The sequence below is a fragment of the Biomphalaria glabrata genome, chromosome 1, assembly GCF_947242115.1.
Source record: "Biomphalaria glabrata chromosome 1, xgBioGlab47.1, whole genome shotgun sequence".
In the NCBI taxonomy this organism is placed as follows: domain Eukaryota; kingdom Metazoa; phylum Mollusca; class Gastropoda; family Planorbidae; genus Biomphalaria; species Biomphalaria glabrata.
Genome location: NC_074711.1, coordinates 71,529,366 through 71,642,821, shown reverse-complemented (window position 1 = coordinate 71,642,821; position 113,456 = coordinate 71,529,366). Strand labels below are relative to the sequence as shown.

The window sequence follows — 113,456 nt, the reverse complement described above, 5'->3', positions numbered from 1 at the left end:
TTTTACCCATCTAAACCAGGGGTCGGGATCGCTTTTGTCTCTTGCTTAGCTTGCTCTATTATAAAAATCTACCATATAAATATATAATATAAATAGCGATAATGCAACATTCTTTGAACCTCAAAGAGAAGTATTTTCGACCTGAAAATGTCACGTGCAGATCTCGTGGTAACTACATTCGTACTTCTTCAGCTCTTTACGTTTCATTGTTTTCTTCCTTGTAATTTTGTGGTTAGTGTTGAACTTTTTGTGATTATTAATTTACAGTTCTTGAAAAAAATAAAAATAAAAAACCGACTAAGAACACACTTTGTTAGCACGTCACGGATGGCTGCTTGGTCGTACGGTATGCGCGCTGGACTGTCGTGCGGACTTCTCGATGATCCTGGGTTCATACCCTGCCCGCTGCCATCTCCGTCGTTCTATTGGAGGTTTGAACTAGGAAGTAAATAATCTTGAACTTTGAAGGAACATCCGAAGCATGTCAAACATTTTACAAGCAAACATTTATTGTTGTTATTGTTGATCTTATTGGGATTATTAATGTTGTAATTGATGCTTTTATTGTTGTTGTTGTTGCTGTTGTTAATTTGGATTTTCATTTTAATTGATTTGTTTCTTTCTATTACCTATGCTCAAATTCAAACAATTAAAATAAAACAGTTTGATCGAAACTTTACATAAAGTCTCGCAATTGGTTCAGCTTCGCAGCACGGGTCAAAGACATGGACAATTGACAACGCTAGTGGTAGCTTAGCAATAAAAGTTTGTGCCAGTGGATTGAAATGTTGCCTCTTAGTATCGATGGATCGATTGAACATCTTCCAGTTAGTAGAAAATAAAATAGATTGGTTGAGTGAAGAAAATTTTAATCATTTAATTCGGAACAATCAATTTCCAATAAACCGAATTATTTCATTTTTCTGTTGCATTTTACGTCTCGAGAGACGATCTTTTCCTTTGAATAGATTCTAGTTTGGTGATAGAGCATTGATGTTGTGCATTGAAAAATTGTATAAGTATTATATGCAAGACCATGCGCAAAATATTCCTGAAAGTCTATTTGTTTTTTTAAATCTTCAGTGGATACATGCGGGATATTCCACTTGCGTATGTTCTAGGTATAGATCCTCAGACCAATTTTTAATTAAAGTTGATTTTATTTTGAAAAATTAGCTAGTATTTTTTTTTTCAAAAAGATATATATAAACTGTAGAATTTCTCGGAAAATCGTAAGATCTGTTTTCGAGATCCGTGTCTAGCCTGTGTCCAATGTCCAGTTGACGTGTTGAGCCCATGAAGAGTTTGCAAGCTGGTAGGAGAACTTGTAGAACTTTAAACCAATGCAAATGGTAAAACAAATGTTACTAGACGGGAGACATCGGGGGCTTAAGACTTAAGTGTGCTTCTAGACTGGAGTCATAGATCTGAAAAACAGTCTGTTTTCTCTTTTGTATGAAATTTTAAATTGTAAATATTATATCTTTAAGCATATCTGTATGTTTTTAGATAAGTAGGAACATTGGAGCTTTGTTTCAGTTGAAATGTAGTTTTGTTTGGTATTCTTATAATGTTATTATAATATGGTGCGTTAACCGTGAGTTGTATTTGTCTATTTAATTTTTAAAAAACTTTAAGAACAACAACAAAAAAAGAATAACTTTGACTTCGTTTTCAAAATGAATTGGAAAAGGTAAGAGGTAACCTAAAGAAAGAAGAAGTTCCCCTTTCAGACCTAAAGGTCATGATGGTCATCTGTTTCTGTTGCCCACAGTTAACAAGAGTGTCATGTGGCAAGCACAATGACCAACCGCCTGTCAGATATCCTTTAGAGCTGTATAATCCTCCCGAAATTAAAAATCCCAGTCTTCACCGGAATTCGAACTTGGGGCCCTAGGTTTGGAAGCCAAACGCTTTACCACTCAGCCTAAAGAAAATTTATTTTCTTAACTCAGTTAGATCTGCTGACTTACTGGAGTAATGAAATTATTTGACACAGGGAAATACACATTAAAACACTATAAAATGTTAAATAGGTTTTCTAATCTGTTATCTACAAACTAAAATGTTGATGTAAGATTTCTCTTCTTTCTTTGTCTTTCAGCCCCCTCAGACAAAGAAATGTATTATGGCCAAGAGAGCGTATTACAAACTAATATCAAGTCTAGACATACTTTTCTTTAGCGTGAGAACTGAATGTTCTCTAGGATCTATCTCTGAAAATGTCAATCGTAAAGTTTCATTCAGAGATTCACTCAGACACTTGTTTGATTAATCTAAAGAGTGAGACCCAGAGAGAGAGAGAGGACGAGAGAGAAATGAAGAAAAAGTGAGAGGGGGGAGTAAGAGAGAGAGAGAGAGAGTGTGTGAGAGAGGCTCAGAGACTAAAGATTCCATTGTTGATATGAAAACGGTTTTTCCACATCTCTTCTTTTTAGATATTTAATATTGAAGCTGCAAACAAGAAGAAAAGAACTCCTTTACAGAACTCCTTTACAGAACTCTTTTACAGAACTCCTCTACAGCCAGCAGTTGACAATGAACTTACATAAACAGTTTTACCACCGGTCAGACAGCTTTTAAACCACTTCCATCAGATTTGATATTGAGTTCTCTTCCCATCTCACAACTAAATCTCTGAATTTAATTTTTTTTTCTTACTTGGAATGAATTGAAAGTTTTTACCGATTAAAAATAAAAAGTAAAACATTATGAAAGTTTGGTGTCAGAAGACGGTTTGCAGGATTGGATACTCGCATGATTGCTTTGATATTTTGTGAACGTTAAGCTCAGCATCAGCCAATTATTTGTCGACTGCAGAACTTTTGTTGAATAAGATTTAGAAAGATAGATTCACTGAAGTGATTAATATCTGCGTTTCAGAAATACACGTGCATAAAGATAATGCAAGAAACTTAACGCAATCTACAGAAAGAAGTGAGATCTACAGAAAGAAGTGATATCTACAGATAGAAGTGAGATCTACAGATAAAAGATCTACAGATAAGAGTAAGATCTACAGATAGAAGTGAAATCTACAGATAGAAGTGAGATCTACAGATAGAAGTGAGATCTACAGATAGAAGTGAGATCTACAGATAGAAGTGAGATCTACAGATAGAAGTGAGATCGACAAATAGAAGTGGGATCTACAGGTAAAAGATCTACAGATAGAAGTAAAATTTACAGATAAAAGATCTACAGATAGAAGTGAGATCTACAGATAGAAGTGAGATCTACAGATAGAAGTGATATCTACAGATAGAAGTGAGATCTACAGATAGAAGTGAGATCTACAGATAGAAGTGAGATCTACAGATAGAAGTGAGATCTACAGATAAAAGATCTACAGATAAGAGAAAGATCTACAGATAGAAGTGAAATCTACAGATAGAAGTGAGATCTACAGATAGAAGTGAGATCTACAGATAGAAGTGAGATCTACAGATAGAGGTGAGATCTACAGATAGAAGTGAGATCTACAGATAGAAGTGGGATCTACAGGTAAAAGATCTACAGATAGAAGAAAGATTTACAGATAAAAGATCTACAGATAGAAGTGAGATCTACAGATAGAAGTGAGATCTACAGATAGAAGTGAGATCTACAGATAGAAGTGATATCTACAGATAGACGTAAGATCTACAGATAGAAGTGAGATCTACAGATAAAAGTGGGATCTACAGATAGAAGTGGGATCTACAGATAAAAAGGAGATCTACAGATAGAATTGAGATCTACAAATAGAAGTAAGATCTACAGATAGAAGTGAGATCTACAGATAGAAGTGAGATCTACAGATAAAAGTGAGATCTACAGATAGAAGTGAGATCTACAGATAGAAGTGGGATCTACAGATAGAAGTGAGATCTACAGATAGAAGTGAGATCTACAGATAGACGTAAGATCTACAGATAGAAGTGAGATCTACAGATAGAAGTGAGATCTACAGATAGAAGCGAGATCTACAGATAGAAGTGAGATCTACAGATGTGAGATCTACAGATAGAAGTGAGATCTACAGATAGAAGTGAGATCTACAGATAGAAGTGAGATCTACAGATAGGAGTGAGATCTACAGATAGGAGTGAGATCTACAGATAGAAGTGAGATCTACAGATAGAAGTGAGATCTACAGATAGAAGTGAGATCGACAAATAGAAGTGGGATCTACAGGTAAAAATCTACAGATAGAAGTAAAATTTACAGATAAAAGATCTACAGATAGAAGTGAGATCTACAGATAGAAGTGAGATCTACAGATAGAAGTGATATCTACAGATAGAAGTGAGATCTACAGATAGAAGTGAGATCTACAGATAGAAGTGAGATCTACAGATAGAAGTGAGATCTACAGATAAAAGATCTACAGATAAGAGAAAGATCTACAGATAGAAGTGAAATCTACAGATAGAAGTGAGATCTACAGATAGAAGTGAGATCTACAGATAGAAGTGAGATCTACAGATAGAGGTGAGATCTACAGATAGAAGTGAGATCTACAGATAGAAGTGGGATCTACAGGTAAAAGATCTACAGATAGAAGAAAGATTTACAGATAAAAGATCTACAGATAGAAGTGAGATCTACAGATAGAAGTGAGATCTACAGATAGAAGTGAGATCTACAGATAGAAGTGATATCTACAGATAGACGTAAGATCTACAGATAGAAGTGAGATCTACAGATAAAAGTGGGATCTACAGATAGAAGTGGGATCTACAGATAAAAAGGAGATCTACAGATAGAATTGAGATCTACAAATAGAAGTAAGATCTACAGATAGAAGTGAGATCTACAGATAGAAGTGAGATCTACAGATAAAAGTGAGATCTACAGATAGAAGTGAGATCTACAGATAGAAGTGGGATCTACAGATAGAAGTGAGATCTACAGATAGAAGTGAGATCTACAGATAGACGTAAGATCTACAGATAGAAGTGAGATCTACAGATAGAAGTGAGATCTACAGATAGAAGCGAGATCTACAGATAGAAGTGAGATCTACAGATGTGAGATCTACAGATAGAAGTGAGATCTACAGATAGAAGTGAGATCTACAGATAGAAGTGAGATCTACAGATAGGAGTGAGATCTACAGATAGGAGTGAGATCTACAGATAGAAGTGAGATCTACAGATAGGAGTGAGATCTACAGATAGAAGTGAGATCTACAGATAGAAGTGAGATCTTTAGATAGAAGTGAGATCTACAGATAGAAGTGAGATCTACAGATAGTAGTGAGATCTACAGATAGACGTAAGATCTACAGATAGAAGTGAGATCTACAGATAGAAGTGAGATCTACAGATAGAAGTGAGATCTATAGATAGAAGTGAGATCTACAGATAGAAGTGAGATCTAAAGATAGAAGTGAGATCTACAGATAGACGTAAGATCTACAGATAGAAGTGAGATCTACAGATAGAAGAGGGATCTACAGATAGAAGTGAGATCTACAGATAGAAGTGGGATCTAAAGATAGAAGTGAGATCTACAGATAAAAAGGAGATCTACAGATAGAAGTGAGATCTACAGATAGAAGTAAGATCTACAAATAGAAGTGAGATCTACAGATAGAAGTTAGATCTACAGATAGAAGTGGGATCTACAGATAGAAGTGAGATCTACAGATAGACGTAAGATCTAAAGATAGAAGTGAGATCTACAGATAGAAGCGAGATCTACAGATAGAAGTGAGATCTACAGAAGTGAGATCTACAGATAGAAGTGAGATCTACAGATAGAAGTGAGATCTACAGATAGAAGTGAGATCTACAGATAGAAGTGATATCTACAGATAGAAGTGGGATCTACAGATAGAAGTGAGATCTATAGATAGAAGTGAGATTTACAGATAGAAGTGGGATCTACAGATAGAAGTGAGATCTACAGATAGAAGTGAGATCTACAGATAGAAGTGGGATCTACAGATAGAAGTGAGATCTACAGATAGGAGTGAGATCTACAGATAGGAGTGAGATCTACAGATAGAAGTGAGATCTACAGATAGAAGTGAGATCTACAGATAGAAGTGGGATCTACAGATAGAAGTAAGACCTACAGATAGAAGTGAGATCTACAGATAGAAGTGATATCTACAGATAGAAGTGGGATATACAGATAGAAGTGAGATCTATAGATAGAAGTGAGATTTACAGATAGAAGTGTGATCTACAGATAGAAGTGAGATCTACAGATAGAAGTGAGATCTACAGATAGAAGTGGGATCTACAGATAGAAGTGAGATCTACAGATAGGAGTGAGATCTACAGATAGGAGTGAGATCTACAGATAGAAGTGAGATCTACAGATAGAAGTGAGATCTACAGATAGAAGTGGGATCTACAGATAGAAGTAAGACCTACAGATAGAAGTAAGATCTACAGATAGAAGTGAGATCTACAGATAGAAGTGAGATCTACAGATAGAAGTGAGATCTACAGATAGAAGTGAAATCTACAGATAGAAGTGGGATCTACAGATGGATCTTCAGATAGACGTAATCATGCAAGGTAAAATGATTTATTAAAGAGACTTACATGTGTCAGGGATAAGTGTTATGGACTTAATGTGTGTGTGTCAAGTGTCTGATGTAATTTTAGTAGGGTTGATGCAGATGAGCAATTAAAAGCTCTGACAGCTGAGGAAAGAAATACTGCGTCATTTGTGGTTATTGTATGTTAAAAGTATAAGTGACTCAAGAGAGATGTTTTCAATCATTCGACATCACGTGTTTTAGTATTGTTGTACAATGAAATTGAAAACTATAAATATGTGTTAATGAATTTCTATTTTTATCCAAAGCTTATATCAACTCATTCTGCCTGTCTGTAGTTAGTGGTTAGTACGTCCACTTGAGGATGCTAAGCCATGAGTTCGAATTCAGGTCGTTCCAATGATTTAAAAAAAATGTTTTTAAAAATGTAATTAGGTTTAAATGTCACCCAGATTTTTTTTTCTTTCTAACCGTTCCCCATTATTCCCCCAACTGGTCTAGATAAATGATTGGACCATAGCGTAGTGAGAAAGCTAAAAGCATGAAATAGAGCTAAACAAAATGGCAAAAATATTCCTAAATGCACAGATTTATTGTTGTTGGTCTAGAACTATTAAAATTTTAATTACACAATTACAGACTGTCCAAACTTATTGATAGAATTACACTTCGTATAAGCTTTGTTTGCTTTTTTTTTTTAGTAAGTTGTTTGATGTTGTTTCTTTTTGTTTGTTTGTTTGTATTGTTGTTAGTTTCCGTATCAAGTGAATACGCTACATAGACTTGCAGTCTGGAGCTACAAGCAGACACCGAGATCCATCAAGTATTACAGCCGCACTTAACCTTATTAAGAATTGATAATGAAAGAATCTTTGTTCTTGTGTTTAGCCTGAGATTGATTGCAGGTTTGATAAGATCAATCACTCTGGGTAGTAGAGACACTATGTAACAGGTAGCTGTGGGAGGGAACAAGGGTTACCTGTTGCACCTGCTGGGCTTGTACAGTTCCAGAATGTTGAGTTACCATCAAGCATTATTGTTGTCGACTTGTATGCATTAGTGTTATCTGTAAGTATAGAGTTATACAGCATCATTACATGTTAGAAGTGATAATAAAGACAGCGTAGGAAAAAATGAATGCAAGCGAAGAATTCTTTTCCTTAAAATGACCCAAAAAAATCTTTATCCATCAAAGAGTTAAAAGAAAATGAAAACAAGTCAATAAATTAGGCAGGTAATAACAAAAAATAGAAATTAAAATACCAGCCAAAAAAAATATTTTAAAAAAATAATTAAAAAAAATAACAAAGCTTATATTAAAAGTAGTTGTATCAATTAGTTTGGATCAGTGATTTAATTGAATTTGTAATAGATCTAGATATAGATAAACAAAATAAATTTGTGCGATTACAAATATTTGTTTTTGTTTAGTGCCATGTCATGCTTTTATCTTTCTCACTGCGTTCTGATCCTATCTCTTGTCTGGACCAGTTGGGGAAAGGGATGGTGGAGAAATAAAGGAGTATCTGGTTGAATATGACAGTGATTTTAAATTCATTTATAAAAAAAATATTTAAAAGTTGAATGAACTGGATTCGAACTTGAGGGCCATAGCCTCCTTCAATGCTCCTCAAGTTAACGGAGTAACCACTGTAACAGAGAAGTGCTTATGAAAATAGAAGGTTTCATGTTTATTTTTTGTTAGTCTTAAACTTTGAAGTAAAATATAAAGAGGGCTAATTCAACTTATACCACCACATCAGTCAGGTACTATTTCTTTCCCTTTTTCGATACAAAATAATTAATTAACAATAGGTAATTTTTTTCACATAAAAGAAATAAGTGTGCAAAATTTCAGCTTGATCTTAGATTGAGTGTGAGAAAAATCCCGTGTACAAACTTTTTACCAGACAAACAGACAATGTGAGTTGATTTAAGCTTTGTAAAAACACATCCGATGAATGCCAACGATAGTCAACAAAACTTAAGCCAATAAACATGAAAAAAAACGAATAAAATCCAATTTATCCAACTATTGTTATCCACTTCAGACAGAGCAATTATCCAATTGTTGTTATCCACTTCAGACAGAGCAATTATCCAACTGTCACTATTCACTTGAGACAAATTGTTCCTCTCCAACTAAACAAACAGAAATACTTTTATAGTTTGTATACAACCATGCTATCTTTTTACCTAGTGGACAGCTGTCAACATTTATACATATGGAGGTCATTAAGTTTTACTTTTTAAAAATCTATATCAATGATTCAATGACTTCAGAAAATGTCTCTAATAAATCGATCAGGCTTTAAATATCGGGGTTTCCAGCGTTGTACTATTTGATTGAGCTTTATGGAAACTTAACCTAGCAAACACGTTTTTTACGTTCTAGACTGCACATTCAGTTAAGTAAACTGTTTCAGTAAGTCAGACAAAAATTGTAAAAAGTACATACTAGATGCCCAGAATGAGACCAGTTGTTATCTAAACTTATTCAGTGACCCACAAAAAAACAAAAATGCAAAGATTCTATTATGTATTAGCAGTCGTTTTATTTTTATAACTATGTCAGTAATTACCTGAAATACTAATTGTGTGTTGCGGTGAACTGCAAGCTTTTAATAAAATGTTATCCCTTTTTCTTTTCTTTAGTACAATCATTATCTATTTATCAAAGTCTAAACAATAGCAAGAAAATAATGATCATCTACATTAAATAGCACATTTTGTTGTTACAGTTGCAAGAAATGATTAACAAAATCTCTAAGTCAAAATAAAATAAACATTTTTTGTTTGCAATATCACGCTAAGACATTTGTCAATGTTGCAGGTCAGTAAAAACTTCAACAGCTGCACAACCTTATTTTTATTATAAACTTTAAGATCTATGCATTTGCCACCGAGGTCCATGTTTATCACAGTAATCAACGTTGGTGCCAAATTTCTAGACGTCTCTACCCCCATGAGACTTTCCCCAATTTTTTCCCCCGGAAACAGGTTGGACGGCTAGGGGTTAGTCTTGATAGCAGACGTTTTTTTTAAACGTATATTTTACTTTATGTTCGAACTTCACAATTACGAACATCTAATCGCTTAACATTCAGCGTAAGACTTCTTTATTGGAAAAGATTGTTGAGTCTATCATACTAACTAAAATGCGTTAGCACACGTTTTTCTCATTCATATAAGAAATACCGAATGTACATTTGTTTAGACGCCTTAAATAAACATTTCTCTAAAGTCAAAAGTTTCACATTTTAATCACATCGAACTGAAGATAATGGACCAAAAATTGTGTTCTTGCGTCATCCGTAAGCACAATCCTTCGATCTATTATTTCGTGTCATCTGTTTCTCCGATTATTGCTTGTGTGATTCTCCTCTGAGTCTGGGAGGTTTTCTGGTCGCTTGAACAATCGAAAATGAAATTTTCCGCCCCTCCCCAAGTCTGAGGAAATGTTTCTGGTCTGTCAGCTCTCTTTTCCCTGGGGGCCTTATCCACTACACCCCAATCCTGATAATTCTGAGTCTTCGGCTGAATTATTAGTGCTATGATTGGTTGGAGAAGGCCATGTTGTAATTATTTGGTCGAGTTCAATTGTTTTCCAACAGATAGCACTGTATAGCTAACCTAGGGGATCGGGTAGATTCAGCCGAAGTAATTAAAATTGATCCGTTGTATTTCTTTCATTAAATATATACCTTGGTTAATTTAAATGGATTCCATGTGTTTGTCTGTTAAATAAATTCAACTATTTGACTAACATTTCATTTTTTAAAAGTAGAGCCAAGTTATCATTTATTCACAATTGAAGAGATTAGATACAGGACTACTACAGCGACTGACCTCACGATGACCTGCTAACTAGTGTAAAAAAAAAAGTAAACTAAAACTCTATGACCATATTACAAGGTCTTCAAGGCTCGCAAAGACCTTCCTTCAGGGAACAGTACCAGGAAAAGAAAAAGAGGCAGAGAATGCGATGGGAAGGCTATATAAAAGAATGGAAAGGACTGCCATTGAAAGAGGTTCTAACTAAGGCAAAAGACAGGGGAATGGAGAGACGATTGAAAAATCTTGTGTGCTGCAAAAACGGTCCAACAGACTAAGGGATAGGTGAGGTGAAGTGTGTTTGTTTGTTGGTGGGGAGGTATAATACTGTTTGTTGGTGGGGGTGTATAATACTGTTTGTTGGTGGGGGTGTATAATACTGTTTGTTGGTGGGGGTGTATAATACTGTTTGTTGGTGGGGGTGTATAATACTGTTTGTTGGTGGGGGTGTATAATACTGTTTGTTGGTGGGGGTGTATAATACTGTTTGTTGGTGGGGGTGTATAATACTGTTTGTTGGTGGGGGTGTATAATACTGTTTGTTAGTGGGGGTGTATAATACTGTTTGTTGGTGGGGGTGTATAATACTGTTTGTTAGTGGGGGTGTATAATACTGTTTGTTGGTGGGGGTGTATAATACTGTTTGTTAGTGGGGGTGTATAATACTGTTTGTTGGTGGGGGTGTATAATACTGTTTGTTGGTGGGGGTGTATAATACTGTTTGTTGGTGGGGGTGTATAATACTGTTTGTTGGTGGGGATGTATAATACTGTTTGTTGGTGGGGGTGTATAATACTGTTTGTTGGTGGGGATGTATAATACTGTTTGTTGGTGGGGGTGTATAATACTGTTTGTTGGTGGGGATGTATAATACTGTTTGTTGGTGGGGGTGTATAATACTGTTTGTTGGTGGGGGTGTATAATACTGTTTAAGTAAGGTGTGTCTCTAGATCTATGTCAGACAAAATAAAATAAAAACATAATGTGTAAAGAGAGGGATGCAAAAGGAAAACAAAAAAGAATACTCAGGTATTATAGAAGTCACGGGCAAAAACAAAAGTCTGGCAGGGGAGCGCTATAAAGCGGACATAGGACATACGCATACTCAAGTTTACTTAGGGGAGGGAGCGGGTTGTTGGGGGGAGAAAAGTGATCTAGAATTCACAGGCCAGAAGGGAGTGTGTTTGGGAGGGCGATTTAAAGCAGGCCGTTCCAATTCAACGTAACATATACTAGAACACACTGGCCAAAAGGGACGTTATTAAAAAGAGGCTAGTTTTATTGAAAGTGAGGCGGCCTAAAAGTTCGTGGTTGGGAACGAGGGCTTTATATTGGAGGATGACAAAAATGTAGGTGCTCCACTGAATATACAAGAACCAAGAGTGTATGTAGATTGTAGTTTCATTTAAAAGTAGTGAGTGTGGTGGGGGGGGGGCATTATAATGCAAGGAGACGAGAAAACTAACGGGCCTAAGAAGTGTTTGTCCATACCCTAAATTAGGGGCTTTCAACCGTAGCGTAATACGGGTATCTGCTCTTCGTATATATAGTTCCAACAAGATCATTTGTAACTTTTACTGTGCCTATGCATTCATGCTGCAACGTTAGTTCCACAATAGTAGCTGAACTAACTTTGAGTTTAGAGTATAAATAAAAGTATGTGAATTAGGAGGGACTAATGTTGAGTAGTATGACTATGGAGAAACTAACATTGGATGCGAAAACAGCAGAGAAATGCTAAGCAAGATTTTGGATGAACTTCTAGTAGTATTATAATCTAGATTGTACAGTTTAACTTTGAAGAAACTGAGGCTGAATATGAAGAAATAACGATGTCTGTGAATATGAAGGTACTAACGAGGTTGGTGATTAAAATTCTCAAAATTTTATACATCTACATGGTAACCATTTGCACGAGTTCAAAGTTACCAATGAGTTCATCACTTCTTTTCTCAAAATATGGATACCGCAGACGTAACTATTAATATGTTAAAAACTATTTCTTGGATTGATAATTATTTGATTATAATGCATCAATTTCTCAGCGACGTTTGGGGACCTTAGGCATGGAGCATAGATGTGGGCATTTGGAAGTGGAGCCTCGGTTTACTTCCCCTCCAAAACGAAGAGGATAGAAATATCTAAAAGTTTTAGTTATCATTATGTTCCACAATCAGTAACATCAAAATGTCATTCCCTGTTGTTTCTATCAGTAACACCAGAACGTCATTCCCTATTGTTTCTATCTTTTACACCAGAACGTCATTCCCTATTGTTTCTATCTTTTACACCAGAACGTCATTCCCTGTTGTTTCTATCCTTTAAATCAGAACGTCATTCCCTATTGTTTCTATCTTTTACACCAGAACGTCATTCCCTGTTGTTTCTATCCTTTACATCAGAACGTCATTCCCTATTGTTTCTATCTTTTACATCAGAACGTCATTCCCTGTTGTTTCTATCTTTTACATCAGAACGTCATTTCCTGTTGTTTCTATCCTTTACATCAGAACGTCATTCCCTATTGTTTCTATCTTTTACATCAGAACGTCATTCCCTGTTGTTTCTATCTTTTACATCAGAACGTCATTCCCTGTTGTTTCTATCTTTTACATCAGAACGTCATTTCCTGTTGTTTCTATCCTTTACATCAGAACGTCATTCCCTATTGTTTCTATCTTTTACATCAGAACGTCATTCCCTGTTGTTTCTATCTTTTACATCAGAACGTCATTTCCTGTTGTTTCTATCCTTTACATCAGAACGTCATTTCCTATTGTTTCTATCCTTTACATCAGAACGTCATTCCCTATTGTTTCTATCCTTTACATCAGAACGTCATTCCCTATTGTTTCTATCTTTTACATCAGAACGTCATTCCCTGTTGTTTCTATCTTTTACATCAGAACGTCATTTCCTGTTGTTTCTATCTTTTACACCAGAACGTCATTCCCTATTGTTTCTATCTTTTACACCAGAACGTCATTTCCTGTTGTTTCTATCTTTTACACCAGAACGTCATTCCCTATTGTTTCTATCTTTTACACCAGAACGTCATTCCCTATTGTTTCTATCTTTTACATCAGAACGTCATTCCCTATTGTTTCTATCTTTTACATCAGAACGTCATTCCTTGTTGTTTCTATCTTTTACATCAGAACGTCATTCCCTATTGTTTCTATCTTTTACATCAGAACGTCATTCCCTATTGTTTCTATCTTTTACATCAGAACGTCATTCCCTATTGTTTCTATCTTTTACACCAGAACGTCATTCCCTATTGTTTCTATCTTTTACACCAGAACGTCATTTCCTGTTGTTTCTATCTTTTATACCAGAACGTCATTTCTTGTTGTTTCTATCTTTTACACCAGAACGTCAATCCCTGTTTTTTCTATCTTTTACACCAGAACGTCATTTCCTGTTGTTTCTATCCTTTACATCAGAACGCCATTCCCTGTTGTTTCTATCCTTTACATCAGAAATCATTCCCTGTTGTTTCTATCCTTTACATCAGAACGCCATTCCTTGTTGTTTCTATCCTTTACATCAGAACGTCATTTCCTGTTGTTTCTATCCTTTACATCAGAACGCCATTCCCTGTTGTTTCTATCTTTTACATCAGAACGCCATTCCCTGCTGTTTCTATCCTTTACATCAGAACGCCATTCCCTGTTGTTTCTATCTTTTACATCAGAACTCCATTCCCTGTTGTTTCTATCCTTTACATCAGAACGCCATTCCCTGTTGTTTCTATCCTTTACATCAGAAATCATTCCCTGTTGTTTCTATCCTTTACATCAGAACGCCATTCCCTGCTGTTTCTATCATTTACATCAGAACGCCATTCCCTGTTGTTTCTATCCTTTACATCAGAAATCATTCCCTGTTGTTTCTATCCTTTACATCAAAACGTCATTCCCTGTTGTTTCTATCCTTTACATCCGAACGACATTCCCTGTTGTTTCTATTCTTTACATCAGAACGCCATTCCTTGTTGTTTCTATCTTTTACACCAGAACGTCATTCCCTGTTGTTTCTATCTTTTACACCAGAACGTCATTCCCTATTGTTTCTATCTTTTACACCAGAACGTCATTCCCTATTGTTTCTATCTTTTACACCAGAACGTCATTTCCTGTTGTTTCTATCTTCTACACCAGAACGTCATTCCCTGTTGTTTCTATCTTTTACACCAGAACGTCATTTCCTGTTGTTTCTATACTTTACATCAGAACGCCATTCCCTGTTGTTTCTATCCTTTACATCAGAAATCATTCCCTGTTGTTTCTATCCTTTACATCAAAACGTCATTCCCTGTTGTTTCTATCCTTTACATCCGAACGACATTCCCTGTTGTTTCTATTCTTTACATCAGAACGCCATTCCCTGTTGTTTCTATCTTTTACACCAGAACGTCATTCCCTGTTGTTTCTATCTTTTACACCAGAACGTCAATCCCCGTTGTTTCTATCTTTTATACCAGAACGTCAATAAAATTTGTTTCTATCTTTTACATCAGAACGTCAATCCCTGTTGTTTCTATCTTTTACACCAGAACATCATTCCCTGTTGTTTCTATCCTTTACATCAGAACGTCAATCCCTGTTGTTTCTATCTTTTACATCAGAACGACATTCCCTGTTGTTTCTATCTTTTACACCAGAACACCATTCCCTGTTGTTTCTATCCTTTACATCAGAACGTCAATCCCTGTTGTTTCTATCCTTTACATCAGAACGTCAATCCCTGTTGTTTCTATCTTTTACACCAGAACATCATTCCCTGTTGTTTCTATCCTTTACATCAGAACGTCATTCCCTGTTGTTCCTATCAATAACATGTTAAAATAAATAGACCTAATTATCTTTTCATAAGTTTAAAGGCGTAAGTGAAATCTACTGGTAAACAAGATTACAAAGAGAGTTTGAGGCGGCCGCCTTCGAAGTCGGATCCCTGTCGGATCTGCATATTCGCAAATAATATTCAAGAGGTGATTTAATTTTGATGGTCAAAAGTAATAATGTTTCAAAGATTCATTTGCCGTAAATTTAAATTTAAATTAAATAAAAAATAGTAGATTAGTTTTAGTATATTATAACATTGCAATATTGATCAAAACGTTTGGAAATGAAAATCTACACTTTTTTTACACTTTAGTTTAGAAATTGAAATTCTACATCTTAATCTAGTCTATTTTAGTCTAAACTAGATCTAGAAATTCTAGATCTAGACTGCAAAATAATTTTAATTAGAATATAAATCCAGATCTAGATATACTGTAATAAAAATCTAGATTTAGTTTTAAAAATCTAGATTAGATCTAAATCAAGATATCATTCCTTTTTTAAACGCGAGTCACATAACGAGGCTTAATAAACATTACTATACCGAGTTCTTTTAGCATTTCATTTGAAGAATTAATTCCATATAACGTCAGAGGGAAAAAAAACACTGCGTCACACGGCCTAGCTAGACTAAAAATCGCCTTCATCAATACGAGCCATTTATCGAGTGTTCATAGACTTTGGTGCACCGAGTGCGTTCTTTAAGCATTTCATTTAAATAATTCATTCCATATGACGTCAAAGGAAAAAAAAACACTACGTCACACGGCTTAGTTAGACTAAAATATGTTTTCATCAATACGAGCAATTTTTCAAGGGTTAATAGACATTGGTGCACAGAGTGCGTTCTTTTAGCATTACATTTAAAGAGTCCATTCATATGACGTCAAAGAAAAAAAATTCCATTACCTCACAATAGGCTAGTACCGGTACCATAAAAAAATGCCTTTATTTACACGAGATATTTAAAAAGGGTTCATAGACATTGGTGCACTGAGTTCTAATAGAATTTATTTAAAGAGGATCAAAGCCGCATTGTTTTTGCGTTTTGTCTGTCAGTCGGTCTGTCCGTCATCTTGATATGGAAAAAAACAACTAAAAGTTATTAAAAATTGATTAACCTTTATTTTACGTTTCAAAACATCGCAATATTTTTTGGTATGAACACAATTGAAAAGTTTATATAATAGATTGTTCCGGATGTTTGTATAAATAGTAAAAGAAAAAGAGAATTTCAGATAAATGTAATACCGTTAATTAATTTTTTTGGATGGTCTCGTATAAAAATTAGATGTACTACAGCCATGTGGAGAGATTTTTATACCTTACTTTGGTGTTTGGATTCTGTTTTCCTTAAAAATCGGAACATAATATTAACGATAATTAGATTTTTTAATGTTTTAGGTAGAAAGTTAAATGTACTGTAAGAGAGAAGTGAGTTAAAATATTTTTCATAAAAATCCGTAAAAACATTATTTCGTAAATGAGAAGATTATTTGTTTATTAATTAGAAGAGGGAGTTCAAACAATTATTTGGCGACGATTTGTAAGAAACAAAATCCGGAACATTCTTTATCGATTACAAAACTTCTATGTTATGTTTCAGCTAGAAAATTAAATGTCTAAAAAGTAATTTTCAGTAATCAATTCTAGTAAATTACTTTTTTTTAAAGCCCTGAACAACCTATTGTCGATATTTTTAAAATTTGTTTAAAGATGAAAATACGGAGCAATTTGATATTGATAACCAAATTATAGTGACGCAATGTCAAATAATATAAGTGTAATATTAGTAAATTATGCGATTTCAAACAATCATTAGGCATAATTCATGTTTTATAAAACAATATCCGGAACATTTTTACACTTAATGAAATATAAGTCAGTATAGAGATTTTGATTTAGCATTAATATGCTATTTACATAAAAAATGGAACAACATATTTGTGACAAGTCAAAAACTCGCTGTCAGAGTCACTCTAAATTATCACAGCATTAATTATTATTTTTCATCATTTATTTATTCTATTTTAATTATTTCCCCGTCCTACCTCCAAATTATTCACCCGCCACACCTTTTCCTCTCTACCAGGCTAGACTTAGTCCACCACCTTGGAGAAAATTAGGCCAGTCCTTTCATTTATCTTCCCTTGACCGGGGCAAAGATACACGCAGACTCTTTGATCTTATCCGCGGATGTCCGCCGCGATTGACACCCCCCCCCTTGGGTGGAATGTAGGTCACTCTTCCCCCCCCCCCCACGTCTCTCTTTGATCTAAGAGATTACACGGGTCAACATACCGCGTGATACACCAAGGTGCGTCGCTTGTCGGACTTCACCCACGTGTAAGCTAATTCTTAGCCTAGGACGTTTCCTGTGTCCGCCCACATTTCCCAGGCATATATAAGTAGATTAAATAAAGTCAGACCCTCTCTTTCTCATTCGAGCTGAGCTATCGAGTCTGGACTATATCACTTATTCTTTCTCCTAGAGGAATACCTGGTGGTAAGCCGAACTTAATCACAAGTTCCATCTTAATTACTTTGTGCTATTTCCATTGGATATTATCATGTGTATTTTGCTTAGTTCATTTATATTTAATTAGTGCATTGTGTATTTCTCACTGGCGTAAGTAGAAAACATAAACATGTCCTATGTATTTATTTATGTATTGCATTAATCTATTAATGCTACGTTGCTCAATTGATCATTGATGCAACCATGTATATATTTGTACACCTTATTTTATTTCCTTTATCTCGGTTGATCGCCTTGATAATCTTACTAGCGCACTGATACTGCGTCTAGAAAAGAGATACGAGTTATCTCCCCTGTAGTGAATTATCTCACCTTTACTCATTTTACTCTAACGAGAGTTGCGCCCCTTGAATGGACAAACTCTCCATTCAAGTGCGCTCCATTGTTCTCGATCGACGGTCATATGTAAACAAACCGTCTGGGTCACTGACCACCGCCCATTTCACCGCCCCCCCCCTTCTTTCTCTATCCACCTGTGTTGTGTATTTGAGATTATTATTTCCCCTGCTATGTACATTTTTATATTATTACTTTCCCTTTTATGTACATTTCTATATTGCTACTATCTGTCATCTGTTCTCCAAATCCCATTTGTCATCTCCCCTTGTGCTCTAAAGCAATTTTACCAATCTGACGAATGCACCTCAGTCGAGGGCATCGATAAGATGCATGAGAGACATGTCCTAACTTGTCTTTATTTATCCGCAGCCTCCCTCAGGTGTCTGCCTATTTATCGGATTACTTACCTGCCTATTTGCCTACTGGTCTATCTATGTGCTTAGTGCTATTCAGCACTGCACTTTCCTATTGAGTATCACCTACCGCCTACGGAGATCTACTCAATTCTACTACTTGGCGCTATCGGCATTGCCCGCCTATTCGACAGCCCACCTGTCAAGCTATTAGGCGCGACGTCCCTATAGAGTCAGATCTGTGCGAGACGTCATAGCTACGCCAACCCTCTGCAACTCACCGGACATATCCTGTTACCTACACTGCCCACGGCAGATCAGCTCTGCCCGCAGTAACCTTGTGCTCACGGTATCCGGCCACCCGCCATACTGTGCCCACTACAGATACTAGAACTTGGGACTGAGACTCCACAAGAGCTATATCGCCGGCGTCCCTCTATCCGCTAGAGCGCCACCTCCAGCTGCAGAACCTCAAGCCAGGACCCAGCCAGCTGCGACATCAACAGGACAACCAGCTAAGTCAGAGGACAAAGTGACATACTCTCTTATTATGTGCAAGAGTGATGATTAAACATAGAATATACTAGAGATAGATGCAAACCCTCCCCCTTGTTATTATTATATGTATATTTATGTAAATAAATTTCCTTTATTTTAACTTTTGTATCTATCTTTCATTGCTTTGTCTCGTTGCGTGTCTGCTCCCGATTCATATGCTGATAAGTGGGGGTGTGATAGCATTAAAAATAATCATCCCCTAGACATAAAACGTGCCAAACACACGTCACATTTCCCCACCTGTCACATTTTGGCGAGCCCGTCCGTGGATTTAACCCATTAGTACAGCAGGCACGAACAGGCAGCAATAACTAAATTTCCTATCAATATTTTTCTAAAAATATTTATAAGTATCATCACTTCGCATTATCAAGAGTGTCACTTCTGTCATATTTTATTTATTACTATTATTGCATTTCATGTGTAATATTTTCTTGCAGGAACTTTGTGATTAACGTAGGCAGACACCACATTCCTTTTGCACTCTTTCCTATAACCATAGACTCACTTCCGCTAACCCACTTTCTTTAATTCTAAGCTCAATCCTATTATCCATTCTATCTGCCCTTCCACCATCCCAGCACCCCTCATCGCCCACCCCTCATCATTATGGCCAGTGGCACATTCTCCAAAGAGCACTCTGACTTAATGCAGAAAATAGCTGAATTCAAAGGAATAGCGGCCACCCTATTTAATGATGAGGCAGAACGAAAAAAATATGTGAGAGAACGTTTTGAGGCACTTCAAAAGGAAGAAGAAAGAAAGGAAAGGGAAGAATGGGAAGCGAAGTTTAAGCGAAGAATGGAAGAGTTGGACAAAGCCCATGAGCAGAAAATACTAGAAATAAGAGAACGCTATAGACCGCAGAGATTGGAGCTGAACATCACACCGGCAAGACAAGACCAGGAAGCAGAGGAGAGCGGAACCACAGCTCATGTCCAAATTGAGTACACTGCCCAAACGGACTCAGAAGTTGCTGCTAAGGATGAAACTTTCATAACTGATATCCCTCCTCTCGACAATTCCACATTGTCTACCCAGCCCAACCCTCCTGCTCAGTCCAATAGTCCTGCAAACTGCGATGCCCCAATCCAGCCCATGCCTTCAAGCAAACCCCAACCTAGAAAGGCACCAATCCAACAACCAGCCTTGCACAAAAACTGCAACTACCCAGCACGTAAGCCTCGTCATAACCAGAACAACCAAGCCCACCGTAACTGCAACAACAGCACGCGTGGCAACAAAACTAACCGTGCCTACCGTGACTGCAACGACAGCATGCGTAGCCACAAACCCAACCGCCAAAAGCAGCAGGCCTCACAGCGCATTTCGGTAATGACCGCGGTCCCCAAACCCTCTGTGTCTAATCAGCAAACACGTACTGATAGAACAGCGGGCGACCCATACGTCATATCAACACTGACTGTGGCCCCTGAACACCCTGCCCTTGGCCCTACCAAAACGGAAGTCCTACCGGCACTTCCTCACCCTGTCTCATCTTCCCCCGGGATAGAGACCATTCTGGTTAACGGGCGGTACGTCCGGTCCCTATTTGACACAGGCTGTGCGGTAAGCTCAGTTATCTGCAAAGCACTGGTTGATCCGGCTGATCTCACAGATAGAACTGTGACGATTCAGTCCCTTGACCGTGAGATTCCTCCAAAGATTCTTGCTATTGCTAGGGTCCACATAGAATGCAAGTACGTGCATGGCACCATTGACGCAGCCGTCATGGACACGCCAGTATATGACTTCATTCTAGGCTCCAAATATGTCCCGCTTGGAGCAGTCAACAAACCCTACTTCTCTCTGCCCGTCGGTAGATCGACGAAGCAGAGAAGTGGCCGCAACCAGCAGGTTGGAAACCCTGGTCGCCACGCTAACACGCCTAGTCCCGACTCATCAGCGAAGCTCAAACCACACTGCCCTGGCATTGACACTGCTAGGAAGTCACGAGTTAAGTCGTATACCCGCGCTTGTGAAGTTTTACTTGACCCAGGCTACTCAGCCAAAATTAAGCAACATTCCTCTGACATTGACAGTGTCAGAATGCCCCGAGGTAAGATGAGCCCTTGCTTTCGTGGACTCACTCCTCTTCATGGCTCCTCAGCCACCATTCCGAATCAACCTCCCCCTGGCATTGATAGTGTCAGGAAGTCACGAAGTAAGCCGAATCCTCGCGCTCGTGAAAACTCTTCTCAACATGGCTCCTCAGCCACCATTCAATATCAACCTTCCCCTGGCATTAACCGTGTCAGGAAGCCACGATGTAAGCCAGATTATCGCACTCGTGGGGACGTTCTCCGGCAGAACTCCACTTTCTTTATCAGGCCACTCTTCCCTGACATTGATCGTGTCAGACGATACCGAGGTAAGCTGACTACTTACTCTCGTGAAGAAGCGCCTCACAGCGGCTTCGGAAGTAAGCCCCAACGAGCACACGTGCCTTGGGCACCCCGCCTAAGCCCCAATCACCCTCCCCAATCCGCCCCAGGAAGGAAATATAACTCATCCAATCGCCCAATCTACTCTCCCCCGCAGCCCCACATGTTTCACCCAGGTGACTACAAAATCAGGGACGGAAAGTAGACCACGGACAGACTTGGACAGACTCTCCTCTTCTGGCATGGATACCCCTTTATTTTCCCAGTTTTTTTTTCTAATGCTGTGATAACAACTGATCTTAAAGTTAGAGTGACATCAGTCTGCTCGCACTTTATGGATCTTTCTGCGATAGATCCATCTTGGCGGCGGCGTATGTGACAAGTCAAAAACTCGCTGTCAGAGTCACTCTAAATTATCACAGCATTAATTATTATTTTTCATCATTTATTTATTCTATTTTAATTATTTCCCCGTCCTACCTCCAAATTATTCACCCGCCAAACCTTTTCCTCTCTACCAGGCTAGACTTAGTCCACCACCTTGGAGAAAATTAGGCCAGTCCTTTCATTTATCTTCCCTTGACCGGGGCAAAGATACACGCAGACTCTTTGATCTTATCCGCGGATGTCCGCCGCGATTGACACCCCCCCCTTTGGGTGGAATGTAGGTCACTCTTCCCCCCCCCCCACGTCTCTCTTTGATCTAAGAGATTACACGGGTCAACATACCGCGTGATACACCAAGGTGCGTCGCTTGTCGGACTTCACCCACGTGTAAGCTAATTCTTAGCCTAGGACGTTTCCTGTGTCCGCCCACATTTCCCAGGCATATATAAGTAGATTAAATAAAGTCAGACCCTCTCTTTCTCATTCGAGCTGAGCTATCGAGTCTGGACTATATCACTTATTCTTTCTCCTAGAGGAATACCTGGTGGTAAGCCGAACTTAATCACAAGTTCCATCTTAATTACTTTGTGCTATTTCCATTGGATATTATCATGTGTATTTTGCTTAGTTCATTTATATTTAATTAGTGCATTGTGTATTTCTCACTGGCGTAAGTAGAAAACATAAACATGTCCTATGTATTTATTTATGTATTGCATTAATCTATTAATGCTACGTTGCTCAATTGATCATTGATGCAACCATGTATATATTTGTACACCTTATTTTATTTCCTTTATCTCGGTTGATCGCCTTGATAATCTTACTAGCGCACTGATACTGCGTCTAGAAAAGAGATACGAGTTATCTCCCCTGTAGTGAATTATCTCACCTTTACTCATTTTACTCTAACGAGAGTTGCGCCCCTTGAATGGACAAACTCTCCATTCAAGTGCGCTCCATTGTTCTCGATCGACGGTCATATGTAAACAAACCGTCTGGGTCACTGACCACCGCCCATTTCACCCCCCCCCCTTCTTTCTCTATCCACCTGTGTTGTGTATTTGAGATTATTATTTCCCCTGCTATGTACATTTTTATATTATTACTTTCCCTTTTATGTACATTTCTATATTGCTACTATCTGTCATCTGTTCTCCAAATCCCATTTGTCATCTCCCCTTGTGCTCTAAAGCAATTTTACCAATCTGACGAATGCACCTCAGTCGAGGGCATCGATAAGATGCATGAGAGACATGTCCTAACTTGTCTTTATTTATCCGCAGCCTCCCTCAGGTGTCTGCCTATTTATCGGATTACTTACCTGCCTATTTGCCTACTGGCCTATCTATGTGCTTAGTGCTATTCAGCACTGCACTTTCCTATTGAGTATCACCTACCGCCTACGGAGATCTACTCAATTCTACTACTTGGCGCTATCGGCATTGCCCGCCTATTCGACAGCCCACCTGTCAAGCTATTAGGCGCGACGTCCCTATAGAGTCAGATCTGTGCGAGACGTCATAGCTACGCCAACCCTCTGCAACTCACCGGACATATCCTGTTACCTACACTGCCCACGGCAGATCAGCTCTGCCCGCAGTAACCTTGTGCTCACGGTATCCGGCCACCCGCCATACTGTGCCCACTACAGATACTAGAACTTGGGACTGAGACTCCACAAGAGCTATATCGCCGGCGTCCCTCTATCCGCTAGAGCGCCACCTCCAGCTGCAGAACCTCAAGCCAGGACCCAGCCAGCTGCGACATCAACAGGACAACCAGCTAAGTCAGAGGACAAAGTGACATACTCTCTTATTATGTGCAAGAGTGATGATTAAACATAGAATATACTAGAGATAGATGCAAACCCTCCCCCTTGTTATTATTATATGTATATTTATGTAAATAAATTTCCTTTATTTTAACTTTTGTATCTATCTTTCATTGCTTTGTCTCGTTGCGTGTCTGCTCCCGATTCATATGCTGATAAGTGGGGGTGTGATAGCATTAAAAATAATCATCCCCTAGACATAAAACGTGCCAAACACACGTCACATTTCCCCACCTGTCACAATATTATTGATAATGTGTTTTTGCAACGTTTAAGCATGGAAATTGAATGTAATATAAGTTAGAAGAGCAAACAAACATTTGTTGGCGTTGATTAGTTTTGCACAAAAAAATCCGGAACAATCAATTTTAGATACTTAAAACTATTGAGATGTTACGGGAGGAACATTAAAGGGTAAATCAGATTTTCAATAGCTTTTAGAGTTCTAGTTTTTTTTTTATCTAATCGTGACCGACCAACAGACAAAACGCACAAAAATAATCTTCTTTTATTCGGATGGGGGCACTAAACAAAAAATAAATAAAATCTGATTTTTTTTTAAAGTTTAAGGAATTGGTTTAGCACCTGATCATGTTGCGACGTTACGCTACTGCACGAAAATCGCTGCATAAAAAGTCCATTTTAAAAAAATGTACGTGATATTTACATACAAAGTGCATTATTAGCCTTTATAAACAAACAGAAATGTTTTCTTTTAATTTTAGCAGCTAGTTGACCAGAAAAAAACATCTTTAACTATTATTTATATTTGTTGTAAACATTTCCTGTACATTTTTTAAATATATTTGACTTAGTGATACTGAAAATACACATACATTGTCTATGTTTGTTAGCATATTGTAACATTGCCTCCCTTACATTTACGTAATTGTTTTAGAATTGGTGTATTTTTATGAAAAAAGCGCTTGCATAATTAATTTTATAAATTAAACGGTTTGCTTTTAGAAAACCAAAAGTAGCCGTTGCACCTAAACTTTTCAAGCCGCATTTAATGATGAAATAATATTTTTCATATCTCTTCTAGTTTTCGAGATCTGAGTGTGACAGACGGACAGATGGACAGACGGATATTTTGCACAAACCTAATAGCGGCTTTTTCCCCTTACGGGGGCCGCTAAAAATACGTATCGTTAATATTCACAATCTTCATGAGTACATAACATCGACTCTTATCTAATATCTGTTTTCATTTAACATCGTCTCTTATTTAACATAGTTATTTAACATTACCATTTATTTGTTTAACATATACTTTTATTTGACATTACCTCCTATTTAAAACGTATTTTATTCCGCATCGTCTCTTATTTAACATTTGTCTCGTACTTAGCGTTGGCTTATCCCTGACATTATCTGCAACGTAACTTACTCTGTTACAAAAAGTTACGTTTGCAAAAGATGAAAAAAACAATCCAACGGGTTAGGGTGCCACACAGAAACAACATAGATCTAGATGTTTTATTGGCACAATTAAGCCAGTAGACATTATACCGATGTATTTCATTCAGACCAATCCTCAAAATAAATTGTCACACAGACTAACCACATAAAAAATAAAGATCAAACACTCTTCTATTAGTATATCTTTGAACAATGTTAGTAAATGAATCAACCGCCTTTTAATCAAAATGATGGCATGTTAACAATCAATTTTCAAGCATAAATCAGTCCCTCCGCAAATCGTATTCCTAAATATCGATGACTTAAGTCATAAACTATGATTCACTAATACAAAAACACAACCATTTACAAGAGTATGAAAAACACAGGAAACATTTATAGAGGTCTGATTCTTCCTCAATGCTATTGCAGCAGAAAAAAAGGTTGCCTGAATCAGACAGGAAAACTAATGACTGAAGATTTTCTAATTAAAATGCAAGACTAGATTGACACATTGTATACGCGTAGGATGTAGGCCTAATTATTTTCTGTTTAGAAGGAATATTTTATAAGATAAGATAAGATAGTCTTACCTAAAGCAAGAATCAATCCAAAGGCCAAGAGACAATCACGTCCAAGATTTCCTGTAGAAGAAACACTATCAACACCGACGTTTCTTGTATTCGTTCTGAGCCTGTAACAGGAGATGAAAATAAACTGGCGGCTCACTTAGAGCTATGTGCATGGACCAAGTGCAATACAGTTAACTAGACACGAGATGTCCTGGCGCGGTTTACACAAGGGTCAGCACCGAGCGTTTTATTGGGGGGCAGTGTAGGGCCAATATTACCGCCCAGTCTCTGGACAACTTGTGTTGGAGTTTCTCAATGTCCCTTGCAACTCACTCACTTCTTCTTAAACTTAGCGATGGGAGAGGGGAAGGAGGCTGACCTGGATGACACAGATGGGTAGAGAGGGAAGACATCGTACCGATACACGCACACACTTTTCTGAATGGACACGTCCGACTTAGGCTAAATGGACGGGATCAGGTGTTTCATTTTTTTTTTACCAAAAATAGATAACGTTGTGAATAGATGTCTTTTTTGTGTCACAAATCACTTTCTCTAATAACACTTTTTTTTAAAGACTAACTTCAACAAATATTTCTATCAAAATAAGTAATTAGATCTAAGTTTAAACAAATACATCTATATAATATCTAAGCTGGAAAAACCGCTTTGCATCTTTCTTAAAGCTGATCGAATTGTGCTAGTCGTTACTGCAGTGTTGGTACTCGCCATTCGTTCTAGATCTATATCGAGCCCTAACGTTGAGAATTAAATCTATCTATGCACATGCGCTTAAGGGCGCCCCAGCGCACTGTTGAACACTGTATGTGGACGGAAGGTTGAGATGAGCTAGAAGAGACAGTTGATTTTCGCCTGAGTAAAGGAAGACATAGAACGTCTTGATCTAAAGCAGTGATTCCCAAAGTGGTCTATATAGACCCCCAGGGGTCTACGAAGACTTTCAAGGGGTCTACGAAACTGAAAAAACAAATTGGGGGTCCATGGGATGTCCATGGGGGTCTATAATAATAGATTTCATATAAGCAGATCGTGACTTTAATTTTTACATCCCATTAATGTAATTCTTCACACTATATATAATTTGTAACTCATACCATTAATGTAATTCTTCACACTATATATAATTTGTAACTTTATCATTTAAATATTTATCCTGCTATTCAAACGAAAAATTGTTGTGTTTAATTTCAATACTTATTAAAATAACTTAATTTTGTCTCCATGTAAATAATGTTTAACAAAAAGAAATGTAGACTGTCTAGCGTTGATTATGTAAAATTGTTCATTCTTTCCTTGTTAACCAAGCGGTTACCGATTGCCTTTTTTTTGACGATATGAAACTAATTACGCTTGAGGATCATCTGCGACAATATCACCCAGATAAAATGATATAGATTTGAAAAACTTTTGAACATTCAAAGATAAAGTTCAGAAGAGACCCACTAAATCTCTATTCAACATCATGTAGAGAAGATGGAGGTTTATGAGTCTTACAATATCTGTTCACTTATAGCAAAATAAGGGTGTGGTGGTAGTGGTTAAGCGCTTGGCTTCCGTAATTGGGGTCCTGGGTTCGAATCTCTGTGAATTTTGAATTTCAGGATTTTCAGTCCCCTGAGTCCACCCATCTCTAATGGGTACTGTTAGACACCTTATTTATATAGGTTAGTTATTTTAGTTATTTAGCGACGCACCATAGTAGACGCATATTGAACGGGACTAGTGACGTTTGGGATATGTTGGGTTAGAGACCGGAAAATCAGTTAGCGTTAGAACATTCCAGGGTAACGACGTGTTTAGTGACAGAGACTTCTACTGTGGCCTTTTATCATAATAAATATATATTAACTTGTTCATCATCGTTGACTACATCTCTTCACCTGTTACAATCGATGTGCCAGTTCTTGTTTGTGTTGTTGGTCAACTACACGTAATACACCCGAACAATTACACCCAAACGATTGCAGAGTAATTGGTTGACTTCAAGACAGCCTGAACTAGCAACATCACAGTGGCGACCCCGAACCTCGAAGCCGGACCCCTGTTGAAGCCGAACATCGAACCGGACCTCGAAGCAGAACGTTTACTCAGGTGAGGGTCGTGCACTCGAAGTTATAAGATTTCATCGGAGTACGGCTGAACACAGCAGCATCGCAGAGTGACTTTGTTCTGGATCTACATACAGTCGTCGCCTGTTTGATCGCACGTTCAACGAGCCGTTAACTCAGGGTGACCTTCGTCAGGACCGTAATCATCGCAACGTCTGGTCTGCTTAACCAGTATATTATCAAAGCCTGATCTTCATATGCTGAATCGACCTACAACCAGAGAAACCGTTCATTCATAACGAGTGAGGGATCGTTAGTGAACCTGTTGGACATATTTTTTCTTCGTCATAGGAGCCACATTGAGTATCAAGTTTTACCTCGTCAGTTTCGAGAAGGACAGTTTGCCCGCTGTCAGAAGTATTGTGAGTACTACAAGTTTGGTAGCTAACTAAATCGAAATCGCTCTGTCGTCTTACCCTTGGAGAGATTCTTGTGGAGCAGTTTGCTCATTGAACCGGTTGCTTGCCACGTTTATAACGGTCACTGTGTTTAACCTTTGGAAGGTTAGTGAAGTAATCTTTATCAGTACTGAACATTGATCTATCTAGTATTCGTCGGTCTAGACCATACCTAGACTTGTTAGCAGTGAAGTTGTGGAAACAGCTACATCCACTTAATTTCGTTGAAAACCGTTAGTCGTATAACGGAACGTCGTCGGAGGTGACCTTGGTCTCACCTAGTCTACATTGGACAGTTTGGTCTAGTGAAGCAGAGTACAACAGCAAACTTCGTCGTACTACCAGAGTAGCAGCAGAAGCAGTGAACTATTTTAGAGAACCGTTATTCGTCAGCCCAGATCAAGTCATCGTCGAGAAAGTCGTTATTCGTCAGCCCAGATCAAGTCATCGTCAAGAAAGCCGTTATTCGTCAGCCCAGATCAAGTCATCGTCAAGAAATTCGTTATTCGTCAGTCGTCCAGATCAAGTTGCCGTCAAGAGACTGTTATTTGTCAGTAGTCATCTACACAAGTCAAGTCATCGCCAGAAGAACCGTTAACCTATTCGTCAGTAACTGTGTACACAAAGTCGTCGGAACTACACATACGGTCATCAACAGTCGTCGAAGAAACTGGAACATTTTGCTGTGGCATATCAGGACATCTGTGGCATTACGTGGGATACTGGTAGCACCGGAGAGCAGAGTCAGAACTGGAAGAGAGGCAGTGGAATTTGTTGTGATCTAACATATTCGGGAGTCCGAACAAAGGGATCTTTCTTATCAAAAGCTAAGTGCCATTTTTCTTATTAGTATATGTTTAGATTGCCCTTAGAAATAGATTTTGTCTAAATTTGGTACGTTAGCCTGAGTAAAATCAGGTGGTGCGCCTTAAAACCCGTCGGGGTAGAAGACGTAATTTAGATGAAAAGCTATATTATACGTTTAGGGTTGTAATTTGTTTTGTTTGTGTAAACGTCATATCCGTTGTTGCCTGGTTACTTCGTGACGTTATCATTGTGTGCCATATTGTCACATCCCAACCCATAGCGATAGTCTCATTTTAATTATTTCATTTGTTTATATTATTTTAAATTATTTATTTTTATTAATTTAATTAGATCTGTATTTTTTTTTCACTTAATGATAGAAAGTGCGGGTAGGATTCTTTTACTGTGAATCAGACTAAAATAATTTTAGTTTGAGCGGTTAAAATCAAATATGATTTTGCCATGAGAATAATGCCGAAACTGGCTATGTAGTCAAACACTATCGTCTGGCTAAATTTAGATCTGCAAATTGTTGTACATCTCTTTGGTACAATTTAATCATCTAGACTCTAATTTGAAATATTATTAATTGAAAAATGAATGAAGGTAGTACATTCTAGATATATGTATCTTGTTGAAGATATATTTGACATTGTATACACATATTTGTTTCGTATGGTTAAATAGAACCATAATCTAATCTAGATCTAGACTCTAGACAGTCTTTGAATTTACTCTAAACACTTCACTGTGACTTCAGTCATACCAGATTTTAAAATTGATCATAGTTATTCATACTAGATCTAAAAGTCATAGTGCTCTTGATAACTATAGATCTAAATAGTATTATTATACATACTATAATATACTAGATTTAAATTTGTGTGTAATACTGGACCTAATATACAGATTTGAATATAACCATAATAACTCAGACTAGATTTACACATTTACTAAATCTATAGATAGAGACATAACACTTAAAACTGGTATAAAAGTGTGTAAAAACTTTTAAAGTATAGCCATAACCAATATAGGCTAAGTAAAAATATATATAAAATATAAAACACAATGGCTACATCATCATATGTGGACCTTAAGGAGGTTAAGGAAACAGCTATGCAGGATGGAAAGGCCATGGAGTTAAAAGGAAAAGACTTAGCCGCTTATGTACAGCAAGTTGTGAGGGAAGAAATGGAACGTCAAGATAAAATAAGAAGGGAAAAAGAAGAGATAGAAAGACAAGAAGAACATCAAAGACAAGAGATAGAGAGGCAAGAAAGGATCAGAAAGGAAGAATATGAAAAGCAAAAAGAAGACCAAGAAAGGCAGAGAGAGCATGAAGCTAAAATGGAGAAGATGAGATTGGACGCAGCACAAGCCAGAGCCCAAACTGAACAAAGAAATAACACAAATAACTCAAATAATTATACCACTCAAAGAGACAACCCTAATTCACAGACATGGCTAAAGAGAAAAATACAAAGTTTTGATGAACAGAAGGATGACATTGGTGATTTCCTGAAAAGATATGAGGCAAAAATGTCTACATTTAATATGCCTGAAGAGGAATGGTCTGAAATACTGATAGACTTTGTTCATGGTCAAGCTCTAACAATATGCCAAAATCATGACCATCATATTGATGATAGCTATCAGGTTTTAAAAAGAGAGTTATTAAATGCATATGGTCATAATGCTACAACTTTTAGAAAGAAATACTTTGACAATATACCATCATTAGGAATAGAACCCCAAACTACCATTAATATGGAAAAGGATTTTTTCAATAAGTGGGTAAAATTAGAAAAAGTGAATAACTCTTATGAAGGATTAAAAAATTTTATTCTAGTGGACAACTTTGTAAATAAATGTGATCCTCAGTTACAATCTTTTATTAGAGAAAGAAACCCAAAAACTATAGATGAAATAACAGAAATAATGAGAGTATACAAAAATGCCTATCCAAATAAACCATTTTCTGATAGGGATAAGAGCAAAGTAGATTTAATAGGATACACCAAAGAAAATGTTGATAGAAGTAGAAATAGAAACAGATCAAATAGTGGAAATAGAAAATATAGTGAAATAACCTGTTTTAAATGTCAAGGAAAAGGTCATATAGCAGCTAACTGTAGAAGAGGGAATAGTAGGTCTGGAAGTAGAAATAGATACAATGAACAAAATAACAGTAGATATAGGAGTAGAGATAGGAATGACAGGGAAAATTACAGAAATAGGAGTTACAGTAGGGAATACAAAAATAAAGGTACAGATAGGGTATATTTCATGGAAGGAAATAGGAACAATTTTGCAGTGTACCCAGGGTTTGTAGATAGAATTCCAGTGGAATTAATCAGAGATTCAGGTTGTAACACTTTGGCAGTAAAAACTAAATTTGTCAAACCTCATTGGTATAAAGGGTTTACTAAGAAAGTAGAATTAGCAGATGGCACTGTAAGGGAATTTAAAGCTATAAGGGTATACATTGAAACTCCATTTTTCACTGGTTATTGTGATGGCATTGCAATACCAGAAATGAGATATGATATGTTAGTAGGAAACATAAAAGGAGTTAAAGAATGTTCAAGAAAAGAATTAGAAGACTGGCAAAACAAATACAAAAACATAAGACAAAATCATGAAAACATAGAAACACAAAATATAACAAGTATGGTAATAACAAGATCAATGAATAAACAAGATGAGAAACAGGAAAATACAATAAATGTAATAAGTAATGATAAAGAAGAAGAAACCAGTAATGTAATACAAATAGAAAATACAGATGTTAAGGAAAGAGAGATAGAAAATGAAACACAAAATAGTCTTGAAACACAAATATCTCAAAGTGAAAAAGAAACAACACCCACATTTGCATTAGAACAAATGAATGACAATATTATTGGGAAAATTTATTCAAGAATATTAGATAAAAACAATAATAATCCAATGGAGAAATTTTGTATAGAGAATAAAATATTATTTAGACAAACAAGTAAGGATAACAAGAAAATAAAACAACTTGTCTTACCACAGAAATATTGGAAAGATGTTTTAATCATGACACATGATAATAATTTAGCAGCACATAGGGGAGTAAAGAAATGTTATAGGAATTTGTCAAAACAAGTATTTTGGCCCAAAATGAAAGCAACAATCAACAAATACATAAACTCATGTGACATATGTCAAAAGAGATCTAACAAAAGCCTAGTGAATAAGGCACCTATTCAAGAAATGGATGAACCTACAGCACCATTTCAGAAAGTATCTATTGATTTAATAGGTCCTTTAATTCAAACTGAAAATAATAACAAATACATTTTAACAGTAATAGACATGTTTAGTAGATATCCAGAGGCAATCCCATTATCAAATACAAGTGCAGAAAATATCATTAATGCCATAACTCAAAAAGTAATTACAAGACATGGTATACCTAAAATTATATTGAGTGATCAGGGATCTCAGTTTAAGTCAGAACAATTTAAGAAATGGACTAAACAATACAATATACAACACATATACTCTTCGGTTTACCACCCGGAGAGTAACGGTTTATGTGAACGATATGGTGGATCATTAAAAAGATCACTAACAAAAATAATTCAGAATAATCAGAACAAGTGGGATCATTACATTAACTATGTACTATTTGCTCATAGAAACAACATCCATGAAGCAACACAATTTTCACCATATGAAATAATACATGGAAGAAAACCCAGAGATGAATTAGATGTTTTTAAAGAAAATCTAATAGGCAATGAGAATAAATTAAATAATGACAGTGAAACAACAATCACAACAGAATTGAAAGAAATATGGACTCAAGCATATAACAACAATAAGAAGTACAAACAAAGTGCTCATGAGAATATAAATAAGAAAAGACAATTGAAAACACTAGAAGTAGGAAACAATGTATTAATATTGATAAATGACCTGAAAAATAAAATTGGTAAACAATGGAAAGGTCCATTTAAGGTGATAAAACAAATTAGTGATGTGAATTATCAAATTGAAATAAATGGGAAAATTAAAACATATCACATAAATAATTTGAAACTGTATCATGATAGAGAAGATGAGTTGATACAAAACATTCAGGAGGAAATAGAAAATAAATTTTCAGAAAGAGAAGAATGCTTGATGATAATAACAAATGAAAATCATAATGAAAATGATATTAAGGAAATACCTGTAATAGAAACAAAAGAGAATCAAACTTGGCAAAAGATTAATCTTAATAATTTAACTAAGGAAAAGTCAAAAGATATAACTAAAATAATACAGGAATACAAAGAAATTTTTTCCAGCATACCAGGAAAAACTAATATTATTAAACATGACATTAAAGTAACAGACACAAAACCTATCAAGCTTAAGCCATATAGAATACCGCTACATTTACAAGACAAAGTAAAGAAAGAAATAGACAATTTACTAGAATCAGGTATAATTGAGCCATCAACATCTCCTTATGCTTCACCAATTGTGATAGCCAAAAAGAAGAATGGAGATATAAGGTTATGTATTGATTATAGGAAACTTAACAACATCACAGAATTTGACCCATATCCAATGCCAAATATAGAGGATATTTTACATAAATTAAATGGAGCAAAATTTTTTACTAAATTAGATTTAACTAAAGGTTATTGGCAAATACCTTTAACAGAAAATGCAAAACCTTACACAGCATTTGTAACACCATATGGTATTTTTCAATGGAATTATATGAGTTTTGGATTAGTAAATGCACCTGCCACATTTAATAGAATGATGAACATGATAATTGGAAACAAAGAAAATGTTATTTGCTATTTAGATGACATATGTATTTTTAATAATAGTTGGGAGGAACATTTGATAGATGTAAAAGAAGTATTCAAAATAATAAAAGAAAGTGGACTTACAATTCAAGCAGAAAAAGTAGAAATAGGATTGGAGGAAATAATTTTCTTAGGACATAAAGTAAATAACAACATGATTAGCCCTATTGAAGATAACATAAAGAAAGTACTTAATATTGAAATACCTACAACAAAAAGACAAATTAAAAGCATATTAGGAATAGTAAAGTATTACAGAAAGTTTATAAAGAACTTAGCAGAAATAGTGAATCCACTAAATGACTTACTTAAAAAAGGAAAACCTCAAAAAGTAGTTTGTAATGAGGAATGTGTGAAAGCTATTGACAGAATTAAAGATGTTTTTAGTCATGAACTAATATTAAGACTACCTGATAAAGACAAAATATTTTATGTCACAACTGATGCATCTGGTAATGCTATTGGTGGTTGTTTAATGCAGAACTATGATAACTTACATCCTATATTATATGTAAGTAGAAAATTGTCAGAGGCAGAGAAAAAATATAGTGTCATTGAAAGAGAAGCCTTAGCTGTAATATGGGTAATTACTAAGCTAGAGAGTTATTTAATAGGAAGGAAATTCATATTATTAACTGATCATAAACCTATTCAATATATACAGCAAAAGAGCATGAAAAACAGTCGTGTTTATAGATGGTTCTTAGCACTACAGGAATATAAATTTGAAGTGAAAGCTATTAGTGGAGCTGTGAATATTGTAGCTGATTTATTGTCTAGAATGACATTGAAGTGAAACAGTTTTGTAAATAAACTATGATTATATTGATTATGTAATATATATTAATATATTGACACCATTTATATGTTATGAAAAGGGAGATAAGTAAAGTTGATGTTAAGCATTTAAAAGTAAGTATGGATATTTTTTTTTGTGTGAATCATTTCATATATCATTGACGAAAGTTAGTTCTATGGAAAAGGGTGAGTATAAAAGAAAAATGGACAAAAGCGTATAAAAGGGTGGTAAGAAAAAATGTATTGAATGTGTAAATAAAGTTTGTAATTGTTTTTTGAAATATTGTATTTTATCAGATTACTGCCAGTGAAGAACATTTGAGATGTGTAGGACATGCCCATAGGATGCCACATTTTCCTCTATGATGAACTGTGTACTAAGGAGGATGATTCTGGAATGTTATGAACTGTTATGAACATTGACATTGAATATGAAGAACTGTCAAGTCAAGATGAAAATGTCAAGATGAAGAAGTCAAGATGAAGATGTCAAGATTTTATGTTTGTTGTCTTCCCCTTAAATTGAAAATGCCCTTGTAAGACTTGACAGTAGTGGAAAAATATTGACATATTTTTTTTTCAAGGGGGGGAGGAATCTGTTAGACACCTTATTTATATAGGTTAGTTATTTTAGTTATTTAGCGACGCACCATAGTAGACGCATATTGAACGGGACTAGTGACGTTTGGGATATGTTGGGTTAGAGACCGGAAAATCAGTTAGCGTTAGAACATTCCAGGGTAACGACGTGTTTAGTGACAGAGACTTCTACTGTGGCCTTTTATCATAATAAATATATATTAACTTGTTCATCATCGTTGACTACATCTCTTCACCTGTTACAATCGATGTGCCAGTTCTTGTTTGTGTTGTTGGTCAACTACACGTAATACACCCGAACAATTACACCCAAACGATTGCAGAGTAATTGGTTGACTTCAAGACAGCCTGAACTAGCAACATCACAGTACCTGAATTATGTTAGTAAAAGTAAAGGCGGTTGGTCGTTGTTCTGCCCGCATGACACCCTGCTCGTTAACAGTTGGCCAAAGAAACAGATGACCATAACATCATCACAATGTCTGAAAGGGGAAATTTACTTATTTATGGCAAAATGCGGAAAACACCATAGGTAAAACATTGATTTTTACCAGCCGTTATAGTTTTAAAACCTGTTTTACACAAACCCACATCTGATATTATTAAAAGAATTTCTTTAAGCAACAATACAGTTCAAGGTTGCTTCGGTGGCATGAGTTATAAAATTAAAAGCTTCATATGTAATTCTTTGCAAATGACATATATATGTTTGGGCTCAGCAGCGTCACAGGTTCTGACAGGATGTAGTGGTGTGTGCTACAAACTGCATTACGGTCGCCGGCTCCTTATTTTTCCTCAGGTTAACCCACAAAACCTTTCCCATGTTTGAGTTGCAAGACAGGAGAGTTTTGAATTCAGTTTTACTTCTGCTAGGTGGGTAGCCAGCCAAGACAAATGAGCCCTTCCTGCTCGAAGCTTACTGGTTGAGGCGACAGTCACTCGCCTTCGCTTTCTCCCGATAGTGATAACATATTCGCAGATTCAATATTCGAGCAACACGTGAAACATCAAGATATACTCGAGAAACTGCTCTTTGCGAAAACTCTTACAATGATACTAAAGGCCATTGTGTTTGGAGATTCAAGCAATACATATTGCTATTTTAATTGGTTTTGAATTTTATCAATAAAAAAGAGAGAGCTCTAAAATCTCTAATATGTAGCTTTAAATTACTTTTTCACTTTTCAACTCTCTACAGATAGAAATTTGGAGGCGTTTTGGCTGAGCGGTAAAGTGTTTGGCTTCTGAAACGGGGGTCCCGAGTTTGAATCCTGTTGAAAACTTGGATTTTTAATTTCGTGATCTTTTGTGCGCCTCTGAGGCCACCCAGTTCTAATAAGTACCTGACATTAGTTGGGGAAAGTAAAGGCTGTTGGTCGTTGTGCTGGCCACATGACACCCTCGATAATCGTAGGCCACAGAAACAGATGACCTTTACATCATCTGCCCTATAGACCACAAGGTCTGTGGGGAACTTTACTTTACTTTTTGTACAGATAGAAATTAGTTTTAAAAAAAAATGTTGAATTTGCAAAAATTTGAAAGTTAAGCAGGGGGTCTACCGATAACCAGAAAACATGGCAAGGGGTCTACGAGACAAAAAAGTTTGGGAACCACTGATCTAAAGTTTGGTTCCATCCGCCTAAAGTTACGGAAGTGGACTGGTCAGATGGTGAGAACTGGTTTAGGTGCTCTATGTGGGCTGTCTGGTCAGGAAGGTGTCTGAGAAAAAGTGGAAGGGTCATTCCTGCGAGTGGAAGACATTCCTGGTGGTTTCTGAAGGCAACCGTTCCTGAGACAACCAGAAGATAAAGAGTGACACAAGACTGTGACATTGGGGTAGCGGCGATAGAAGCGACATTAGCGGCGACAGTGAACCTTGCAAGAAAGTGACGACAGAGGCGTCAACATTGAACAATGTAGGAAAAATATTATATCTATGTTTGTGGTTTCCTCATATTACCTGTAAAAAAAAACATCATCTTTTACTGTAAACCCTAGAATAATTGTCTCACTTCAGTTTATTTCAATATAGTACACAATTGGAGATTTTCACACTAGAAGTTCTAACACGGTAATCTGATCATTCTTTCCCTTATGATTTGTAACATCTCGTTTACGTTTTTTAAATCAATAAAATGCATAAGAGAGAAAAAGAAAAAGAAAGTGATATAAAGAAGTATAGTGACGATATAATGGAACCCACAAACAGAAGAGCTTAAAATTATGTTAAGTGCACAAAAATAATGACACTGCTTTACACTGCATACACCAACAAGTTTGATATTTATGTAGCCTAGCACCAAACATTTAGTGTGTTAGATGTAGGCGCATAAATTTTTTTATTCAAGCATAAACAAGCTTCTTTTTTTTTATTTTGCCACATGTCAATCGCTTCTTTCCTTCTACAATTTTCAGACCAGTATTTACAAACATTTAAACTACCTCGTGATTTCAATAGTTTCTATTCAGCCTACACAACCAAACCATCCGCCCACCTTTTCTCAGGGCTACATCAGAAACACAAACATACACTCCATAACAGTATGATCATCTCCAATAATCGTTCCAATTCTTTTCACTTATGTTCAGTTCTTAGTGTAATGTCCAGAACAGAATGGAACGACTTCTTTGTTTCATCTATCACAGCAGCAACACCCTAAGTTGTTGTCATGACTGATCTGTTGGTTTAATGTAAAGCCTTTAATGGAATACTCAGCAGGCGGTAGGCAGAAGGAGGTCAGAGTAGATTAGATCTGGATTCCCAAATCTCATTTTGACCCAAATGTCTGCGCGTGAATCTGCCCGGTCGAACTCTATCGTTGTCTGGGTATGGAATTAAATGTTTCTGCACGCAAAAAAAGTATGTTTGGTGTGGGTGTTTGTTAGTGTGTTTGGTGTGGGTGTTTGTTAGTGTGTTTGGTGTGGGTGTTTGTTAGTGTGTTTGTTAGTGTGTTTGGTGTGGGTGTTTGTTAGTGTGTTTGGTGTGGGTGTCTGTTAGTGTGTTTGGTGTGGGTATCTGTTAGTGTGTTTGGTGTGGGGGTTTGTTAGTGTGTTTGGTGTGGGTACCTGTTAGTGTGTTTGGTGTGGGTGTTTGTTAGTGTGTTTGGTGTGGGTGTCTGTTAGTGTGTTTGGTGTGGGTGTTTGTTAGTGTGTTTGGTGTGGGTGTTTGTTAGTGTGTTTGGTGTGGGAGTCTGTTAGTGTGTTTGGTGTGGGTGTCTGTTAGTGTGTTTGGTGTGGGTGTTTGTTAGTGTGTTTGGTGTGGGTGTCTGTTAGTGTGTTTGGTGTGGGTGTCTGTTAGTGTGTTTGGTGTGGGTATCTGTTAGTGTGTTTGGTGTGGGGGTTTGTTAGTGTGTTTGGTGTGGGTACCTGTTAGTGTGTTTGGTGTGGGTGTTTGTTAGTGTGTTTGGTGTGGGTGTCTGTTAGTGTGTTTGGTGTGGGTGTTTGTTAGTGTGTTTGGTGTGGGTGTTTGTTAGTGTGTTTGGTGTGGGAGTCTGTTAGTGTGTTTGGTGTGGGTGTCTGTTAGTGTGTTTGGTGTGGGTATCTGTTAGTGTGTTTGGTGTGGGTGTTTGTTAGTGAGTTTGGTGTGGGTGTCTGTTAGTGTGTTTGGTGTGGGTGTCTGTTAGTGTGTTTGGTGTGGGTGTTTGTTAGTGTGTTTGGTGTGGGTGTTTGTTAGTGTGTTTGGTGTGGGTGTCTGTTAGTGTGTTTGGTGCGTGTGTTTGTTTGTGTGTTTGGTGTGGGTGTCTTTTAGTGTGTTTGGTGTGGGTGTTTGTTAGTGTGTTAGGTGTGGGTGTTTGTTAGTGTGTTTGGTGTGTGTGTTTGTTAGTGTGTTTTGTGTGGGTGTTTGTTAGTGTGTTTGGTGTGGGTGTCTGTTAGTGTGTTTGGTGTGGGTGATTGTTAGTGTGTTTGGTGTGGGTGTTTGTTAGTGTGTTTGGTGTGGGTGTTTGTTAGTGTGTTTGGTGTGGGTGTTTGTTAGTGTGTTTGGTGTGGGTGTTTGTTAGTGTGTTTGGTGTGGGTGTCTGTTAGTGTGTTTGGTGTGGGTGTTTGTTAGTGTGTTTGGTGTGGGTGTCTGTTAGTGTGTTTGGTGTGGGTGTCTGTTAGTGTGTTTGGTGTGTGTGTTTGTTAGTGTGTTTGGTGTGGGTATCTGTTAGTGTGTTTGGTGTGGGGGTTTGTTAGTGTGTTTGGTGTGGGTATCTGTTAGTGTGTTTGGTGTGGGTGTCTGTTAGTGTGTTTGGTGTGGGTGTCTGTTAGTGTGTTTGGTGTGGGTGTCTGTTAGTGTGTTTGGTGTGGGTGTCTGTTAGTGTGTTTGGTGTGGGTGTTTGTTAGTGTGTTTGGTGTGGGTGTTTGTTAGTGTGTTTGGTGTGGGTGTCTGTTAGTGTGTTTGGTGTGGGTGTCTGTTAGTGTGTTTGGTGTGTGTGTTTGTTAGTGTGTTTGGTGTGGGTATCTGTTAGTGTGTTTGGTGTGGGGGTTTGTTAGTGTGTTTGGTGTGGGTATCTGTTAGTGTGTTTGGTGTGGGTGTCTGTTAGTGTGTTTGGTGTGGGTGTCTGTTAGTGTGTTTGGTGTGGGTGTCTGTTAGTGTGTTTGGTGTGGGTGTCTGTTAGTGTGTTTGGTGTGGGTGTTTGTTAGTGTGTTTGGTGTGGGTGTTTGTTAGTGTGTTTGGTGTGGGTGTCTGTTAGTGTGTTTGGTGTGGAAGTCTGTTAGTGTGTTTGGTGTGGGTGTTTGTTAGTGTGTTTGGTGTGGAAGTATGTTAGTGTGTTTGGTGTGGGTGTCTGTTAGTGTGTTTTTATTTTAGAAATGTGTGTATCACGTAAAAGGAAAACGTTGAATTCATGTGCTGGTGTGTATAAGTTTCTAATTCTAGTTGATACACACTCACTGGGATAAGGGAGAGATACAGAGAGAGAGAGAGAGAGAGAGTGAAGGGGGAAAGAGAGAGAAAGAAATAGAAGATAGAAAGAAAATACTAAAATCTTGAGATAGCTTTTCAATCTTGTATACGATTTTAGACTATAAGAAATATATTATACATTTCTAAATCAATCTTGTATACGATTTTAGACTGTAAGAAATATATTATACATTTCTAAATCAATCAACTTAAACAAGAAAATACAAGATCAGTCATGTCTTTAAATTTGTAATTGATCTAGACTAAAAATAACAAATCTGTGTGCGATTAGAAATAGTTTTACCGATCGTTTTTTTTTTATTTATTTTTTTTTTCGTTTAGCGCAGTTCCATGCTTTCACTGTATATATCCTCAGTACTTTAAATTAATATATATATATACACAGTGCTTTTTTTTTTTGTAACGGTACGCACCGGTATGGCTTAACGGCACCTTTTTCAATGTGGGGGGAAAATATTATTTTTCTTGTATGTTAAAGTTTATTATTAATTTATTAGTAGTTAATAGTTAGGCAATCCATCACTGAGTACCGGCACCTATATCTTTACAAAAAAGCACTATATACATATATATATATATATATATATATATATATATATATATATATATATATATCATGGGCGTAGCCAGGGGGGGGTTCTTGGGGTTCAAACCCCCCCCGAAATGAAATCCCCCCCCCCGAATTACATGCAGGGGGGGGGGCGGAATTAAGTGACTGATTTTTGCTTTCATTTTGTTTATTTTAGGTGAGATTTTAATACTAAATCATCACTTACCACAGCACAGCCGAGGCAGTTTTGAGTTAAAAACCCTCTACCAGGGGGTTTTGAGATTTTAAAAACCCCTATCAGGGGGTTTTGATTTACAAATCCTCTCTACCAGGGGGCTTTGAGTTTAAAACCCCCTACAGGGGGTTTTGAATTTTAAACCCCCTACCTTAGGTTTTTGCAGTTAAATCCCCCTCTTCTATAAAAAAAAAACAAAAAAATGCAAACAACAATCCCCAAATTCCAACAGCACAATTGAGGAAGATTTTGATTTTAAAACCCCATCCAAAATTTACGATAACCCCATCTTCAATACAAAAAAAAAAGCAAATTACACACTCAAAATTCTATGAGCGTAGCCAAAGGGGTTTTGAGTTTAACCCCCCTCTCCTTCCAGTTGGGGTTTGAAGCTAAAAAGTACCTCTTCAATATAAAAAAAAGCAAATTACACACTATAAAATCTATGAGGGTAGCCAAAGGGGTTTTGAGTTTAAATCCCCCTCCTCCAGAGGACTTTTTCTTTAAAGTTGAAAACCCCTCCAGATGGTTTTGAGTTTAAAATTCCCCTACAGAGCGTTTAGAGTTGAAAACCTCTCTCTTCAATATTATTTTAAAGCAAACTACAATACCAAATTCTATGATCGTAGCTAAATGGGGTTTTGAATTAAAAACAAAACAAAAAAAAACCCAGAGATTTTTTAGTTTAAAACCCCTCAACAGATGATTTGACGAAAAAACTTTCCTTTTCGATATAAAATCTAAAGCGAAATACAGGCATGTAATTCCAAGAGCGTAGTCAAGAAAGGTTACAAATTTCTACCAGTGGTTTGGGCTCCATTAATTAAGTGTGAATAGTCTTCTGCCGAAATTGAAAATCATTAAATGTGTCTCAACAAAGATGGCTAAGACAGATTTTAGGAGTCAGTCATAGAGATCGGGTCTAAATCAAAGAAATCATATGCCGAACTGGGAGTCGAACCCTTAGTAAGGTTGTGACAGAGCGTCGCATGAGGTTTTGCGAGACATGTTTTCCGACAAAATGAATTACGCAAAATAAGAGTTGCGGAAACAGCTTGCCGGAAAATGCGCCGAACGGCGCGAGAGGGTCTAAGTCAGTAAGAATAGCACATTGGGTTTTTGAAATAAAATAGATACCTCAAAATATGCATTTTGTTGGCTTTCAATACCAGAAATAGTGCTCGACGGCGGGGCTTCGCCCCGCGCTGGGGGAGCGCTGCGAACTCCCCCAGACACCCTTGCTAGCAAGGGCGGGGAGTCTACAATAAACAATAAACGTCTTCCGAAAAAGTCAGAATGTAATAAAGATTAATTTTGTACACACACACACATATATATACATAATTTCCCCCCCCCCCCAAAAACCCTCCCCGAAAAAAAATCCTGGCTACGCCCATGATATATATATATATATATATATATATATATATATATATATATATATATATATAACCTGGACGCTGATCTCAAAAACGGCTCTAACAATTTTTCTTAAAATTTTATGTTAGCCGGCCGAACAAAATTTCAAACAATAGCCTGTGAGGGAAAGCTCAGGAAGCACAGATAGAGCAAGAAATCCGAAAAAAACAAAAGGTGTGGGCATACATTAAGCATTGCAAAACAAGCCCTAGACTAAAACCCACAGGGGAAGAGAAAGTCCAGAATACCAAAGCAAACATTGAGAAGATCAGTAGACCAAAGATGGACATGGACCCAGCTGAGGGGCATTGCCTAGAACAGAATCTGATGGCGAAGTGCTGTTACGGCAAAAGGCTTCATTTGGAGTCAAAAGGAATAAGTCAAAGTCAAGTAAATCGCTGAGAAAAGAATTACTATCTCCTTGGCCACACGGTGAAAACCCTAGTTTGACCGTCATTATTTTTCAAGTAAAAAAATGAAAAAAAAAAAATTTAGCTAGAGAACTAGATCTAGGTCTAGATCCAACATTAGTTTTGAAAGGATTATCGCGTTCTTGAAAGGACGGGTCAAAAAATGTTTCATTGTTGTTTAATCTTACATTCATGAGTTGTTAAGAGAAAAACAATTGCTCTAGAAGCTGTATAAAGGAGATGTTTTTTTCTTGTTCCACTTTGTCAAAGATCATTTTTTATATTCTTTAGGCTTCGTCCGAAACAGAATCCAAACCATCTAGAAGAGGAAATATTCGATGAAACAAAATGTCCGCTGAAGCAACTGGCTGTGTTTAGCCTTTATGTTTCCGTCACTAGGGGAAATAAGAAAGTGAGACTGTCAAGTGTGAGAGTGTGTCGTGACAAGGTATGTGGCTAAGTCTCAATGACAGGATATTATCAGTCAACACCCCGCTAACAAGACTTATGTTTCTAGGACAGACTCTATTAGCGTGCCAGTCCCAAGTGCATTTATTTTTAGACTTTTTTTTTTACTTCATATGTTTCAAAGATACACAAATCGTAGGCCTACAAAAGTTCCATTATTTTGAAAACCATGTTCATCTAGACTTATATAAACACTTACTATCACTACACACCGGCTACGCCCGTTGATTTGTTGTCATGATTTATATTGTTTACTATGGCCGGAACATCCAATCCTTTTCGTTTCTTTCTTTAAGTTTCAATAGACGGGCCACATTTAAACGATCTCTTAACATATTTCTTAACCCGTAAATTAGTGTATCTGTTACAATGAAATTAAAAGGACCGTTCTCTTTCTCTCCCTCCCCCCCCCCCTCTCTCTTTCTCTCTCTCTCTCTGGAACTGCCCTTTTTTTTTTTAAGCCTGCGCATCTTGATTTCACCGACATGAATTTTTGACTTAATATGAAAAGACCCGCTTTATAACTCCAACCCCCTACACACACGCAGATGTGCTCTTGGTCCGTGAAATCTAGTATCACTTTTACTTATCCACTCCCCCAACCTCATCCCCTCGCTCTCCAGTCCACAACAAAAAGTTAGTTCTATGTAAGATCTCTGACTTTTCTTCGGCTTCTTAATTCAATATCTAATAAATCCGATGCTGCTTTCCGATCGTAACCACCGCCACACACACACACACAAACACTTATCTTCTTATCTTATCAAACTCCGTTTTCACAGTTTTCTGCCCTTTTATTACAATAACAACCCGTGGTTTTGTTATCATCCTCCGAATCTCCGATTGTTTAACAAGACATTTTCAGCTACAAAATTGTATATAAATAGCACCTTCGATTAGTTTAAACTTTTTTTTTGCATTCTTTAATCATAAGGCAATCAATTTACGGTATAAGACACCGCACACATTTCTTTAGACCATCAGTTTCAGGCTCAGATGAAGAATAAAAGAGTTACTTTATCCGAAGGCCCCAATAGAATTATTGTTTCCGATGCTACATTTATTTTTGGATTTCTTTCTTATAAATAAAATTAAGGAAATATCAATTTAGTTTTATTAATTGTAATCGTCTATTTAATAATTTCGTAAAACTTATAAAGATTACAAAATAGATTCTAGATTCTAGAAATGAAAATACCAATAAATAATTGCACAAGTAGGTCATGCCCGCTGGTCGGATGGATAACATCGTTCTTTCAAGCAGCTAACGGTGTCAACAGCACGGGTTCGATACCCGCTTGAAACTAAACATGTTCCACTATTATTGTGTTATCTATTTGATTCTAAGTTGTATCATGGAGGTATGGTCTATTTTTAGATGTAGATTTGAATGTTTTCCTTGCTGAGCTCTATCATGTCAAACTAGCTCACAAGAAACATTCTCTCTCTGGGGCCTTACCAGAGACGTACGTTAGTGTCGTCGTAACTTCTTAGCAAGTCATAGTTGCTTTATCTAGATTACAAATTAAAAAAAAAACATCGAATGCTAGAAACATACATTACCTATATAACATAATCCTTTTGTTGTTGTTGTTGTTGTTGTTGCTGCTAACAGTTATCCTTGGAGCTAGAATAACGCTGCAGGAGAGTATCAGCGATTAAAGTCATAAAACTCTTAGATAATTTGTTCCCTTCCTTTCGAAAACGCCATGAGTTTGAAATGATGTTTAAAACAAATGTTCTCTCTTATAAAGAGCTTTTCCACTAGCTGGTAGTTCATGGTCAACAAGGGAAATAGTGACTCTCAATTTCTCCTACAGGAGTAGATTTAAATGGTTGACCTTGTTTTGGTCTTCTTTTTTTTCGTCATTTGAAGATTGATTTGTTTTGTTCTTTAAGAATGGGGGTTTATTGTACTCAGCCCTGATTTGTTTGCTAGGAAAACAAAGTCTTTAGAGAACCTTATATCGGAATGAATAAAAGCAAAGAAATGTAAACACATTTTCTGTCGGATAGCAAGATGCAATCAATTTAAATGTACAATTGAAATTGCCAACAAAAAAAAAGTATTACTTTGAACTGATTAGGTAAAAACGTCCAGAACTTTGAACCGTGATTTGTATCCGCTAAAACCATCTGTATACTAGAGAAACTGGGCTGGTATTTTAAAGTGGGTTACCTGACAAGTGTTAAGGCGTGTCTGTGTTTGCATATGAGAGAGGAAGAGACCGAGTGAATAAATAAAATACTGTTTCTGCAATCTAGAGCTATTTTTTTTATGTTGTAGAACTTCATCATAATTACAAATGCTAGACTAATAACTTATCTAACCAAAAGTGAATATTCATGTGTTTAAATATAAATATCACGGCTCTAGTTTGTGACTGTTCTAGTTGCTTCGTGTTTCCTTGATTTGAGGGGTCCAAAACAGGCTTTATGTTCCAATGTCTAACCAAGGTTCAATAGCAATTTAATTGTATGCTCTTGTTTGATTTTTTAAATATTTTCGTCAATATGAGGATTTTGTCATAACTTTTATTTTATAAAACAACTAGATATAATGACTCACTCTGTCTGTCTGGTAAAAAAAGTTTATATATGTTATTTCTCCCACACCCAATCTTGGATCAAACTGAAACTTTGCACACTTATTTCTTTTATCCGAAAAAACAATAATAAAAAACTATTATTTAATAATTAATAATAATAATAATTTTATTTATAAAGTGCTGTTAACAAACAAAATGCAGGCTAAAGGCGCTGTAATAACATTACAAACACAAACACGAGAACTAAAATGACAAACTAATGTAAAAAAGTTTTAAACAGGAATGTCTTAGTGTTCTTCTTGAAAGTAGTGTAGCATGTAGTCTGTCTGAGATCAATGGGGAGTGAGTTCCAAACCTTTGGGCCGTGCACTGAAAAAGCCCGCAGACCCTAGCTTTTGAGGGATAAACGTGGCACCACTAGAAGTGATGAGTTCATTTAGCGCAGGGCTCTTTGAATGACATATGGAGTGATTAGTTCGCTAAGGTACAAGGGCATCTCATTGTTATAAATACACTGATGACAAAGTGTGGCCACCTTGTAATCGATTCTCGCTTTCACGGGAAGCCAATGGAGCGTGAATCGTATAACTGTGAGTCATCGGCAAAGACGTGGTATAAGATGCAGGTTGGCCGTATGACACCGCTGAGTGGATATGTGTACATAGTGAACAGTATTGGGCCTAGAACTGATCCTTGGGGTACTCCGTACTTCAAAAGTAAGCTTGTTGATTCTGACCCGTTAACAACGACACTTTGGGTGCGTTCAGTCTGGTAGGATGAAAGCCACTTTAGGACTATTCCTCCTAAACCAAAAGTGGCAGAGAATCTGACCATCATCATTTCGTGGTCTAGCATATCAAAGGCTGCGGACAAGTCCAGCATGGAAAGTAATTAATTAACTATTGGTAATTAATTATTTATTATTATTATATCAAATAAAGGAAAGAAAGTGTACTTTAAGTGGTAGTGAAAGTTTAATTAAACCCATTTATACTTTGATTTGAAGTTTCTAAAACTAACCAACTATAAAACCTTCTATTTTCATAAGCACCTATCTAGTACATTAGTTCCTCAACTTATTTGAAGAGGCTAGAGTCCTGGAGTTCGCATCCAAGTCGTTGAACTTTTTTTGTATGGATTCAAAAAGCGATCACGGTACTATTGACCCATTCTTTCACCCACCCCACCCCTTTCCCAATTGGTCCAGACAAGTGAAAGGTTCATAGGCGTAGTGACGAAGCCTAAAAGCAGGAAATGGCGCCAAAGAATTGGTACAACTAGTTCTAATCGCGTAGATGTAGTATTGCCAGGATAGATCAATTACAAATTAAATGACATGACTGATCCAAACTAATTGATACAATGACACTTAATATAAGCTTTATTTTTTAAAGTAATTTTTTTATAAGATTAGTGGTTTTTATTTGTTTTAGTGGGTAAGGGTTGTCATTATTTACTAATTGGCATTTTTCTGGGTAGAAAGACAGCCTAGATTCCCTAGTGCTATTAGAGCATGGAATGGGTTGCCTGAGCTAGCCAGGAAAACCAGTGACTTGGCAGAATTTAAGTCATTGATTAATATGCATGACTGAGTGCATGACGCGTAGGACGTAATCATCTTCTTTTTTGAAGTAACGTCTGTATTATATATTATATAAGATCTATGTTCTATTTTTTAAATATTTATGTATGACTGTATTTCTTGTAATTCTCTTTGTAAAATTTCAGTATCTTGTGTTGTTTTTATTGTTCTATGAATGATACACACTTTAAAAAAAAATATCTTTCTGTTTGCATAGTTTCTTTAATTTGGTACTAAACCAATATGAATATTTGGTTGGTATTTAATTTCCTATAGAGATATAGCTTTTAATGCAATTTAAGAATTCAAATGCTTTGTTGGTGTCTTTTTCTGCTAGAAATATTTGTTGGAAGTTAAATGCAGCCTGGTGTAATTAAAATTAAGTTGCATTGATTGCTGAGTAATATTTTGCTTAGGCGGATTCATCTCACAGGCTTTTTAACGACTCATTGATCCAGCTAGGCTACAAAAAATATAGACTTACATACATCAGTAGTTTAACTGGGTCTCATAACGTAAAGGAATGTTTGTGGAAGAATCTCCCGTTTAGCTCTGCTAGAGACTTAGTTTTGTACCGGTATTTCAAACCTAAAAAAAAGTTGTTAAGACTCTCATTTTAAAAACTCTTAATGAAACTGTGCGAAGTAAAATGTCTATAATAAATCGGATCTGGGTTTTTTTTAAAAAAAAGGAACGATAATTAAATTGGTTTAATCGTTCAATCAGATATTTTTATGTTTGAGCAAAAACTAATTCATTATCCTGCAGACGTGAAAGATATTTGAAATACGCAATGATCGACTGTAGGCCTGCATATTTTTTTCCCCCTGGAAGCTGAATTGCCTATTTCTTTTGAATAAACTCTGATTTGATGTCTAATAAATAAGATAAAACGAAATGTTTATATTACAAACACGTACATATGTTTTTTTTAAATTGTTCCTTTGTTTGTTTTTTTGTTTGTTCGTTTGTTTGTTTTTTAAAGTAAGAGTTCACAGTGGATAATATGTAGGATTGCGGTTCTCAATCTGTGAAAAGTCCCCTATATGGACTCAATAGGGAGAGTAAAAGGCTGTCACTGAGGGCGAGAATGTGTGTGTGTGTGTGTGTTTTTGTTATCAAAATAAGATTGATATTGGCAAAATTAGATTTATTTGAATAATATTAGTAAATTATGCTAAGATCTAGAGGCGCTGTGGCTGAATGGTAAAGTGTTTGGAACCGTGGGTCCAATTAACGATTTACTTAAAGAGTTAGAATAAACGTTTTATTTAGTTTACGTGTCTAGTACGAAACCACGGCTGCACTTATTCCATTTCGGCTATATCTAGGTCAGGAGGTAGACAAACGTCAACGGGTCAAAGAGCGCGTTCTGGTGCCTTGCTCAACACGACTTGACAACGATCATGTCCGTGGCTGTAAAATGTGCTCTAAAAGTCTCCCACTTTTCATTGTAGGTACGTGACTAGTTTTAGATCTACAGCGTTGCACACCTTTAATTTACATGCGCACTTTTTAGTATGATGTAGTGTGTGCGTTGTAGACGCCAAGATAATGTAATTTTGCAGATCACAATGCAGGAGATCGTTTGAACCCGGACACCGCTTTATGAGATTAAAGTGCTATCCCAGCTGGCGGATGTGAGAACCGTCTGGAGGGAGGGGTGTCACACACACAAAAAATGGAAACCCTGAACTGGAGTTAACACGAAAAAAAATGTCTGGCAGGGGCAGAAGAGTCTCTGAGTGTACATTTTTTTAATGGATCCAGATATAAATACAAAATATTTTACATGAATTTAGTATTTCAGTAAATAACATACAATGTTCATTTATGTATTTCAAAAGTGTCAGTAATAAATCTTCACTTTAAGATTGAAGAAAGAAGATTCCATAAGCAACTTATTAGTATTAAAATAGCCCCAAAATAATTACATTTCCCCATTTGCCCTAAAAAAATGAAGTAGGCCTAAGTTAATGTCATCGGAAAGTATTCTCTACTACGCTAATTATTCCGTCTGTCCGTCTAACACGATCTATTTGGTTTTTTTTTTTTGTTGTTTTTCTTGTTGTTGTTTACGTTTCAAAGCTTCACCTTGACCTATCTCTTAGTTTGTTGGACCGTTGGTGCGGGTGCACCACGCATCATTCTTCGACCGTCTTCCTCCCTGTCTTTTACCTTGGATAGAACCTCTTTCAATGACAGGCCCTTCCATTCTTTTATGTTGCCTTCCCATCGCTTTCTCTGTCTGTCTCTACTTCTTTTTCCTGGTACTGTTCCCTGAAGGAAGGTCGTTGCGAGCCCTGAAGACCTTATAATATGGCCATTGAATTTTAGTTTGCTTTTTTTTTTTTTTACAATAATTAGCAGGTCATCGTGTGGTTCAATTGCTGTAGCAACCCTGTAACTAATCTCTTCATTTGTGATGCAGTCTTTAAATGTGATACCTAGTATCCTTCTGTAGCATCTCAATTCTATTGCTAGGATCCTCCTCTCAGCGTCCAAGACTCGCAAGCATATAAGAATGTGACCATGACCACGGGGCGCACCTTTCAAAGCTAGGTTCTGTTTCTTTTCTTATGTTAAAGTCGACCAAAAAAAACTAACACGGCGAAAAGAAAATCTTAATCGACCACCGGCGGACAATGGTTATGCTTGACCTGGATGTGGCAAAATATGTGGGTCTCAGCTGGGGCAACGTAGTCACGGGAAATACTGCATTCCTCATTAATCTTAGGACTCGAATATAAGCCTTATTATGTAAATGATGGTTTTCTAAAGGGCCAATTTCTCATTGAAGGCATCAAAGAAGAAACTTTTTCCTTTGGTTAAAAGTTATTGTACTCAACGTGTATAATATCCTAGACCAGTGGTGCCCAAACTACGGCCCGCGGGCCAGATCCGGCCCGCGACGTGGTTCTGACAGGCCCGCCAAAACATCAGCACAAAATGTAGAAAATATAAAGAAAAAGGTTGAAAAATATATTTCCTCTAAGCTAGGACTCTCACGTTTCCTTTGATGTATTTCATACTAATCTATGTCTTGTTAGTTATTCGTGCTAATTTTTTTTCTATAAGAGCACAAGTTTGTTTGTTTTCAGCGACAAGAATTGACAGTTATTTTAGAGTCTTGGCTGTCTTGAGCTAGTTGTGTCCCATGTGTATAACGCAGCGCATCTTTTCTGCATCATTTTGGTTCAGGTACTGCTGACATCAACATGATAGGTGCCATTCCATGTAACATTTGTACATTAATGAAATGAGAGTATCGAAGAATTGGAAGTTAAAACTTCCAGAACAAATGGACAAATCTTTATTACATCTAAATTACCAAGCCAACATGTTTGATTTGTACAGAAAGTGTGGCTGTTTTAAAGAACATAACATAAAAAAGCATTCTAAAATCAACCATTACAAAAATATGGAGGCACTGTCGGCTTGAGCCGCTAAGAAAAGAGTCGCTAAGTTACGTCTAGAGGTGAGCGAGTGACGAAAGTATTTACCAACAAGTCAAGAAAAGGAGTCGACTGTAATGGATGCTACAGAGTTGATCACATTTTAAGAAGAGAAATGAAACATAAAAAATGTGCTTGCTAGCAGTGATGGAATAAAATCGGCCTGAAAAAAAATGCAGTTGAAACTGTGCCGCCTTTGTGGCATAACAACTGCAAAACGAGTGGACAATGTTGGTGAAAATCTCCATTCTAAACTAATTGAAATAGCAACAGATTTCGAAATAATTACTATTGACTCTGAGGAGTGTGCCAAACTGGAACTGATTAACTTAGAAAGCCAGACTTCCCAGCTTGAGAAATTTCGAGCAATACAAACAATAGATTTCTTCGCCGTGTTGTCTACATACTTAAACCTTGCACATTTCCGAAAACAATTGCTGTGTAGGATCACAATGTTTACAAGCACTTAATTTAGTAGGAAAACTGTTTCAGTTATAAGACACTTGAAACCCTTGTTACATAATTTACGTATGGCCGGATCCACGGGATTGTTATAAAACTATTTAAAATGGTTTAGTCTCTATTTCATTTTTCTGCATATTTTTTCATTAATGTGGCCCGCGACACGAGTGTCGGAAATTAAAATGGCCCGCAGACTGTATAAAGTTGGGCATCACTCTCCTAGACTGTTTGTTAAATGTTTTAAAATTATGCTTCTCATTCACATTTACATTCTTTCTTAAAACAAAACTGAACACCTTATTCAAAATGTAAGTAGCTTGTAGAACAGCAAACAGTTCATTTAGAAATACAAATCTTTATTGAAACATTTTTTGGGGGGTTTAACTAAGGTTAAATATCATTTTAGTTGAATGTTCTTGTTCAAAGATATTTTAAGAAAAGTTATAGCCTAATACTTTGTGTGTACGCTATGACCTTAGATCTCTATGTTCTAAATATATCAAACTATTTTGTCACGTGTTGCACTAAGTCGTCGCCCACGTTTCCCGGATCGAACTGATTTGTTAGTCCTTCAGGAGAAATTCAGTTGGACAATTCTTACTGATCTAACAGGAAGTACGTTTAATTTTGGCCAGTCAGACTTCATTGAAGGTGAAGAGAAAAGAAAAAAGAAAAAATCTGGTTAATGACTGTGGAGCCATTTTAAGCTTCCGTTCACCTCCTAAAAAAAGATCTCCTTTTAAAAGAAATAATAAAGTTATTTGATTTTAAACAATTTATTGTTATTTATAAAGTTGTCTGGTGGCCTCTGGGATAAGCTGAATTAGATATGCAATAATTTATAGCCACGACTTGTATAATAGCAAAACATCTTTCTTCAACGAACATCAACAGATCGACTTGCTTTGTCCACATTAGGAAGGAATGGAACTAGACCTCTGGACATTGCACAAAACAAACAAGACATGTTTAGAAAATTTCTCAATTCGAATAAATTTTACGAAATATTGTTTTTATTATTATATTATTATTACTATTAATATGTGTTCATTTTTCTAAATCTCTTGCGACTCAACTCTATGGAGCGCAGATGATGTCATGGTTTATATGTTTCTGTTTTTCTGTTTCTATGGCCGACAGTTGACGAAGATGTTATGTGGTAAGCACAACGACCGACCGCCTTTCCCAGTGTATGTCAGGTACCCATAGATTATAGATAATACATAAAATAACGTTAGCACTATCAAACTTGCTTTTTTATCCCTTAGGGCCTCTATATGTTCTATTATAAGAATCTCCTTTCACTTTCTTGTTTCTTTCAACATCCTCGGTATTGACGGGATTTCCGAATAAAAACGAAATCTCATCACAGCGGTTCCTCATTAACTCGACGTTATTTTGGTACTTTGGCTATAATATTGTTTTAAAGTCATTCTAAATGAGATAAAACATGTCTACCAATGTGCTCGTGTTGTCAGTGCGCTATTCTGTGCACATCGCTATCAAACTCAGCAAGTAAAGAAACTTTTTTTTCAGGTCAGGGAATGCCTTAGATTTACAACAATTGGTGTCTGGAAGTGGGATTGGACGACTCAACGGATTTTGTATTGAAACCTGCCTTTTTACCTGCCTGGGTGGACCACTTCCAGGGCCGATTTTGAGTTTGTGTTTCCACACAAACTGTCTTTGTATGCTTGTTTAAAGTATAATTTATCATTAACAAAGAATAAACAAAAAAAAGTAATAAAGAAACTCTGATAAGGCCCGATTTCTAGCAATCAAATTTTTTTTTAAATAGGTACAAAAGTTTTAACGTAAACACATTAAACACACGACAAGAATATATAATATTAACAATATGTTACTATCCAGTGAACGATTTGTCTGTGAACTATTTGTCGATGAACGAATTGTCAGAGAACGATTTGTCTGTGAACTATTTGTCGATGAACGAATTGTCAGAGAATGATTTGTCGTCTGAACGATTGTCGGTGAACAAGTTATCTGTGAGCAATTTTGTCGGTGAGCGATATGTCTGGTGAACGAATTGTCGGGTGAACGAAATGTCGGTTGAAGGAATTGTCGTGAACGATTTGTCGGTGAACGAAATGTCAGTGAACGAATTGTCGAGGAACCCTTAGCCTTTTTCTCCATAAACCAGGAGCAAGAAAGAAATTAAAAAAAAAAAAGCTTGTTCTTGTACTCGAGCGCCCTTGTGTTTCTGACACCCGAATTATAGGGCTGTAGATATACATATATATTTTCTTTGGGGGGTATTTATATTTATTTCATTCATAGTATTTTAATTCATAAAATAAATACAACTTCAGAGTATGGGTATAACCAGCAATGTACAGGCAGGACACCAAGGAATGCTAAAACATTCTCTAGTAAGTGAAAGTACATGTCCTGAAGAAGTCCACTGGTCTGGGCTAAACTAATGTATTTCATTCCTTCCCAGCCAATAATGTTCTTACTTGATTACACCTTGCGTTCCCTGATGGAGTGGACTGCTCTCCCTTTGATTACCAGGAGGGACATTTCGCGTATTCGTTAGCTGTCTAGGCTAGACTATCTGAACTAGCACCTACCGAACGAGTGTTGCTGACCCACTCATTTTTTTTTTTTACAAACAAATTAATTTTTTTTTTGTACAACCAAACTAGATCTAGATAGAGCGAGTACCAGCACGTTGATACAGAGTATACAAAGAAAAGAAAAGTGAGCGATATGAAACAACAAATACATAATCATAGATTTTAAAAGAGAAGAAGAAAATAGGCAAGCACTCTGTTTCACTCCAAAGCCTTCCTTTAACCGAGTAACTATATCATATGTAGATATAGGCCTATAGGCCTATAGCGTCACGATAAAATTATAAAATAATAAAAGCAGAAGTAAATACATAGCCTACTATAATGTTTAGGTGAAAAAAAAAAAAAAAAAAGCACGAAACACAAACACATTAAAAATGTCTAAATTAGTTTTGGTGTTTCTCCTTCCGATACAAGAATGTTCTTGCTACACAAAAACCTGGTTATTATGTGTAACAGTTGATCTAAATCTAGATCAGAAGACACCAGGCCAGAACAAAAAAATACCGATACAGTTGAGGAACTTACATCTAGTATAAACATGGACAAAGAAAATCGATAAGTCTACAATTGGAAAACAGGCGAAGTCCGGTAGGCCTACCCAAAAAATAATTCTGGAGTCCAGTCGTTGCCTTCAAAAGCCGCCTCCCATCGGTCATAAAGTGGTTGGGCCTAACTTTTGTGTGCAATACAGCATTATCTAAATCTGAAACTGTCCACACACTGACTCATACACAAGTCATAGTTAATTCAAGACGCTAAGCGGGGATGTCATTTTAGTTTTCAATAGGAGTATTAGCACTTCAATTAAACCATTCAATAAAATGTATCTGTCTTCAGGGCCGCCGCTACCTATTGTGCAATGTGTGCATTGCACGCAGGCGGCCAACTTTAGGGGGGCGGCCAAATCATTATTCCAATGCTACTTTTTAAAAAAAATTAGTTAAATAAAAAAAAAATTATTTAAATATTGTATATAAATATTAATTATTCCATTATCCTTTGAAAATATAAACGATATTCGTACATGATAAATTATTTTGGAAAGTAGAACAAAAAAAATTAGAGCAGCGAACGAAGGATTCTCAAGGGTTTTTCCATAGGCGCCTACTCATTTCCGGCCTTGAATTTTCGCTGGTTGTTTGTAATATTTGTTTTGAGTCGAATAGCCTGCACCGTAAGTAAATCTATTAACGGTCATTAAAAAGTCAATTTTAAAAATATTTTCACGGGGTGGAGGGGTGCTAGTTCCTCTCAAGGGGAGGGGGGAGGGCGCAACGTCCTGACAAAAAGGTATGTGTGTGTTTCCTAGGGCGGCAGTATGAGGTTATTAAGCGATTGATTGGTGGATATGCAGTGACGATGATGAAATTAGCGTACATATTGCAAATGTGAGACGATCTTAAGACATCGACGAGTAAAGACTTTATTGTTGTTGTGAGCTAGAGTTTGTTTAAATATCAGTTTATTTCATTAGTATTAGATCGATATTTTATCTCAAATTGAATCGTGAATAATAACAGTTATATTGAGTTTTTTTAGTGCACAAAGAAATTTTGTTCAAGTTACTTAAAGTTTATTTATTTAAAAATATATATATATATAAAACGCCTACATCCGTTCAGTTATACTAGCTGTCTTGAGCTACAAGCCAACAACAGGAAGGGGAGGGGCGGAACAAATGTTCAGACCCCTTGCCGACTAGAACGGAAACCTGCCGTACCTTTAATTCTACTTCCAGGAAGAACTTTTAATAGCGCATAACAATTATGTAGACAACAACAACAAAGTTTCGGTAAAATTTCATGACGTTAATTTGGTTTCTATACACAGTGTTCTATCAATAGAGGCTAAATGAAAAATAAAACCTAAAAATTGTGACTAAGTTTCTTTTCTTTTTTTATAACATTCTAAAAAAAAAAACAAAAAAACTCACGGACTTCACAGTGTAAGCCTACATCGCTCCTCTGGGCTCCCAACTTCTAAAGGGGGCTCGAACGAAAATGTCATCTAATGAGTCGCCACCCGGGAATGTGAGAAACACTGCCTTACTATGTTGTTTAAGTGACTTGTACTTTGGATTTTAAACTCAAGAAAAATATTCAGCGCTGACCTGCTTCTTTTGTTGGATAAATTTGTAGTCAACTCTGAATCCGTGTATGTCAGATGATTGTGGATACAGTGCACATCTCTCCAAAATACAATCGTGATAATTATTATAGCTTATGTATTTCGAGCTTTTTTTTTTTTCGGATTATGCTTTAACTTACAATAACAAACAGGTTAACATATCCACGTCCAGACCATAAAACACTGTTGAGCAGACAAGGTTATCAAGAAATTGTAGGCCCTATATAGATCATGATCATTTACACTGTTCGTTGTAATGGTTTGGTTTTTGGCACATCGGCACAATTTTAGGTCATGTCGTGCCTGTGTTCATTGTAATAAACCCGCCGCAGCTCATCAATTATAATCGTTGCAAATACAGGAGCATAAGCGAGTAGTCATAAAGAGATTAGTTTGAATGGTGTTCATTGAGAACCAAGATGTCAGATTTCTGTAGGTACATATACCCGAAATTGTTCCTAGTGCATGGTTCATAGTTGTACTTGAGGGATACAACAGCGGTGCGAATATGAATGGGAAAAAAAGGAATGGCCTACAAAAAATGGATTTAAATCAAAGGGGACTTTTAGAACAGTGTCCAGCTCAGTCTTAATGGAATTTTTTGTTTCTAGAGGGAAAGAAATGAGAGGGGGGGGGGCATTTTTAATTTCGCACGCAGGCGGCCCTGTGTCGGCTGTGTGTCTTTAATAAAAAGGTTCAAATAATGAGTACAATCAATTACAACCGGTAATCAATTATACCAACTTGAAGAATTTTATCTCAAAGTTAAAGCATTTGTTTCCATAACAGAACCAAAGGTAGGGAAGGAACTCGTTCCCAAGAAGTCATCAAGTCACCGCTCATGAAAACCCATCGGTTTGTTTAGATTTGGTCTTATTACCCTTTCGTTTTTAATTTATTTGCCTACACTAGAAACTTTATTATGGTTCAATGGGTAAACCAACATTTATATCATTACTATATACTATGTATTATTGCCAAGATGGTCCTGGGTGTATGGTCCAGATGTAATCCTCTGCAACTCTAAAGGAGCACCCAAACGTCAAGAAAAACGGAAGAAATGATCGCTACACAGAGATTTGGGTGGAAGAAATTGCTTTAGAACTATCCACACTAAACAACTGCTTCAGATAAAAAAGAAACTAAAAGATCTACAGATTTTGCTTTAACGTAGTTTTCTTTTTTTACGAATAAGGGCTGTTAGATCACTTACATTAAAGTTCTGTACATAATTATTATTTATGTTTAAAACAAATAGCCTGGACAACCAATAGTCCCCAATCACATTTTTGGGTATTAACAAGCAAATATGATTGAGTCTAAATTAATAAACAAAAAAAGAAAAATTAAATAACATGTAACTAGAGATTATTTAGGTTGTAAATTTGCCCATATTGTCCTGCCCAAAAAAAAAAATACATTAGGGGTTTGTTATGAAAATGATTTACTGTATTAGTAGTCATTCTTAAATTTACAAGTGCATGTAAGAATGTGTTCACAAAATGTGTGTTGTCTTTCTTTGTATTCAAGCCATACTATGCGGGCATGGTTTTCGACTTGTTTTATTATGTTTATAAAAGGGTTGAACTGTTTCTTTTTAAAACAACAAAGAAATTTGATACCATTTTGTCCTAGTTTGAATCCAGACTCGAGCAGAGACTTGTGCTTGCTGAGCGTCTAAAGGCAGCATGGAAACCTTCTCCCAATCACAAAAAGAGATTGGACCATAGTGCACTGAGCATATTATAAGCATGAAAGATGCACTGTATAAAAGCAATTTTTAACAAATTTAAACTAAGAAAATATTATTGGTGAAACAATGTATTTATTGATGAAATTGTATTCAAATTGTTCAATACATGACAAGGAAAACATGATTGTTTCCCTTAAAATAAGAAATTCTGTGGACCAGACATTTAAAAACAACAATAGTTAATCTTGCCTTGTCTTGAGGAACTTTTTGGTTACTTTATCTTTTTCTCTGGAAATAAAACAAATAATTTTGTATTTATTTCATAACAATATCTGCAACATCAAAAGTAATACCCAACAGGTAACAAAAAACTAAAAAAAATTTTTAGCAACAAAAAAAAATTAGAAAAATCAATAAATCAATAAGATATTATTGTAGTATAATTTGCAGTCTTAACATTATATTTTGCTACATATGACTTACATAATATAGACAACAGCACCCCAACCAGAAACAGCATCACGATCAAAGGCATTCATGAGGGCCTGTGAGATAGTTTCAAACAAATCATCTGGACCCTAGAAAAGAACAAGTCAACCTTTAGTTTTATATAATTGATGAGATTTTCACAAGATCAGGATAATTTTTTTTTGTTAAACTAAATACATGAGTTCAAGTATATTTACTTGAAAATGTGGTCAAAGAATGAGTATTATAAATGTTTGTAGAGCTCAATCTTAACTCTTAAAAAAAGTAACCACATAAGGCACACAGTTATCATTTTTTAAAAACTACTTTTGATATACTCATATGATTAATGAAAATACTGAAGAATATTTCTAAAAGAAATTTTTAAAAAAATAAAATTAGGTATGGTTTGTTGCGATATAGTGGGCAGTAGGTCCAAACAGTTTCTAGTTTCGAGAGACATTCCTCTATCACTTTCCAAAAACTGTTACGTCCTCAGTTTCTCTCCTATACACTAGTATACTACAACTCTTAGATTTTCCTACTATCCACTAGCATTCTACCCTTACAGATTTAATACTTCATTTCAATTAATAATATGAGTTCAGAAATCCTAGATAACATGCAAGTCATTCTTTAAAAAATCCAGATTAGTTCATTCTGGCCCAAACTAATGTAATATAAATACCATACTATTAATGTTCTGTTTTTACTATAAGGTTTAAATTACCAGTTATTATGTAACTGCATTCTTCAAATAAGATGGGTCATTGTGTTGGATATGCAAGGCTTCTTTAAACTGCCTATACAAAATACTTTATCTCTCCTTCATCTTTAGCCCTTCTATTGATTGACTTTTCAGAATATAGTTAATCTTTATTCCTTCTTACCAGGTCTGGCTCCCAAAGAGATTCACACATGCCATACATCTGTTCTGAACAAGTTCCACTGACTACAAAATCATTGGTTTCCATTGGACAACCAATAAGATCCATTGAAGCTATGTAAGGCTCACCCGTCTTAGGATCAAGTCCAGCTATGACTGGCTCTATAAAATAAGGACCAAACCTGAAATATCAGATTAGAAGCATCGTAAATATTGCACTCTAGATATTGAAACTATTCAATACAATGTGAGATAGTTTTGATAAATATGGATACAGATTCAAATAGAAAAGCAACACAGTCATAAAATGATAACAAGAACCTTAATTAAAACTCAAAGCCTATTTGATCCAAACAGGCACAATCTATATTTAGACAATCTGTTCCTTGTATGCAAAAAGTGTTCATATGATTTATAAACATTCCCAAATTAATATTTTTGTGCCTAATGTTAAGTCAATCAGACTACATGTAGAACAGTGTTTCCCAAATTGTGTTTCCATGGAACACTGGACGTAAATAGGTGATACACAAACTACTCAAATAATTAACTAGTAGGCCACAATGTGAATTACTTCTCTTAAAAAAAATAAAGTGTTCCTCTAAATACTCAGAATTTGCTAAGTGTTCCGTTAAGAAAAAGTTTGGGAAACACTGGTGTAGAAAATGCTTAGAATTTGCTTAGTTTTTATCTCTGAAATACTAGAAGTTTCTCTGACAAGCTGCTTTTCAGTTTTGGAAATTTTCACTTGAATCACACATTTTTTTTTCTACTTTTGTCTAGTACATCTCTATATATAGTATGACATTTGAGACTACTCATTTGATAATCTTTTGTTTGAAACAAATATAAATCAATATAATCATAATCAGCTGGAAAGGTTACCTTTTTTCATAAAGCAAATTTGAAACCATACTCATAAATGTCTTAGGCTTGATTCTCCTATTTTCTCTAAGCTCATACATATTAAGACGAAACTTTAACCTCTGTAGCCTGGGAAACAGAAAAAGTAAAGTGTTTAAATATGCAGGGCATAAAGTTTTATTGAAGAAACACTAGTAGATAAGTAAGTACATACAACAGATGACAAAAAAGTGAAGCAACTTACACTGTCTGCACATCTGTAGCAAGGCCTGGTAACCCCAAGTACAGATGGGGTCCCATTTCAAAAATTTTATCAAAATCCATGCTGACAGTCTGTCCCTGAATACCAAAACGTCTGTCAGCTGCAATAGCGACACAGTTTTTCCCTTTCATAGCCATAATGGCAGCACCATTGTAAGCCAAAATGCTCTAGGAAAAAAAAATTTGCTGTAAAATGTACTTTAACATCACCAAATAAACACACACTCAAATAGATATAGACAAAACTGAGTAAGAGTCTAACAATTATAATAATAATAAATCTCTATTATCCAAGAGGTAATTTGTCTTACGATTGTTCATTTACTATATAGATAGATCTAACAATATATTTAATATTATGAATGAATGGCCATGTCTTCAATACCTAAGATTAAGGGGGGAATGGTAGTCAAAATGCATTTTTTTTTAAAACTTAGCTATTTTATGTTTTTAAGTGTTTTATAGATAGAAAGCTTATTTAATGAGCTAAAAAATAATCAAACCAGAAAAAAAAAAAAAATTGACTGATGAGGAAAATTGCATTAAAATAACAAATTTTTGTATATATATGAAAAAGCAATATTTCTCAAAAACCACCTGCAAGAATTCAATGCAACTTGCCACAATTATTTATAATATGAATTTGAACAAAATGTTTTGATCAAAATTCAAATACATTAAGAATTTTTTTTTTTAGAATTTTTGAAATTTTATGCTTTTAAAAAATATTTTTTTTTTTTTTTTCCATTTTTGCATTGTTATAACTTTTTTGTTTCTCAGTATTTAACAAAACTGTCTGTAAATGTTGTAGAACTATATATTTCAAATATGTGGTAAAAATTTGAACCTAATACGATAGATCATCTCTGAAAAATTTTGATCCTAACAAATTCACATTCGATGAATTCACATAATAGAGAAAACACAAAAACAAAAATTAAAAGCAAAATATATATTTATTACAACAGCTTAGGTGATACGAAACTATACTTTTAAAAACAAGTGCCATTTACTCACATTTTACAAGTTACAAAATCTGAAAATATAAACTTGGTGAAAAATAGTAACATATTACATTAACAAATATACCTTGAACACAGTTAAAAAAAAAATATTTTTTTTTTTACATTTTTTAAATGAAATAATTTTTTAAAAGGCTAAATTTATTGGATGTAGCAATTGGATACAAATGAGTGTGGCATATCCTTTATAAATATTAGATAAGTACTTAAAAAAAATATTTTTTCTTAGTTTTCGTCAGACATACAAGTTACAGGTACATAGAAATTTTAATGTAAAATATTTGTATGACAAATCACACTTAGATGCAATGATTTTAACACAAAGATATAATAAACAAATATCAATAATATGTAAGAAAAAAAGATATTAAAATGCTAAAAAAAATATAAAAATTGGTTAAATCCCCCCCCTTCCACCTAATATTTACCACTCTCATTCATAACTATGGCCACCCTCTGAACGGAAATATTCTTGCTGGGCAATAATTTGTGCTGAAACTATTTCTTTTCTTCTTCTCTTTGCCTCTACACTTTCTTTTTTTCAGACTTTGATACACGTTTGGCATCTCTTCTTTTCGCTTTCAACAATGATGTATTTTTGATGGGGCAACCAATATTGGACATAAAAATTTATGTAAGCCCAAACTACCGAAATTGAACTCAGAAACTGCCAAGGCTGTACCAATCTCTACTCTTTTTTTGCCCAAAAATGTTTGTTTAGGGCAACGCGCCCATATTTTGGAATGTATACTTTCATTGGCATTTTGTGCCATGCCTCCCAAACACCTCTCAAGAAGAATGTCTGATGTCAGACGCTCATAAATGGGTCTAACTTTGTCAGCAACATTTTGCGAGATAAAGCTGCTGCTCTTACCCTTATGAGATGGTGGAGAAAGCTTGTGAGCCAAAGCTCTTTGCCAAAAACACCAGGACATTTTTCCAGTGGGACAACAATCATGCTGTGGCCTTTCATCTGTTGATGATGCATGATTAAACGTTGTCATAATTTTTTTTCCAGAGTTTCTCTGTGGTAGAGCATTTGCTTGACACAGCTTTTTTGTAATAGCGCTGGAGCAGATTGATTTTAACCTGAAACGATATAGAAGAAATTATCAGTCACTTTCAGAATAGAAGAAATTAGAAATAAAAATACTATTAGTCTAGTCAACAATACCAGAACATTTAGTAAAATATAGTCACCTGAGATAAGCTACAGTCACCTGAGATAAGCTACCAGCCTTGCATCCACCAAGAGTCGTGCCTAATTTTGCCTCATTTGTCACTAGATTTCTGAGTGCAGTACCAAGCCGTTTTGAAACATGGTTTATACATTCCTCTTTTTTTATAGGGACACTGTAAGGTGCAAGAGACTGAAGTTCTTTGTACGTTTTATAGTCTCCATCACTTACAAAAGTGGTGTAGCGGAAGCCAAGGTTTTGTGAACGTAGCCACATCACTTTTGCAACATTGACCTCCATTAGGCCAGAAGAACCAGAATGGTTTATAGTGCAGTCCAGCTCATGCCTCTTGAACCATTCATCGTAAACTGCTTTTCCTCTCTTTAACATGTTTTTGCCAGTTGTTGAGCATTTCTGTCAAATACATTAAGTAAAATTTCAATACAAATTTGTTACTTAAATTCATTATATGCATTTTTTAAAATAATACCAGTTGTCCTAATATGGGCCTGCTGCTAAAAAAATAATTCTCACCTGACAATATGTTGACATCACATGAAAATCAACAGCCAATCCAGTGGTAGTTTCTATAACAACTCCAAGGCCATGCTTTGATGTGTGGCCCCTTTTCTGCCATGAACCATCGAAACTAACAGTAATGTCTATAGTATCTTCTTACTTGTTGCTCCGTAAAAACTTCTTACTTTTTCAACAGCCTTTGCTCTGATGTCCTCAATAAAAGTTTTATTTTTATTTTCATAATTAAATTTTAAATGGGCACTATATGTCTTGCTGGTCATCGAGTCAATGCCTAGTGCCTCACAAAATGATTCCATGCCAGCATAGCCCAAGCCAATGTTTAGAAATGACGCTACAAGACGTCTGTTAATTTCATAATGTTTGAAATCAACTATAGATTTAGAAGTTGCGTCTGTGGCATGAAGGGTTTCACAGTGCAAACATTTAGCTTTCAACATAAAAACTGATGCAGTTCTCTTTTCCATTTTGAGTGTCAGTTTGTTTGAACAAAATTCACAACCTATTTGGCCAATAAAGGTATGCAAAATGTCAGTGTCTATAAATGCAAATGCTGGTAATGTTGGACCATTTGGATTTGCTTGCTCTTGTGTGTCAGCCCCAAAAAAGTCTAATTTTCTTTTAGATGCAGACTCTTTTACTGGGATTTCAGTCTCTTTACTGCCACTAAATTCAGCTTCTGGTGTAGCAAATTGTTGTGGTGTATCTCTCTTGGCTAGTTTGGCAGCTCTTGCTTTAGCCATTACTTCTCTGTTAGAAGCTTTCTAGGAGCTAACATTTCTTTTAGATTGACGAAGTGTTGCTTGTTTTGTGGGTCCCATTTTCTGTAAAAAAAATATTTAAAAAATGAATAAATATCCATAAATCCTAAGTAGATATATAAGTTCAAAAATATATTAAAGCTACAGAATCTATATTAAAGACTAGCTCTGGTGTTTCAAAAAAATATATATAGGTGTGATCTAGATCTATGAATTATTATTACATTAGCAGCTACTGGGTCTGAGCTAGAGAAGTTTGACTCCAACTCGAACTAGTCTAGACCTAGATCAAGTCTAATCTGAATCTAGATATATCTAGATATAGATCTAGTAAATAGACTTAGAATAAAAGTCTAGTAAGTAGGTCTACTACTACTAAACAACTAGAAATGATCTAAGTTGGATCTATCAATAGTAATTAGTATCAATCTACTCTTTTTTATTATCATAATTATGATCAATCATTTATTTTTATTTGATTTATTATACCAGTCAGTAGGCTACGTATAGATCTAGATCTAATATTTTATCAACAAAAAAACATTAAAGTATAAATTATATTTACCTTATAATTCTTTTTCTGATTGCTGAATAAAAATGCTGCACTAGAAAATAAGCAAGAGTTAAAAAATAGTTGAATAGCTTGAAATGTGTGAGTTATCCAAAGCATAAGAAGGCTCAAGATGGCGGATAAAAGTAAACATGAAGTGATGCATTGTGGTCCACAGTCGAGAGGATCCTGATGTCATGTACTAAATATAGCTAACCTATTTCATTGTGACCAATGAAATTACAGATTTTACTCAACAGTGACGTATTTCAAATTTATTTTCTAGTTTAGTGAGGTACAAAAATAAATAGGAAAATAGGTCAACAAGAAAGCCATTAGGATACTGTAAAAAATGAGACCAAACATGGCGTCGTAGATGCCTTATGAATGGGCGTTGTTAAGGGCTAGAAATGGTCTTTTTTGGAAGCACATAGAAAATTTTAGAATATTTTTATTTGACATATGTTGCTCAAGTCCATTTTATGCAATAATAAGATTATAATAACCTAAATTTAAATAATAGAATGTGTTTATAAGAGGTTAATCGTCAAAAATGCATTTTTTGAAAAATTGTTTTTTTTTTTTAAATCATCATTTTTTACTTTTTTGAGTACCATTCCCCCCTTAAGGATAAGTGCAGTGTTTCAAGTGACTGTAAACCCAGTTGCAACATACATATTTTGTCACATCTAATGCAGACAAAGTTATTGTCTGCCATGGGTCTACCTAAGTTTTCTTTTTGTCTTTTGCATTCATCTTTAGCAAGGACTTTTCCTTGGGACTCAAATGTGTGTCCTGCTCATTATGAGAGCACTCCAACTGTCTCAGAGACCATCTGCTGCCGGATACTTTATGCAAAATAGTGTCTAATTTAATCTTTAAAGCACTTGCAAGGGGGACCTATGCTTTGCAAACATTTAAGCTCAACAAAAAAATATCATCTTTGGCAAGCAGTCATCCCCCATGCGATGTGTCAAACCCAGCGCAACTGTGAAATTGTATTGCTTCTATACTATCCACACTGGCATCCAGCGGAATGTGGTTATTTGTAAGATGGTCTTGCAAGTGTAAGGTCTTAGAGCCATACAAAAAAGTTTCTCACATAGTGATATATATTCCTTAAAGAGTTTTGTGTGTTTGCTTTTGTCATTAGTGATAGTGCTTAGTATTAGGTGTATTTGATGATAATGTGTATTTAGTTACTGATTGGAGGCCCAGTGGCTGAGTGGTTAAGCACTTGTCTTCCAAACCTGGGGTTCTGGGTTCAAATCTCTGTGAAGACTGGGACTTTGAATTTCATGATTTTTAGGGTGCCCAAGTCCACCAAACTCTAATGGGTCCTGACTTCAGTTGGGGAAAGTAAAGCCACAGGTTGGTTGTTGTGCTGGCCACATGCCACCCTGCTCATTAACCATTGGCCAAAAAAACAGATGACCTTAACATGCCTTAACATCATCTGCCCTATATATCACAGGGTCTTAAAGTTAAAGGGGAACTTTACTTATGTCACTGATAAGTGTGAATTGTGAATACTTTTAGTCACAGAATCGGTAGCTAGTGTCAAAGAATGATTTAAAATTTATATAGATCTAGTAAATAAAGTAAAAAATGATTATCATATTCATTGCCCAGGGTCAGACTCGACCTAGATTCTAGATCAAGAGATTCAGCAAGAGTTTAACAGAGTTAAACTATATATAGATCTAGTCTAATTACTATTTCTTGTCACTGTCACTCAATCATTGTCACTGAGCCTCGGACTGGGTGAGGTCTTTACTGAGTTTACTTTTAGTCTATTATTATCTTGACTGTATAAATATATAGATATCTGAAAATCCGTAAAACCGGAAGTTAAAAAATGGCGTCAAATTTTGAGATGGGTTTTTCTTACTTTCTGTACATAGGCCCTTAATTGAAATCGATTATGATTTTAAATCCATGGAAATCGTAGCTAAAAGAGTTGTATATAGATACATTTTATATTAAGGAACACTTATTTCTACCAAGTTTTATCACGATTACTTTATTTTTTCAATTGTTATCGATTATAATGATGAAACTTAAATTTGCACTGCTCCCTATGGGATTTTTTATTTTTTACTTTTTTTGAAAAGTAAACTATTTTATGACTTAAATCTTGCCTAGGCTAGTAGATATAGCAATTATGTATTGGTCTAAAAAGCTTTTAAAGAGTTTAATTTATTTCTTCTATTTTATTTATAATTTTAAAGGGCATTTGAAAAATATTGTTTCAGACGATTTTGATCCCACTTTTAAAATATTTTGTTAATTTCTCCCATCACAACGTCGCCATTTTGTCCACACCCCTCAGACATTTCTTGTAGCTCTAGACCCGAAAATTTGTTTATTTTATCAATTTTTACATTCTAAACAATTGAAGTTCATAATTATAAAAATAAATGAAATCAGATTTGTGAGCTAGAAATTTACTTATAATACTAGATCTACTATTAAATTTCTTATTTAATAAGTAGATTTATCCTCTACGAAACTCAATTCCAACTTTTTAACTTTTTGAGCGGGGGGTGTGTCTCGCTGGCTTAGTGAGCGAGACGCTCTCATCTTCGTTGTTCCATGTCAACCAATGTTAGGTCAAAACGCCACCAAAAAAATCATAACTTTCTAATTGTTTAACTTACATTCATAATTTATACACCATTGGAAAGTTCTTTCAAAGTATTTTAATAATTTACTAACGAAAAATTGTTTTTTCAAAGATAATTTTTTTATTTCACATCCCTACATAATAGTACATAGAGTCTAGTAATAGTTTAAATCTTAGACTTAGACGTTAAATTCTAGATCTATCTATAGTCTAGATCTATAGCCTTCTAAAGAATGTAATATTAAGTCTATAATTTTGAACTAATTTGTTTACTAACCATCCTATCTTAATACTGTAGATCTAGATTTTAAATCTTGATATCTAGATCTAGAAGTTTGGAGCTTTGAGATGTCTAAGTCTAAAGCAACTGAAAAAGTGCAAAATAATTCACCGGAAGCGCTAATGGTTTCTCTGTTAAGCTAAAACTCGGAATAAATTCGCCTTACAGACCTATATAAACTATATAGATCTAGATCCAGATCTATATAGATCTACAGCATCTAGATCTATACTATATAGATCTAGAGGTCTAGAGTCTAGATAAAATGTTCAGAAAAATATTTCAAGAAAATCTATAGATCTAGATCTAGTTTTCCGATGTCTTAATCTAGATTTAGAATCTAGTGAAAACAAGTTATTATTATTATATTTATTAAATCGTATAAAGTCTCAATCTAGGTCTAGATTGTAATTTTATAATATTTAAAATATTTTGGAACTCTTTGTTTCTAAAGTATCGTTTGTAAATCTATAGAAATATGTATTTAGATCTAGGTCCTTACTAAGTACTATATAGATCTACATTGAGTGATTGACTACAATACATGTACTAGAGTCTAGATCTAGAATCTAAATTTAAATCTAGAAATACTAGATAAGGTAAAACCAAGATCTAGTCAGTGAATTCTAGTTTATATTTAATTAATGTTATTTGAATTATATAAATAATAAAATATAAATCTAGATCTTCTATTACTAGATACTAAGATAAGTATCATAAGTCTTTAGATAAGTCGATAAGATAAGATACCAGTCACTGAGTCAGTCAGTTGAGTCAGTACTTAGAAAGTTAGATACTAAGATAGATCTATCTTATCTTATTACTTAGTGTACTTAGTCGACTTAGAATCTAGATCAGAATTCAGATCTAGTCTCCTAGTAACTAGTATAGGTCAGGATCAAGATCTAGTTATTTTAGTAACTTCAACTTGCTAAGTTTACTAAGTCTAATAATAATTAATATAGACTATAGACTTATTTTATAGAGTCTAGTTTATCCTAGTAGTGCTACTAGACTTTACTAGAGCATGGAATGGGTTGCCTGAGCTAGCCTGGAAAACCAGTGACTTGGCAGAATTTAAGTCATTGGTTAATTTGCATGACGCGTAGGACGTATCATCTTCTTTTTTGAAGTAACGTCTGTATTATATATTATATTTAATAAGATAAGAAGATAAGGAGTATACTATAGTTATAGTCACTATAGTAAATAGTATCTAGTGTTAGTTCTAATTCTATCATTTATAAATATTATTAAATAGTATTTTATATTATTAATTACTATTAAATTTCAAATAATTAATTATGATATTACTAATTACTATTAAATCTGAATCTGAGTAACTGTCTATAGAAATACTATAATTATAAGACTAGTGACTAGACAGATTATAGATCTAGTAGTATAGTATTAGTATTATCATATGATTATCTAGATCTATAGAGTGTATACATTTATATTATCATAAATTATATACTATACTCTATACTAAAATTATTCTATATAGATCTATAGTCTATAGATTATATTTAAATAGCCGGACATTACACGCAGCCTGCGGGTCTTAGTTTGTGTATTGAGTAATTTAGTGGATTGGATTTATATAGAGAGAGTCTATATATATATATATATATGTCAAACTTAGCTAATGTTCCTTTTAAGTTTTTCTCTTTCACCACGAAAATAAAAGTAGTTTTGTGAAAATGGGTTTACAACCATATCAAATATAAAATACTATGGAAGTGGGTTTACCCCATTTGTTAATTTAAGCTTCTTTAATAGAGATAAATTTAGCTATTAGAATGAAAGAAGCGTGAGATGAATTTGGGATATAAAGTACAATTAATACGTGTTTACCCAATTAGTTAAATGAAAGGGATTATAAAGTATTTAGATTATAAAGTATGACAGTACATCTAAATTTGCAGGTATAGGTAGCGAATTTATGTAAAAATGCTTTTGAAATTTAAAACACAAATTTGAAGGTTAATTTCATGAAATAATTCAATCAATAAACTATTTTTTTGTATTTTCATATGTGTCAAATTATAAAACTATGTGCAAAGTGAAAGTGTGGTTCTTAAAATTAGATCTAGATCCTTTCGATCTTGTCTCATGTAAATATGGCCTAGATGCATGAAATAGTAGTACTTTCATAGAGTTGGGCAACTTTTTTTTTTGAGGGTCTTAAGTTTGTTTTAGGGTTACTATAAATATGTTACTGCATGACGCATGATATGGTTCCAGTTAGTACCCAAGGAACATTTATGCCAAGTTTTATCAAGATTGGTCAAACGGTTTTGATTTCTATGCGGGATATATACAGTAATGTACCCATACATACGCCTTACTTTCTGCTTTATAGTATAGATTATAGATCTAGTTCTTGATATCATAGAATTGATAGAAGCTAGATTTTCTATATAGATTATTGATCTAGATTTTAGACCCCTCAACTCAAGTCTGCATCAAGAAACTGGAACATATTTTTGGAACAGACACAAAATAGAGAGTGAGAATCATAACAAATGAAACACTTTTACTTGTTTTGGAACAAATTGTATAGTATCAAAACTATTACTATTGCTGTGTGATAATTGTAATTTTTCTTGAATTTAAAAAAAAATGATTTCTTTTCGTAGAAAAAAAAGGACAACATGAGCATAACCTCGTTGCCTGATGACGTTTTGTTTCTGATTTTCAAATATTTGTCTCTGAAAGATCTATGTCGTTTATGCTCTGTGTGCAGAAGATTTCAACATTTAACCTCTAAAGACTCAGTATGGATTCAAAATATATACAGACTCTCCACTGTCAAAAATTTATTACCATTCATCAGGTAATATAATAGTAGCTATTACTTTATTGTAGACAATTTAGTTTTAACTATCAGATTAGACCTTTATGACCTTTACGACATAATGCCATTTTTTCATAAAACCTTTTAATCGAAATATAAGACAATTCATAGGTTATAGAAATAATTTTATAATTTTCTCATTATTTAACCAAATTGGTTTGAAACCAATAAATTTATACAATGTTTTTTTTCTGTTAGAATTTATGTTTCAAAAATATTGTTTTAGATTGCAAAGAAATTAGTGTTTGTAAGTTAAAATCTAATATTTGAACTTGAACTGCTCTTGAGTAATAAGCTTTTATTGAAATTGATAGCTTAGAAATGTAGCTCATACATAATTGAATTAACAATGTCTTAATGTTCTTTTTTTTTTCTTTTTGTTCAGCCGCAGTCATTCCGCTAAAGATTTATCTCGTATTGCCTACAACTGGATCCATGGAAAATACAAAGAAGGGTTTATTATCAAAGTAAATCGTAGATTTAGGTAATAAAAGATTGTATAAAGAATAATTTTAAATATAACATTTTGTTGTCAGAAAGTTTAGGTATAAATGGATCCCTATAGTTAAACTATCTATATTGTAGCAACATTTAATTTACTAGTCTATTAGTTCTGATATAGCTCAGAGACACTTGGGTAAAGTTTGACAACACTTATTATTGAAGACAACTATATGCATAAAGAGTTTGAGCTTTACAAAAATGTTCCTTAGCTGAGAATTTACACTAGTTATCACTTTTCAAGACAAACTCTGTTTATTTGATTGAATTGGCTTTGATTCTTACAAGTATGTCAAGTGTTATGTCAAAAGTACCACGTTATAATTACAATAATAGACAAGAGTAGTATAAAAAATGAATTTTTGTGTATTTCCCATAATAATACAAACCTTCTGACAAATAAATCTTTTTTTTTTCCTTCCAGGTTATTACCATGGTTGCAAAAAACAGATGAAGGCATTTGGTTTTCTTGTAGAAACAAAATTTGTTTCATCACTTCAAATTCATCAGGGTATTATTATGAAGAAAAACAGAGATGTCTTCTTGGCTTGCCAGATGATGCCACCAAGTTCACAGTCAAAAACAATGTGGTTGCTAGTGGATGCATGTAGGAATACAGTTGTTTCTTGTAATTATTTCATTAAATATGTGTTATGCTGATATTCTAGTCTGTTTTGTTTACATTAAGAAATAATATTGAGCTTCTTTATATCCCATAATTGATAGAGAAGGTGTTAAAAACCTTTACAAAAAAACAACATGATTTTATATTTTTAAACCATCTGTTGTTGTTGTTGTTTTTTTTGGGGGGATTGGGTAGTGCTGTTTCACTAATTTTCAATTCATTTTGTATTGTTTCACGCTGTAAGCCACATTAAAATGTCTTTTATAAAGTAAAAAAAAATAATTCAAAAATTAAATTTCATGTGTTGGTGAATTTTTTTTGTTTAATTATAAATTTTCAGAGATGGCAGTGTCTGTGTATGGGACATCTCTAGAGGAAAATATTTCTGTCACAGAAATATACACCCTGATGAGATACAGTGTATTGATTTCACTGATGATATTATAATATCTGGCACCCGGGATGGTACTATTAAGGTTTGACTCGTATAACAATTAAATAGGAGACAATGACATATACTATATTTATATTTTATTATAGTAGTATAATGTAATTATATGGTAATAGTGACATACCAATGGGGAATGTTCACCACACAAATTAACCGTAACAGTAATTATTACTTGAAAGTAGTGAAAATCAAACTTGATTTAGTCTAGTCTTTGTCAGCACTTTGAAAATAATTTAAACCATCAAAATAACAAGTTGATAGATTATGCTATTTTTCACAAGCTCCATGACTAACGTATTTAAATAAATAGAAAATAAAATATTTATTTTAGAACTATACCTTACACTTTTGTTTGCCTTCCAGTCATTTCCATTTACCAAGTCAAACTATTCTAAGCTTGCAACAAACTCACATAATGTTGGAGAGAGAGTTTGGTGCCTTAGCATATCTCCATGTAAAAGGTTTGCTTCAATAAATAAAAAAAATTATTGAAAATAATAATGTTTAGTTTTCTAAAGATATTTTATTTAGTGCATTTTATTATTTCTGCTTTAATTTTATTTTTTTGCATGCAGTTACTTTGCTGCTGGATTAGCAGGCTGGCTTTCAGATCCACCAATACTACTTTGGGACTTGGCAAGGTATGAACATATGGCTTTAGTTTATTGTTTTTTTTTGTTTCAGAACAAATTTATACTACACGAGTTGCTAAACTACTTTTGGAGCTTGATTTTTGGGAGCACTATTTAATTACTAAATTATTAAAAGAATGAGTAAGGTAACTGGACAATGCTAAGGATTCTTTATTTCACCACTGTGTAGAATGAGCCATTTATTTGTTGCAATTATTATGTCTCCAGTTCGGAGTGCTTAGGTCGAATGAATTTCAACCATAAACAAGGAGCTGGAGTATTTGATTTGAAGTTTGAGTCACCTCATGAACTCCTCACTTGTGGCTATGACACATTCTTAAGACTGTGGGATTTACGAACGTTAAAATGGTAATAAAAACTGTTCTTGTGTTATTTAGAACTTAGTAAATGTCTTGCAAATTCAATATCATCACTATCATTTAGGCTGTTTTTATTTTCAGTGTTGTTCAATGGGAGGAACCTTTTGATTCTGCTCTGTACTGTCTTGAAACAGACAAAAATAATTCTATAGCTGTGGGCACAGCTCAGTATGGCATGGTGAGAATGTGGGATAAGCGCAAAACAGAACCAGTTCAGGTTAGAGTTTTATCTCATAAACTTATCTTACCTGTGTATTTTAGAAATATTTGTTTCAATGTAAAAAGTCAGCAAATCCACTTTTCTATATTTTTCTATTTACTAATATCTCTATTATCTTTCCCAGGCATATTACAGTTACAAAAGTAACAGCCCTGTCTATTCACTCGCTACTGATCATGGTCATCTTTACCTTGCTCTTGATTCTGGACTAAACATATTAAACTTTACAGCACATCACATGCCAAGCAAACTCAATCCTTCAACTTTCATGGGCTATCAGGCATGTTAAAAGGATAGCAATGTTTCTAACCATGTAGATTTGCTATTGACATTTTCAAATTAACAAAGACGTGCTTAGAAAATATGAATTAAAATGTCAAATATGTAAGTCATCAAATGAAAACATTCTTTGATAAATGAAGTGCACTCTGGAATATTTTGTATTCAACCTGAGAAGTTAATCAAATACAAATGAAATAATAAAATGATTTTGCACTCGTACATTAAAGCCATTCAGGCCTTGATATTTAAAAATCTGTGATAACAAAGATAATAAACTTGTACAAGAAATATTGTGTGTATGTGTGCTTTCTGTCTTGTTTGTGATTATATAGACATTGTATTATAAAGATGAAATACAGAAAGAAAAACAGAGATAATCTTAATAAAGTTTTATTTCATAACAAATAACATCTGCCTAAGTAGTGGCAAGGCTTACCAACAATACTTTTATTTCTGAACAATGAAGTAAAGTATCCACAGTTTGAAATTGCTAACAGACAAAAGAAAAAAAAACAACATTCTAAACTTTAAAAATTATTAATTTAACAATGACATAAATACTAAAATGATATGAAACAATGAATCACAAGTGAAATCAAAAATAGACTATATTTCAACACTGATAACCAGCTATTATATTGAAATTTTAGTTTTATATATAAAAAATAAATGCAATTAAAAAAGATCAGTTGATTCAGGTGGGAAAAAGGTTTGTACAGAAATATTTGTCTTCAGAACCATCATGGCAATGCATTATGTACTTCAATGATTAAAATGTGTACTTAGAAAAAAAAACAGTTTTTACAAAACAAAATATAAAGAGTTGAAATACTTTGAATAAAGCAAGAAGAGGGGAAGTAAAAACACTCATTGCTCTGAATTTGAAATTTAATAAGTAACAAAAGAAAGTTGTTTTTTTAAATCAATTCCTCCGGAGTCCTTTATGAATCTGATGGTGGTCTATAGTTTCTCTGTTCATTTCTTGTAATGCTTCACTATTGCAAGGAGTCTTTCCAGTGAGCTTTGCTCAATCAAGTTCTTCTATTAAGTTTTTAACAGTCCAGCTAATAGTTTAACACTAGCATGTGGACAAGAACTTCAACAGTGTGTAAAAAGTCTATTCATTCAACTCTTTACTGAATACAACAAAGCATTGCATCAAGTGCTGGTATTTCTCCTAAAGCAAGTCTAAAATTGAAAAGATTGTATGTCAAATTTAATTTTAAGATGATTTATTTTGAAAAATTAGAATGGTCAAACCAGAGTTTTCACTGTATGGCCTACTTGGTAATTATTTTTCACATAAACATGTCAAATTTCTAGGTAAATCGTTAAAACTTTTAAAAATACTCGTTCAACCATTAAGTTCGCAAGATAACAGGAGGAATTGTAAAAAATGATTATGCAGTAGATTTCTAATGAAATGAATGAACAACAAAGCAAACTTGGAAGCTGCGAAGGAAAACATTCCTGCTGAAATAACAATTGATAATATTGTCAGATAACATCAAGAAGAAAAAAATATATATACATTAATCTTTTTTTGAATGATCAATGAGCACAAGTTGTTTTTTTTTTTAATTTAGGATAACAATAAAAATAATTTATTTTATGAACCTAAAATGTTTGATAACTCTTTGAATTCTCTGCAATGATTAAGATTCCAAAAGAAATAAAGGGTTACCAAGTTGAATTCCTAGTTTTGGAAAAAATGTGAAAGAAGAAACAAAAGTACAACATATTCTTTTTTTTTCTATGTGTTCAAAATATGTGAATAAAATAAACTTTTTATTCATAATCGAAATGGTTGCTACAAGATCATTATAATGTGCAAATGTTTGCATTCAATTTTCTCATTATATTGTAATGGGTTATGAGGCCTTTATTAAAATTTACAATATACCATTATACTTACTATCAAAGACAAAAATTAGCACCTTTTTGTATCCTTTAGTCACAATAAATTCAATAATTTTCAAACCAGTTCTCACAAATCAGTTTGATAGATTTGACTGACAAGTATCTGGAGTGTGGAGTAAATGGAAGAATAATAGTCATCAGCTCCATCCTTAAGCTCATCCTGGGCCAGCTGGTGGTAAACTGTCAGGAGGGCCTGAAGCTTGGGTTTGGCAGGAGAGAAGTCTTCTATACATGTGTCTGCCAATGCAGTCATGGCATGGATAACTTTTTCTACACTATCGTGGCCTGACATGGAATGGAGGAGACTTGTCATGAGTGTACACCATCCTGATGCTGACATGCTTTCTCGAAGTTTAACTCTGAGTGAATAAAACATTGATTTGATTAATAAGGAATTATTTTTTATAACTACCATAAGAAGTTTCTATTTTCTTATCGTATACATTACAGACAGATAATTACACCCTATGCCTGAAAATGTATCCATCCAAACATGCATGGTTTCCGAAAACTATAAGACACACTTAGGATTTTTAGGGGGAAAAAGATACTTCTGTGAGTCAAATTCACCATTAGAGATACAGGCAAATTCTCCAACCACTTAGTCATTACAATAAAAGTGCATCTTATGGTTCAAATAGGGCAATTTCAAATTTTATACTATAGACATAATGAAGTAAATTGATAATTTGAAATAAAACTCACTCATTATATTGACGTGATCGTTCTATTTGAACATGATCGGTGGAAGTACTTTGTATTTTATTGTAATCCTAAACAAATAAAAGATTTCAACAAATTAGTACATTTTAAAAATGTGTACATGCAAAAAAATTTTTGATATTGTAATTTAAAAAAAAAAAGCGAAAAAATGTTTAAAGAACAATAGGAAAATAAATTACAGATGCATGGCAGGAAATCCTTAACAAGCCAGTAATGTTCTTTAAGAGTAGAAGAATGTTCTGTATTATTATTGACTTTCATATGAATAGAAATACAAAAGTTCATTAAGTTTCAAACTGAAATCCACAGAATAGGTTTTTAGGACAGTGTGATCAAGTCAAGAAGCACAATGACAAAGTAAAGAGAGGCTGAAACTTGTCATGCACATCTTGCTAGGTATTTTCTTTTGTGCACCATAAGGTTTTGTAAGTTTTAGTTTCTAAGGATGCGCTACATTGGTGTCATTGCTCTCTTGTATTGCCTTGAGATGGAGTTCTCTTGTTTTGCCTTGAGATGGGAGTTCTCTTGTTTTGCCTTGAGATGGAGTTCTCTTGTTTTGCCTTGAGATGGGAGTTCTCTTGTTTTGCCTTGAGATAGGAGTTCTCTTGTTTTGCCTTGAGATGGAGTTCTCTTGTTTTGCCTTGAGATGGGAGTTCTCTTGTTTTGCCTTGAGATGGAGTTCTCTTGTTTTGCCTTGAGATGGAGTTCTCTTGTTTTGCCTTGAGATGGAGTTCTCTTGTTTTGCCTTGAGATGGAGTTCTCTTGTTTTGCTTTGAGATGGAGTTCTCTGTTGTGGTTTTCTTGCTCCAGTATTTGGTAAGTTAGTTTATTTTACTGCCTTCTGAATGTCGTAGATCTAAAATTGTTTCTTTTATAATCATGCAAATGGCGGTCTCAAAGGAGTGTGTATTTTTCTTATAGAGGGACGCAGGCTTGGGACTCTGCTGGAGTCGAGTCTGAGTTGTAGGCTTGGTATTTGACTTTTGCCCATGGCGTTGGGGTGGGGCATTGTGAGCCCTGATCGACTATGGCACTGAGATGAAGGTGTGCTATAGTTCCTTTGAATGTAATTTGTACTTGCCTTGTAAATGCTATTAATATTTATTCATAATGTATGCCTCATCATATCATCAACCCATTAAATCTTTGTTGTTATATGCAATATTGCTATTCACTAGTATACGTTAATACTTGGTTTATTCGTTCCTCGATATTTATTGCATAAATTGATTGCTAGACATTAGGGGTGCCCAGGCAGACGAGCCAAGGCTAAATTACAACCATGGCAGAAAGTTAATAAACACTGTTCAGGTGGGGATCCAGACGAAAAACATCATATCCTAGATGAGCCCGGGAACAAAACCCTCCTGACAAAGCTTTCGTAGCTGAATTTCCCAAATATAAGCCATAATTTTTAACAAAGGTACACAAATTCATAAAATGTGTTTGAAAAATATAGAAAGCCACCAAATAAAAAATTTAAAACAAAAATATCTTTTTAGCTAGCTGTTATATTTGAAATTCACTTACTACAAACAAACAAAAATGAATGCAAACTTACATGTTCCAATAACATATCTGTCAACAAAGTAATGATTTTAATTTTCATATTCTCCTCATGAGTGCTTGTGAACATCTGAGAAAGAGCAGACAGTCCTCCTAAGTCTAGAAACTTTTTCTGAGCAAATGGAAACTGGCGAACTAGAGTTGACAATGCAAATAATGCCTTTTTCTTAACTCCCAGTGATGGATCCACTGCTAACAATTTCAGTAAATTTTGCATCAGGCCACTATCTAGGGCAGCCACTTGAACTTTGGCATTGCTGGGAGTATACATACATTTAATATATATATTGATATCAACAAAAATATTTTTAAGAAAAAAAAAAAGTCACAAATAGTGATTAGCTGCAATAGCCATTTGAGAGCTTTAAATATTTCCTTCAAATAATTTTTTGAAGATACACACTGCTATGTTCAATAGAGCTAACACATGTTCAATGGCTCTTTCTATGAGTGTAGAAAATACTTATTTAAAGTGTAAAAAAAAATACAAATGACTCTAGATAGTTGTGTTCAAGAAAGCATCAGATTACCAAAGGTTAGTGTACTTCAAAGAATTTAACATTATAAATCAAGGAAATTCTTATTTTTTTAAAGTGTGTTTGTATTTCTATTAATTAACCCAACAGCTCCTATTTCCGGTTCAATAAACCCCCTTCAAAGTCCTAAACAAGGAGGGATAACTCTGTATTTAAAAAATCCTAAAAAATATGTATTTTGCAAAAAAATAATCAAATTGAAGATCTAATACAAATAAACAAACAAATAACTTTAAAAAATAGAACAATATGTCTAGTTTTAAAAAATATATACGTTTAATACCACTAGAATATAAAAAACTTCAAAAATAGTCATTTTCCCACATGGGGCTTATACACCGGGGCTATGGGCCTGTTCGTTTAAAAAATTATTTAAAAAATAAAAACCTTTCCGATTTTATTAAAAATAGAATCGGTAATCTCCAAAATTATTTGTAATCACGCTTGCTACGAGACTAGAAGAAATCTTGTTTTTAAAAAGTTTAAAACAAGTGTATTGAATAGGGGGTTTTAGAAAAGTTCTACAACAGTTTAGGACAAAAACGGGAAAACGTTTCCAACTGCAGAAGGAGCTAATGGGTTAAATGTAATTCTAAAAAAAAAAAAAATCAAAATAGAAAATATTTTAAAAGTGAAACTATTGAAACTAAAAGCTGAATCATATAACTATAGTATAGTAACCTTTGTAAAGCAGCTCCAACTGTATATATGACAGACTCACGTATTTCATCATTGGTGTTGTTTATGAGTTTCAGGACAGACTCTAGACCACCAAGGTCGACAAAGATTTTTGCACTGTCAATCTAATAATGAAAAGAGAAATGATATTTTAATGCACTGTGTAGATAAACACATCAAACCCTTAAAGTATATCATCTGAGGAATCTATTCAATGAAACAAAAAAACAGTTTTGCCTTGCTAGACTAATATTTTACTTGTGAAAAAAAAAATAAATAATTATATGTTGCAAGTAATCCTTTAAGGGAGTTAAAACATTTGTTGAGATGTATATTGCATAGACTAATTATATCACATATTATATATAGCTCTTCCTTCAAGATGAGCACGTTTCTCATTTCCTATGGACTTGAAGGTGACTGTAAAGTCCAATCCTCGCTTTAAAAGGCTGTGCGGTTGCATATGTGGCATGGGTGGGTTTGGTCAGTTGCAGATAGACCTGCTTCTTCTCTCAGCTTTTTGTTCATTCGGCGCTCTTTCACGCTGGCTATTCTTCTTGCTTGAAATCTTGAGACTCACAGCTTCACGCCATGAGGAGCGATCAAGAGCTAGTGCTTCCCAACAGTGAATGTCAATATCGCATTCCTTGAAGGAGCTCTTGAGAGTGTCTTTATAGTGCTTGTATTGACCTCCCTGGGAGTGCTTTCCTGCATACAACTCCCCGTACAGAAGTCACATATCACATATTACTTAGATATTGACTAATATGATCACTGAATTGAAAAATCTTAGATGTTTTTTTAACAAATTCAATTTAACATGGCATCTATGTAAATTAAAAAGTAATTTAAACCTAACAAAATTAGCAAGGCTGCATCATTTCACTGGCTGTAAATGTCTGTAAATCCTTTTCTACATCAGAACATACAGCCATTTATTATAGTCATCCCCTTAATTTGTGTAGTCTGGCTACATTTTCTCTTTCTTTTTTTTTCTCGAATTTACTAAAATGTTTTTTTAAGTGCTAAAAGTTTCACATTTCTCAAGACTATAATTTGTATGTAACAAAATGTCCACATTTCCATGTGCAGGTGAGGTAGTAGTAATCATATACAAAATAAAAGAAGTTAACAACTGTCTCAAGTGCTCACATTTAATCCTTGAATATTTAAACAAAATTCATGAAAAAAAAATAATAAAAAATGAAAATACAGGATTCTTTTATAATCAATTTATTCATTTTTTTTATTTCAATTTGACCTTCATAATTTAGACAACCCAAAAAAATAAATTAATTAAAAAAAACATTCTGTTACAAAGTTTAGACATTTAAGTGTTTATAACAAATATTAAAGCTGCAGTCTAATATTAGTAAAAAAATTATTTTTTTTTAAATAAAATAAATTACTTCATAGAGGTCAGCAAACTTACGTACTTAAATTAATCCTACAGTATAAGTAAGTGAACTATAATTTTCAATATTTTGAAAATTTCAAAAGATTTCATTTATCAACAAACCTGATGCAGATAGTACTCCAAGTCTGTAAGTATTGGCTTCAATTCCTCTGTGTTCAAAGCACCTGTCTTTAACTTTTCAGTAAGCTCTGTGACTATTTCCCCCTCAGTTTTCACAGACATGTTGATCTCCTGCATTGCTTTTTTCAACTCATCATAGCTACGGAATTTCTTCTTTATTTCATCATCTTTAGCCTGTAATGATAACATTTATTTTCTAGCCATTACTTTGAAAATTAAAAAGTTTTGAAATAACTTAATTTTACAATGGTGAAAACCAAATACATTAAATTAGATCACAAAGCACACTTTACTTTCTACACAAAATTATAGAGTAGGGTCACAACAGTGAAGTAATGAGCTTCAGAACAGCAAACAGCAACAAGAGATAAGTCAATGTTTTTTTAAACAAGTACAATCATTCTTGTTTAAATCAAATTTTAAATACTTTCTAAAAATGCTAAGTGTATTTTTATTATTATTTTTTTGATAACTATGCTACAAATAATTTCCAATTACTTTGAATATATATATATATATATATATATATATATATATATATATATTCAGAATCCAAAACAATTTGATGGTCACTGTAAAAGGTTTGTGTATAGTATTTTAATTTATAATTTAACAAATAATATTAAAACCTTTTCATCTGGAGTTTCATCTTTGTATTTAAAGTCTTTTAAGGCAGCTTTTAATTCATCTCTTGAATACCTTTTCTTTTCTGTATTTATTATTCCTATGAAGAAAAAAATTAAATTAAGGAACATTTAGCATCATATACATATTTATTCATTAAATAATTCCATTTTTACAAAGAAAAAAAAAAGGTTTCAGATGAGAACTCACCAATATTTTCCCCTGCATCCCACTGCTCTGTAGTTGTTGTGGAACCTTCCATCAGTTTGGCTTGTTTCTCTCCAGTTTTCATATCCATTCTCACATGCAAACCAGGGGGAATTTTTTGACCTTAAAAAAACAATGGAGTAAATTCAATAATGACTTAATCGTTAAAATTATAAATTCTAGAAGAATGTTGTGGACCTCTCTGTTTCATTCAGATGACTTTATTTGCCTTATGTGAGTGGAATTTCTGGGGGTTTTGTTTACAGAATCACTGAAAGGGACTTTATTAAATACAATCAATATCAAATACTTTTATCTTGACTTTAGAATTAAGTGGGTTTAATCAGAAATTTAAATTGCAACATTAAATAAAGTTGCTAATTAAAGCCAAAACTAAAACATGTAATACCTTTTTTAACCGTTTTCCAAACATCTGTGGGTTCAAATGGTTCTACATTATCATCTTCTGTTATCTCATTTTCTTCAACAGATACAACACCATCATCTTAAAAAATAGAAGAAAAGGAAAAAAATAAAAAGTCTTCAAGTTCTAATCTTTTTTATTGTATATAAATATCAAAGTAAAAATATCTAACCCATCACAGACAATGAGGAACTATCATGATGAAAATGAGAAATTTTGAATAAAATTTTGGGTCAAAATATGGAACATGTACACAATGAGAATTAATAAAAAATGTTTGCATGGAAAAAATATATAAAACATAATTAAAGAGATGAAAGCGTGAAACAGAAAATACATAATATATATGTTAACCTGTATAGAGTAGATTGGATGTCTGTCTTTGAAGTTTTTTTTTTTTTTTTTTTTAAATAAAACTCTGATGCAAGAAGCACTTCTTAAAACAGATTGATTGGGCATGATTATTAATTCTATACTAATGACAAAGAAATGGATGAAAGATTTGCAAAACGTAAGTTGGGAAACAACTGCACATGCTCACACAAGGATTATTAGATTAATATTTCAATCATTTCACATTAAATCAAATTAAACAGATCATGAAACTAAGATAGAGATGTTCAAGACAATTTCTTTTTGTCAGAACTCAGATTATGTTGTGAAACAGATTGTAGAATAGAGGAAGAAATTTGATTTTTCTGCGACTTTATGTGATGATTCTGCAAAATGTACCATTTCTGCACCATGCAAGGAAAATATAATATAAACTATTATCAAAAACTACATTTTTTATAATTTGGGCTGTGAGGGGTTGAATATATTTAATAAGAATTTTTAAAAGAGTATGACCTTTAGAACAAATGTAAAAAAAATCAATTAAAAGATGCTTTTACTTTTTACTGACAGCTAGGGACTTACCATCATCATTCTGAAAATATAATAAACTGTTATCAAAAGTTACATTTTTATAATTTGGGGTGTGGGGGGTTGGTTGAATATAAGAACTTTTAAAAGAGTAGCTCTAGTCAGACATTTATGACCTTTAGAACAAATTTTTTAAAATTCAATAAGATGCTTTTACTCTTTACTGACAGCTAGGGACTTACCATCATCATTCTGATTGAGGTCTTCAACAACAGTTAAAGCTCCTTGCCCATGGTGCTGTGCTGCTTCACTTTTAACATTCAAGTTGTACAGAAAAACAGTTGAAATAATAATAACTCCAAGAATGTGTGCAATTTTCACCCCCTTTCCAATGACACTCATTCTTAACCTTGCAATGCTTCCTGTATTCTGCTTTAATATCTCTCCTTTTATCTAGGCTGTAGATCTAAAATGTATAGTTTAAGCAGATGTATTGACAAAACTGCAGAAGTCTTGGACTTTATCAATGTCAAGCTTATAACAGTAACACAGAAATCAACACTGACTGCTTTACACTGTCAACTCATAATGTATCAAGTTTGTTGTGAATCTTTTCCTTAAAAAATATTTACAAATAAAAATCTACTCTTATTCCTGTTCACAGCAATATTATATCAAACCAAGAATATCACTGCTTCATCAATTTGGTAAAATTATAGATTTTAGGGGAGGCTTATTAATTATTATGAATACACACATATTTAAGTTCTCAATATCATTAGTATTAGTTTAGATCTAAATCTACATCTAAATTAGTACTAAATAGTCAATGAACTCTATTTATGATTATAAGCATTTTGGCATTAATGAATAATGACTGAACAAGACAAACATCCAAAATGCATGCAGTTTTAATTCTATTTTAGAATACTCTGTCTCTACTACTAGAATCTATATAATATATAGAGATTTATTACATACTCAGATACTCTGGATCTAGATCAGCAGTAGATCTAATTACAAGTTATCATCTTATCTTATCTTATATAATACATTACATCCTTCGCGTCATGCATTTAGTCATGCATATTAACCAATGACTTAAATTCTGCCAAGTCACTGGTTTTCCTGGCTAGCTCAGGCAACCCATTCCATGCTCTAATAGCACTAGGGAAGAAGAAGGAGTATTTGTACAAATTTGTCCTAGCATATGGGGCGAGGAATGTGCCTTTATCTTTGTGTCTTTCAGAGTATTTTATTAAATTTTGTTTTTGTATTTGAAGATTATGGTTCAGTATTTTATGTATAGTTGCTACTTTACTTTTGAGTCTTCTGTCCTGAAGGCTTTTTAAATTTAGTGATTTTACTAAAGGTGTTACTCTGGTTAAGTGTGAATATTCGTTTGTTATGAATCTCACTGCTCTATTTTGTGTCTGTTCCAGTTTCTTAATGTTATTTTGAGTTGATTGGTCCCAAACGGAGGATGCATATATTCTATTATTGGCCTAACCAAGGTTAAATAACATTTTAGTTTTATGTTCTTATTTGATTTATAGAAATTTCTTTTAATAAATCCTAATGCTTTGTTTGATTTTTTTTTTATAGTTTCATCAATATGTGGATTCCATGACAGTTTTTCATTTATTATAACACCTAGGTATTTTGCGTTTTTAGTCTGTGTTACTGGTTTGCCATGAATAAGACTTAGTACATTACACTCTATCATTATGCACTACAGTATGGACAGTATGGACAGAAGAGTCTAGGGACTAGACTAGATGTAGTAGATTTACTTACTAGTAACTAGAGTAGTCTACAGTAGATATCTAGATTTTTAGATGTAGTAGATTTAAGTGTAGATCTAGATCTATAATAATATATTATATATATATATATATAAAATTATATATATATATATATATATATATACATTATAATAGTCTAGAATACTAGATCTAGATCTAATTGTCAGTAAACAAGTCAGTCAAGTGTAACAAACAGTCATAGACTAAGTTTATCTAGACTATACACATCAGACCATGATCATGACATGATGATATCTATTAGTATTATGATCATAATGATCTAGTTACAATCTAGTAGATTTTTAGCAATCTAGAACTGTGTCTAGTCAACTCTAGTCCCTAGACTCTTCTGTCCTTACTGTAGTGCATAATGATAGAGTGTAGTTGTCTAAGTGTAGTCATTGAGTCATTGTCACTCATTGTAATTGTAGAATGAATGTTATGTGGTCTAAGTCTCTAGACTGGAGTGGATGGTATTTATAATTTTATTCACACTAATTCAGAATTATTTTACCAGAATATCTAATCTAGGTTAACCTTTCGGTTAAAATTAAAAAAGATTATTATAAAACTGTTATAATCCAAAACACAAATGAATCTATATTCTCACTAGATCTAGTACACTACACAACACACCGGTTCTACTAGCCTCTAGATTAGAATCTAGATCTAGATCTATATAGAACCACTAGAACATTCCGCACTCTTTTTGAGTCTTTTAATTTATTATTTAGAAGTCACTTTTTTAGTCTTTGTTGATAAATACTGTTGACAGTGTTGATGTGCAAAATATAGACCAAGAATGTGTAAAGTTTTATATAAATGAATAAAAGAAGGTTGCATCATTTAGGACCCGAAAAGATGAATGTGACAAAGTTGTTTGGTTTCACTTGGCATAACCACAGAGCAACACGTATTCGTTGTCAACCATGCTTAGAAAATTCAAAATCTTGGCTATGAAGAGCACCTGAAAAACGAAAATAAAAAACTTTTATTTTGGTATAGACCTTATATACTTATATAGATCTAGATATTTTGAGATAGATCTATAGAGCAGGCCTACAAAGAAATCAATATTTTTGTAGTTAAAAGACTTGAGAGGTTGTTGTTGTTTTTTTGGCATAGAATATTCCTAATCTAATGGCCTTCTTTGGTTTAGGTCAGTTAGTATTACTTCTGAATCTCATTATATATATAGGGTATATATATATATAATTATATATTGTTAGACACCTTATTTATATAGGTTAGTTATTTTAGTTATTTAGCGACGCACCATAGTAGACGCATATTGAACGGGACTAGTGACGTTTGGGATATGTTGGGTTAGAGACCGGAAAATCAGTTAGCGTTAGAACATTCCAGGGTAACGACGTGTTTAGTGACAGAGACTTCTACTGTGGCCTTTTATCATAATAAATATATATTAACTTGTTCATCATCGTTGACTACATCTCTTCACCTGTTACAATCGATGTGCCAGTTCTTGTTTGTATTGTTGTGCAACTACAAGTAATACACCCGGACAATTACACCCAAACGATTGCAGAGTAATTGGTTGACTTCAAGACAGCCTGAACTAGCAACATCACAGTGGCGACCCCGAACCTCGAAGCCGGACCCTGATGAAGACGAACATCGAACCGGACCTCGAAGCAGAACGTTTACTCAGGTGAGGGTCGTGCACTCGAAGTTATAAGATTTCATCGGAGTACGGCTGAACACAGCAGTATCGCAGAGTGACTTTGTTCTAGATCTACATACAGTCATCGCCTGTTTGATCGCACGTTCAACGAGCCGTTAACTCAGGGTGACCTTCGTCAGGACCGTAATCATCGCAACGCCTGATCTTCATATGCTGAATCGACCTACAACCAGAGAAACCGTTCATTCATAACGGGTGAGAGATCGTTAGTGAACCTGTTGGACATATTTTTTCTTCGTCGTAGGAGCCACGTCGAGTATCAAGTTTTACCTCGTCAGTTTCGAGAAGGACAGTTTGCCCGCTGTCAGAAGTATTGTGAGTACTACAAGTTTGGTAGCTAACTAAATCGAAATCGCTCTGTCGTCTTACCCTTGGAGAGATTCTTGTGGAGCAGTTTGCTCATTGAACCGGTTGCTTGCCACGTTTATAACGGTCACTGTGTTTAACCTTTGGAAGGTTAGTGAAGTAATCTTTATCAGTACTGAACATTGATATATCTAGTATTCGTCGGTCTAGACCATATCTAGACTTGTTAGCAGTGAAGTTGTGGAAACAGCTACATCCACTTAATTTCGTTGAAAACCGTTAATCGTCTAACGGAACGTCGTTGGAGGTGACCTTGGTTTCACCTAGTCTACATTGGACAGTTTGGTCTAATGAAGCAGAGTACAACAGCAAACTTCGTCGTACTACCAGAGTAGCAGCAGAAGCAGTGAACTATTTTAGAGAACCGTTATTCGTCAGCCCAGATCAAGTCATCGTCGAGAAAGTCGTTATTCGTCAGCCCAGATCAAGTCATCGTCAAGAAAGTCGTTATTCGTCAGCCCAGATCAAGTCATCGTCAAGAAATTCGTTATTCGTCAGTCGTCCAGATCAAGTTGCCGTCAAGAGACTGTTATTTGTCAGTAGTCGTCTACACAAGTCAAGTCATCGCCAGAAGAACCGTTAACCTATTCGTCAGTAACTGTGTACACAAGGTCGTCGGAACTACACATACGCTCATCAACAGTCGTCGAAGAAACTGGAACATTTTGCTGTGGCATATCAGGACATCTGTGGCATTACGTGGGATACTGGTAGCACCGGAGAACAGAGTCAGAACTGGAAGAGAGGCAGTGGAATTTGTTGTGATCTAGCATATTCGGGAGTCCGAACAAAGGGATCTTTCTTATCAAAAGCTAAGTGCCATTTTTCTTATTAGTATATGTTTAGATTGCCCTTAGAAATAGATTTTGTCTAAATTTGGTACGTTAGCCTGAGTAAAATCAGGTGGTGCGCCTTAAAACCCGTCGGGGTAGAAGACGTAATTTAGATGAAAAGCTATATTATACGTTTAGGGTTGTAATTTGTTTTGTTTGTGTAAACGTCATATCCGTTGTTGCCTGGTTACTTCGTGACGTTATCATTGGGTGCCATATTGTCACATCCCAACCCATAGTGATAGTCTCATTTAATTATTTCATTTGTTTATATTATTTTAAATTATTTATTTTTATTAATTTAATTAGATCTGTATTTTTTTTTTTTCACTTAATGATAGAAAGTGCGGGTAGGATTCTTTTACTGTGAATCAGACTAAAATAATTTTAGTTTGAGCGGTTAAAATCAATTATGATTTTGCCATGAGAATAATGCCGAAACTGGCTATGTAGTCAAACACTGTCGTCTGGCTAAATATAGATCTGCAAATTTTGTACATCTCTTTGGTACAATTTAATTATCTAGACTCTACTTTGAAATATTATTAAGTTGAAGATGAATGAAGGTAGTACATTCTAAATATATATATCTTGTTGAAGATATATTTGACATTTTATGAACGTATCTGTTTTATATGGTTAAATAGAACCATAATCTACTCTAGATCTAGACTCTAGACAGTCTTTGAATTTACTCTAAACACTTCACTGTGACTTCAGTCATACCAGGTTTTAAAATTGATCATAGTTATTCATACTAGATCTAAAAGTCATAGTGCTCTTGATAACTATAGATCTAAATAGTATTATTATACATACTATAATATACTAGATTTAAATTTGTGTGTAATACTGGACCTAATATACAGATTTGAATATAACCATAATAACTCAGACTAGATTTACACATTTACTAAATCTATAGATAGAGACATAACACTTAAAACTGGTATAAAAGTGTGTAAAAACTTTTAAAGTATAGCCATAACCAATATAGGCTAAGTAAAAATATATATAAAATATAAAACACAATGGCTACATCATCATATGTGGACCTTAAGGAGGTTAAGGAAACAGCTATGCAGGATGGAAAGGCCATGGAGTTAAAAGGAAAGGACTTAGCAGCTTATGTACAGCAAGTTGTGAAGGAGGAAACAGAACGTCAAAGACAAGAGATAGAAAGACAAGAAGAACGTCAAAGACAAGAGATAGAAAGACAAGAAGAACATCAAAGACAAGAGATAGAGAGGCAAGAAAGGATCAGAAAGGAAGAATATGAAAAGCAAAAAGAAGACCAAGAAAGGCAGAGAGAGCATGAAGCTAAAATGGAGAAGATGAGATTGGACGCAGCACAAGCCAGAGCCCAAACTGAACAAAGAAATAACACAAATAACTCAAATAATTATACCACTCAAAGAGACAACCCTAATTCACAGACATGGCTAAAGAGAAAGATACAAAGTTTTGATGAACAGAAGGATGACATTGGTGATTTTCTGAAAAGATATGAGGCAAAAATGTCTACATTTAATATGCCTGAAGAGGAATGGTCTGAAATACTGATAGACTTTGTTCATGGTCAAGCTCTAACAATATGCCAAAATCATGACCATCATATTGATGATAGCTATCAAGTTTTAAAAAGAGAATTATTGAATGCATATGGTCATAATGCTACAACTTTTAGAAAGAAATATTTTGACAATATACCATCATTAGGAATAGAACCCCAAACCACCATTAATATGGAAAAGGATTTTTTCAATAAGTGGGTAAAATTAGAAAAAGTGAATAACTCTTATGAAGGATTAAAAAATTTTATTCTAGTGGACAACTTTGTAAATAAATGTGATCCTCAGTTACAATCTTTTATTAGAGAAAGAAACCCAAAAACTATAGATGAAATAACAGAAATAATGAGAGTATACAAAAATGCCTATCCAAATAAACCATTTTCTGATAGGGATAAGAGCAAAGTAGATTTAATAGGATACACCAGAGAAAATGTTGATAGAAGTAGAAATAGAAACAGATCAAATAGTGGAAATAGAAAATATAGTGAAATAACCTGTTTTAAATGTCAAGGAAAAGGTCATATAGCAGCTAACTGTAGAAGAGGGAATAGTAGGTCTGGAAGTAGAAATAGATACAATGAACAAAATAACAATAGATATAGGAGTAGAGATAGGAATGACAAGGGAAATTATAGAAATAGGAGTTACAGTAGGGAATACAAAAATAAAGGTACAGATAGGGTATATTTCATGGAAGGAAATAGGAACAATTTTGCAGTGTACCCAGGGTTTGTAGATAGAATTCCAGTGGAATTAATCAGGGATTCAGGTTGTAACACTTTGGCAGTAAAAACTAAATTTGTCAAACCTCATTGGTATAAAGGGTTTACTAGGAAAGTAGAATTAGCAGATGGCACTGTAAGGGAATTTAAAGCTATAAGGGTATACATTGAAACCCCATTTTTCACTGGTTATTGTGATGGCATTGCAATACCAGAAATGAGATATGATATGTTAGTAGGAAACATAAAAGGAGTTAAAGAATGTTCAAGAAAAGAATTAGAAGACTGGCAAAACAAATACAAAAACATAAGACAAAATCATGAAAACATAGAAACACAAAATATAACAAGTATGATAATAACAAGATCAATGGATAAAAAAGATGAGAAACAGGAAAATACAATAAATGTAATAAGTAATGATAAAGAAAAAGAAACCAGTAATGTAATACAAATAGAAAATACAGATGTTAAGGAAAGAGAGATAGAAAATGAAACACAAAATAGTCTTGAAACACAAATATTTCAAAGTGAAAAAGAAACAACACCCACATTTGCATTAGAACAAATGAATGACAATATTATTGGGAAAATTTATTCGAGAATATCAGATAAAAACAATAATAATCCAATGGAGAAATTTTGCATAGAGAATAAAATATTGTTTAGACAAACAAGTAATGATAATAAGAAAATAAAACAACTTGTCTTACCACAGAAATATTGGAAAGATGTTTTAATCATGACACATGATAATAATTTAGCAGCACATAGGGGAGTAAAGAAATGTTATAGGAATTTGTCAAAACAAGTATTTTGGCCCAAAATGAAAGCAACAATCAACAAATACATAAACTCATGTGACATATGTCAAAAGAGATCTAACAAAAGCCTAGTGAATAAAGCACCTATTCAAGAAATGGATGAACCTACAGCACCATTTCAGAAAGTATCTATTGATTTAATAGGTCCTTTAATTCAAACTGAAAATAATAACAAATACATTCTAACAGTAATAGACATGTTTAGTAGATACCCAGAGGCAATCCCATTATCAAATACAAGTGCAGAAAATATCATTAATGCCATAACTCAAAAAGTAATTACAAGACATGGTATACCTAAAATTATATTGAGTGATCAGGGATCTCAGTTTAAGTCAGAACAATTTAAGAAATGGACTAAACAATACAATATACAACACATATACTCTTCGGTTTACCACCCGGAGAGTAACGGTTTATGTGAACGATATGGTGGATCATTAAAAAGATCACTAACAAAGATAATTCAGAATAATCAGAACAAGTGGGATCATTACATTAACTATGTACTATTTGCTCATAGAAACAACATCCATGAAGCAACACAATTTTCACCATATGAAATAATACATGGAAGAAAACCCAGAGATGAATTAGATGTTTTTAAAGAAAATCTAATAGACAATGAGAATAAATTAAATAATGACAGTGAAACAACAATCACAACAGAATTGAAAGAAATATGGACTCAAGCATATAACAACAATAAGAAGTATAAACAAAGTGCTCATGAGAATATAAATAAGAAAAGACAATTGAAAACACTAGAAGTAGGAAACAATGTATTAATATTGATAAATGACCTGAAAAATAAAATTGTTAAACAATGGAAAGGTCCATTTAAGGTGATAAAACAAATTAGTGATGTGAATTATCAAATTGAAATAAATGGGAAAATTAAAACATATCACATAAATAATTTGAAACTGTATCATGCTAGAGAGGATGAGTTAATACAAAACATTCAGGAGGAAATAGAAAATACATTTTCAGAAAGAGAAGAATGCTTGATGATAATAACAAATGAAAATCACAATGAAAATGATATTAAGGAAATACCTGTAATAGAAACAAAAGAGAATCAAACTTGGCAAAAGATTAATCTTAATAATTTAACTAAGGAAAAGTCAAAAGATATAACTAAAATAATACAAGAATACAAAGAAATTTTTTCCAGTATACCAGGAAAAACTAATATTATTAAACATGACATTAAAGTAACAGACTCAAAACCTATCAAGCTTAAGCCATATAGAATACCGCTACATTTACAAGACAAAGTAAAGAAAGAAATAGACAATTTACTAGAATCAGGTATAATTGAGCCATCAACATCTCCTTATGCTTCACCAATTGTGATAGCCAAAAAGAAGAATGGAGATATAAGGTTATGTATTGATTATAGGAAACTTAACAACATCACAGAATTTGACCCATATCCAATGCCAAATATAGAGGATATTTTACATAAATTAAATGGAGCAAAATTTTTTACTAAATTGGATTTAACTAAAGGTTATTGGCAAATACCTTTAACAGAAAATGCAAAACCTTACACAGCATTTGTAACACCATATGGTATTTTTCAATGGAATTATATGAGTTTTGGATTAGTAAATGCACCTGCCACATTTAATAGAATGATGAACATGATAATTGGAAACAAAGAAAATGTTATTTGCTATTTGGATGACATATGTATTTTTAATAATAGTTGGGAGGAACATTTGGTAGATGTAAAAGAAGTATTCAAAATAATAAAAGAAAGTGGACTTACAATTCAAGCAGAAAAAGTAGAAATAGGATTGGAGGAAATAATTTTCTTAGGACATAAAATAAATAACAACATGATTAGCCCTATTGAAGATAACATAAAGAAAGTACTTAATATTGAAATACCTACAACAAAAAGACAAATTAAAAGTATATTGGGAATAGTAAATTATTACAGAAAGTTTATAAAAAACTTAGCAGAAATAGTGAATCCACTAAATGACTTACTTAAAAAAGGAAAACCTCAAAAAGTAGTTTGTAATGAGGAATGTGTGAAAGCTATTGACAGAATTAAAGATGTTTTTAGTCATGAACTAATATTAAGACTACCTAATAAAGACAAAATATTTTATGTCACAACTGATGCATCTGGTAATGCTATTGGTGGTTGTTTAATGCAGAACTATGATAACTTACATCCTATATTATATGTAAGCAGAAAATTGTCAGAGGCAGAAAAAAAATATAGTGTCATTGAAAGAGAAGCCTTAGCTGTAATATGGGTAATTACTAAGCTAGAGAGCTATTTAATAGGAAGGAAATTCATATTATTAACTGATCATAAACCTATTCAATATATACAGCAAAAGAGCATGAAAAACAGTCGTGTTTATAGATGGTTCTTAGCACTACAGGAATATAAATTTGAAGTGAAAGCTATTAGTGGATCTGTGAATATTGTAGCTGATCTATTGTCTAGAATGACATTGAAATGAAATACTTTTGTAAATAAACTATGATTATATTGAGTATGTAATATATATTAATATATTGACACCATTTATATGTTATGAAAAAGGGAGATAAGTAAATTTGATGTTAAGCATTTAAAAGTAAGTATGGATATTTTTTTTGTGTGAATCATTTCATATATCATTGACGAAAGTTAGTTCTATGGAAAAGGGTGAGTATAAAAGAAAAATGGACAAAAGCGTATAAAAGGGTGGTAAGAAAAAAAAAAAAATTTTTTATTGAATGTGTAAATAAAGTTTGTAATTGTTTTTTGAAATATTGTATTTTATCAGATTACTGTCAGTGAAGAACAATTGTGACTTGTGAGGTGCCCATAGGATGCCACATTTTCCTCTATGATGAACTGTGTACTAAGGAGGATGATTCTGGAATGTTATGAACTGTTATGAACATTGACATGAATATGAGGAACTGTCAAGATGAAGATGTCAAGATGAAAATGTCAAGATTTTATGTTTGTGGTCTTCCCCTTAAATTGAAAATGCCCTTGTAAGACTTGACAGTAGTGGAAAAATATTGACATATTTTTTTTTCAAGGGGGGGAGGAATCTGTTAGACACCTTATTTATATAGGTTAGTTATTTTAGTTATTTAGCGACGCACCATAGTAGACGCATATTGAACGGGACTAGTGACGTTTGGGATATGTTGGGTTAGAGACCGGAAAATCAGTTAGCGTTAGAACATTCCAGGGTAACGACGTGTTTAGTGACAGAGACTTCTACTGTGGCCTTTTATCATAATAAATATATATTAACTTGTTCATCATCGTTGACTACATCTCTTCACCTGTTACAATCGATGTGCCAGTTCTTGTTTGTATTGTTGTGCAACTACAAGTAATACACCCGGACAATTACACCCAAACGATTGCAGAGTAATTGGTTGACTTCAAGACAGCCTGAACTAGCAACATCACAATATATAGCCTATAAAACACGAACTATGATAACTTAATTGTCTTTGAAAATTTAGATAAGGCTTTGACAATCAATAATCCCTTTCCCTACTATATTCCTATATATATATATATATATATATATATATATATAGACATTGCCAGTGACATATTTTTGTGGAGACGGCTTGCTGTCCAATGCGCAGAACGGCGCGGGTGGATCTAAGTGGATCTAAGTCTAAGTAAAGTAAGCACAATTAATAAACAATTAATAAACAATAAAAATGTAATGAATTATGTGCAGGCAGTTTAGAAAATAAAAGAGTATCAAGGATTGTAAAAGCTGAAGGAGGTGCTCAACAAAAACCAGGGAGTTTTCATTTGTTTAAGTTATATATATAAAGCGCGTACAAAATAGCGTCGATAAAATAGCGCGGACTTATTTATGATATATATAATAAGTACCGGATTTTAGTAAGTGAAGGTCCTGGGCAGGATTTTGTTTTGTACTGCCATCTAAACAGAAGCCGCATATGTTCGCCACTTCGGAAAACTGTTGGAGCTGACATAATAACTCTTTCTCCACAGAGTTTGCGATGTCAGATTTTGAGAAGGCAAGTCAAAATGCAGTAAGCACACAGTGTTCCCTGCGACCAGACTTGTCAGTTGTGTATTCCATCTTGGACTAAATCTCCGATGTAATGTAAAAGATGACATAATCTCGCATCTACATATCGTGATGATAATAATGTTGGCATGTTTGTCAAGATTATGTTAATTAGCCCTTTTATTTGTTCCATCTGCCAATGAAAATAGGCCTACTGCCTTCGAAGAATTAAATAATTATCGGCCAGATTTTGTAGGGAATTAGTGTGGCTACTGGGAGGAAAACTACATTGGTCGCAAAGTGACTCCAAGATTTCCGATAGCATTATGGAATGTTAGAGATAGAGTACAGAACAAATTAACAGGAACAAATCAATTCAGTGGAGATTACATCATGCATTTCCTCTGACGATTAAAGCTTATCATACCAACGTCTACAAGTTGATCACTCTTTTCATGAGAGTAGAGAAGTACATTGAGAGCAGGGCTACACTGGGAACAGGAGTACACTTGGAACATGAGTACACTGAGTGCATGGGTACACTGCATGAGAACTTCAGTACACTGACAGCAGGGGTACACTGGGATCATGAGCACACGGAGAGCAGGGGTACACAGAGAACATGAATACACTGGGAACAGGAGTACACAGGAAACATGAGTAAACTGAGAGAAGGTGTACACAGAGAACATGAATACACTGGGAACAGGAGTACACAGGAAACATGAGTACACTGAGAGAAGGTGTACACAGAGAACATGAATACACTGGGAACAGGAGTACACAGGAAACATGAGTACACTGAGAGAAGGTGTACACAAGGAACATGAATACACTGGGAACAGGAGTACACTGAGAACATGAGTACACTGAGAACTTGAGTACACTAAGTGCAGGATTCTTCGATACAGTGCTGGAGAACGAATTAAAGCTGCAAGCAAGACAAAGTACCTCAAACTTATTATATGTATATACTTTTTGCCAATGTATGGAAACAAGCCACTGGTGGAGTTTCTATGTGACACTGCATACAATTTGACCGTGAGCGTCATTTTTTACAAAGCTTATATCAACTCAGTTTGTGTGGTAAAAAGTTTGTAGGCCTACATGTTATTTCTCCCACACCCATTCTCGGATCAAGTTGAAACTTTGCACAATTGGCTTCTCATTGGCCTCCTTCAGTCGTAGAATGACTATGGTTCATCTGGAACACTTTTTCATGTGGCTGTGGACGCCTGTGGAGCCCTATTTTGGAGAGATATTCCCGTTCACATATATTACAGTTCAAGGCGGCTTTCGCTTTGGTGGTAGAGGAGCTGGCCATTTTTCGCATGGTACGCTTTTCTCCAAGAGATGAGGCCCATGTTTTCTCGCTGTCTATAGCTTTCTTGGTCACAGTCTCTCTCCAACTAGTGCGGTCTAAGGTTATGTCTTCCCAATGGTCAGTATCAATGTTCACTGATTTTAAATCCCGTTTTATTACATCCACGTAACGGAGGTGGGGGCGACCAGTTTTACTTGAGCCAGACGAGAGTTGTCCGTAGAGAATGATTTTGGGGATGCGATTGTCCTCCATCCGGCGAACATGTCCGAGCCAGCGTAGGCGGCGTTGCATGAGGACTGTAAAGATGCTGGGAAGGACTGTTCGGGCAAGGATCTCAGTATTACACACTCTCTCTTGCCATGTGATTTTCAAGATCCTTCGGAGGCAGCGCAAGGGGAATGAGTTTAGTTTTCTCACTTGCTTTGCACAATTATTCATGGCTTAAAAAAACATGAATCAAAAAATGTACCAATTACTGAATTAATTACTAGTAATTTTTTTGATACCATCAAGGGTAAATTAATCCTTCAGTATTCACGATACAGCTAAATATATAGGACTTTGTTCCTTCAGATAAGTGAACATAATATTTCTCCCACACCCATTCTCAGATCAAGTTGAAACTTTAACCAATTATTTATTGTACCTAGAAAACAATTTAAACAAAATTATCTCATTACTCAATTATTTATTGGTTATTTATATTTGTTTAAATTATTTTGATATCAAATACGGGAAATAAAATTTACATTTTTGAGCTATAGTTGTAATTGCAGAGTTCTTTTCCGTACATAAGCTTTGATTTTTTTTTAAAGGATTTTTATATTTTGTGTGTTGTAAATCTGACATGTGTGGAAGTATGAAAAGCTTGTTTTTCAAGTGTGTTTTTGGAATACAAATAAATATGATATATATTGAAATTATTCAATTTAGCTTATTAATAGTTGTATTCTATTATATTTTCATATTCACATTTTACACTATCTGAACTGTTTACTGCAAAATGACTGAAATTGTTGATTCCCTTTGAAGACTTTATATCATAGCTATTTTAAAAGTTATAGAAAACAAAAATCTTTAGAAGTTTTGATTGATACTGTTTTTTTTTTTATTTGATTTTAAAAAAAAATATTTGGATAAACTTTCTAAATTATATAATCAATATTTATTAATAATATAAATACGAATATTATTTGATGGCTAAGCATCCCAAATGGAGCTGCACAGAAACCTTCTCCCAGACTCCCCCTCCCTCCCTTAGTCCATTAAAGCAAAGTTTCAATCAAATTAAAATGTGTTCTTTTTTATTTATATTGATGACTTTTAAGGGAATATTAGTCTCATGTCTATAAGTAGATCAAATATTTTTAACAAAATCCAAATGAATTATTGAGCTTGTTTCTACCTCTAAATGTCATATCAGCTAAATAAAAGATTTTAACAAATAAATATACATATCTTGTTAAGAAACTTTTCTCATTCTAGTATTATCTTAGGACATGACGACAGTAGCAAATGTCTGAAAATGTTCTTGGGAAAGGAAAAAAATAGAGATATTTTTATTGGTAATAAAATTTGAAAAGCTGTCAGCTTATAAATTTCTCTGACATTCTAAGTGAAGCAAATGTGCCTATTAATACACAAAATTTAAGATTTCTTGCTATAGCATTTGTTTCCAAACATTCCCCAAAAAGAGGTTATTTGGCACCCCCCCCCTCTTTTCGATACAAACAAAAGTCAAATTCTATTTAAAACAAATATTCTGCAGAGTCAGTGTCTTTATGATCTATTACATCATTCAAAAATTAAATAGCATGAGATGCTAATAACTTACACACAATTATTCCCCCCCCCCCTCCTTTTTCCTTAATTTTCTCATTGAAAGGAGTTGACTAATTTTTGTTTTTAAACTAAAACTGTCCATAGAAGTTCCTTGAACTATTTATATACACAATCTAGACACACATGAAAAATACCATTAAAAAATGGCTTCATTCTTCATAGAAAAGTGTACAGCATACAAGTATATTTTATTAGATCAACAATTTCATAAAGTCAAATCTAAATATTTACATGGCAGAGTACACATTTTTAGGATGTTTTCAATTAACAAATTATATATATATTAGAAGTTAACTAATTATATGTATTAAATGTTTCTTAAATAATGCTGTTGCATTTTTAAAACATCAAATTTGATTATACCCCTTCAAACATTCACAAATTATTCATTTATTTGTTTTTTTGTGCTCTGGGGAGACATAATATGGTCAAAGACTATTCTAAAACTTTCAATCTAGTAAACTTTTGAATTTCATTAATCTATGTGGTTTTTAACTGACTATAAGCTGAACCATGCTTATCCATGGTCCCTGAGAAAAAATTTTTTTTTACAAGTCTGACAATCAAACTTTCTTTTAGAAATGTCACTAATTGAACCAAACTTGAAATCCACATATTGTTTTCATGAATGTTAAGAACTGAAAACTTAGCTAGTCAATGCACTGGACATGCCATTCTTTACTATTCTTAAATTATAATGGCATTTTAGAAAGATATTTATCTATACATATTTAACCATCCAGGAGCTGAAAAAGAAAACATTCCTTTGCAAAAGAAAACACCATTTAAGCTTTTGTTAGTTTAAATATTTGAATAAAGACATCATCTTAATAATGCTTTCTCATGGGTGAACTGACTGATGTCAAAGATCTCTGAAAACAATGCTGTTGATCTAAAAGTTAAGATTTATTGAGACAAATCTAAGTGTAAAAATGCCTAGTCTATCTTCCACATTACACCTCTGAAAAAGGGATGGTATCATAACAATATCCTTCCAAAGAGAATATAAAACTGGAAACAACTGTCATTGCCAAAGATCAATTAAAACAATTTTAAATATACGTTTCATACAATTCAAATGGATTGTTTTGGATTAACTTTAAAAAAAAGTGTACCACAATAACCCTGTAATTTTAACAAAATTTTGTTTATTTGTTTATTCTGAAATAAAAATTAAAAAGAGACTTTAAAACATTTTTTCTTATGTTATTTAAGTGTAGATGAAGATTGATATTTATAAAACATATTTACATATACACTTTGAGGGAGCATGATTATAAATGGTGGTTTAATTAACTGAGAGTAGGCCTAAAATATACTGAGTTTAAATTCTATATAAATGAGATGAAATAAAAACAGCTCACTTATAATAATTGGAAATATAAACATATACCCAGTACAAAGAGAGCCAATATATTAAATCATAAGCACAACAAATTTTAAACATTTATTCAACAAAGTAAAAGACAACCTTTTTTTTTTTTATAGCAATAGGAAACAAAACTATTAGCATAAGTAGCTAAAAGTGAAAGACCCACAAGGAGTTCCTTGACATTTCTAAACTTTCTTTCTTGCAAAGGCTGTAATATCTACACTATTTTCATAAAATTTTCAAAATAATTTTTCCACAAATGTTTTTATATTTTTACTTTTTTAAAAAGAGTTTTATATGAACATAAATTTTAAAATAAATAATCAGAATAATAATTGGATTTAGGTCTATGAAATTTGAAGTTGTTTTTTTTAAATGTATATATAAATTTATATGTAATATGTAAATACAAAGCAAAACAAAAACTCAAAAATAATTAATAAAATTATTGGACAAACTAGATAATTATTTTGGGTTTTTCAACTAGACACTGAAATTTTGACAAGAAAAAAAACAAACAAATATTTCACAATAATTTGGGCATAAGTTTACAAATATATTACAGCATAAATAATAAATGGAAACAAGATTGACAAATGATATATAAATAATAAAAGCTAACCTAAAGCTAAATGATTAGATGTGCTAACTTGTTTGTTTAATGTTTAATGTAAATGTTTCTCTTTGAACTTCTTTAAAAAAAAAAAAATTAATAAAGATTATTTTTCTACAGGTTAAAAAAAAAAATCTTAAAAATGATCATGAACAGATATTTGTTTTAACGAAAAAACAAAGAAACATTTCATCAAAATGATTTGAATAAAAAACAGCAATTTTGTATTTAGAACAGAAATTGAAAAGTTTAAAATGAGCAATGGAATATATAACATAATAATAATTATATCAGCATATTCTTTAACAAATAGAGAAACAAAACAATGTGTCACAAAGCAAACAAATAAACTAAATAATAAAATGTTAATTTTAATTCATAGAGAGAAAAATGCTTATAATGACAAAAAGTATACTGTATAGATTATTACACAAACCTAATACTTATGTAATAAATTTAATTCTAGAGTGAAAATAAAATAGTAAAACAAAAAGATATATAAGTGAAAATAAAATAGTAAAACATAAAGAAATATGAGTGAAAATAAAATAGTAAAATATACAGATATATACAAGTTTCTTACATAAGAGTTATGACTACTTTTCTACTCTTATACTATGCTAAAAGAAAAACATTTTTGAGGCCACCACAATATGGTATAAGCAAATATAATAATTATAATAATCTTAATTATCAATGAATATTTAATAGTGAATAAGTAAAAATCTTCATTGATACAATTAATTTTCTATCCATACATGTGAACATTTGCTATAAATACTTTTACATCATGTTGAATGACCCACGATTATTTACACTCTATTCTAAACAAATCTTTTATCCAGGAAAAAATGTTAGCTTTAGTAAGTCTGTGGAATCAATGCATGTGCCTTCAAACAAGATAGTTAGTTTGTTTAAATATATAACTTATTCAAATGTATATTGTTAAATAACTGTAATAGGAATTAAGTCATCTTCAGGTTTATGGGTTTAATAAAAAAAATTGGTTTCACATGGTATAATTTTGGTTTAAAAATGGAGCAATATGCCTCTGCACTTTAAACTAATTTAAATACAAAGTAATAAGTTATTTAGTAAAGTTAAATTCTTAAATATATTCATTTGAAAGGTCTACTCTGTATTGTGCACATAAAGGTAATTAGCATATTTTTTAATTTAAGTTTTATTTTATTTTTGGCTGTTGTAGCCTTTGTATATGTATATATTTCAATAAATTATACTTGAGAACAAAGATATTCAACTCCTCAGTGCTTCTAACCGTGCTTTCATGTCATCAATGTCACCATCATCATCATCCTCTTCCAGAGCAACAGCTGCAGCAGCCACACGAGAGGGACCAGCTCTTGCAGCTGGGGCTCTGGCACCTTCTGTTTCTGGTAGGGAGTCCTCCACAGCAGCTGGAGCTTTACCCAGTTCACCTGTATTTAAAAAATGAGGTACATTTAATGCAATAATATATAATAGGAAAAAGGAAACAGGTAAGTGATTCCAAACAAGGCTACAGGATACTGCATGAAAAAGTAAACTCAAAAGTTTAATGTTGGTGTCAATGCATTTGTTCCTACACATTGCGGCCAATTTGTCTAAAACAGCTGGGCTCTCCACTGATAGAATTCCCATTAGAAGGATAAGCACTTGCCCTCCTTGAGGAGATTGCCAACCCCACAAATTAACCTGTCCCTTATAGGGCAGGAGGGGAGCCACCAAGAGGTGATTAACACCTGCCATACTCCAAAATTTGGCATCAGCTACACTAAAAGTCCTACCCATCAGATGCCATTTTTTGTTATACCGATGGGTCGGAATTGAGGGACCCTGATAGATCTGGGTATGGGGCCATTATAGTCTACCCAGACCAGCAAGAACCAGATCGGCTCTCTGGTCCATGCGGCTTCGCTGTATGCTTCATGGACGCTCTGAATTAACAGGGATAACTCGGGTATTCAAGGCTATTAGAGCCCAAATGACCCAAAATGAAACTAGCGCTACAACTATGGTGCTAGTCATCGACTCTCACTCCAGTCTCCTAGCTATGGGTGGCGGTGGGGGAAGGCCGCCCATAATAGAAGAGGTAGTAGGCGCTGCAGATAACATCCACCGAGCCATTGGAGCTATCATTTTTATGCATTTGGCGCCCTCACATTGCGGCAAGAGGGGCAATGAAACGGCAGATACCCTTGCACGAGAGGGAGCTTTGGCAGTCACACACCTCTGAGCACCAAGCACGTTTTTACAAGCAACAGCAGAAATCCGAGCACTCATTCATGAGAAGTGATTAGAGTCCTGGGAGGAATACGACAGAGCATGTAGTGTCTGTTAACATATGCATCACCCAGATAGCGATGATCCGTGGTGTCGGTTAAGGAGGTTAGAACAAGCAATCATTGCACAGTGTAGGATGGAACATTGTACTGTTGGGGCATACTTTGCCTGGTTCCAGCCTAACTACAACTCCAGATGCCATCACTGTGGAGAGAGCGTCGAAACAGTGTCGCATATCTTGTATGAGTGTCCCCAGCTAGGAGAGCTAAGGGGGGGGGGCGTGTCTGAGCAGTCACTCGACTTGTATGGTAGCTATGAGGCATAATGTTGAATGGCCCAGTTTCTTGCCAGAGCACTATGGGAGGATTGAGTCCTTCTTGCTCTGATTTTTCAATAGGAGTTCATCTCAGGTGCTAAACTGCACATGGTGTATTTGTTTAGTAAGGTCAAGTAAGGAATATGTGTTGGTCAGCAAAACCTTGAGAATACCTTGAACAAAGGTTTTGTAAACAAATGCAATGGTCCAAAGAAAGATTGAAAGAAGAGTCAAGAAAAACATAATTGTTGAAGGAATGTTATGTCCCCTACATCCATTCACATACTATTATGCATTATTCGCCATTATTTAGATGTACTGTATGAAGAGTTATGCTCATACATACGGGACACAGTAGGAGTCAAGATGGCTAAATAAAAAATGTTGTTTATTATTTTGAAAGTGTTTGTTTTTCCATTCATTACTTTATTTCAACATGGTGGCAGAGGCAGTGACAGCCGACACTCTAAGCAGAGATATATGGCCCGATCAGGAAGATCTTCCTGACACCTGATACACTGTAGGACTGGACCTCCAAGACATAATGTTAAATAAAGTTAAAAATGTTGTCAAAACAGAGAGATGCAGGCTTTGAGACAATATATACTGAATAGTTTTGCCAGACAAGCATCATATTGTTACGAATCTCACTATCCAGGCTCTCTGCAAACTGCACCATACACCACCAACTTAAAGAACTTGACAACTCAGGGCTCCAATACTGTACAATTGGCAACACGTACACTGTACAAATATCTCTCCAATAACACCGTTCCGCCGTATCAACTCTTGCACTGGCCTCTCCATCTTGCTCCGGGCTTGCACTGGGTTCAACAGTTCAGGACTGACTTCACACACTAGGACTCGATCACAGACCAAGATCAAGACGCAAGTCGTCTCAACTGTACTTGACAGTACTCCGCACTGAACCGTCGTAATGCTCCGTACAGAACCACACCATTGAACTGTGCTGCAGTCGACCCTTTTCTGAACCTTCTCTCGTGAACCGTGCTGTATTGAGCCCCTTTTCTCAACCGTCTTGACTGCGACACCTCCGCTCTTATATAGGGTCCCTACTGGTCTTCTCGAACTGGACAGAACGCCGCTCGACGTTTCTAGGTGGTCAGATGACTACAACTCTCGTGACGCTCCTGAGCTCTGTTCATGACGTCGATCCTTCCCGAACCGTCGTGTTGACACTCGTCCCGGCTGACCGCCGTAACTCATCACGGTTGACAGCTCGTCTAGCGCTGGCCTGGGGCAATTTGCGTCGGCTGACTACACTCACACCACTACCCCCATCTGTGCCACCACCAGTTTTATAACAATATTATACCAGAACTTAAGACAGTATTTGGTCATGGCAGGTGTACTGATGTATGAGGATAGCCTTCTGATGAAAGGGGAGTAAATAATTAACCCAAGACCATTAAGAAAATAAGTTGAGATCAAATTACACTAAGCACATTTACGGTATGATTCTATGATGAGAAGGGCAAGTGACAAAGTATTCTGGCCTGGATTAAGTTTGAATTGAATTTTACTCTTAATTGAATTAATTTTGGCACTGCGTTTCTTCAATGTATCAATAAGAACCAGCAGAATTGTGAAGACAGCTATAACTTGAATATTAAAATTAAAAACTCAAAACATTAAAATACAATAAGCCACAGTCGAATTCAAGTTACAAGACAAATAAAATGTAAAAAAATGATTGATTTTTGTAATTTCACAGTCAGTTTTTAATGGATATATAGTGTTAAATAGATCTAATATTATTGCTATTATATTATTATTATAATGCTGTATTATCTTTTAGACACAAATACAATGTACAACTAGTTTATTTTAATGTGGAATGAGTTATGTGTGAAATAAGGATATAGACAGTTGTTTTTTTTAATGGTTTCAAATGCAAGAAAACAATACAAAAAAAAAAGTATTAATTGTCATGCATAAGATTTGTATCCTTGATTAGTCACCTGACAACAGTAATTGTAATTTTTTAATATTTATTCTAAACTTATGGCCTACAATTAAATCTTACTTTAATAGCATTATAAGTTTCACCTAAGAAAAAAAATCAGATTCTTCAGTCATGCATTGTGACAGTAGATGACAGTGAATGAAATGCAAACCTGTTATCATTATGTTGGCAACAGAAATGCACATTACTTAATAAATTAGATAACCCATTATTGTCCTCGAAAATATCCCTTGAAGATCGACAGAATTTTCAACAATTAACAGCCTTCTGTTTTTATCTGAACCTCTTTGAACAATTTAATTACTAGTCCCCATACATCGAACGTTTTGATTCTCATTTCATCTTTCTTATGCTCTGTGAATTGTAAAAAACTTATTTGCTTTAGAAATAGAAAATCCTTACCTGCTGTAATTTCATACAAGACTCTATCTACTTCCTCATCTGCTTCATCTTCCAAGTCCTCATCATCTAGGGTCTCCATGGCATCATCCATCATTTCTTCAATAATACCAGCCTATGGAGGGACGCCATAATTTAAGATCCAGCTAAATTTAAATGTTTTAACTAGAGAAAATAACCTGCACTTATGTTTTTATATTACATTACAATTTGGTTTTATATTTTTCAATCCTTTACTGTGTAGATAAAGTTTTCAGTATTTAGCACTGTATGATCACTTAATTTAAAGATATAATTAATAACATTTGTATGTGCAGTGTATTGTGTAGATTTCACATTACTGTTACAGAATCTAGTGGATTCTTTGTTCACACTAAGGAATAAATAGAATTAAGTTAAAAATTACAACTGTATCTCTGAACTACAATATTCAATGTAAAAGTTTCACTAGGTCTAGATGTATCAAACGAAATGAATACACCAACATACCCTGCCATACCTCTTCTTTCATGCTGTTATTTTCCAGATAACTCTAGCAATGTCTAAATGTCAATAGGAATTGTCTGCAATATTTTTAGTATTCTAAGTAGAGACTGGAGGAAATGACATCATATCAGCAAAAACTGTACTGAACAGGCCTGTAGGCCTACAATAGATTGTTTAAAGCAGTGATGCCCCACCAAATTCAACCTGCGGGCTATTTTAATTTCCGACACTCATGTCGCAGGCCACATAACCAAAAATGTGAAAAAAAAATAAAAAATCAACCTGGAACAATTTTATTAGAAACTTTGGATCTAGTACTTAATTAATTAATTGGTAATTGGAAGTTTATCCTCTTTTTTTCTACATGTCGGAAACTGGATTCATTTCTCTACTTAAAATGTGAGCAACATTATAGATAGTTTTACCAACAACTCTTTTTCTTATCTCTTTTTGGCAAATATTCCCATGGAACCTCCAATCTCCAGGTGTAGTTTAACTATCTTTTTATTCACGTCTCAAACCAAGAATGACATCATATTTTCTACATTTTGTACCAGTTTCGGCAGGCCGGATAAAACCATGTTCAGGGCCGGATTTGGCCCTGGGGCTGTATTTTGGGCATCACTGGTTTAAAGCATACAATTCTATTCTTTTGTGTGCATCAGCAATTTTAGTAGGTCTATTGGTTTGATTATTTGCTTGAAAGTATCTGTATTTTTTGAGGCACTGTGGCTGAATGGTAAGAGCTTGGCTTAGGGGTTCAAATACTGATTTTTATTTTCAGGATTTTAAGGGCGCCTCTAGTGTGTGCCAGACTTAAGTTAAAAGTAAAGGTGGTTGGTTGTTGTGCTTGGAGGAGTCCAGCTCCCATCGCCTCAGTGTTGTGCCTCCGTGGAAATGTCTATTAGTAGAGCTAAATAGGCTAAGTACTGGTAGCGAACAAGGCCTCAGCAGGATACCTTGAGTGAGCTTTTTTTAAATTTGTATCTCACTCGGGGCGGGGATGGAACAAATAGCTAGCACCCCAGTCCAACAATTCTGCCACACCAATCCACAAAGGGGGCTGTGATCAGTGTCCCATTAGCTGGAGTAGCGGTCCCTGCACGGAACAGTGTCGGTAAAGAAATATGAGATAAGCTCCCCATGGTTAGCGCTGCCCTCTGCCACTTATAACGAGTGGACCCAGAACTGGGAGCGGTGCGCCGTGTACGTACTACAGTCTCTTTACTTGCCCAGTCTATAGCTGCTACTACTGGGAGCCCTCAGACAGGACAGGGGTGAAGAGCCCCATGTCAAAGACCTGTTTGATTGACAAAAGCCTTTCTAACGATCAATGGGATAACGCCGCCATCAGCACTGATTGCTACTGGACTTCATTGAAGGTTGTTGTGCTAGCCACATGACACCCTTGTTAACAGTGAGCCATAGAAACAGCTGACCATTACATCATCTGCCCCATAGATCATAAGTTTTGATAGGGAACTTTATTTTTACTTTTTTTTTATCTGAATGTTTGATTGTCTAACAATTATTTCTATCAGAATAATTCTTTATATGATCATTAAATATTAATTTTAAAAAATTGTTTATACCTTCATCATTTCCTTTGACATTTCTCTCATTGTGGCTTGAATTTCTGGCACTTTAATCAGCTGCTGCATACTTTGCATCACTTCAGTACTTTTCCCTAAAGCACCAGCTACTCTCAGTGTAGCTGTGGAGGAGTACAGAAGTGTATGCAATTAAGTGTTGTTACTTTTAACTATAACATAAGGTTTTATTAGTCAATTAAAAACAAATAAAAACTCTCTAAATAAATATTATTAATTTTAAATTCGGGTGAGGGCAAAATGGCAATAGAGAAAAAGGTCTTGATGAAAGCAAATCTAAAAACAAAGATTTAAAATATGAAAAGAACTGTTGCATTCACACATATTACAAATAGACCTATCATCCAACGATGACTAGAAGGAATAATGTGGCTGATTCTAATGCTAGCTTATAATTCTTTGAACTGTAACTAGTGTCTTTAACATACTGAGCATAAAGTAACAAAAAGATTTTTGCACACACTTACAATAATGTCAAGCTATATTGTAACTCTTACCTAATTGGTGCTTCATACTCATTTGTACAGAATTCAAGTGAGCTTTGGATGCATACAGCTTATTGATTTGTTTATCAGCCTTTACTATTTCTTTAGCCAGAATCCTACAGGAATCTCTGTCCCCCTTTTTAGCAGCTTCTTTGACCATTCTTTTTGTTTTCTCTTCCTCACGCTGAATACCTTTTTATTTGTACATGAACAAATGTTTGTTGTCACATCCATTAGTTCAATAAAATCAATTTAATTAATTAAGATTAATATTTGCTAGTTATAATTGAAACTTATAGAATAACATCAAACCTCGTATCTGTCTCTCAATATTATAGCCTTCTTTTCGTAATTTGTGAGTCCATTCATTTACCTATTACAAAATGAATGATGTTATAAGTTTAAAAACATAATTAAAAAGTAAGTTAAGAGTTCAAAAACATTAACAAAAAGTAAGTTCAGAATTATTCAATTCAATGTATTTTTGTTCCATTTCTCCAAAGCAGATGACAGTTTTTAAGATTCTGGGGGGGGGGCTAAGTGGTTAAGCACTTGGCTTCCAAACCTGGGGTCCTGGGTTCAAATCTCGATGAAGACTGGGATTTTGAATATCAGGATTTTTGGCCGCCCCTGAGTTCACCAAACTCTAATGGGTACCTGACTTTAGTTGGGGAAAGTAAAAGCAGTTTGTCCTTATGCTGGCCACATGACACCCTGCTCATTAACCGTTGGCCAAAGAAACAGATGACCTTAACATCATCTACCCAATAGATCCCAAGGTCTTAAAGGAGAACTTATGCATGTAATGCTTTTATTTTTACCCCCACCCCGACAACTCACATCCATATAAGGGATGAGGACTAGATTATGAGCCTGTTTAATCATATGCTTATGAGCATATCAAAATAAGCATCCATTCATCTAGGGAAAGACATTCCAATCACACTTATACTGTTAGCAGAAACAAAAAAAGGAGGTGTTCAGCAAATAATAATGAATTCGACCAATTCTTGTTCACCTAACAGGGCAATATTGCAATAAAAAAAATTATTGGGATTAATAAATCTATGATTAGTTCAATGAGTAAATATGACCTAGATTGAGATATTTAGAGTACATAATTTTTGAATGAAAGAAAAAAGTGCGGGCTGCTAATTTGAAGACAGAGACCATGCTCACTTCCGGTGATCACGCAAGGTGAACTTGTGGCGAGGAGAGTGAGGCATACACAAAGTATGTGTAGTGTTCAAACCTATCAAACAGGCAGTGAGTGGCATGAGAAAGAACCATGTAAAGAATTATAAGTGTCTATGGGAAGGATGTGTGTGTGTGGGGGAAAGGGGGTTAAGGGGTAACAAAACAAACATACAAATTATGAAAACAAGAAGAAGGCCCAAGTATGGGAATTATAAGAGAGAGAGAATACATACACTTGAAAATGTCATGTTTATTAAATTTTAATATTTAATTTATAGATCTATATAGATTTATTTCTGTCTGTTTCAACAAATAGTTGATATAGCCATACATATAAATAAACTATAAATGATATATATAGGCCTATATATATATAAATATATATAGGCCTATGTATCTATATATCTATGTTGTCTTATTAGCAACCATTTAAGAAATATCCTTAACTTTGATATTTCCACCTTTCCTATATTTGCAATGACACCCAAGACGTCTTCCTTTCTAGAAGCATTTGTTATGTCTGAGGATCCTGATAATTTGTTGACCATTCCATAAAATAGTCCCACACTCCTTACATGGGAAAGGCTTTGAGAGTCAACCATGGGTAAACATCAGAAGCCGGAGACCCTTAGGCAGTTTGCAGTACTCAGTGCTACACCCTGGCTCTGCCTGCTACTCCACTGATCCCAAAATGTATCAATCAACATTTACCATTCCTTTGGATGCATCAGCTATATTGGAGGGGGGAACTGTTGTGTTCCAACCATAGTTATAAAATAATGCTCATGAATACATATTAAACTCATTCTTCAGATGGTCCATAATCCCTTTATGACGGTCGGAGGCCATATACTATAAATATATAATTGCAGAATTGAATCTACTTCGTTTAAAATACAATCTTAATCATTTTAAAAGAACATATATATATATATACCTGGTTACATGACAATTATTACATATGAAACGTTCAATGAAAAGGAGGAAGGACAAAAGCTGCCTTCAGTATAGAGGAATGGATTGACCCAATTTATTTTTAAATAAAATCTTAACTATTAGTTGTAATACATAGGCAACACAGCTATTTTTATTGTCTATTTATTTAAGATAGGGGGTTCAGTGATAAAATAGTTATTTACTTATATGCAATGAAACCACTATAGCTAGATGGATAATTTTGAGATATAAATGACACAAAAAGAATTTTGAAAATCGGATAATTAGTTCAAAAGTTATAAATTTTTTAGTTAATTATTTTGACCTCTTCTTTGCCTTTGTATTTTATTTATTTGTTTGTCCCACTTTTGGTTGTCTTGTCTTACATTGTCACTTTGAATTATTTTTTTAATCTATATAGATCTAATTATTATTTAGCTTTTAAATATATATTTTAAGATACATTAAAATTAATATTCCTGTGATTTTTTAATGTTATTTAACTTTTAATTAACATTATGAAATAATATTTTAAGTGAGAAAATACGTTCAGCTGACATGGCATTCATTCATTTGACCCATTTATACAGCCGGTAAGCACAAGGTGATTGGCTGGGCCCAGTCACGTGACCTACTTTTGACATCGCGAATGACGCGTAGGGGAAAAAAAAGAGGGCTGCGCGAGTGATTTGATTGGACCAAAATAAAAAATTACTTTCAATCAAAAGCCGCTGGAATTGTCAATACTTACAAAAAAACTAATTACACACATAGAATCGGCAAGTGATGAGCTTTAAAACGATGTTTGAAATTTTCTTAAGGGTCAACAGAATACGAAGATATTAAAAAGAGAAAACTTCAACCTGCAACAGTTTCGTACACACTTAAGCTATCTTAATATTTCAAACAGTAATGGAAACGTCATCCATTTCTGCGTACAACGGTGTATCACATGACTATATACGACTTATATTTACAAGAGGCTTTTAAAAAGAAAATGGGATACCCTAACCTCGTTTCGCGGTGAAGTGGGACAAAAAAAATACGGACGATTTTTCAGGCGGACTGAACGGCCTATTTAAGAAGAGGGTCTGCTTCAAGTTCACCAAATTAATAAAAATGTCTAACATAATTCATACTACAATTTACACATACCAGTTCCTTAGGTGAAGTCTGTTGTGTTTTGCCAAATAGACCCATTTGATTGCTACTAGACTGTAACTCTAGACTAGAGTCTCTGAGTTGGATTTATGTAGATTTTAGTAATTTAGTCTAGATTTTTAGATATAGAGCCTAGATCTAGATCTAATAAGGTAAAAAAAAAATACTTGAAAAGTTGAAATTAAATACAGTAGTCCAGTGTAATATTAAATATAAATTGTGAGTCACTGAGTGAACTGAGTAGAGTAGATGATCTAAAATCTAAATCTAGATTATTTTTTATTCTAGATCTAGATTCTAGATAAAGATAGATCTAGTCCTAGTTAAACTAGCCTAGTAGTATGTATTAATAGTACTCGATCTAGTAAAGTTTTTGGTAAACTTTGTTATTAGATTATTAAAGATACAATTAAATAGTATCTAGATCTAGACAGAATATATCCCAGTCTCTATTTAGTGGGCATTTCCTAGTACTAATACTTTGTCTAGATCTGGGTCTAGAATCTAGATTCTAGATCTAAAGACCACTAGTGAGTCAGAATATTGTTGACAAATCTTTATTATAAACTTCTGACACTGAAGAAATGTATGACCTATATTACAGAGATATGTATGAATGACACTATTGAACACTGGCCTATATATACATCTATTTTTTGTTTTCTAGATCAGTGGTTCCCAGAATTTTTCACTTGTGGACCCCTTTTATAGTCAAAACTTCTTACCGACCCCGAACTGAAAAGGCTACATAAATGTACAATTTAAAAATAAAAAAGCTCTATGTTGAAAACGTATATTGATATTATAATCTTGTTATAAAAAAAAATATTTTTTTTGATGAACATGAGATTTGATAAGGCTTAATATTTAGATCTTTATGTCTGGCTCAAAAAATGTTTGTGAGTTTTAATCGCAAATTCCCATCATGAGCACTAGATGTAATCTAATTTCTGGTCTTTTTTTTTACGTAATTAAAAAACAGTATATACACGGTAGGTTCTACCAAATAGAAAGACGGTAATGCAGTTAATCCTTAGACTACTTGTTTGCAGAATTTGTGCTAGGCCTATATATCCTTGTATCCTTGTTGGTTTAAGTTATTTATTTCTGGATATTTCAATTAAGCTGCTACTGCAATAATGTATTAATAATATTAATATGAACTCATATGTGTTAGCCAATGCGAAAAAGAGAAACAAAGTCTGGTATACATCCAAGTGAATATTGTTTTCAAATCGTTGAGAGGTCTTCTTCTCTATTTTGAAATTTAGAAAGATTTGGAAACTGAGGACATTCTCCTCTTCCCATGTTTTATTTGTTCAGAAGAAGTTTTGCAACAAACGAAGATATTTTATGCTTTTAGTTTTGATGAAATTTAACTTAATACCTTAACTTATATATAATTGGTCACCATGTATTTTTTAAAATAAGTTTTGTTAAATTTAGCAAATAAATAAGTTATAAAAGTAAAATACCCCCTGCTAGCTATAGGGCAGATAAAAAAAAAAGGTCACCTGCTTCTATGGCCGACGGTTGACGAGGGTGCAAATTGGCCAGCACAACAACCAACCGTCTATATAATTCCCCCAACTAAAGTCGGGAACCCATTTATAGTTTGGTGGATTCAGGGGCGTCCTAAAAATTACGTAGTTCAAAATCCCAGTCTTCAACGAGATTCGATCCGGTACCCCTCGGTTCGGAAGCTATCACACAACCAAATCAGTTATTTAGGACGCTGATCTAGAGCATTTGGCATGGAGATCAGTGCAGAAAATAGCAAAATACTAATTTGTGGTGGTGGAGATAGTATAAGATGTTGCATAATGTTGAATGGTCAAACATTAGAAGAAATTGACTCATTTAAATACATAACAATTTTAAGAGATGTATTATCAATAAAACAGATAATTAAGCACCGTTAAAGCTTGGCATCTGCTGCCATTAGCAAACTGTGGAAAGCATAGAGGAGTAGGCCTAACATATGCTTCCCAGTAAAATTAAAACTGTACTCCTCGCTAGTGGTCTTCATACTGTCATTTGGTTGTGAAAGTTGGATACTGAACTCCGAGGCTGAAAGAAGAATCCAAGCTTTTGAGAGGAAATGCTACTGAAAAATGCTGGGTATCAGATACCAGGAAAAGAAGAGAAATGACTTTTTACTTTTACAAGTCAATACTTAGGCTGGCAAAAAGAAGAACTCCTAGATATTGTGAATAGACAAAGACTGAGCTGGTTCGGTCATATTGTAAGACATAACTCTCTATCAAAAGCTATTCTTCAAGGTACACTGGAGAGAGCATGATCATCATCATCATCATCATCATCAAATTACATTTGAGTAAGAGCTTGAGAGGCTCAAATCCTCTCTTGCAAAAGCCCTGGACAGAAACCCTGCTGTCTTGCGTAGTGCATAAATGTAGCCATACAGGTCGAGAAGTTTTGGTTTCCCATGCCTGTCGAGACGTTGATCAGCTGGGGCAGTCAAACGGAATATGAGGCACGTTTTTTTCTTCTTCCCCGAAGCGGGGGCACCGTGAATCGAAATTTGGCCATAGCCGTGAGAAATATGACCCAACAGGACAATGGCCTGTCCTACACTGTGCTATAATAGCTTGCTCAGGCCTGGACAGCCTCCACCACGGCAAAGTGCGGTCAGGGCCTCATGCGCTCCCAGACTCCACAGGCTTTTTGGGATTTGAACTCTTCCCGCCGTCATGTCGTGTTATCCTGCTACAGATTTAGGATAGAACACACTCATGTTCACTTTGGAATAAACGTTTCTTTACAAATCAAACCAAATTTGAGCCTATATATGACCTACAAGTCTTTTTTTTTAAATAATTTGTATCAGAATAATCAGAATAGATATTTGCATTATAATGTGACATGGTTATTAGAGCTTTTTAATTTTATTTCTTCAAACTAGGTTAGTCTCAGAACTGGTAAATAGTGTCGAAAATTAAGTGTATTTGAAACACAAACAATTAGTCTGTCTGTCTTGCGGGAACCGCCTACAAATTAGTGTAAACAAAGCCTTAAACATACTTTTACATTGTTTTCATATGATTATGAAAAAAAAAAGAAAAATAATATTTGTTTTTTTTTTTAGCTTCCTTACTAGGTCCATATAAAAATAATCTTTAAAGTTTTATTTAATGTTTTTTTTTATTCATTTAATTTTGCACAATACACAGAGATTTCTGCAAAGAGGCCAGATCAACTGTTAATGTTGTCATTACTTGAGACTTCTCCCCATGGAAAGCTCCCTATCAGCACGACAGTGCTTTAATGAGGAACAATGTGGAGATTAACTTGCTCATCTTTCACTCGTCATCTTTGACAATGACTGGTCATCTAAAGATCGGCGTGCTGGTGTTATGTTTTTTATCTGAAAAGACACAATGAAGACGTTTCTACAGAGAAAAAGATTTATCTCCCTCCACCCCAGTCTGCTGGACCGTTGGGGCACCACACATGATCTCTTGACCGTCTTTTTCCATTTATGTTTGTCTTTTGCCTTGCTTAGAATATCTTTCAATGCCAGGCCCG

General features: G+C 34.5%; 6 protein-coding genes and 2 long non-coding RNA genes across 19 annotated transcripts in view; 3 read left to right on the top strand and 5 right to left on the bottom strand.

Moving 5' to 3' along the window:
- Positions 1–25,854, bottom strand: part of LOC106075666 (corticotropin-releasing factor receptor 1-like) — a 52,180-nt gene extending 26,326 nt beyond the window's left edge. The window contains exons 1-2 of the mRNA XM_056012528.1: positions 25,569–25,854; positions 7,479–7,565 (exon numbers count right to left, since the gene is read on the bottom strand). Of these exons, the coding sequence (XP_055868503.1) occupies positions 7,479–7,533 (55 nt within the window). The 5' untranslated portion in view covers positions 7,534–7,565; positions 25,569–25,854. The remainder of the gene's footprint in view (positions 1–7,478; positions 7,566–25,568) is intronic.
- A 1,357-nt stretch (positions 25,855–27,211) lies between these two features.
- On the top strand, positions 27,212–35,327 carry LOC129923104 (uncharacterized). Its single transcript, XR_008775027.1, has 2 exons — positions 27,212–29,487; positions 34,815–35,327. It is a non-coding gene; the product is annotated as an uncharacterized LOC129923104 (long non-coding RNA).
- A 22,358-nt stretch (positions 35,328–57,685) lies between these two features.
- On the bottom strand, positions 57,686–67,163 carry LOC106073694 (proteasome subunit beta type-3-like). The gene is made up of 6 exons (XM_013234321.2): positions 67,004–67,163; positions 60,036–60,220; positions 59,813–59,920; positions 58,932–59,109; positions 58,057–58,151; positions 57,686–57,861 (listed from the first exon to the last, which is right to left on the bottom strand). Exons 1-6 carry the CDS (start codon positions 67,004–67,006, stop codon positions 57,813–57,815), a joined length of 618 nt encoding a protein of 205 aa, XP_013089775.1. The 5' UTR covers positions 67,007–67,163; the 3' UTR covers positions 57,686–57,812.
- Positions 60,227–66,877, bottom strand: LOC106067494 (uncharacterized). 3 transcript variants are annotated; one of them, XR_008775022.1, is made up of 4 exons: positions 64,116–66,877; positions 62,787–63,613; positions 62,295–62,666; positions 60,227–62,163 (listed from the first exon to the last, which is right to left on the bottom strand). XR_008775022.1 is itself a non-coding variant. In XM_056012465.1 (4 exons), the coding sequence occupies exons 2-4, from the start codon at positions 62,802–62,804 to the stop codon at positions 61,656–61,658; spliced, it is 918 nt and encodes a 305-aa protein (XP_055868440.1). In that variant the 5' UTR covers positions 62,805–63,613; positions 64,116–66,867; the 3' UTR covers positions 60,227–61,655. The 3 variants fall into 3 exon arrangements, 2 of the variants coding, with proteins under 2 accessions (XP_055868440.1, XP_013082132.2); XM_056012465.1 differs by having other exon boundaries at positions 62,275–62,666; positions 64,116–66,867; XM_013226678.2 differs by lacking the exon at positions 64,116–66,877 and having other exon boundaries at positions 62,275–62,666; positions 62,787–64,080.
- A 292-nt stretch (positions 67,164–67,455) lies between the features above and the next one.
- On the top strand, positions 67,456–73,473 carry LOC106073692 (F-box/WD repeat-containing protein 4-like). Its single transcript, XM_013234319.2, has 10 exons — positions 67,456–67,605; positions 69,649–69,845; positions 70,252–70,350; positions 70,792–70,974; positions 71,333–71,468; positions 71,807–71,904; positions 72,019–72,084; positions 72,304–72,444; positions 72,537–72,672; positions 72,800–73,473. The coding sequence occupies exons 2-10, from the start codon at positions 69,664–69,666 to the stop codon at positions 72,962–72,964; spliced, it is 1,206 nt and encodes a 401-aa protein (XP_013089773.2). The 5' UTR covers positions 67,456–67,605; positions 69,649–69,663; the 3' UTR covers positions 72,965–73,473.
- LOC106073687 (nucleotide exchange factor SIL1-like) lies at positions 73,332–84,791 on the bottom strand. Of its 9 annotated transcripts, none has more exons than XR_008775018.1 (11): positions 84,478–84,791; positions 82,279–82,652; positions 81,158–81,253; positions 80,752–80,871; positions 80,547–80,641; positions 79,900–80,091; positions 78,384–78,505; positions 77,162–77,423; positions 75,583–75,650; positions 74,895–75,236; positions 73,332–73,447 (listed from the first exon to the last, which is right to left on the bottom strand). XR_008775018.1 is itself a non-coding variant. In XM_056012412.1 (10 exons), exons 2-10 carry the CDS (start codon positions 82,436–82,438, stop codon positions 74,945–74,947), a joined length of 1,407 nt encoding a protein of 468 aa, XP_055868387.1. In that variant the 5' UTR covers positions 82,439–82,652; positions 84,452–84,791; the 3' UTR covers positions 73,898–74,944. The 9 variants fall into 9 exon arrangements, 6 of the variants coding, with proteins under 6 accessions (XP_055868387.1, XP_055868382.1, XP_055868394.1 ...); XR_008775013.1 differs by lacking the exon at positions 73,332–73,447 and adding an exon at positions 73,533–74,430 and having other exon boundaries at positions 74,873–75,236; XR_008775014.1 differs by lacking the exon at positions 73,332–73,447 and adding an exon at positions 73,533–74,430.
- Positions 84,792–84,955: 164 nt separating this feature from the next.
- On the top strand, positions 84,956–93,154 carry LOC129923102 (uncharacterized). Its single transcript, XR_008775025.1, has 2 exons — positions 84,956–87,311; positions 92,664–93,154. It is a non-coding gene; the product is annotated as an uncharacterized LOC129923102 (long non-coding RNA).
- Positions 93,155–97,223: 4,069 nt separating this feature from the next.
- On the bottom strand, positions 97,224–110,434 carry LOC106073691 (charged multivesicular body protein 3-like). 2 transcript variants are annotated; one of them, XM_056012492.1, is made up of 7 exons: positions 110,075–110,434; positions 109,902–109,961; positions 106,926–106,986; positions 106,626–106,805; positions 106,111–106,232; positions 104,036–104,147; positions 97,224–100,486 (listed from the first exon to the last, which is right to left on the bottom strand). In XM_056012492.1, exons 2-7 carry the CDS (start codon positions 109,944–109,946, stop codon positions 100,305–100,307), a joined length of 702 nt encoding a protein of 233 aa, XP_055868467.1. In that variant the 5' UTR covers positions 109,947–109,961; positions 110,075–110,434; the 3' UTR covers positions 97,224–100,304. The 2 variants fall into 2 exon arrangements, with proteins under 2 accessions (XP_055868467.1, XP_013089772.1); XM_013234318.2 differs by having other exon boundaries at positions 109,902–110,434.
- Positions 110,435–113,456: the final 3,022 nt, after the last annotated feature.

What these genes read in the sequence shown, in the direction of transcription:
- LOC106073687 (XM_056012412.1), bottom strand. Translation starts at nt 82,438, where the DNA reads ATGAGTGTCATTGGAAAGGGGGTGAAAATTGCACACATTCTTGGAGTT. An exon ending in GGATGCAGGGGAAAATATTG is followed by an intron (nt 80,642 to 80,751) that starts GTGAGTTCTCAT and finishes TTTTCTTCATAG; the next exon opens with GAATAATAAATACAGAAAAG. An exon ending in CGATCACGTCAATATAATGA is followed by an intron (nt 75,237 to 75,582) that starts GTGAGTTTTATT and finishes TTATTCACTCAG; the next exon opens with AGTTAAACTTCGAGAAAGCA.
- LOC106067494 (XM_056012465.1), bottom strand. An exon ending in GTGACTGTAGCTTATCTCAG is followed by an intron (nt 62,164 to 62,274) that starts GTGACTATATTT and finishes ATATCGTTTCAG; the next exon opens with GTTAAAATCAATCTGCTCCA.
- LOC106073694 (XM_013234321.2), bottom strand. An exon ending in AATTTGCTTTATGAAAAAAG is followed by an intron (nt 59,110 to 59,812) that starts GTAACCTTTCCA and finishes CTGATATTTCAG; the next exon opens with GTTTGGTCCTTATTTTATAG. An exon ending in GGTGCTGTTGTCTATATTAT is followed by an intron (nt 57,862 to 58,056) that starts GTAAGTCATATG and finishes TTTTATTTCCAG; the next exon opens with AGAAAAAGATAAAGTAACCA.
- LOC106073692 (XM_013234319.2), top strand. Translation starts at nt 69,664, where the DNA reads ATGAGCATAACCTCGTTGCCTGATGACGTTTTGTTTCTGATTTTCAAA. An exon ending in AAAGTAAATCGTAGATTTAG is followed by an intron (nt 70,351 to 70,791) that starts GTAATAAAAGAT and finishes TTTTCCTTCCAG; the next exon opens with GTTATTACCATGGTTGCAAA. An exon ending in GTGGTTGCTAGTGGATGCAT is followed by an intron (nt 70,975 to 71,332) that starts GTAGGAATACAG and finishes ATAAATTTTCAG; the next exon opens with AGATGGCAGTGTCTGTGTAT.
- LOC106073691 (XM_013234318.2), bottom strand. Translation starts at nt 109,946, where the DNA reads ATGGGTCTATTTGGCAAAACACAACAGACTTCACCTAAGGAACTG. An exon ending in TGTCAAAGGAAATGATGAAG is followed by an intron (nt 104,148 to 106,110) that starts GTATAAACAATT and finishes GTCCCTCCATAG; the next exon opens with GCTGGTATTATTGAAGAAAT. An exon ending in CTTGTATGAAATTACAGCAG is followed by an intron (nt 100,487 to 104,035) that starts GTAAGGATTTTC and finishes TTTTAAATACAG; the next exon opens with GTGAACTGGGTAAAGCTCCA.